This window comes from Gigantopelta aegis, chromosome 6, assembly GCF_016097555.1.
Source record: "Gigantopelta aegis isolate Gae_Host chromosome 6, Gae_host_genome, whole genome shotgun sequence".
NCBI lineage: Eukaryota > Metazoa > Mollusca > Gastropoda > Neomphalida > Peltospiridae > Gigantopelta > Gigantopelta aegis.
Window position 1 is genome coordinate 69753104 of NC_054704.1, and position 114253 is coordinate 69867356.

The window sequence follows — 114253 nt, forward strand, 5'->3', positions numbered from 1 at the left end:
GGCAGTCATCCTCATCTTGTCGCAGACACAACCACAAATAACGTAACTAATTAAGCAAACACCCAGTTGAAAGTAGTCTATCACGATAAACTTTGGTTTATTTTCCTTTAAAATAGCTTAAAATATTAATACGTCTGATAAAAATTCCCGAAAGCTGATTTTAATAGATAACGCGGCGCTTCTAATGATACCAAAATAAACACACCCAGACCAAGATACTTGTAATTTTCACCGATACAATTGGATCCTTATAATATGGCACAAAACAAGCATGACTGCAAATTGATTCATTAATAATAGTCATTTTTAGAATGTCAACAATTAAATGCAATGAGCAATTTGTGCACATGTATATGTATGCAGATATCAATTTAATTATTTATTTACTTGTTTGTTCTTTTCTTTCGTTCTTTATTTCTTCATTTATAGATTTAAAACAAATTCTTTTTTATTTTAATTTGTGGATGGTATTAAATGGTATACGTTCTACAAACAATAAAAAAAACCCCAAGTAATAGTGATCAGACAGTTTGCAATTACTAATTATGACTTATTTCAATAATATAACAATCAATAATATAACAATCAATCAATGTATCAATGCATATGTTATGCATTGATACACTAATTATACCTATGGTTATGGGTACCTTTTCATCAATAATCCAAATTTAAGAATAATAAAGTTGTAAAATAAAGTGCATAACTTCATGGTGGTAACATCATTTCATTATTTCTGTAGATTTGTGGACATGTAATCATGATTGTAATCATGATTGCTAGACAATGTATTCGCAATCGTAATCGATTACTTTCAATTATCTTGTAATCGTAATCGTAATCGTGACATTCTAAAGTAATCGTAATCGATTACTTTTGTCAAGTAATCGCCCCATCTCTGATGAGCATGTAAATAAATATTGGTTGGTTGGCTGGCAACTTCTCCTATCTTTCAACGGTTTTGCTGTCCACCTCCACATCCCAGTCCTTGTCTCTCCAGCCGCGACATGTGCTTGTCTTTTGTGGCTATCTGTGCCACACACCTGTCATTCCCCATCAGCGTTTAGCTGTGGGCTTAGTCTGACCACTTCGGGGAGTGTTCAGTAGTTACTTCTGGCATTGTTAAGAGGTACTTGTAACCATCTACTATGCACCCCTACTACAGGCGATCGTTAGTTAGTGCCGTGTGTCAGACAAGCTTTATTAGCGGCAGAGGACGAGGATGCCAGTTGAGACAGGTAGGCGATGGTGTGGACAGCTCAGAAGACAGAGTCGGAGGAAACTGACAGAAAGGGTCGAAACAGATTGAAATCGTGGGAGAAATTGGATTTATTTTTTTTATATTAAGATAATGAGAATGATAAGCAGTCTCAGCTCTAAATGATTTCTAGACGCGCTTAGAACTGACGAATGAACGGATTCGGATGGATTTATTTAACAACACTCAGACGCATTACAATATGTAAATACATGGCAAGAACACTCATCAATACAGAACATCTATAGTTAACATTGAACACCGGGTACGTAATCCGGGTACGTAATCATAACAGCTAAAATGTGCGAAGGTGAAACATCAATTCACGTCAATTATATATTACTATCAATTATTATTATTGTCAAATACTAGTGCATTATGTCTTTGCGAGTACTGGGGGCGGGACGTAGCCAAGTGGTAAAGCGCACGCGTGATACGCGGTCGGTCTAGGATCAATCCCCGTCGGTGAGCCCATTGGGTTATTTCTCATTCCAACCAGTGCACCACGACTGGTATATCAACGGCCGTGGTATGTGCTATCCCGTCTGTGAGGTGGTGCATATAAAAGATCCCTTGCTACTAATGGAAAAAAATTTAGCGGGTTTTCTCTCTATGACTGTGCCAAGATGACCGGATGTTTAATAAATCAATGTGCTCTAGTGGTGTCGTTAAACAAAACAAAATCTTTTTTGCGAGTACTTATACACGTAAACCCGCTACAGTTCTCCATTAGTAGCAAGGGATCTTTTATATGCACTATCCCACTAACAGGATAGCACATACCATGGCCGTTGACACACACGCACACACACAGACACACATACACACACACACACACACATATAGACAGACAGGCAGACACAGACAGACAGAAACACACACATACACGCACGCGCGCACATGCACACGCATACACTAACCAACAACAAAATAAATAAACAAAACAAAAAATCATATAACAAAATAAATCAATAAAAAATAAATAAATAATGCAAACATCTCTTTAATATTATGGAATGTGCGTGCTAGTCTACATCTAAGATTTTGTTTTTGTTTTGTAGCACAGTGGAATTCCCTTCATCTAAGCCATTACATTTTCGGGGGGTGGGGGTGTTTTTTACACACAGACGCTTACGTTACATCACGCAAGTTATATGAACATTAAGCAGTATAACTTATTATGCATTCTGAATATCTAACTAGGTATCATAGATATTGAATTAGTTTAATGTCCACATGGCCTTGATATCTAGTTTTCACAAATCTGTTTCATTTCTAACTGGAAATAATTTCTCTCCGACACGGACCAAGATTAGTTAGTATTGTTTATTCACGCAATACGGCAGTCACAATCGCCTGATTTACAAACATACAATTGTTTATTTTGTTAATACTTCTTTTGTCTGATGTTACTTGTAAGCATATATGTAGACATGTAGACAGTATGCCAATATTAGTGTTGCTTGCTGTTGCTGGACGTTAATGTTCGTGTACATATGACGGCTATCGCCTAAAAAGGTAGAAACAAAAGTAATTCGTTTAAGATATTTCTCTTTATTACATTTACCTGACAATTTCGGCAGTTAATGAAAATTACTCATCTCAGTAATTACTTAAAAGAGTAATTCTTTGTATTTTTTTTTTTTTTAGTATCTCAAAAAGTAGTTATTATTATTAATTTTTTAATTTTTTTTTTAAATTAAAAATAAATTAAAAACATATTTGGGCAATAAACGACATTTAAAATCTTATATTTAAAAAAAAAATAAAAAGAGTTGTTCATGCAAACACCGTAAATCTAGCAGCATAACTTTGAAATTATTCTTTGGTTTATTATTTCAGTGTTTTGTCCAATAACTCAATATTCACTGGACTCGATCTTGTACTACGATCTGTATCTGAATCTGGTGTATAAAATGTTATGGTACTTTGTTATTTAAATGAATTATTGTTGGGTTCTTTTTTTTTTTTTTTTTTTACTGTTTGCAATTTGTTGTCGAAGCAGTGTCGTCACATGCAATCCACAGACGATTTAAGCCATCCCTTTTTCAACATATTGGTATAACATCGCCCTTCAAGGGCAAAATCCAGAGATTACAGGTCTGTTATATTTAATTTTTTGGGGGTTTCTTTTGTCAATATGGTTATTTGTAGTATGTTAAAGAAAATTATGTTTTTGTTTGGATTACAAATGGTATACACGATATTTGCAAGGTGCGTGCTTGCGTGTGAGCGTTTGTGCGTGTATGTTTGTGCATTTGTGTGTGTATGTAACAAAAGTCTCTCCCCCCCCCCCCCCCCCCCCATTATAATTTTAATGCTGTTAATTAATTTTAGGGTGGCGATTTTCGGTCCAAGATGGTGTTCACGGACATTCGTCTGTCTACTGCATGTTGCTGTGTTTGTCTTCTAACCATTTTGCAGTTGCACCCCATTCCTGCAGGTTTGGTTATTCTGGAGTTATTTTCTTTCTTTTTTTTCTCTCTTTTTTTCACACTGCCCCCTTTCCTTTTTACTTCTTTGAATTCCATCTCATTCTTCCCGATCTGGCAACTCCTCCTATCTTTCAACTTCTTTCGCTGTCCACCTCCACATCCCAGTCCTTGTCTCTCCAACAGCGACAGGTGCTTGTCTCTCGTGGCTATCTGTGCCACACACCTGTAATTTCCCATCAGCATTTAGCTGTGGGCTTAGTCTGACCACTTCGGGGAGTGTTCAGTAGTTACTTCTGGCATTGTTAAGAGGTACTTGTAACTACATACTGTGCTCCCCTACTACCGGCGGTCGTTAGTTAGTGCCGTGGGTCAGACCAGCTTTATTAGCGGCAGAGGACGAGGATTCCAGGTAAATGTCTGTCTACTGCATGTTGCTGTGTTTGTCTTCTGACCATTTTGCAGATGCACCCCATTCCTGCAGGTTTGGTTATTCTGGAGTAATTTTAGTCCGAGTACTCTGACGGTAAGAGAACTAGACGGACTTTAGGACAGTTATCACGCTCTGTCTAGCTCTCTTACCGTCAGAGTACTCGGACTAGAGTAATGTACACCTTGTATGCAACTGTCTCGAGGTGGGGATTGGGGGTAGGGATTAGGTTGTTTATTACCATCGTTTATCAAACATATGATATCAATCAACTGATTTAACATGTTTATATCCAATAAAGGTTCAAACACGCTCATTGTGGGTACAAAGTTTGACATAGCCAGTCTGTACCCAAAACGATAGTGGGAAATTGAGCGGGGGAGGGGGGGGGGGGGGGGGGGGGGGAGGGGTATGGCGGGCTGTGGACGTTAAGTGACAACCACCCAAACATTTTGAAAAAAAAAGTTTAAAATGATTGCTCGGCCAAAATTTTATATAGGCCTAATTTGGAACATTTTAGAAGGGCAATCCAAAACTAAGTGAGACTATTTAATAATATAGAAAACAGTCATAAAATTTTGGACTAAAAAATTGCATCCCATCAAAAAAAAAAAAAAAAAAAAACCCCACACACACACCCCCAAAACCAAAATAACAACAACAAACAACTAGTGGAAATCAATATAATATACCGTATGTGGAAGGTATAGCGCTATGCCGAAATACAAATCGTGAGAAGTCAGATTAGGGTATTATGGTATATATAGTCCAGTCGTCATGGTTGGTATAGTGCTAAGTGATGTGGACAAACCCGGCTCCCTTGCACCTGTCAGTGCAGGCGGTTCCCCCTCTCCACCCCACCCTTTCCTGTCCTGGGCAGAAGAGCAGGCGTGTGCTACAACAGCTTGTTCTGAATGTGCATGTTAAACACTCTGACCTGACCTGACCTGACAAAAGTAGTAGGGATCGACCCTGCGTCCTATTTTTTTGTTAGAGGGCGCGGTCAGTCTTCCAGTGCTGCTAGGACAGACTGGGACAGGTAGAGACTAAACTCAAACAGCCGTGGCGTTCTGTGCGGACTGGCCGTCATATGAGTTACTGAAAAACATGTCGACTATAATCAGCCGGAAAATTGACCTTGGGGCAAGGAATCTTGCTGAAAAAAGTGTCCACCCTGGTGGTGCAGGCTGTCGAAATGAGAAGCGTTTTAGCATTGAATCAGTTCCAGTGACCACATACATCCCAGTAGTAAACTCCATTTCGTTGACAAAAACAACAATATGGAGGATTCTCAAGTCGAGCACGCGAAAAGCTCGGGGTTAAGGAGTAACGTCATACTGGGGAAAGCTCAAGACTATGGAAAATAAAAAACATATGTTTACCAAATTCCGTCCATTTATTTATTTATTTATTTATTTTATTTATTATTATTATTATTTTATTATTTTTATTTTTTTGGAGGGTGTGTGTATATTAATATCTTAATCTAAATTTGGGTATATTATCCTACCGTTACCCACCTCCCCTCGCCAGTATTGGTTGGAGTTAGGGTTAGTTTTAGGGTTACGTTTTGGGTTAGAGTAAGCTGAGATTGCATGTCATGGTTTAATAATTAAAACATTGTTTGCTTTGTTTAACGACACCATTAGACCACATTGATTTATTAATCATCGGCTACTGGATGTCAAACATTTGGTAATTTTGACATATATATTCTTAAAAGAGAAAAACAGCTACATTTTTCCATTAACTAGTACCAGGGATATTTTATACGCATCATCCTACAGACAGGATAGCACATACCACAACTTTTGATATACCAGTCGTGGTGCACTGACTGCAACCAGAAACAGCTCAATGGGCCCACCGAAGGGGATCGATCCTAGACCGACCGCGCATCAAACGAGTGCTTTATCACTGGGCTACGTCCCTGTTTATTATCGAACACGAGCATGCGCTACTCTACTGAATTCCGCCTTTAATCAAGCACTTGTATCCTTCAGTAGTCTATCAAAGGCCGTGGTATGTACTACCCTGTCTGTAGGATGGTGCATATAAAAGATTCCTTGCTGCTAATCGAAAAGAGTAGCCCATGAAGATTTGCTTATATCCAATTAAGGTTCAACTTAACTCTCAGCTATCTGGGTTGCCTGTCCAGGACAGTGGGTTAGCTGTTAGTTGTTAGTGAGAGAGAATAAGGTGTAGTGGTCTTACACCTACCCATTGAGTCGTTAAAACTTGCTCTAGGTTGGAGCCTGTACCGGGCTACGAACCCTGTACCTACCAGCCTTATCGATGGCTTAACCACGACACCACCGAGACCGGTTACAATTTCCACATTCACGCTTTATTTATACAAAGCGATCGATTAATTTGTAGTCATTTATCATATTAAAATGTAATAGTTGCGAAATACTGCACTTGTAATCAAAATACTACAATATTTTTAAAAGTTACACACTGTAGAAGTTTCCTTAATTTATGATGACTGCACCGACATGTAGAAATTATGTTTTATCTTGTCCTGTCCCGATATGTGTCTTATCTGCCAAAACCTGCCATAGTATTATTGAATATAAAAATCCCTTTTATTTACTATGAGATGATTTATGTATAATATTTTAACTGTATATATCCAATGGCGTAGCCAACATGAAGCAGACGAGGCGCTTGTTTTACAGGTCTGGGTTTGCCTCTGTGTTTTTTCCTCTCTGGCTACGCCCCAGATATCTTATTGTTTTATTTGTGATGCCATTGTTTTAACTGTACTATACTGGGTTGTACTATATACAGGGCCGTAGCTGGGGGGGGGGGGGGGGGGGGGGGGGGGGGGGGGGGGGGGGGGGCATTATAGTAACTTAAAGAAAATTCTCTTCTTAACTGTTCAAGGAGTTTTAGACTATTAACTACTCAGTTGCCCCCCCCCCCCCCAAACAAAAAATCCTAGCTACGGCCCTGATATAGGGTTGTTTACTTCGTTTGTCTTTCAGATACTTTTAGCGAATAGTCTCTCTCATAACTCAGTATAGAGTTGCTCATTACAATTTTACAATATATATTGCTTGTATTTATATGCTAAATGTTATTCTGTTGTAATGAGGTGAGACTTTATCTGTTTGTCTGTCCGATTTTATTGCTTCGTTGCAAGTGCATGTACTAGAAGCTAGACTTTAATAAACTGTCTGTCTGTTTGTCTGTCTGTCCGATTTTATTGCTTCGTTGCAAGTGCATGTAATAGAAGCTAGACAACAAATTGCAGAGGCGGATCGGGGGGGGGGGGGGGGGCTGGCCCCGACCCCCAAATTTTGCGATAGTTATAATTTTACGATCCCCCTCCAAACCTCCCCCAAAGTTCCCTTAGCATTCCACCTCATGTCACTGCCCACCCCCCTAAATGGATTTTCTGGATCCGCCACTGGATTGCAAAATATTTTTTCCCCTATTCCAGCCAAACTGATTCAGATAATGACGAGTCCACAAGAAGTCGCCAGCCTCAATATTACCGGGAACAGATCCATTCATTTCACGCTGGACACCTCAGAGTGCACACCCATCCATGTGTCCATCGTTGGAGGCACACCAGATAGTAATATCTATACAATTGAGTTCGGTAACAGGTTAAGAGCTCGACTTAAAATAAATGAGAGGCTCGAGAAAGTCTCGACGCACAAAGGTCTCCAGTGCAGACCAAATTTTGAAGCTTGGTTACTTTACAACAACGAGTCTGGCCTTATTCGATTTGGCATTGGTGACAGAGTAAACGAAAACATCGTTTTGAATTACCAAAACGAAACTGCTAAGTTTTCAACTTACCTCTTGCAACTAGGGGCGATGGTCAACATGGATTGGACAGTCGTTGTTGGTAAGTATATCAGGGTTGCTTGTTTGTTTGTTTGTTTTCATTTTAAATTAATCGCATTGTGCGTATTGCCATTAAGGTTTATGCACGATTTCCTGGGCATATGCATAAGTTATTTGGGATGTCTGTCTGGAAAAAGGGGGTGGAGGGTAATTGTTAATGGTCAGTGAGAGCGACGGCGGTGAACCGGTCTGGCACACACACCCCACAACCCCTCCCCTCACACATACGCACACACACGCCATTAAAACTCACTCTGGGTTCAAACCGGTATTGGGAAGTGAACCCAGAACCCATCAGCCTGTAAAAGTGCTATATAGTATGATTCATGTCTATGTATACAGTTTAGCAGTCAAAACCAGCGAGTCCACGATACAGTCTAGCATACATCTTTAAAAAAAATACGCTTTTTTTCATTGATTAATTTTGAGTGTGGAATGATGGAAATACAATGTACATGGTAAAAAGGTATCAGGTTAGCACATTTGTTCCAGCACTTGGGGGACGTTGCCCCCGCACCACACTGTCTTGTACGCTAATGCATTTTGTAAATTTGATAACCTTACAGAAGTTTCGTTCTATTTCATTATTGGAAAGTTTACGCATAAATACATGTACTGACACCACCCCAAAACACATCCACCCCCCCCCCCCCACACATACACACCCCACACACATATGCCATTATCCACCCTCATTTAACATTCAACGTAAATAATTTTAAAACTGATAATTTATTGCTAATTTTTGAACAGATCATTTTTGAAATGATATGTAGTTGGTTTAGAAATTTGTTAATAGACTTTAAAAATGTATTATTATTATTATTATTTTTTTTTTTTTTTTCATTTGCTTTTAGTAATTTTTGAAATTTTTTTTTTTTTTTGAAATTTTTGAATTGAAATTGGTTTTTTTTATAATTTGTTAATAACTTTTAAATGAAATGTATTATTATTATTATTATTTTTTTTTTTTTTTCATTTGCTTTTAGTAATTTTTGAATTGGTAATTTTTAACTTGATAATTTTTGAATTGATATATTTTTTTTTTTTATAATTTGATTTGATAATTTTTTATATAGGCGAGATATAGGGATGGACGGGGGACCTTTGTAATGAAGGCAAGGACTGTTCTAGAAATGATTAAATGGGGGAGGTGGGACGCAAGATATAGACGAGATATAGGGATGGACGGGGACCTTTGTAATGAAGGCAAGGACTGTTCTAGAATTGATTAAATGGGGGAGGTGGGACGCAAGATATAGGCGAGATATAGGGATGGACGGGGGACCTTTGTAATGAAGGCAAGGACTGTTCTAGAATTGATTAAATGATGAAGATGTGACGCAAGATATAGGCAAGATACAGGTATTACTGTTTCGATGTCAACGTTTGCGTTAAAGTTAACATTAAAAGTTTCGCGTTAGATCAGTTTCTCATTATGTATAGGCCTACGTTCTAGGTCATTGAACCTTGGTTTATAGTCACACCTATGGATGTTCATCACAGTGCACTGAAAAGGTTTTTGGCAGGCGAGACATTTTTTTATTTTATGTTTGTATGCCCACTCTTGTACATTAGATATAAACCATGTACGCATAGAGACAAAAACTGTAAAGGATCCACCAGGCATAATCATTATAGTGCTTCCCACTTCTTCATCAAAGGCAGCGGTGTGTACTATTTTGTCTGGAAATAGTAAGAGTAGCCAATGTAGTGTCAGCAACTGTCCTCTCTTTCTGTCTGGGCTATAGACCAGAGAGGGGGAGGGATGGGAGGAGTCAGAGAGAGAGAGAGAGAGAGAGAGAGAGAGAGAGAGAGAGAGAGAGAGAGAGAGAGGGGGGGAGACAGAGACTCTGGTAGAGACAGAATTGGGGACAGAGACAAGAAAAAGACAGTGATAGTGAGAGAACCATACACTGTACTAGTCAATATTTTATGTGTGGGGTTTTTTGTGTGTCAATAATTTCAAGTCTAATGTATGTGTTGATATAATACTGGAATCCAGAACAATGTAACTTTATGACAAAACGTTCGTTATTATAAATTAATATTAAAATTTAACTCGATGTAACCTTGAATTGAGTGAACGTGCGTGTTATGCTGTAATAATTACTGTTAAAATGTAACCTAATGTTACTTTGTAATGAGAGAATGTTCGCGTTATGCTGTTATATACTGACGGGAAAAACAAACGCAAGTTCAATTTTGGTAAAAAAAAAAAAAAAAAAAAAAATATTCGTATACCAAATGTAGTAACATTTGACACATAGCTACCTCATTGTACTGTCTATAGAATCTTTGGCTAAAATTGGGTCAACCGTAAGCACGTGCGAAGCTGTATGCTTTTTACCGATTTGTCAAGAAAGCGTGCATCCGGGCTACTGCCACGTGCCGTGGACTTGAGCACCATACCAAATCGAAGTTTTGAATGGTACATATCGAGCGCATGTAACATTTCATTTCAACACGATTGAAAGGCAAAATGCTGCGAATGTTACAAGTTAAAGGGACATTCCTGAGTTTGCTGCATTTTTAAAGATGTTATCGACAAGCAGAGACTGTTTAACGATTGTAATTACATATCAAATATATTATTCTACATAAAATATTAGTGGTTGTATATTAAATGTGTTTCTGATCGTTATAATATTTTTATTAGATTAAATTCCATTTAATTTCCTAAAATATGTTTTTTTCGTACGTACGAAATTATTTGAAAACAGCATCCAGTTTGGGCTTCTTACAAATATTAAGACGACCAGAAACACATTGAATATACGGACACTGATATTCTAAACATGAAAACATATTTAATATGGAAGTTTAATCGGGGGGATTTATCATGGCGTGAAAACACCTCTCGTGGTCATCCAGTGCAATCTTACAGCCGTAAGATCATCTGATGTCGGGATCAGGTCATCAGGCCTCACGTCCTTCCACTTATCCATGCGCGTAACCTTACGTTGCAGCAGGACAATGCAAGACAGCACGTTGCGAGGGTTTGTCTTAACTTCCGCAACCAAAACAATGGCCCAGTGCTCGATTGGTCACCCTACAGTCCAGATTTGAACCTGATGTGGGACGAGCTGGACAGGAGGGTCAGGAAGCGTGTCAACGTCCTAAACAAAGTCGCTCAGCTCTCGCAGGCCCTTCTTCGTGAGTGGAATAACATCCAACAAAGGACCATAAACAACTTGATTGGGTCGATGGTAAGGAGAGTTAGAGCAGCGACTGCAACACGACGTGGGCACACACGCTATTGATTTGGATAAGAATATGGCGTAGAGTACCCACATTTCAATGTTATCCATGTAAACGCCGTCTGTGATAACACAACAAAATCTGTCAAAATGTATTCAGTAATGAAGACATAACCTAAAAATCCAAACAATGAAATAATAATCAATAAGACATTTAAAATATTTACCACCGAAAACAAAACTTGCGTTTGTTTTTTCCCCGTCAGTATAAATTAATATTAAAATCTAAACCAATATAATTGTGTATTGAGAGAATGTACAGCATTTAATTAATTAATTAATATACTGAATTCCTTTAGAAACCGCACCACCTAGTTTTCTTACGTATATTTTAAACCTTACAATTTTTGGAAACCATATCAATTTAAACTTAATATAAACATGTTAAACAATGTACCCAAACACAACATTGAGACTTTGCGTCACTCAACTACATGCAAATACAAATCATGAAAATCATGATTTTTTGCCTGCTGTACTCAAGGAGAGGACAGTAGTTTCGATGTTTTTGAAGCAATGTGCCATGAAAGAAACTTTGAACACCGATCTGTGGTGATTTTTCCTCTACACATTCGTAAAATAGAGTAAATGACGCCGCGATTGTCAGAAAACCAGCGCTACAAGGTGGAATTTCTATTCGAGCTGTTGCCAGATAATTCAGTTGTCATCACTTCACAATAACAAGGTTAAATGGAAGGTTCAGGCAAACATAACTCTTGGTCGTCAACGTCCTAGGTAACCACGCATGACGACCCCAGATCAAGATGGATACATCCGCTTCCTTCATTTGCTTGATCGATTCCGCCAAGCTACCCAAAAAGCTGCAGCTACACATGGTCTACGGGGTCCAGTGTGTGCATCCACCATAAGGCGCCGTTTAGCAGCAGAAGGACTTCGTGCTCGATGGCCTTATGTTGGTCCTATCCTGACCAATCATCATCGTCAACAGCGACTGCAATGGGCTCAACGACATCAAACTTGGCGAAGACGTGATTGGAGAGAGGTCCTATTCAGTGATGAAAGTCGCTTTCATCTGCATCATGCTGATGGTCGTCATCGTGTGTGGGAACGTCGCGGAGAACGTTATGCAGATTGCTGTGTGCACCAGACAAATCGATAGGGTCGCGGAAGTGCGATGGTTTGGGGCGCCTTCACGGGACAATTGATAGGACCTCTCTGCACATGTGTAGAGGACGGATGAATGCGATAAACTTTGAGATGACGTTTTACAACCTAGCGTTGTACCCATGGTCCTCACATGCATGTCTTTCAGCAAGATAATGCTCGTCCTCATACTGCACGTGTGAGCATGCTGTTCCTAGTTGCAAACAACATCAATGACATGCCATGACCTGCTCTTTCCCCGGATATGGCACCTATTGAACACGTCTGGGACGAGCTGGGACGGCGTCTTTATCTGAGACCACAAATCCAGAATTTCCGTGACCTTGAGGCGGCCATTGTGCGGGAATGGAGCCAACTGCTACAAGCCTTCTTCCAGAATTTGGTTAACTCCGTGAGGCGTCGATGCACAGCGTGTATTGCATCCAATGGAGGACACACACGCTACTGATATCCATTTGACAATCGCAGGGCTCGAACTAAAGAATTTGTCTTTTAAATTGCCGTGGGTGAAACGGCCCACCAACGGCAATTTAAAGCCTGCCCATGGCAATTGAAAGAAAAAAAAGGAGAGACTTTTGCAGCAAATAAATAAGACTGAAAGGTTATTTTGCTGTATGTAGACATATTTTAAATGTACTAACATTATATACTGGCAGCTAATGTATACCAGTTGTAAACAGTTTGCCATCATTGAGGAGCGTTTACAGATTGCACTTTTGTGCCATCGGTGATGCTCCCGACCTGCGGCAATTTATATCTTAATGACGGCAATTGCCGTTGGTGCCGTCGTTAAGTTCGAGCCATGCAATCGCATGTTCAACCATACATTTTTGGTTTTGACCCCAATGATGTTAAATCTGGCATCACGGAATAAAAACTCATCTCTGTCCATGTGTGTGTTGATGATTGTGTTCACCATTGAAGAAAGTTCACAGGAACACATTTTGCCAGTGATACAATTTTTTTTTTTTTTTTTAATTCTTTTTAGGTGATTAACTGTGTGGTGCGTTTCTAAAGGGGTTCGGTTATTAAAATTTAAACCAATGTAACGTTATATGCATAATGAGAGAATACATGTATATGTTATGAATTATTTAATACAGAGAATGTACTTGTTATGTTATTATAAACTGATAATTAAATTTAAACCAAGGTAGCTTTATAATTTAGATAATGTTCGTGCTATATTATTATAAATTAATATTAACATCTAAACCAGTGTACCTTTGTAATGTTCACAGAGTGCCCAAACGATACGTACGGGATGCAATGCGAGTTCTCTTGTGGTCACTGTGTCCGTTCGTCTGTTTGTGATCGCGAGTCGGGAATTTGTTCTGAAGGTTGCAGTTCTGGCTGGAATGGACTGCTTTGTAACATAGGTAAGCGAGGAGGGTACACCAAGCTGCCGAACCGTCAACCTTTCTGAGTGTCTTAAAGTGACTGACACTAGTTTTTAAACACTCTAGAGTATTTTTCACTATTCTAGTAATTTTTAATAATTGAAATAAGATTTTACGTAGATTTTATTATTTAGATTAGCCATTTCCAGTGTTTCTAGTAATCCTTTTGTTTTTGATACAACAAAATACGGGGTTTTTTTTAAATATTAAAAAAACCCGCACGTACCTCTAAGAAGTAACGGCTATGGAGACAAGCTCTGGCTTATTTAAAGGTAATTCCCCGTTTCAACGTCGCAGACTTCTTTAACTCTGTTTTAATTTATCTAAATATTTTACAGGTTTGTAGATTAACCAAACTTAGTGTCCATTTAAAAAAAATTGCGTGGTTAAAACTAGGGTTTATTACTTTAACATGCAATCTATTCTATGGAAAGCAATGACGTCTTCTTGTGTAAATAACAACCAATGCGAGATTTGTGAATAACAAATGCACATAACCTACATATCAGCTTCAGACAGATATATACCGTAATAATAAATTTAAATTATCATTTAAGAAAAGAACTAAATAAAAATAATTATTGTTTAATTCTATTTCTTGCTTGATGTGCGGTCGGTCAAGGATTGATCCCTGTTGGTGGGCCAGTGGGCTATTTCTCGTTCCAGCCAGGGAACCACGACTGGTGTATCAAAGGCCGTGATATGTGCTATCTTGTCTGTGGGATGGTGCATATAAAAAAAAATCCCTTGCTACTAATGGAACAACTGTAGCGGGTTTTCTCTCTAAGACTACCTGCCAAAATTATCAAATGTTTGACATCCAGTAGCCGATGATTAATAAATCAATGTGCTCTAATGGTGTCGTTAAACAAAACATTTTAATTTTAACCTTTTGATTCGTTTGTTAGCGTGTGACAACGGTACCTACGGCCAAGACTGTCATTCAAAGTGTGGTCACTGCCTCAATGGTTTGGTGTGCAACCGAGAATCCGGGTTTTGTCCTAACGGATGTGAGCAGGACTGGGGTGGAGACAGGTGTGACTTGCTTACCACGTCCACAGGTGTGTATGCAAATTTTCTTACACAGGGGCGGGACGTCGCCCAGTCGTAAGTTACGCGCTCACTTGATGCTCGGTCGGTCTAGGATCGATTTCCATCAATGGGCCCGTTGGGCTATTTCCCGTTCCAACCAGTGCACCACGCCTGGTGTATAAAAGGCCTTGGTATGTACCTTCCTGTTTGTGGGATAGTACATATAAAAGATCCCTTGCTACTACATGTGTAATGGAAAAAAAATGTAGCGGGTTTCCTCTTTAAGACTATCAGAATTATCAAATGTTTGACATAACGTAATGTGCTCTAGTGGTGTCGTTAAACAAAACAAACTTTCTTTTATATCTCCACATAAGCGTTTTAACACATCTGTCATTTATTTTTAAAGGGGAAATAATTCTTACTTAAATATTTTTTTTATACAACCTACAATTTTTCCCCTTTATTTCTTTACGTTTGTTGAATTATGGTTTAAACACTATTTATTTGACAAAAACATATTGGGATTGGTCAACAGGTTTAGCCTATATTAAGACCTCTCCCTACATTTTACATACGGATACATGTTTAAATACCACAGACTTATATAATAGTAGACTTGAACAAAGAGGAAGGAACTGAATTATAAATAGTCCGAGTACTCAGCCGTTCGAGCTATTCTCGGCCTACTAAAATCCAAACCTGTACCACTCCACCTCCCGCCTGTTACCAACTGCGGTTGGACTGCTGGTGCTCCCTTGCACCTGCCAGTGCTGGCGGTCCTTCCTTCACCTCCCCAACCTCTTCCTGTCCTGGACGGGTCAGACGTGTGCTACAACAGCTTGCTCTGAATGTGCACGTGAACCTTTTTGGTATTGGTATTGGCCGTTCGAGAGCTAGACAAACGGTTATGATCGCTCTCTGCCGTCAAAGATAACTGTAAATTGCAACCTACAACCGGGTAAACAAAGATTCCCGCTCTAATACAACAATAACCCTATATATTTTTTAGGTTAAATAACATTACAATGATTATTTTCGAGTTTACTGATAAAAATATTTGTCATATTACACAAACTACAGGAAGAAACCCGTCAGTACCTACGTAAATATGATTATAAACGCTTCACAATCGATGTTAACATCATCAGTGTACATGTTGTATATCAATAAATAGTAAAACCCACACACACATATATATATTTATCATATCACTACTAAGGAATAGCATTGGGCACGCCCATTACATAAATCACATATTTTGAGACATAAGTATGCAAATAATTAGAACATAAGTATGCAAATTACATTATTACGCAAATTATATACCAAAATGTGGAACTATTTTCACCTGTCAAAATTGTTGACGAACAAACATGGCGTCTTTTGAAGTTGTCTTTTGCAAGTATGCAAAGTATGAGAAAATCCCCGCGATTGCAGAGACGTTATTCCAAAAATGTGGGCAAACACACAAAATCCCCTTCGATGTCCCGTTGAAGTTTTCAAGTTTTATTCTTCAAAACGACCGCGAAACGTTTGTGCTGACGACCCATTCTACATTGCTACACACACACACACACACACACACACACACACACTCGGTATGCCGAAAGCAGAACAGTGGTTCCTCGGGCAATGCATTGGTAGAAATAAACTTGCTGGACTGATGAAAAACATGTGTTCGAGTGGTAATATTTGTACCACTAAACGACTAACGAACCACTCTGCACACAAATATCTGGTCCAAAAGCTGAACGACAATCACGTTCCTGCTCATTAAAACATGCAGATAACAGGACACAAAAATATTCATTCAGTTAATGCATACAGCCATATAAATCACGACCAACACAAAGAGCTGTCGCACATTCTATCCGCGATATCTACATCTTGTGAATCCTCAAGTTTGGTTCCCGTGTGTTCGTCTTCGAAGGAAATCTGACAACACTTTTAAATTCGAAACAATCACAGATCATCAATATTTCCGGCGGTGTGAACACCATTTTTGGAGGTAATGCCAGTGGGGGCAACATCGTAATAAATCTGGCTCAGCCTAAAAGTCCTGTTGTCCCCATAAAACAACGAAGAATCATTTTTGACCGTGATTCCGACGGCGACTGAACTTGATGAAGCCCTTAAATAGGTCAGTGACGTAGATACGCCTATGTCTGACAATGACGTCGTATTCAGCAAAATGCCGCGAAAAGTTATTTTGAAAAATTTGGCTATTGTCAATTATTTTATTATAATTTCATTGTGTATATATAAAACTGTTAAATTAGTATTAAATTGTTGAAATAGCTACAATCGTTCTGTCCGCATTTAACCTAGTTTCAGAAAGCATAGATAACCTTCAAGGTGTATTGACAAACCGATTATCAGCTGAGTGATTGACAAGTACATGTATTCATACGTCATAACAAATTGTTACGTCCGAGCGTTGGGGTTTTGTTTATTAATCATTTAAGTGAAAAATAAACAAAATTGACAGTGATATGATAAATAGAATTCGTCACGAGTATTTTTTAATATGGTAAATATCAACCTCGGCCTGTTAATCTGTATTTGTCTCGCCAAAGGCTCGACAAATACATATTAACGAAGCCTCGGTTGATATTTCCCATATTAAAAAATACTCGTGACGAATCCTCTATATATAAGAAAAAATATATATATTATTTTTCTTTTTTCTTTCTTTCTTTCTTAATGTAGTTTATTTTTACTTCTAATAGATACTACAACGACGAAACTGGATGGACTGCTCAAGAAAGATTTCAACACCTCTGCCCAGAGTAGCGGATGTGACGTAACTGTCAGTTACATGGCAACTATGACAGTTGCTGTCACTATTTTTACTATGACGTAGGATCCAGGTGGCGTCAAAAATGACAATTTACATTTTTATGAAATTAGACGTGCGTCTCGTTGATACGCGTAAATGCACTACTTGACGAGCCTGGTTTCCTGTAAATACGACAAAGCGCTGTCCACGGAGAATCGTCATGTGTAATCACAGTATACTAGTAATTACATTTTATAAGATTATAAAAAAATTTAACGTTTGTTATTAATTTTGCTTTTGTCTAATATCACTCGATCGGCCTTTCATTTAGGTCTATGCTACAGAATAACCGTTGAAAATAAATTTGGTTGGCATCATAGAGATACTTATGATTTATGTTAATCAACTAATATGAAGTTACAATGGTTGAAGGCGCAGACCCTAGTTTAAGCTCGTGAAAATGGACACTAAGTTTAGTTAATCTACAAACCTGCAACACACATTTGGATAAGGTTATAACAGAGAGAAGCTAAAGTCTGTGATGTTTAAATGGGGAATTATTGTTCAAAACTAGACTAAAGCTTGTCTCGATAACCATTTTTATTTTTATTTTTTTTGAGACGAACGTGCGATTTTAGAATAAGGAAAAATGCTTTTGGGGTATTACAAAAATCTGGATGTCCAGAACCATTTAAGATGTAAGAAAATTAATATTCTAAAGAATAAAATGCAAGTACTTCTAATTTAAATTATCAAAAACGGTTTTAATAGTGAAAAATAGGTCGTAGTGTTTAAAAACTAGCGTCTGTCACTGTAAAGAAAGAAAGAAAGAAAAAAGTAAGAAAGAAAAGTCCAACAAACAAACAACAGCCACAACAACCACCGTTAACATGGTAACTTAAAAATCACCAGAATTAATATTGGAACAGCTAATATCCTTTGGCTGAGGGTTCCCCATTTGCACGAAATTACAGGCGCGGATTCAGGCGGGGGCCCAAGGGCTCGGGGCCCCCTATTTATATATATTACATAATACACAACAAATGCAAACTTATCTCGTCCACCTGCCAAGGACTTTCAGTGGCGTAGGAAGGTACCAAAAAGTGGGGTGGGGGTGGGGTGGGGAGAAGGCACACACACACGTATGTATGTATGTATGTGTGTGTTTATATATATAACCCATCGCTGCTGCTACTGGATCAAGAAAACTGTGTGTGGGCACATACCCCCTTGCCCCTCCCCCCACTTCCAACGCCAGTGATCTTTAAATTCTATTTGTAAAAAAACAACGGGTTTTGGGCCCCCTCTATTAAAAAATCTTGGATCCGCGCCTGAATTGAGGTTCACAAGTTTTTTCGTGTGAATACGAGTGACTCAGACCTAGACACTTTGCTAACCGTCAGTAAAGAATGTCTCCTACATATTCTTAAAAGTGTACAACTTTCACAAACCATTGATATGATCAGATCAGACGTCAGAATTTATTTCATTTCAACTTATTTTCGTGCTTATAACAAATTAAGGTTCAAGCACGCTGTCCTGGGCACACACCTCAGCTATCTGGACTGTCTGTCCAGGGCATTGGGTTAGTTGTTAGTTGGTTAATGGTTAGTGAGAACGAAGAGGGCATTACACCTACCCATTGAGCCCTTAAGAACTCGCTCAGGTTTGGAGCCGGTACCGGCTGCGTGTCTTGTACCTACCAGCATGTAGTCCGATGGCTTAACCACTGCGCCACCGAGGCCGGTAGCTGCCAGCAAAGAATACCTCGTACATATTATTAAAATTGTACAACTTACACAAACCATTGATATGACCAGATCAGACGTCATCGGTATCATCACAGTAAAGCTTTGTGTTTGTGTTTGTACCGACCAATTATGTCGCAAGGTTTCATTTTGCCACACATCAAATGATTTCACTACTCACTGTACGATATAAAACACTTAACCCCAACTCAATTAGACAAAATGGACAAAACCCCAACGGGCAAAGCTCTTAACCTCTCATTTCAAATGTGGGCAAAATCCCAACGCATAATGAAAAAACAACAAAACCACAAACATATTGAGGGATAATAAACTCAATTCCTCACTACAAATAAAACTAATTGGACTTAATGATCACGACCCATGCAGTGGATGACTTAACTTCTTTTGTTAATGAACGAGCTTACCTGGTGATGTGATTACCCTTTTAACTACATTTTTAAAGTGGTTTAAAAGTGCATACCCTAGTTTCAGCCCGTACAAGTGGATACTACGTTTAGTTAATCTACAAACCTGCAACACATTTGGATACGGTTATATATTAGAAAGAAGCTAAAGTATGTGATGTGATATAACGGTGAAATACGGTCTAAAATAGACGAGCTTGTCTCGATAACCAATACTTCTCAGACGAACGTGCGTTTTTAGAATTATGAAAAATGCATTTTGGGGTATTACAAAAACCTGGATGACCAAAACCACTTCAGGTGTACGATAATAAATATTCTAAACAATAAAATGTAAGTAGTTCTAATTTAAATGATAAAAAAACGGTTTTAATAGTGAAAAATATGTCATAGTGTTTTGAAGGTCATGACGAGGCTAAGAAAACGGTAAGATGGATATTTTAAAGCACCATTCCACAGACAGAATAGCACATCCCACGGCCTTTGATATACAAGTCGTAGTGCACTGGCTGGAACGAGAAATAGCCAAATGGGCCCACCGCAGGCGGGCGCTTTACCACTGGGCAACGTTCCGCCCTCCTTTCAAACCCAATGAGTATAAAATCCAAGGATCACACTATTTACATTGAAATCTAAATCTCTGTCCTTGATCAGAACTATCCAATGCATGCAGGCCTATTTCAATTCTACATTCATCTTAAAATTAAAAAAACAAGGCCCCCGATCTGTTAGATATGGATCTAAATTATTATCAGGACCATACAGAACCAACAAGTTCAGGAAAAATATACAAAATCACAAAGAATACAAGTAATGCTCCTAAAGGCTCACAATCAACGTGGTCGTGAAGAATAAATGTATAGTGCGGTCATACACAATCAACAGCCAGGGAGCGACATTTTAGGGGGTTGAGTGGGGGTGGGGTGTCGATTCGTACTACCCTGGAAAATATATTGAAAAAAAAAGAGAAGAAAATTCGTTTTTAGAAAGCCTTGTGTGTCCTTAATCCGCCCCCTCCCCTCCCCCACTGCACACGTACCTGCCGTGTGCGCAGGCTAGGTACGCTGAAAACTAATACACCAGAAAATTATTTATATGGTCATCAACAGAAGTGATTTCAAATGAGCCCGTTAAATGTTATGCTTTCGTTCCACGCCCGCCCACATGGGAAAACGTCCATTCCATGCGCAAAGGTTTTGAAATGGTGCGGGCGCAGAATGCGGTAAACAAATACATTTAAAAAAAATCGATTCTATGCTTCCAGAAAATTATGCAGGGGGGGTGGGGGAGGTGGGTGTGTGTGTGTGTGTCTGTACTGTGGGGAAATAAAGATTTAAGAGGAGTCCACGCCGCGTCAGAAAACCACGCACATGAAAAACTAGCATATTTAAGTATAAAGTGTGTTTGTTTTGTTTAACGACACCACTAGAGCACATTGATAATTAATCATCGGCTGTTAGATGTCAAACATTTGGTAAGTCTGACACGTAGTCATAATTTTTCCATTAGCAGCAGGGATCTTTTATACACACTTTTCCACAGACAGGAAAGCACATACCACGGCCTTTGACCAGTTTTGGTGCAATGGTTGGAACGAGAAAACCCAATCAGAATAAATATAAGTATATAGCCACTATATGTGCAGAATCAGTATAATCATGAACAATGAACTATATAGTCTCAGTACAGAATCAACAAGGAAGAAATGCTTTATTTTACGACGTACTTAACACATTTTAATTTCGACGTAGGACATAATGGTTAACGACCACACACTGGGAGCCTACTCTTTTTGATTAGGAACAAGAGGGGCCGAATTTACTAAGCCTGTTTTTTTGTTAAACGCAGGTGTTGAAGCATTGTAAATGTATGTAGTTACACAATTATACATAAACAGGCCTTGTAAATTCGGCCCGGGATATTTTATATGCAGTATCCCACATATCCCACATACAGGGTAGTAAATACCACGGTCTTAATTACACCAGTTATGGAGCACTGGCTGAAACGAGAAATAGCCCAATGGGCCCACCGACAGGGATCGATCCTAGACCGATCACCCACTAGAGCAGGACCGCAGTGGTTGGGGGAGAACAGAACACAAACAAAAAGTAGAAAAATCCCATGAATCCTGCTACATGTACCGGCCTCGGTGGCGTGGTGGTTAGGCCATCGGTCTACAGGCTGGTAGGTAATGGGTTCGGATCCCAGTCGAGGCATGGGATTTTTAATCCAGATACCGACTCCAAACCCTGAGTGAGTGCTCCGCAAGGCTCAATGGGTAGGTGTAAACCACTTGCACCGACCAGTGATCCATAACTGGTTCAACAAAGGCCATGGTTTGTGCTATCCTGCCTGTGGGAAGCGCAAATAAAAGATCCCTTGCTGCTAATTGGAAAGAGTAGCCCATGTAGTGGCGACAGCGGGTTTCTCTCTCAAAATCTGTGTGGTCCTTAACCATATGTCTGACGCCATATAACCATAAATAAAATGTGTTGAGTGCGTCGTTAAATAAAACATTTCTTTCTTTCTTTTTTGTTCCTACAGCTGTATGAGTTCTTAAACGCAGGGATTTAAGCATTGGAAAATGTGGTCACACGATTGTAAGAAGAAAAAAAAAACAGCCTTTGTAAATTCGGTCCATATATTATTGTTAATGTGTTGTTTTTCAAACGCGTATAGCTACGTATGAATGTAACGTATAAATTTGTCATCAGATCTGCCGTGTCGTTAACAATAATTTATGATTTGCTGCAGCATGTCACATGTATTCCCGCACCTTCTTTTGAGTAGTATATTTAAAAACTTCCTGATAAATCCATCAACTTCACCAAACATCACATATTAAATTTATATATAGCGTGTTTAAATCAAAATTGAATAATCCTAGTATATGCACGTTGAAGCCCATATATACTAGTCCAATGTGGACCCAATAACCCACTTGCTATGTTCGATTAGGACTAGTTAAACCCCTAATATTCCAATCATTATCGCTCGTATAATATGTTGGTTATTTGCAAGGATGGTATTTGGTGGGAGTATGTATACATCATTACATACATAGTTCCCCTCATCCACTGGCGTAGCCAGGATTTTAGATTGGGTGGGTGGGTGGGTGGCATACTATGTATGTGTATGTATGTATGTATGTGTATGTGTATGTGTGTGTGTGTGTGTGTGTGTGTGTGTGTGTGTGTGTGTGTGTGTGTGTATGTATGTATGATTTTCTCAAATTTAATACATTAAAAAAAGAAGAAAAACAGTTTTATGGAGGGGGATGGCCCCACCCACCCTCGCTATGCCACTGCCCTATACTGTTCCCCTTCCCACACGAATCTCCCTCGCATTCTATCGCTGACACACAAACGTTTTCAAGCCCTGCCTTGATTCAGACTGTTTAACACATCCCGATAAAGTAGAATATAAAGTCTGAACACTCGTCAATTTATTTTCATTACCCCCATGCGACTACTTGTATCGAACTCTAGCGATATCGATCCCAACACGAAACCTTGCGAACTGACACTTCAGACATTGCCCGGCTCTGACGTCATTCTACACATTTGCCCGACACCGCTGGGGAGGTGGGTGTGTCAAAGGCGAGGAGCCCGGATGGTGGGCGTGGCTTTTGCAAGAACATGGCGGACATAGGAGAAAGAACTTCCGTGGGAGAAGGTGGGTGCGTGTTGTCCGTTCCACAATCAGATTCATCGCACGCATTTGACTGTTCAAGTAACACGGACGGAGGTAAGTTGCCCTGTCGCATTAGTACTTTCCCCAGTGGGCGTATTTTAAGTGTAGTCCCCCATAAAATAAGAAAACTGGCCCAGTCGTTTGACAGACTGTTAGCTCAACACCATCACGTCTGTGCGATATGACGATATATGACAGCCGTCAAGAACTAGACTTTCTAGGTGCATGTGGGTTTGATTGGTTTTGTTATTTGTGACAGTATCACATTACTGATTATTTGTTTTCATCAAAACCAGGTGCATTCGTTCTGTGGTTAAAGACAATATGTATTCTGGTCTTTCAGTTGAAAGGGGGTGGGGTGGGGGTGGGAGTGAGTGGATTGTGTGATACATTCTATGCTTAAATTATAAATGAAAGAAAGAAAGAAATGTTTTATTTAACGACGCACTCAACACATTTTATTTACGGTTATATGGCGTCAGACATATGGTTAAGGACCACACAGATTTTGAGAGGAAACCCGCTGTCGCCACTTCATGGGCTACTCTTTCCGATTAGCAGCAAGGGATCTTTTATTTGCGCTTCCCACAAGCAGGATAGCACAAACCATGGCCTTTGTTGAACCAGTTATGGATCACTGGTTGGTGCAAGTGGTTTACACCTACCCATTGAGCCTTGCGGAGCACTCACTCAGGGTTTGGAGTCGGTATCTGGATTAAAAATCCCATGCCTCGACTGGGATCCGAACCCAGTACCTACCAGCCTGTTGACTGATGGCCTAACCACGATGCCACCGAGGCCGGTCAAATTATAAATGAATACTATTTGTTATACAAGGTGAAATTCTAGATAAGAAGATAATGCATTGATAACAGTAAACTATATGAGAGAACCCAATGACCCATGACACAAAAAGAAAACCATTGGCAACTCAATCAGTTATCTTATATTTATTTATTTCAACTTATTTTCGTGCTTATATCCAATTAAGGTTCAAGCACGCTGTCCTGGGCACACACCTCAGCTATCTGAGCTTTCTGTCCAGGACAGTGGGTTAGTTGTTAGTTGGTTAATGGTTAGTGAGAGAAGAGGGTGTTGTGGCCTTACACCTACCCATTTAGCCCTTAAGAACACGCTCTGGGTTGGAGCTGGTACTGGGCTGCGAACCCTGTACCTACCAGCCTGTAGTCTAATGGCTCAACCACTGTTCCACCGAGGCCGGTATCTTATAGGCCTTATAAATACATGTATATAATTTAAGAAGCATAGAGCCACTTTCGGAATACTAAAAGCAAAACCTATTGGCTCTCTTCACTATTTCAATTAGAACGACCATCAAAATTGCGCCAAATTTCCTTCATGTAAAACGCGCACCTCTTCCTCTTTGACATAATCCTATGGGACTTTCAAAATTCCATAGCACCAAATACCCCCCGCCTGTCACCAACATTGGACTGCTGGTGCTCCCTTGCACTTGCCAGTGCAGGCGTTCCCTATCTACAACCCTCCCCCAACCCTTTCCTGTCCTGGACAGAGGGAACCCGTCAAGGCCGGTCCCTGTGGCCAGGATAGGCATGTGCTACAACAGCTTGCTCTGAATGTGCACGTAAATCTCTTTGTCATTGTCATAAGAAGCATCCCCAACACACACAAACCAGAGGCAGATTCAAGGGGGGGATCAGGGGATCTCCCCCAGTATATTCAAGTGTCTTTTATCTCATTTCATTCAATTACCCTCTATACAAGTTGGTCCATGTGTCCTGTGGCCTTTAGGCCGGCCCCCCCCCCCCCCCCCCCAATATTTCCTGGTTCCGGTCCCAGAAATATTTTTATGCTGCTGGACACTGTATTTGTATGTATGATTTGTACATGTATGTTAGATTCATATTATTATCATCCCGTAATATATATATATGTTACTAATTTGTTTTGAATAGATTCTTCTGCTAAATACTTGCAGAATGTCACTTGAATTTTGTAAATCTATGTGAAAGAAATGTGAAAAACCTAGTCTGGGGTTTGGGTTTGATTTCTTTTATTTGCTGCATGATCTTGATAACTTACCAAGTGTCCTTAATAATGTTTTGGTTATTAATATGTGTGTGTATGTGTGTTTTGTTCAAAGGTTGGGTAAAATAGTTGGACATTAACTGAGCCCCCGAAGTTGACGAAAATGCTGGGGGGGGGGGGGGGGGGGGGGGGGAGTCGGGGGCATGCTATTATAAAGATATTGTTAAAAGAAATAATAATGAATATATTGTTCTATAGACTGGGACTAGTAGAAATTCTGGCGGACTAGTAAAGTTTAGTTGGTTCTGGTCCAGTGGGCTAGTGTAGTATTTTCCATTTCTGCACACCTGGTAATAACAGCTGTGCAAAAGTGGTATGCTGCCAGTTGTGTAACAGCAAAATGAGCTGATGCTCTAGCACAAGGATGGCTGAGTTAGTAGGTAACTGAACATGTTTTTTGGTCAACCTTGGTTGATTTTTAGCAAGGAAGTTATCAAGGAAGGATACTCCCTAAAACTAGCACTCCCCTCTCGATAGTGTAGTTTTCACAGAATATAATTATATTGAAAAGAAATTGTATTGAACTGCATGCAAAAGTGAATGGCTGTGTGCAACCTAAACAAGTAGAAACATGAACTTTGTCAAATGATAATTATCAGTGTTGCATTTGTAATTCAGTTAGTTCCACATGATCACATGTTGACCTACAAGCATATTCGGCTATAGATTATTATGGCTAATTGATTGATTACTGATACTAGTAGGTCTAACTGAAACAAAACAAAGTCTTCTTTTTGCATTTAAAACATATCTTATGACTACACGTAGTTTTGATCTAAAGTCAAATGTTGCATATTGAATACTAAAAAATAGTTTTGAATAGACCTGTGTGACTTTAAAGGGGTGGGTGTTAAGAAATACATTTTGCTTGCATTCAAAATACATGTACATGTCATAAAGCATAGGTGTGGGTGGAGGGTTAAAAGATAATCTCTTGATTTTTCATTATGTAAAGGCCCTTTTCTTCTACACAAGTGATAGTAATTAATGACAACTACAGACTTGTAATTACTCTAAGCTAATTAGCCAGGCTAGGAAATCGTCATTGGCTTTATTTGCTATATCTTATTTCAGTATATAGTGTTTTCCCCAGAAATTTGGCAAGGCATTGTAGACTAAACAGTTTTGAGGGCATTTTCAATTTTTTTTTGGCTAATTTTGTTTTGTTTCATTATAAAGACAAAAAGTAATTGAAATAAAAATAAATAAATTTAATGTGCTTGCTTTAATAAACGGATGCAAGATATATAACGGGGATATTTTATTAATTAATAATACAGTTTCACAAAGTGTTTCAGAAAGGCAATTTTAGAATGATTAAAAAAGACTTGTTAAATCTCAGGGAAGCATTGTGTTAATTAAGGCAAGATGGCGCTAGACTATTGAGGAATGGTGTCGCACCATGCTAAAACAAGCTAGGGAAAACACTAGTATATTAAAACAGCATGTCTTTGAAGAGATTGATGATCAGTTCATTCTTGGAGGGGTGGGGGAGATCTAGCTCGGTCAGTAAAGCACTTGCCTGAGGTGCTAGCGTCATAGGATCGAACCACCTCAGTGGACCCAATTGGGTTTTTCCATGTCCCAACTATTGCCCCACGACTGGTATATCAAAGGTGGTCATGTCAGTGTGTCCACGTCTCCTTTATTTCATGATTCTGCTAGATGTCCTTTATTTCCTCCTCTTTTTTTTTTGACAAATCTCTTTTTTTTGTCTGCATTTTTATTGAGTGTGTAAATGTATTCAAGTGACTTTTATGATTTCAGATTGAGCTCCTTCTGCAATAAAACACTGGTTTATACGGGTGTATTGTCTAGTTTCTCATTCATGTATGCCGGGGTATATTATAAGTGTATAGCTCTCCATCTATGGTGTAACAAGATAGGTCTCCACCATTCAGAATGCATATCAGGTCACTTGTTTTTTTTCAAAAATTTCAACAGACAAAAGGGGAGGGGGGGGAATTCCCCTTTCTCTCAAACTCACCCCACCATGGCTGCATTGCGGCTGCAAATAAAGTGTACAGCTTTATCTCCTTTATTTTTCATTTCAAGCCTGTGGACACACCGCATGTATACCATACTGTCTTGTATTGGAAAATGCATATAATATAAAAGATCCCTTGCTGTTAATGGAAAAAATATATAGTGTGTTTCCTCTGAAGACTACAAGTTAAAATAAACCAAATGTTTAATATCCATTAGTCGATGATTAATAAATCAGTGCTATAATGGTGCCGTTAAACAAAACAAATTTTAACTTTATCTTAGACCAATCAGGGGTTGAAATTTAATTTTTTTACCACTATCCCAAAGGAATAGACGAATTTCAAAAAACACTATTCCGTCTAAAAATGTACTATCCCTTCAATTATTAATGGACCACTAGTTTTCCTGACGTCGCCCTGTACAACATTGCGTAACGAACAATTGTTTATATACATTATACATTACTGCTTACTAGCTGGAATTACAAACGAACTCACTCCAAACATTAGTCTCGATCAAAAAGACATTTATTTTGTACCAGTAAGTGCATGAGAAAGGTCTTAGTAGCGTGAGGATTTGTTCTGCAGAAAAATGTAGCTGAAGAAAAAGCGTAAGTGGAATAGTCGCAGGCGATTTTCGGTATTCCGTGCTTTATTTTCACTTTCATGTCAGAATATTGGAAGAATTGTTTTACTATTCTGTTTCGAAATTTACTATTTGCAGAAAAGAGGAAAATTCGACCCCTGCCAATTATGGCATTGTGTGGTGCTATGGTCATATATTTGCCAAATTCCATTTTAATTCCTACATAATGCTTTAGGAGGGAATATCATGAGATGCATTAAATTATGAAATGTTAGGAGAAGGGAGGTTGTGTTTGTCAAGAGTTATGTAATGATTTTTAGTACTGCATCATTTTTATTTATATAGTGAAATGGAAATTGGGGTGGGGGGTAAGTCAAGCATTTAGTGATTTTAAAAAGGAGAATTTTGTGTCACATTATTGTCAAACTGCCCTATATTTTGGTGATTTCGTGATAGATAGGTTTGACCCAGAATTGAAATACTCACATGCACGCACGCTCACACACACATGCGCTCGCTCTCATGCATGTACACATACACACCACACAGACACATACGCACACATAAATACACATGCATACACATACATATATAAACACACACCACACAGACACACACACCATACACACACATTCATGCATGCATGCACGCATACACGTACATATATGAACACACCGCACAGGCCTATAGCCAGGATTTTGAGAGGGGGGTCGTTTAGGGTTATGGTGAGGCATGAAGTGCCTCACACGATTTGTGCCCGAGTTGCTTAGGGGGGTCCAGGGGCATATTGAAAAAAAACCCCACCAGATTTGGGGGGGGGGGGGTCGACCAACCCCCGACTCCCTTGGCTATCGGCCTGCCACACACACACACCACAAACACACACACACACACACCACACACCACAAACACACACACACCACACACACACACATATATGGGATCCACAGATTAGTGGGACATTTCTTAGTGCACTGTTCATACTGGTTCCATAGGTTAATGCTGCCAAGCTGCTTCCATTGATTACATGGTACACTTGTGGAACATACCAAAGATATTAAATATGTGTCGGCACTAATTACTTTGGCACTGTGTGGCCATGAAATAGAATGTAACTGAAGTACTAACTCAGTGGTAGAATGTCAGCCTTAGATGCTGCATACATTGAATACCAACATGAACCACCCTCATACACCCAGTATGACCCTCCCTTATACACCCAATATGACCCTCCCTTATACACCCAATATGATCCTCCATTATACACCCAATATGACCTTCTTTATACACCCAATATGATCCTCCCTCATACACCCAATATGATTCTCCCTTACACACCCAATATGATCCTCCCTCATACACCCAATATGATCCTCCCTCATACACCCAATATGATCCTCCCTCATACACCCAATATGATCCTCCCTCATGCACCCAATATGGCCCACCCTCATGCACCCAGTATGACCCTCCTTTATACATCCAGTATGATCCTCCCTCATGCAGTACACCCATAATGACAATCCTTCATATAGCCAATATGACCCTCCCTTATACACCCAATATAATCTTCCATTATACTCCCAATATGACCTTCTTTATACACCCAATATGATCCTCCCTCATACACCCAATATGATCCTCCCTCATACACCCAATATGGCCCACCCTCATGCACCCAGTATGACCCTCCTTCATACATCCAGTATGATCCTCCCTCATACAGTACACCCATTATGACCTTCCTTCATACAACCAATATGACTCTCCCTTATACACCCAATATGATCCTCCATTATACACCCAATATGATCCTCCCTCATACACCCAATATGGCCCACCCTCATGCACCCAGTATGACCCTCCTTCATACATCCAGTATGATCCTCCCTCATGCAGTACACCCATTATGACAGTCCTTCATATAGCCAATATGACCCTCCCTTATACACCCAATTTAATCCTCCATTATACACCCAATATGACCTTCTTTATACACCCAATATGATCCTCCCTCATACACCCAATATGATCCTCCCTCATACACCCAATATGGCCCACCCTCATGCACCCAGTATGACCCTCTTTCATACATCCAGTATGATCCTCCCTCATACAGTACACCCATTTTGACCTTCCTTCATACAACCAATATGACCCTCCCTTATACACCCAATATGATCCTCCGTTATACACCCAATATGATCCTCCCTCATACACCCAATATGATCCTCCCTCATACACCCAATATGATCCTCCCTCATACACCCAATATGATCCTCCCTCATACACCCAATATGGCCCACCCTCATGCACCCGGTATAACCCTCCTTCATACATCCAATATGATCCTCCCTCATACAGTACACCCATTATGACCTTCATTCATACAACCAATATGACCCTCCGTTATACACCCAATATGATCCTCCCTCATACACCCAATATGATCCTCCGTTATACACCCAATATGATCCTCCCTCATACACCCAATATGATCCTCCCTCATACACCCAATATGATCCTCCCTCATACACCCAATATGATCCTCCCTCATACACCCAATATGATCCTCCCTCATACACCCAATATGATCCTCCGTTATACACCCAATATGATCCTCCCTCATACACCCAATATGGCCCACCCTCATGCACCCGGTATAACCCTCCTTCATACATCCAATATGATCCTCCCTCATACAGTACACCCATTATGACCTTCATTCATACAACCAATATGACCCTCCGTTATACACCCAATATGATCCTCCCTCATACACCCAATATGATCCTCCGTTATACACCCAATATGATCCTCCCTCATACACCCAATATGATCCTCCCTCATACACCCAATATGATCCTCCCTCATACACCCAATATGATCCTCCCTCATACACCCAATATGGCCCACCCTCATGCACCCGGTATAACCCTCCTTCATACATCCAATATGATCCTCCCTCATACAGTACACCCATTATGACCTTCATTCATACAACCAATATGACCCTCCTTCATATACCTAAATGTAAACCTGATATGTAAGCTTAGTGGTAAGAGTTTCAAGACATTCGTGCATGTGACTGGGTCATTGTGGTAATCTGCTGCATGGCCGCTGTTAAATCCGAGCCCAGGTAACAGGTGTGGGATGTAACTGTGTGGTAATTAAATTGGGTCTTAGGGTTAATCACATACCGGGGTACTGTGGACCTGTAGCTGTGGTATGTGCTGTCCGGTCTATAGGAAAGTGTATTTAATATATTCTGTTCCTTTATTCAGTAGAAGTGGCATATAGATATGGTGGTAGCATGTTTCTTATCTAACCAGCTGAGCCAAGTGGTAAAATAAACCATGTTAGACACAGTGAATGGTCATACATTTTAGAGAATAGCTGGTTAGTATAGTCCATATAGTATGTATGCAAAAAACCTAAATATTTTGTATCTCTCCTCCCCTCATGTACCCTCCTCCCCCGTATACACATACACATCTAATAGCAATAAAATTGTGAACATACTCTTATTTAAATCACCTTACAATTATAATTAGATCATGACCTCACCCCTCACAAATCCCATATTATAAGGATTGATAGAACTTGGTTTATAATGATTCATTGAATATTATTTAAATTAACATAAATTAATACTCTCCCAGTCTTCTACTAGTAGCCCATAAATAATATATGCCTATATTAAATGTAGGCTATGAACAAACACATAATAATACATTTAAAGTTCAGTTTTTAAAATTATTATCAATGAAGTTTGGCATGTGTTGATTTAGTACATGAAATGTGATACTCAAAACAAAACTACTAAAGTTACATGTACAATGTTTTCACTTTTCATGCACCAAAGCGTGCATGCATTTCTACTCGAATTGACAATATAAATGGCTTTTTTGCATACGTACACATCTGTCCTGACCCCCCTCCCCCGTGTATGCACAGTATATGCATTGGACTGGACCCCCCTCCCTCCCTCAATGCTGTACATACTATATGAACAGCCCCGTAATGCCTTAAGATATTGGCTTTACCATTCAACCTGATCCATACATACTTTATGGATGATTCTAAATGCCTGATAGATCTAATACTAATACAGTTAATTGGCAAGTGTATGTCAAGCATTAGGATCATGTTTAATGACACCACTAGAGCACATTGATTTATTAATCATCGGCTATTGGATGTCAAACATTCTGTAATTTTGACATATAATCGTAGAGAGAAAGCCTGCTACATTTTTCCATTAGTATCAAAGAATCTTTTATATGCACCATTCCACAGATAGGCTAGTGCATACCACTGCCATTGATATACTATTTGTGGTGCACAGGCTGCAATGAGAAATGGCCCAATGGGCCCACAGAAAGGGATCGGTCCTAGACTGACCTTGTATCAAGCGAGTGCTTTACCGCTGAACTACATCCCGCCCCTGGTTGGAGTAAATCCCGATTTCTGTAAAATCTAAATTATTGCCGATCTCATTGGATGTGGTACACATGTAATTGTATTCATTTCTTGTGTTTGTTCCAGAGTCTGAAGATGACATGGACGAAGATAACTCTCTTGCTGTCTCCTTGTGAGTATATTTATTATATTCATGAATTAATAATATACCAAACTCCCCCCCCCCCCCCCCCAAAAAAACCCCAAAAAACTACAAAAACAACACAAAACAACAACCCACAAAAACCCCCCAAAACCCTAAAACCTCAAACAAATGAATAAAACAACAACAATTAAACAAACAAAACAGAAAAAACATTAACCCCCCCCCCCCCCCCCCAAAAAGAAGCCCTCAACATATACTAAACAAATTAAAAAGGCTGTGTTATTTGGTTGGGTGTTATCTGGTTTCTCCTAAGAACCAGGATGCAGACCAAACAGACAGTTTCAAATACATTTAGGGCAGTTCAAAACTTTACTCTTTTTTAAAAAAACATTTTAAAAATAAAAATCTATAATTAATAATCGTTGTCTTCAGGGATGTCATTAAGAGCTGGCAACCGGCGATTTTTCGCCGGTTATCAAATCAATTGTTGCCGGGTATCGAACTTCCAATAAACAATGCATGTCGACTTTTTGTTGATTAATGGCCGCCTATAATTTGATTTTCACCTGCTATTTTTATTTTTAATGACATCACTGGTCTTGGAACAGAATGTAAGTGGGGAAATCATGACAGTAGGTGTCTGTTCAAATCAGTTTGGACATTCTACTTTCAAAGTTGATGAAAAGCTCTTTGATTGTGACTCCTATATGTTACTATTTCTCGTTCCAGCCAGTGCTCCACAACTGGTGTAGCAAAGGCTGTGGTATGTACTATCCTGTCTGTGGGATGATGCATATTAAAGTTCCCTTGCTGCTTATCAAAAAGAGTAGTCCATGAAGTGGTGACAGCGGGTTTCCTCACTCAATATCTGTGTGGTCCCTAACCATATGTCCGACGCCATATAACCGTAAATAAAATGTGTTGAGTGCACCGTTAAATAAAACATTTCCTTCCTTCTATCACATTACATTCATCTAATGTTAGGTGCCTTCCTGAACATGCTTCAGGTGATTGAATGATTTAAACAACCTGTTATATACACTGGGACTGGGTGATTTAAACAACCTGTTATATACACTGGGACTGGGTGATTTAAACAACCTGTTATATACACTGGGACTGGGTGATTTAAACAACCTGTTATGTACACTGGGACTGGGTGATTTAAACAACCTGTTATGTACACTGGGACTGGGTGATTTAAACAACCTGTTATGTACACTGGGACTGGGTGATTTAAACAACCTGTTATGTACACTGGGACTGGGTGATTTAAACAACCTGTTATGTACACTGGGACTGGGTGATTTAAACAACCTGTTATGTACACTGGGACTGGGTGATTTAAACAACCTGTTATATACACTGGGACTGGGTGATTTAAACAACCTGTTATGTACACTGGGACTGGGTGATTGTGACAACCTGTTATGTCCACTGGGACTGGGTGATTTAAACAACCTGTTATGTCCACTGGGACTGGGTGATTTAAACAACCTGTTATGTACACTGGGACTGGGTGATTTAAACAACCTGTTATGTACACTGGGACTGGGCGATTGTGACAACCTGTTATGTCCACTGGGACTGGGACTGGGTGATTTAAACAACCTGTTATGTACACTGGGACTGGGTGATTTAAACAACCTGTTATGTACACTGGGACTGGGTGATTGTGACAACCTGTTATGTCCACTGGGACTGGGACTGGGTGATTTAAACAACCTGTTATGTACACTGGGACTGGGTGATTTAAACAACCTGTTATGTACACTGGGACTGGGTGATTTAAACAACCTGTTATGTACACTGGGACTGGGTGATTGTGACAACCTGTTATGTACACTGGGACTGAGTGATTTAAACAACCTGTTATGTACACTGGGACTGGGTGATTGTGACAACCTGTTATGTACACTGGGACTGGGTGATTGTGACAACCTGTTATGTACACTGGGACTGGGTGATTTAAACAACCTGTTATGTACACTGGGACTGGGTGATTTAAACAACCTGTTATGTACACTGGGACTGGGTGATTTAAACAACCTGTTATGTACACTGGGACTGGGTGATTGTGACAACCTGTTATGTACACTGGGACTGAGTGATTTAAACAACCTGTTATGTACACTGGGACTGGGTGATTGTGACAACCTGTTATGTACACTGGGACTGGGTGATTGTGACAACCTGTTATGTCCACTGGGACTGGGTGATTTAAACAACCTGTTATGTCCACTGGGACTGGGTGATTTAAACAACCTGTTATGTACACTGGGACTGGGTGATTTAAACAACCTGTTATGTACACTGGGACTGGGTGATTTAAACAACCTGTTATGTACACTGGGACTGGGTGATTGTGACAACCTGTTATGTACACTTGGACTGAGTGATTTAAACAACCTGTTATGTACACTGGGACTGGGTGATTGTGACAACCTGTTATGTACACTGGGACTGAGTGATTTAAACAACCTGTTATGTACACTGGGACTGGGTGATTTAAACAACCTGTTATGTACACTGGGACTGGGTGATTGTGACAACCTGTTATGTACACTGGGACTGGTTGACTGGGACAACTATTATAACATGTTATACTGAAGATGTGTAGGTTTAATTTTAAATACTTCTTTACTTGATGTCAGTGCTAATGGTAGAATACCAACTGACTTACTTAATGTCCACAAAGTGATGTTATTTTTCTCAGTTTCTCGTTACAAATCAGATTGTGTTTGTTTTGTTCTTCAGCTCAGACAAGACCGGTTCCAGCAACAAAACCAGAAATACTGTAAGTTGATTCTACGTCATATTCAATTAAATCTGCTCAAGTAGCGCCCAGGATTTTATTCTCAAATATCTGTCTGTCTCAAAATCTGACAACAGAAAGATTACTATCTGAATAGTTTGCAAATGCTTATAAAAACATTTATTTGTTTGATTTTAACATTTCTGTCGACAATAGTGTAATACCTGTATGTACATAATAGCAACTAATAATTAAATGTCTGATGTGTTTGTATTGTATTGTAGCCAGACGTTTTAAAACATCGTATTTTATTGTTGAAAATGACTTGATATATGGTGCAGTCAGTGGATCCACACAACTGTACAACCACCCACGTACATACACTAACATACTCTGAAGCTATGTTTACAGGTTGTACTATACCAAATAAAATCCCATAGGCGACCATGTTAATGTTTGTGCTTAAAAAAAACTATATGCAATATATCAACCAAACTGTGATCCATAAATATCAGTACTACAACCCCTACCTCAAAGTATTAACTGAAGAAACTGGTACCTTTCGTGGCTCATTTTCAGTATAACCAGATGTTTTTACAACACTCCTAGTTTTGCACAAAATTTGAGTACTGGTTTTTTTACAGGTACCCCATACTGGTATATCAAAGGTCATGGTATGTGCTATCCTGTCTGTGGGATGGTGCATATAAAAGATCCCTTGCTACTAATGGAAATATGTAGCGTGTTTCCTCTCTATGACTATGTCAAAATTACAGAATGTTTGACATCCAATAGCCGATGATTAATAAATCAATATGGTCTAGTGGTGTCATTAAACATGATCCTAATGCTTGACATGCACTTGCCAATTAACTGTATTAGTATTAGATCTATCAGGCATTTAGAATCATCCATAAAGTATGTATGGATCAGGTTGAATGATAAATGCCTTCATAGGATAAAGCCAATATCTTAAGGCATTAAGGGGCCGTCCATATAATATATACAGCATTTGTTTATGGTATAGTAGAACAGCCCAGTCTTTGCAGCCGATTGTGAAACACGACACTTCATGTACATGCAGGTCCCTTTGTGCATGTAGACCCATGCACTGGGTGTTATTGTGGTGGCCACACCCACTTGTTGGCACCCTGCCAAGCAAGGATTGATCACCCCCCCCCTTGGTCTCCGGCATGCCTGGCCAGGTACCAGGGCTGGAGTGCTGCATGGGTGGACAATGACTGCCATACAGACACAATGTCACATTCCCTTTTCGAGGTAAACAGCCCATTGTGTTCTGTTCACTCTGTCGACATGAAGAAAACGTGTTATGTTGATTGTCATATTGATTACATATACAGGTGTCTTTTTCGCTGTTGTATGTCAAGATATGTACGTACACACCACTTACACCAACTTGGCCACACACACCAACTTACACATATGATATATTTGATACAAGAAATAGAAAACCCCAACCAGAAGTAGGTACTGAAGGGACACTGAGTACAGTGAAACCCCTCTAAACTGGACACCCTTGGGACCAAGACAAATGTCCGGTTTTAAGAAGTATCTGGTTTAGAGAGGTTAAGTTCTGTCCAGGTTTTTGGAACAAGACTCTGTAAGTCTTCCGGTTTTGGGGGAATTCCGGTTTACAGAGGGACCGGTCTTGAGAGGTTTCACTGTATATAAGTTATAAGTTATAGCCTAGATCTAAGTTAAAAAAAAAAAAAATTGTTTTGTTTAACAACACCACTAGAGCACATTGATTTATCAATCATTGGCCATTGTATGTCAAACTACCTCACAAGTGTTGCAGTATTATTATATTATAACAGTTTGTTCCTACAGCTGTATGAGTTGTATGATTGTACACCAATTTTTTTTAATTTGAATTGAGAGACAGTTTAGAATGTGATATTAGTATTTTCGTAGCTTTTTACCATTTAGTTTGTTTGTTTAAGGGTTTTTGTGGAGGTTTTGTACATAATTATAGAATTTGTATTGTAATGTAAATAATATTTTTTATAATGTTACTTGTATGTTACACCCAATTTTTTATATTGATGTGTCATCAACCCCTTCCTTCCTTCTTTTCTTCCTTCCTTCCTTCCTTCCTTCCTTCCTTCATTCATTCATTCATTCATTCATTCAATCAATCATTCATTCATTCATTAATTCATTCATCTATTTGATCAATTTGTTTATTCGTTCATTCTTTTTATTCACTCATTCATTCAATCATTCATTCATTCATTCATTAATTCATTCATCTATTTGATCAATTTGTTTATTCGTTCATTCTTTTTATTCACTCATTCACTCACTCATTCACTCACTCATTCACTCACTCATTCACTCACTCACTCACTCACTCATTAATTCTGTTTTGTTGGAAATATCTCCAACTGAGGGTTAAAAGGAATGTTTGTTTTACTGCTCATTGTTTAACCAGCATCTCCACGACAGGAAGGATGGAGTTTGTCTTGTGTCACCCTCCCATTGGTCTGACACATGTAAGTCATACTTTTATTTTTAAACCTGATTTTCCCCCACAGTGTAAGCAAGCAGTGATGGGGCACACTGGCTGTGTCACATTTTGATGTAATCATCCTGTGCCAAATAGAACAAATATGTTTGAAAATAGAAATATGGATGTTTTATTTATTGATTTGTATCAGGGTTTTTTTTCTTCACATCCAGTAACCCATGTGTGTTCTTGTTATGGTGTAATTAAATGATCAATTAATTCCTGCATTAATTAGTTACTTAATTAACTTATATTAATTAATTAATTAATTCAGCAGTGATGCTGCTAGTGTTACTCATACAGGACAGCACATATATACCACCATCATTACAGTGATCCTACTTTTCCTACTTTTTCCTATTTTTTTGTCTTTTTCCTATTTTTCCTACTTTTTCTTCAGAATACCAAGTTTTTCCTTCTTTTCTTTGTTTCAAAATGCCGCAAATTGTTGTTAAAGTGTGCATATCGCTTGTGTGATTATAAAAGTTAACAGTTATGGCAATATTAAAAAAAAAAAAATTGCCTCAAAATTTAACTCAAATTTAATTGTTAAATGTTAATTTTGCCATGTCTAAATAAGTATATCGATTAATGTAGTGTAGAAGTCTTTTAAGTGTTTTCTCAATAACACCACTTTTTTTTTTTATGATATTCGTTTACCCAGTATGAGCTTGAATAATGTTGCTACGTATTGTTTCAGTCCTACTTTTGCCCTATTTTCCCTACTTTTTGTCCTACTTCTGTCCTACTTTTTCATAAGGGTGTACTGGACAGCCTATATAGTATAGACCCTCGCAATGACAAACATTGAGGGGAGTGATTATTTGCTCCCCGAACTTATATTACGTAAGGCTTAGATTTAAGATAATATCATATTGAGCATCGATGTTTAATCCTTTTGTAGTACTGGGTTTTTTTTTAAAATTCATATGCTAAGAGGAGATAAATTTACTCCTTGAACTAGTTTAGGGGAGTATTGGGGAGCACGATTGATAGCTCCCTGCAAACGACGAGGTCTGTCACCACTATTGTAAAGCAAGCCAATACCCAGTGATATGAAGAGTACCTGAATCACTGGCTTAACTATATATTGGTCACGACTTTACAGTTACCTTGGTGGGCAGTATAGGGGGCAGGATGTACCCAGTGGTAAAGCGCACGCCTGATGCACCATCGGTCTAGGATTAATCCTCGTCGGTGGGCCCATTGGGCCATTTCTCGTTCCAGCCAGTGCACCACAACTGGTATATCAAAGGCCGTGGTATGTGCTATCCTGTCTGTGGGATGGTGCATATGAAAAGATCCCTTGCTACTAATGGAAAAATGTAGCGGGTTTCCTCTATAACTGTGTCAAAGTGACCATATGTTTGACATCCAATAGCCGATTATTAATAAATCAATGTGCTCTAGTGGTGTCGTTAAACACAACAAACTTCTTTTTTTTGTGGCTAATATTGACTGTAAATCGGAGGGTATCAAGAGATTTGTTTTACTGGAACTCCCCTTTACACAAATCAACAGTCCCCCCACCCCACCAACCTCCATAAATATGACAGTATTAAGAAGGTTGCTCCATTAGTATTCCTGCCACTACCACCCCAATAACTGCTTATCCTAAAAGATACTTGAAATCTCAGTTACCTAGATCAGACTTTAATAGATACGGTGCATATAAATTTATTGAAGTTGTTACTACAAAAAAACTATATTGACTGAGTACAAGACATTTCATCAATAAGAAAATTGCAAACATTGTTTTGTTTAACGACACCAGTAGAGCACATTGATTTATTAATCGTCGGCTGTTGGATGTGAAACATTTGGTAATATTGACTTAGTCTTAAAGAGGAAACCTGCTACATTTTTCCATTAGTAGCAAGGGATCTATTATATGCACCATCCCACATCCTTTGATATACATGTACCATTTTTGGATGCACTGGCTGGAATGAGAAATAAGGCAAGGAGCCCACCAAAGGGGATCGATCCTAGACTGACCTTGCATAAGGCCAGCACTTTACCACTAGGCTATGTCCCACCCACAGACGATTGCAAGTAAATCTAGATTGCTTTGTAGAGACTTGTCAATAATGAATAAGTAAAAATCAGGCTATTGTGTAATATCCTTGTCACACACACCTGATTCACTATAACGTGTACCCAGTTTGACCAATGCCAGATTTCCTGTTTGTATTATATTACATGTATTTATACTTTTGTTTAGATTTTAATAATAAATGTTTAAGATAAGAAATCACCTGTGATTGAATAAATTGACCATATAGAATTCTGCATTTACTTAAAAATGAGACTGTAATTTGAAACAATATTTAAGCCTTCACAAACACCTGTTTTCCACATGTTGTAACATATTCTTTGACCCCATTAAGCCATGAACATTGAATAATACATGCACATTGTATTTAGGTTGATTGATTGATTTTTTTTAAACAAGAAGGAAAAAATGAAAAGGATTAATAGTATTTTGAATTAGCCCGGTTTCACATAGTTTTCAAATATGCAGTCTGAACTAAAATATATGAATCCAATATAAAGCGCTCGGCTGATGTGTGATCGATCTAGGATCAGTCAATTGGGCTATTTCTTGTTCCAGCCGGTGCTCCACCACTGAGGTAAGTTCAGTCAACAGTTTGTTGCTAATGTTCGCTAGACTGGTTTTTATGCTACACATTAAACTGAATTACCACGTTGTGAATCAGTCAAATAGTTTGCAAACATTAGTGAAACGTTTACTGGCTGATCTTGGGGCTGGTGTAACAAACCCTGTGGTATGTACCATCTTGTCTGCTGAATGGTGCATATTAACCTACTTTTGATACATTACTGCACGGGTGGGATGTAGCCCAGTGGTAAAGCGTTCGCTTGATGTGCGGTTGGTCTGGGATCGATCCCCATTGGTGGACCCATTGGGCTATTTCTCATTCCAGTCAGTGCTCCACAACTGGTGTAACAAAGGCTGTGGTATGTACTATCCTGTCTGTGGGATAGTGCATATAAAAGATACCTTGCTGCTAATCAAAAAGAGTAGCCCATGAAGTGGCGACAGCAGGTTTCCTCTCTCAATATCTGTGTGGTCCTTAACCATACGTCTGATGCCATATAACCATAAATAAAATGTGTCGAGTGCGTCGTTAAATAAAACATTGCCTTCCTTTCTTCCATCATTACGGCACATAAAAGGAAATCCTTGTCCAGAGCATATCTACATATCAAATTCATATAAGATCATCACACCTTGTATGCAAGTACAATTTGGAATGGCGATGTATCCCATTCCATAACTACTGTGACCTACTTTTCACATATTGATGCACATTAAAGGAAATCCTTGTCTGGGACATATCTTCCTTATCAATCCTACCGGCCTCGGTGGCGTCGTGGCAGGCCATCGGTCTACAGGCTGGTAGGTACTGGGTTCGGATCCCAGTCGAGGCATGGGATTTTTAATCCAGATACTGACTCCAAACTCTGAGTGAGTGCTCCGCAAGGCTCAATGGGTAGGTGTAAACCACTTGCACCAACCAGTGATCCATAACTGGTTCAACAAAGGCCATGGTTTGTGCTATCCTGCCTGTGGGAAGCGCAAATAAAAGATCCCTTGTTGCCTGTCGTAAAAAGAGTAGCCTATGTGGCGACAGCGGGTTTCCTCTAAAAACAGTGTCAGAATGACCATATGTTTGACGTCCAATAGCCGATGATAAGATAAAAAAATCAATGTGCTCTAGCGGCGTCGTTAAATAAAACAAACTTTTCCTTATCAATCCATATAGGATCATTAAGCCTTGCATGTTGGGACGGTGGTGTGTGGCTGCTTTTGATGGGCGTATCATGTACCTCACTGATACTCTTGTTTTAATACATGTATGTTTTCTAGTGGAGCATGACCTAAACCCCTAGAAACTTTGATCATCACAGGGTAAAGTCGGAACCACATTGTTAAAAATGAAATCACACAGAAATCTTTAAAAAACCATTACAGTGACACAGATTGCACATACTAGATGATAACTATGTCACCAATATTGACTTCGCTGAGATCGCCTAGGGCAAAAAGCATGTAATTTTGTGCCTGCTGCCATTTTGCCTTTTTATGGAATACTCTTCAAGAGGGGTGAAGGGACATACTGTAATCTGTCAATGTCATAACATGCATCATGGTATAAAAGCAATCATTTTGACATCACATTAATTATGTCACATATTTTTGAAGACTTCCACCCCTCTTGAAGAGTATTCAATAAAATAAAAAATTGGCAGACATCGAAAAATTGCATGCTTTTTATCCAAGGAAATCTGAGCAAAGTCAAGATAGGTGACATGTTTATCATCTAATATATGTGGAATTTGTGTCATTGTGATGCTAATTTCACGATTTCTGTCTGGACAAAATGTTGGTAAAATCTATAGGTAATTAAATGTAGGAAAATAATTTATCATAGTTGTTAAAGGCATATACTGTCACAGATTTAAGGAACTATTTCTCTAAAAATTGATGATAAGTGATAATTACATTAATTTTTGGAAACCAAATCTAGCTATCACATCACCTTAACTGAACCATGATGGAGTGAAATCCATATCGACCCTCTCGGCAATATTAGTTTTTGAATTATGGACCATTGCCATAATTAATTAATTTTTACATAATAGCATTAGTAAGTGGAGTATGGTGGTTACATAGATGGCTGAATAAAGTACATTTAGGGACAGATCAATTTTATATTTGTTTAGGTAATACTTTGTTAGGCCATTTAATAGGTCAGTGGTCTGTGACAATATGCCTTTAACAATGTGTTTCAGACTTTAGACCTCCCCTGCAAAATTTCATGCTCTCATGCTTATTCTGTAACCCTATTTCTAATGTTTTAATATAGTTGGGATTAAAGAAGTTAATCTTTTAAACTGTTATAGACACAACCCCACCAGACCTGTCAACCTTTAGTCAAGAGAAAGCAGGAGGTGTGTGTTGAAAAAGCAGGAGATTGTGTCAAAAAGCAGGAGATTTTTTAAATTCACACAATTTAACCCAAAGTCGCAAGATTTAAAAAAAAACATTATTACAATAAGTTATATGAATACTATATAATGTCATATATACTTCTTAACTTTAGATCTTGGCATTAAAAAAAAATAAAAAAATAATAAACTTGTTTTTTTTTTGTTTTTTTTTTTAAAGTTTAAATATTATTATGATTTAATACATATTTAAAAAAAAAAAAAAAAAAATTATCCAAAAATGTTAAGAACATGAACAAGAAATAAAAAATTTAATTAGTACATTTACGGTATTACACTTACAGCCTTACAGGTTGCGTTAGATTATCATTAAATTTTGTGGTTAGTGTATCTAAGTACCAAAGACAAATTTATATAAATCTTATAAATTAATATTCAGTTTTTACTATAATGAGGAACGGTGGCGTGGTACTTATTTAAAATCATTATAATGATGCAATAAACATTGTATTTTCATTAATCATAAGTAAAACCTCATTACGGACATCGTGTGAAATATACCGGAATTATACCCATTTCCGTGAGTAACTTTATGTCAATGTCAAACACAACATTTTTTAATTGTACAAAAATAATTTCTTGAAGAGTACCCTTATAACCAACATTTTACTGCACAAACATACAAAATTAACTGACACAAGTATGTTTATACAGCTAATTGGTCTTTTCGTTGTCTTGCTGTGACATGTAATTTTAACATGCATCGTGTGTATCGCTGTCAACTCGGAGTCTGGCAGTTCAGATTCGTCATAGTTGCATTATGTAATCCAGTGGGCAGACATTTTACAATTCAGAGGTGTTAATAGAACTAAATTGGATAGTGTTTGGTTTTTTATATGCAACACTGAATGTCAATACACACAGCCTGTTGAATTAGCGGCAACACGCTTCGTAGCCATTACGATGACAACAAACATAATAACACGTCATTTTATAAACTCCATGTGCTTTTTTAACAATATAAATAGGCTATCCCACAATTCTCACTTCGGCAAAGGTTAAACAGTCGGGACAATTCGGCCTGTTACATTCTCAGAAACCGAAAGTAGTCGACATTTTCCGAATGAGAAAAAAAAGGTAGAGTTACTTCCTTTATGTTATTTTGACAAAACAGGATCGATTTTTTTTTATGCTTACAAAAATGTCATTTAACAGGAGAAACTGTCTCCCGCACAGGTTAAAGGAGATTTGATCAAATACCGGGAGACTCCCGCGGAATCCGGGAGGGTTGACAGGTCTGAACCCCACCCCAATTTTTGGACCATGTTTCTCTTAATATTAATTTATTAATAATGTAGATTTACAAGAAAGTATATTTTGTTAATTTGTTTATTAATATTAATGAAGTTTAACTGTTGTCTGATGAAACAACTATATTAATCTCTTTGGAATAGCCCATTGGGTTATTTCTTATTCCAGCCAGTTCTCCACAACTGGTGTAACAAAGGCTGTGGTATGTACTGTCCTGTCTGTGGGATGGTGCATATAAAAGATCCCTTGCTGCTAATCAAAAAGAGTAGTCCATGAAGTGATGACAGTGGGTTTCCTCTATCAATATCTGTGTGGTCCTCAACCATAAATCCGATGTCATTTAACCTTAAATAAAATGTGTTGAGTGCATTGTTAAATAAAACATTTCCTTCCTTCTCTTTGCACTGTGAAAGGCAGACTACTAATACTACTAATAAATAATAAGAACTAAGAAGCTTTTGTTAGTAAAACTTTTTGCCTCTTCCACACTGGTGTAACAAAGGCCGTGATATGTACTATCTTGTCTGTGGGATAGTGCATATAAAAGATCCCTTGCTGTTAATCAAAAAGAGTAGCCCATGAAGTGGCGACAGCAGGTTTCCTCTCTCAATATCTGTGTGGTCCTTAACCATACGTCTGATGCCATATAACCATAAATAAAATGTGTCGAGTGCGTCGTTAAATAAAACATTGCCTTCCTTTCTTCCATCATTACGGCACATAAAAGGAAATCCTTGTCCAGAGCATATCTACATATCAAATTCATATAAGATCATCACACCTTGTATACAAGTACAATTTGGAATGGCGATGTATCCCATTCCATAACCACTGTGACCTACTTTTCACATATTGATGCACATTAAAGGAAATCCTTGTCTGGGACATATCTTCCTTATCAATCCATATAGGATCATTAAGCCTTGCATGTTGGGACGGTGGTGTGTGGCTGCTTTTGATGGGCGTATCATGTACCTCACTGATACTCTTGTTTTAATACATGTATGTTTTCTAGTGGAGCATGACCTAAACCCCTAGAAACTTTGATCGTCACAGGGTAAAGTCGGAACCACATTGTTAAAAATGAAATCACACAGAAATCTTTAAAAAACCATTACAGTGACACAGATTGCACATACTAGATGATAACTATGTCACCAATATTGACTTCGCTGAGATCGCCTAGGGCAAAAAGCATGTAATTTTGTGCCTGCTGCCATTTTGCCTTTTTATGGAATACTCTTCAAGAGGGGTGAAGGGACATACTGTAATCTGTCAATGTCATAACATGCATCATGGTATAAAAGCAATCATTTTGACATATTAATTAGGTCACATATTTTTGAAGACTTCCACCCCTCTTGAAGAGTATTCAATAAAAAAAAAAAATGGCAGACATCGAAAAATTGCATGCTTTTTATCCAAGGAAATCTGAGCAAAGTCAAGATAGGTGACATGTTTATCATCTAATATATGTGGAATTTGTGTCATTGTGATGCTAATTTCACGATTTCTGTCTGGACAAAATGTTGGTAAAATCTATAGGTAATTAAATGTAGGAAAATAATTTATCATAGTTGTTAAAGGCATATACTGTCACAGATTTAAGGAACTATTTCTCTAAAAATTGATGATAAGTGATAATTACATTAATTTTTGGAAACCAAATCTAGCTATCACATCACCTTAACTGAACCATGATGGAGTGAAATCCATATCGACCCTCTCGGCAATATTAGTTTTTGAATTATGGACCATTGCCATAATTAATTAATTTTTACATAATAGCATTAGTAAGTGGAGTATGGTGGTTACATAGATGGCTGAATAAAGTACATTTAGGGACAGATCAATTTTATATTTGTTTAGGTAATACTTTGTTAGGCCATTTAATAGGTCAGTGGTCTGTGACAATATGCCTTTAACAATGTGTTTCAGACTTTAGACCTCCCCTGCAAAATTTCATGCTCTCATGCTTATTCTGTAACCCTATTTCTAATGTTTTAATATAGTTGGGATTAAAGAAGTTAATCTTTTAAACTGTTATAGACACAACCCCACCCCAATTTTTGGACCATGTTTCTCTTAATATTAATTTATTAATAATGTAGATTTACAAGAAAGTATATTTTGTTAATTTGTTTATTAATATTAATGAAGTTTAACTGTTGTCTGATGAAACAACTATATTAATCTCTTTGGAATAGCCCATTGGGTTATTTCTTATTCCAGCCAGTTCTCCACAACTGGTGTAAAAAAGGCTGTGGTATGTACTGTCCTGTCTGTGGGATGGTGCATATAAAAGATCCCTTGCTGCTAATCAAAAAGAGTAGTCCATGAAGTGGTGACAGTGGGTTTCCTCTATCAATATCTGTGTGGTCCTCAACCATAAATCCGATGTCATTTAACCTTAAATAAAATGTGTTGAGTGCATTGTTAAATAAAACATTTCCTTCCTTCTTTTTGCACTGTGAAAGGCAGACTACTAATACTACTAATAAATAATAAGAACTAAGAAGCTTTTGTTAGTAAAACATTTTGCCTCTTCCACACTGGTGTAACAAAGGCCGTGATATGTACTATCTTGTCTGTGGGATAGTGCATATAAAAGATCCCTTGCTGTTAATCAAAAAGAGTAGCCCATGAAGTGACGACAGCGGGTTTCCTCTCCCAATATCTGTGTGGTCCTTAACCATATGTCTGATGCCACATAACCGTAAATAAAATGTGTTGAGTGCGTTGTTGAATAAAAAATTTCCTTCCTTCTCTTTGCAATATGAAAGGCAGACTACTAATAAATACTAAGAACTAAGAAGCTTGTATTAGTAAGAACTCTTTTTGCCTCTGTAATAACCCACAGCTAGCTGACTGTGTGAAAACAAAGACTGAGCAAATTACCAGATTACAGTGGTCCATCTATCACTAGATATTTACAGAACACACCCAACAGGGCTTGGCCATTGTGCTGCAGCTTGTCCAGAAACTGGCAGTTAGCTATTAGTGTGCTGTGATGTCACCAGGGGGCGCTCATCTAAATACACATGATCACCTCCGCATGGTCTTAGCATGGTCTTAGCGCCAACTCAGCAGTGGTCTTCTTGTAGCATGCTAGTATATACCGACAGTGCAGACTTAATTTCTGCCAGATAATAATTTTGATGTTAAATAATAAAAACAAAACAAACCATAAGTGCTCCTACAGTGAAATTGGATGCTGCATTTCATAAGCTTTGACAAATTTTAAACAGCATTTCTGTCACTATCTGTCATCTATCTAAAAAATTATAAAATATAAATCCATTAATTTAGAATATTTTCGAGAACGTAATTTTACCCTCCATACCCTCTGGCAGAAACCGTGCAGTGTGTTACGCACGGCATCATTACACTGATCGCAGCAATAAGAAACCCTCAAGGCATACATGAGTGCACTTGATATTGCATTATTAATATCTATAGTCACAACAGTGGGAATTAAGCCACTCAAGCATACACTGCATGCCGTTCACATTGCGTTGTGTCTTCCATCACGACTGTATACCTGTACGTCTTAACTGTCCATCCAGAACAAATGTCTATAGGAATGAGATAATTGGCGCTTTTTAAAGGGTAGAGAAATTACATTAAAATGAAGCACGCAGCAAAGCGTTAAAGTATGTAGCAAACATCATATTGAACGGCATTTTGTAAGATTTTATCAAACGTGGGAAACAGGGTTGTACACTTAGTGGGGAGGGAGGGAGGGAAGAATGGAGCACTTGTTAGATTAAAAATTCAATTTTTTGTCTAACCAAAGATTATTATTACAGTGCCTTGATTTGGGTTTTTTACTTCTATTTCCCTCTCCCTCCCCCCTCCCCCTCCCCCCGCCCAGTTATCTTGAACTGTGGTTATGGCCCTTAATGACAGTTTAAGCATTTGCTGGTTCAAACTGAAAAAACTGCTTTATTCATAATGTGTGGGTGGGATGTAGCCCAGTGGTAAAGCGTTCACTTGATGCGTGGTCAGTGTGGGATCGATCCCCGTTAGTGGGCCCATTGGGCTTTTTCTCACTCCAGCCAGTGCTCCACAACTTTTATATCAAATATTCATAATATAGCTCAATGTAGGTCTGCTCCTTTTGATTGATGGATCTCGGGGCCCTTTGGGATCAACAGAGTGCTCGCCTGAGTCGAACGGTCATATCTACTTGGTGGATGCATCTTCTGATTGTTTCTTTTTCTTCTGTCCTAAGCAACTGATTTATCAGAAGATGGTGTCCTGTGCTGTCCTGTCTGTGTGAAAGTGCATATAAAAATTCCTTTCTGCTAATGGAAAACTGTAGCAGGTTTCACAAATGCCAAATGTTTGACATCGAATAGCCACTGATTAATCAATGTACTATAGTGGTGACATTAGATAAAAACTAACTCTAACTTTAACCTTTCTTCAATCCTTTTGATTTTTATCCCATTCCCATCTTGTCTGAAGGTACATTACGCGTATGTAACATAAATTACACCTTGCTGCTATCTAAAATAAGCAACTGGACGCAATTACCATATTTATAGCATGTCACTCGTTAAACTAGGTGCTGAGATTGTGTTATTTTTCACACGAACCGTGTTTCTGTTAGCATATCTTTTACATAATGATAAATTATTTTGTCATAAATCGTTACAGTTTAAAATTAAAAGGTTGAAAACTTCAGGAGTACCAAAACATTTTTCACATCTTAAAAAAAGTTCATATGTTTCAAAAAGTGTTCTAAACTGATTTTTGGACAATTGGAGCCTTAATGTAGTACACAAGATGTGTATTGTGGTTGGGTAATTCATCGGTTACACAAATATTATTCACATAATAATGTGTTATTTACATTAAACAAACCCACACATTTTGTAACCACCCATTAAACAATGTGTTGAGATGTTGTCACAGTCGCTCTATTCTTTATAATATTGATAATGACTTATTTACATTAGCCAACATATGACACTTAGTAGTAACCACCTATTAAATAATGTGTTGAGATCTTGTCACAGTCGCTCTATTCTTTATAATATTGATAATGACTTATTTACATTAGCCAACATATGACACTTAGTAGTAACCACCTATTAAACAATGTGTTGAGATGTTGTCACAGTCGCACTATTCTTTATAATATTGATAATGACTTATTTACATTAGCCAACATATGACACTTAGTAGTAACCACCTATTAAACAATGTGTTGAGATGTTGTCACAGTCGCACTATTCTTTATAATATTGATAATGACTTATTTACATTAGCCAACATATGACACTTAGTAGTAACCACCTATTAAATAATGTGTTGAGATGTTGTCACAGTCGCACTATTCTTTATAATATTGATAATGACTTATTTACATTAGCCAACATATGACACTTAGTAGTAACCACCCATTAAACAATGTGTTGAGATCTTGTCACAGTCGCTCTATTCTTTATAATATTGATAATTACTTATTTACATTAGCCAACATATGACACTTAGTAGTAACCACCTATTAAACAATGTGTTGAGATGTTGTCACAGTCGCACTATTCTTAATAATATTGATAATGACTTATTTACATTAGCCAACATATGACACTTAGTAGTAACCACCTATTAAATAATGTGCTGAGTTGTTATAATAATAATGTCTTACATTTATTAATTTATATTCCTACTTTACTTTATATTACACAAAAAGATAAAAATAGCAACAAAAACAACAGCAAAAACAACACCCCCAGAAAAAAAATAAAAATAAATAACCCCCCCAAAAATCCCACGCCCAAAAACAAAACAAAATAAGAAAGAAAGAAAAAAAAAAAAAAAAAAGAAGCAAAAAAAGAACCTGTTTGTTTTAATGTACTAATTTGAATGGCACAGGCAACAAATGAACTACATACATGTATTATACCAATAAAAATAAAATATTTTAATGTTAACCTTTTACTGCAAACACTATCAAATTATAGCCCGTAATATAAGCTGCTGAAACAAATGTCACGAAAGAGAGACGCAGCAGCGATTGTCTTGCTGTTTTAACTACCAAAGGTGTGGCCGTGTTTTTTTAAAGATGTCCAACTTAGGAAACACAGCAAGGGTGTGCCGCTGAAGAACTCCGATAAAGTTGACGTCTGAACGGGCTGAACACCGGGGTGGGGAGGACACACTGCATGTGGATGCCTCCTCCAGCTTTCCCGAGGAATTCCGAATGTTTGAGATGCTAATGTCCCCAGAAGCGGCACTATTGAATCGGGAGATTGAGGCAGGGATGTAAACTTTGTCATTTAGGTCAGTTAGCTTTGAGCCAGGGCTGTACCAGTGGGTGGAGCTCATAGCCATCTTTTAACCTAGTGGTGGAAGCAGATGTATGCATGCCTGTGCTAGTATGTGTGTGAGTGAGTGAGATGGAAAGGGAGAGTGTAGCAGACGACACTTTTCATGGATGATTTCCACTGATCTGCTGCAGATCTATCTATGGGTGTTAATTAGCTGAATCTTTTTATCTTCTTTTGTCAAATTTGTGTAACAGTCTCTTCAAATCTTCACTGAGTTGGTGAGTTAGTCTATTATTGTCTTATTTATTAATTTATTATTTACTATAATTATATTTATTTCAATCTGATTTATTATTACTAATAGTTTTCTCCAAATTCTTGCACACATCATTTTTGCATTTACCATAGTTTGACACCCAATAGCTGATGTATTTTTTGTGCTGGGGTGTCGTTAAACATCTATTCTATTCTATTCTATTCTATTCTATTCTATTCTATTCTAAAATATTGCTGTATTTGTGTTATTTTAAAAATTTATTATATAATATTATCTTTATTTCAATCTCATTTATTTTGACAAATAATTATTTGTAAAATCTTGCAGTGTTCACATTTTTATTTACATCTCATTTATTTTTTCTAATTATTAATTATACAGATTTATTTATAAATAATTATTTATAAAAGAATTTTTTTAAAAGGTCTTATTTTAGAATAAGCATTTTTCTGTGTGAACTAATTGTTAGTTAATATTTTAAATAATATTTGAGTTTAAAATTATCCTCTAAGAAAATCTGTCTAAAGATCAAATTTTAGAATAATGTTGTGAAATAGGAACACTGTTTTAATTATTTTAATGAATTATATACCTGTGTATATCGCAGTAGTAGTGAACTTACCAGCATAAGATTATTATAACAACAAAATTTACTTTAAAAAATAAACAAATTGTCAAGAAATATTTTATTATATGAACATTTATTTTATAAAAAATTCAAAATATATATTTGTTGGGTTTTTGTGGGGGGGTTTTCATATCAAATAAGAAAGTTATAAATAAGATTTACTATGATTTAGACAGATTAATATTAGGTGTAATAATTGTGAAACACAACTTCTTATGTTTATGCAGATGATAGTTTTATATATTCTGTGAACATTTTAGTGTGGATGTTCTAAAAACCCAGATGAATGTTACAAACTCAGTGTTGATATGTTAATCTGTATAATCCAGTGCTTAGTATCCAGCCAGTGCACCACGACTAGTATATCAACGGCTGTGGTATGTACTACCCTGTCTGTGGGATGGTGCATATAAAAGTTCCCTTGCTGCTAATCGAAAAGAGTAGCCCATGATGTGGCGACAGCGGGTTTCCTCTCTCAATATCTGTGTGGTCCTTACCCATAAGTCTGACACCATATGACTGTAAATAAAATGTGTTGAGTGCGTCGTTAAATAAAACAGTTCCTTCCATTGCTTAGTACTATATTCTTATTATTATTAGTCCCCTACCAGTCCAACTGGATGTGTTTTTTCAAAATGCCTTGAGATAATCAGCTGACATTTTGTGTATAGCTTTAGCATATACTATTAGAGATCAAGTTTGACTTTCATGACGATTTATCAATTTTTTACAGAGTTATGACCCTTGAACTTAGGAGATATGGAAATTTGTTTTCTGGAATCTTTTCCCGAATACCTCAAGATATTGTTGCAGATCAAGTTTGACTTTCATGGCGATTTACCCATTTTTGATGAAGTTATGGCTTGAACTTTTTTTTCCCAGAAGGCCTTGAGAAATTAAGCTGAAATTTTGTTTATAGCTTTATCATATACTGTTACAGATCAAGTTTGACTTTCATGGCAATTACCCATTTTTAACAGAGGTATGACCCTTGAACATTTGTTTTCCAGACTTGTTTTGCAGTGTCTGAAGATATTAAAATGAAATTTTATATATAGCTTTATCATGTACTGTTACTGAGCAAGTTTAACTTTCATAGTAATTTGCCCACTTTTCACAGAGTTATGGCCCTTGAATTTAGGAGATGCCAAAAATTGTTGGTCCCAGTAGTGGACATGTATTGCTTTAGCAGTACTCTCAAAAGGCTTGTTCATTATTATTATTATTTGATATTATTGTAATGACATGATGCTTTATGAGACATATATCATGTGGTTTGGTGAAATTATCGAGCTCAGTGTAATGCAGATGGCCTGAAGCTTTCATTAAAGACATTTTTGTGTTATTTTCGGAAATTGTACACATATTCGCACTTATAGTCCATCCCACATGGAATGCCTTTTTTCATGCTATAGAGTTTTTACTACAAGTTATGTACGTCTGAGTCGATTGATTTGTAAATTAGACATAAAAATAGTATATTTTTGTTATTTCTGAAAACCTTTTGCTTTTCTTCTTATGTCAAACCAAACTGAAATTATTGATCAAAAAGATGTTTACAGAATGATGGGACAGACTATAGATAGTACACGACTAATCATACTGGCTGCCGTGCAGGAAACAAAACATGCACAAACTTGTTTCACAACTTCCATATTGATACAGCATATGTGTGTAAAAACATGTATACATTTAAATATTAAGACTTAAAAATTACATAATTTTTTTTTTTCTACTAAGTCTTAAAGTTATGAAAAAAAGAAATTCAAATTAATTAATCTTTATTAGTCTTTTACACTTTTAAAATATTTTTTTTATTATTATTAATTTTTTTTTATCCCACTGGCTCCTTTCCTTGCTATTCTTTCTATCCTTTAGTTTCTTACTACTAATCTGGCAGCTCCCATCTTTTAACTTCTTAAGCTGTCATCCTCCACATCCCAATCCTTGTCTCTGCAACAGCAACAGCCATCTTTGTCACAAACTTGCCATTTCACATTAGCTTTTACTGTGGGCTAAGTGTGACCCCTTCAGAGATTGTTCAATTGTTACTTCTGACATAAAAAAAAAAAAAAAAAAAGAAGTGTTTTATTTAACAATGCACTCGACACATTTTATTTTACGGTTATATGGCGTCAGACATATGGTTAAGGACCACATATTTTTTTAGAGGAAACCGGCTGTCACCACATAGGCTACTCTTTTACGACAGGCAGCAAGGGATCTTTTATTTGTGCTTCCCACAGGCAGGATAGCACAAACCATGGCCTTTGTTGAACCAGTTAGTGATCACTGGTCGGTGCAAGTGGTTTACACCTACCTATTGAGCCTTGCGGAGCACTCACTCAGGGTTTGGAGTCGGTATCTGGATTAAAAATCCTATGCCTCGACTGGGATCCGAACCGAGTACCTGCCAGCCTGTAGATCGATGGCCTAACCACTACGCCACCGAGGCCGGTCTGACATAGTTAAAAGGCACCTATTCACTGGATATTAAATAAGCTTCCATTTTGTATCATATGTATACTTCTGACTTAGTTAAAAGGCACCTATTTATTGGATATTAAATGAGCTTCCATTTGGTATCATATGTATGTCCTGCGTGAAATGATTTTCATTTGTCACGAGCTTTAATGATAATATGAAATGGTAGGAAGTTTAATGTCCTATTTGTTAACCATAATCAGTTTCAAGTTATATATCTGATTTCGTTTAGTTGACATTCCAGGTTACGTTGTAGTGCACCAATTGTTGACATCATCGTATGACATCGATGTGTTAATTACGTCTCACTTTTCATTTCTGGAGCTCATCTTTCTTATTAATTCATATACACGTTTCATGCAAGTACAAGTTGCGATGGCGGTGTGTAGCGTACGATACCTAGGTCACTACTTCCTACTTTTTACACATTACTGCACAGTAAAGGAAATCCTTGTCCGGGCCAGTTCTTACTTATCAATTCATATAGGATCACCAAGCCTTTCATGCGTGTACAACTTGGGATGGCTTTGTTTTCCATACCATAACTAAGTCACTGCAACCTATTTTTTAAATGTTGACAATGACATACTGGTATTGTAAATTTAAAAGCTTAAAGTTTGAATTGATTGAATCGAGCATTCGAAGAAATAGAACAGCCAACGGTCAATGTATTTTTCGTGCTGGGGTGTCGTTAAACATTAATTAATTAATTAATTCATTCATTCGTTCATTTGTTTCTTTGCTTGTTCATTCGTTCTTTCATTTGTTTGTTCGTTCGTTCGTTCGTTCGTTCGTTCGTTCATACAGAGAAGTAGAAGAATTGATTGAATCATTAAAAACAATGTATATGTTTCAAGCATTGTCAAACATAAATGTCCAACTACATTACCAATTTAGTAAATGTATTTCTAAAACAGTCAGTTTTTTTCTCTTATTTCTAAAACTGTCAAATCATGTGGCGCTTTGCAAGCAGAAATAACTTAGAAGTGAAAGGGTACTCATTAATATCCAACGAAACCTTTTAATTTCATACTGATTTATTTCATAATATTTGCTGATAGCACTCATGTTTTTTTCTCCAAATAAAAGGGTACTCATAAAGATCACAAAAAATTCAGAATTTCACACTGATTTATATCGTAATACTTAATGATAACACTAAAATTTGGTGTCAAGTTTATTGTATATAAATATTACAAGTTCTATCTTACTATTTACTATTGGGAATATGCAACATTTCACCAATTTCAAGAGCTGAGCCTCAAGGCTTCTGGGTCTTTTGTTTGATATCGAAACCTAAACGTTTCCTGATGTGTTGAGATTTAGGAGAAATCCCAAACCTTTTGCTTAACTTCACTACATTGTACTGGACACACCCACACCTTGAGCATTTGTCATGCCTGGCTGGTTTCATACACTTAATCACAGTCTAATAACCAAGTGCTTAACTTTGTGTACACAGGCTTTGTCATACAAGTGTCTGGGTGATTACAATGGGTTGTAAGTAAAGACACATATATACGTATATCTCTGTTCATTGTCCACGCAATATTTCGTTTTGCCATTAAAAATCAATTTGTATAGTTTGGATCAAGTTTGACAAGAATACTTGTACTAAATTAATATATGGTGTTTGTGGGGTTTTGTGTGTGTGTGTATGTGTGTGTGTGTGTTTGTGAGTGAGTGTGTGTGAATGTGTGTGTGTGTGTGTGTGTGTGTGTATGTGTGTGTGTGTGTGTATGTGTGTTTGTGTGTGTGTCTCTGCGTGTGTGTGTGTGTGTGTTTGTGTTTTGTGTGACTTAAGTATTAATTAAAGGTGCACTATCATAGTGTATATAAGTGTCTTATTTAATTCTGTTTACAAAATGAGTGCACATGTATAGTAAGTGCATCAGCTGTAACTTAGCCACAACTAACAAGTTTAAACTGTATATAATTACAAATGAATCTATCCCACACATAATTTTTTAATTCTCCTTAACATCAGAATTATAATAGCTGCCATTTTAAAGAAAACTCTTGCTTAAGATTCTTTAATAAAATGAGAAAGTAAATTAAAAAAAATCTCTATCATGTATCCATTAAAAAAGCAGATAACTAGTTCTGTATAAACAAAAATGGTTTCGAAAGATCGATATAGGTTGTATTTGATGTCTACACATTTAACATGTTTGTCACCCTTTATACATTTTTCAGTTACATGTATGTATATATATATATATATATATATATATATATATATATATAGAGGATTCGACACAATTGTTTTTTAATATGGAAAATATCAACCGAGTCTACGTTAATCAGTATTTGTCGAGGCTCTGCCGAGACAAATAATGATTAACTAGACAAGATTAATGATATTAATGATCCAGTGACGCAAGCACCTCGGGCGAGCGCTCAACAGACTGAGCTAAATCCCCCCCCCCCACCCCCCCACCCCCCCACCCCCTTATGGTTGTAATAAAATTAACAAAAATAACAAGTGGTCGGAATTTTGAACATTTGCTTTTGATTCACATACTAGTATGTACAGGATATGTCACAAGTGTTTTTAGTCCCCTACCGGTCCAACCAGAATAGACTATAGGATTCACCTCGGTCCATCTGTCTGTCTGTCTGTCCCACACATAGTTTTCTGGACTTTTTTCTTTTTTTTGTAATACCTCAAGATATGAAACTAAAATGTTGTGCATTGGTTTATCATGCACTGTTGCAGATGAACTTTGACTTTCTTGACAATCTACCAATTTGTCATAGAGTTATGACCCTTGAACTTTGGAGATATGAAAATTTGTTGGGCCCCCATGGGGAACATGTATTGCTTTAGCAGTACTCTCAAAATGCTTGTTTAATATGAAAAATATCAACCGAGTCTATATATACATGTATATATGTATTTATCTGTCTTTTTGTCGAGGCTACGCAAAAACAAATACTGATTAACTGGACATTGTGGATATTTTTAAAAACATGAGTAGTGAATTCTATTTATTCTGTAACCCTTCAAAATTTACATTTTAAATTGATATTAGTAAATCACAGTTCTAATTCACCTTTTGTGAAATATTGGACAGATGAATGGACAGACAGACAGACAGACAGACAGACAGACAGACAGACAGACAGACAGACAGACAGACACAGACAGACACAGACAGACAGACAGACAGACAGACACACAGACAGACATGAAACCTATAGCTTTCTCAGATTGGACCGGTAGGGGACTAAAAACATTTCTGACGAATCCTCTCTTTATTAAATAAGTTTTTTTATAAAATGATAAACACTATATTATTTTAGACAATTCTTTGGAAAACCGAAAAAAGATAATCCCAATCCATTAAATTAGACTGTAATAATCAATAACTTAAAGGAAACATGTCACGAGACCATATTATAGCTCATTTTAAAAGCAAAATGATATAAAAATAATATACAAATACGTTTATAACAATAAAATACGTGTAATTGTCTTAGAACGTAGAAATTACACCAATCAGTGTCAAAGTACGGTTTATGCATATTTATTGGTGAACTTTCGGAAAAAACCGGAAGTGATGTCAGTCACGCTGTACTCTTCCATTGTTTTTACCTGTTTATATATATATGGATTAAGAGGCTAACGATTTTTTCAGAGCCCAACAATGCCGTACTGCGCAGCCTTTGGGTGTAAAAATAAACAGTTTAATGGATCGGGATTATCTTTTTTCGGTTTTCCAAAGAATTGTATCCGAAGAAAGGCGTGGGTATTTTATTGCAAAAGAAAAGATTGGACACCAAGCGGTCGACCTATTTACAGCCCGAAGCCTGAAAGTAACCCAGAGACAAAAACAGAACCCGGATGTTAATATGATGTGTATACTGTTCATATTTAGCACAAAGATACACCTTTTTAAGCTTGGACAAGTACAGGTTTTGACCTCCAATACCCTCCCCCTGCACATGCACCCGATTCCTCTCTAAGATTATATGTCAAAATTACCAAATGTTAGACATCCAACAGCAGGACCGGCCTCGGTGGCGTCGTGGCAGGCCATCAGTCTACAGGCTGGTAGGTACTGGGTTCGGATCCAAACCCTGAGTGAGTGCTCCACAAGGCTCAATGGGTAGGTGTAAACCCCTTGCACCGACCAGTGATCCATAACTGGTTCAACAAAGGCCATGGTTTGTGCAAATAAAAGATCCCTTGCTGCTAATCGGAAAAGTAGCCCATGTAGTGACGACAGCGGGTTTCCTCTCAAAATCTGTGTGGTCCTTAACCATATGTCTGACGCCATATAACCGTAAATAAAATGTGTTGAGTGCATCGTTAAATAAAACCTTTCTTTCTTTTCAACAGCAGATGGAAGGAAGGATAGGATATGTTTTATTTAATGATGCACTCAACACATTTTATTTACTGTTGTATGGCGTCGGATGATTATTAAATCAGTATGCTCTAACTTTGATGTCATTAACCCCCCCCCCCCCCCCACACACCAACTTTACCCTTTCCAAACCAAATAATATTTATTTGAATTTGTCGATTTTAACACGTAAAATTAAGAAGTGAAAACGTTCATTGTCTACTTTAGTAAATTTTATTTAAAAAAATATATACATGATTAATGTGTTACAAGTATAAAAATTAAACTTTGAAAGTTCTACTAACACTTTATAAAATATTAATTCTGAAATAGGAAGGTACGATTGTCGATAATACATTGTCAAGATCAAACCGGTTTTAACGAAAGACTCTAGTACCGTATCCTCAACCGAACGTTCTTTGTACAGTGCAAAATTTCTCTTTTAATTTTTTGAGACGAAACCTACAATTTGAAATTGGCAAATGCACATATTAACTGAAACTGACAACAGGCTGTCGTTTGTGCTTTGCCGAGCTATGGCGGCACAGGCGACGAATCAAGCATATACTTTTGACAATCTCCATTCATAGCGAACACACACAAGTTTTTTTAAAAGTGCATTTGAGCTTGTATTTCATATTTGTACATGATGTTATAATATGGTAAAACCAGAGAATGTAACTTTAACATCCGGGTTAAGTTTTTGTCTGGGTTACTTTCGGGCTCCGGGCTGTAAATAGGTCGACCGGTCTGATGGTCTGGTCTGGCACCATCGGTTTCTCCACCCTCCGGCTCGCTATCCGTTTCTTCTCCAGTATCACTGTTGTAAGTAAATATGTGTCTTTCTTCATTTACCAACGGCTCAAATTGATGCTGGAAAACGTTTTACGAATGAACACTCATTTTTTTTTTGGTAAGCTTTGCAAGTCATAGATTCTTTGTGAGTGGTACCGACTAATGCTTAAGTGTAAGGCTTCAGATCAAGCGATGCGTGACTGATGTCACGGACCACATGATCGACCTACTCATTAAAGATCGGCAATTTCCGGTAAGAGCTCGTATCTGCGTTTTTGACGGAGCAATTTTAAGTAATTAATTTTAGTGTTTTAAAAAATAAATTTAGGTGATTCAATTTATAATTTATTTTACATGGTTGGTGCCAAATATAGGCCACGTGGCATATTTCCTTTAAGTTTGTATGCACTGTGTGTAATACACCTGGTGGTATCAGTAATGATAAATAAACTGACCTCAATATAGTTTGATGACACTGTTAGGCACTAAGATTGCCAGTATGAGTTGCAGCATGCCATAAAATTAAGTACATTTTAGTATTTCGAGAATGTCAGCAATTAAAAAAAACCCACAAAAAATTAATACTAACTTTAATATATTGGACATTATTTAATACCAGTTACATTTTAACAAAGAAAAAATATAAAATAACAACATCTATTAAATAACTTTTTTTTAAAATGTGTTTTTTGTGGGGGAATAAAATGATAAATGATAATATTATGTTGATTTTGTTCACTGGCCTATAGCCTCTGATGTATACCAACAGCGTAGTTCCGGTCCAACACACACACACACACCGAGACTATAGGATATATATTCATGGGCCTGTACATGCTGGAAAGAGAACGACTTTGCCTGTGTACCGAACAGCAGCTGACAGTTGGCTAGCAGTTTGTGTGGTACTGGGTTACATCACTGAAGCATGCATACCTCAGCACACCGCTGTTGTATACTGGCGGCCCAACCCACTTTCCGACTGGGTTCAAGCCAGGTCATTGTGGCGATATAAACAAACAACAACCAATGGCAGTGCCTCACTGGCTGGGCTCCTCTCTTAGCAGGGCTTGGGGATGTGAGGTGTAATGGCTTTCCGCCAGCTCGGCTCCACTCCCTGCCACTCCCAGCTGTCAGGTCATATTCATTACTGCCGGTCATAGTCCTATACGTACCTACATACACACACACACACACACACACACACCAGTCTGGCAGTTTCCAGTCCAGCAGTACGTACTTCGATCAGCGGTCGTCTCTCAACGCGTGAAATATCACTGATATGTTGACGGTCCGATACCAAGACTTGTTCACACTCGGGACTTACTATTATGGGTTGACACAACTCTCTCAGTCTGTTCGTCCGTCTGTACTTGCAGAGGTAACTTATATCAATTTTTCTGTTCGGGTTGTAAGAACATATTGTGAATGTCCCACATTTATAAATATAGATATTTATCGGTCCATGTGTGGAGATAGGAGATAGGCAGGGAGTGGGAAGAACCTGTACTTGGAGATTACATTGTAACATGTATTTTGTTATACCAACATTTTAAAAGTTATGTACATCAATGTCCTACATATTTTTGTACATGTCTGGAGATGAGAGGGGTGTGGATAATTTGTTATAAAATTGTTATAGTGTATATTTATTTTGTACTTATGTATATATATATATACATGTATATCAATTTTTCATACATGTATACATGTCTATAGATATGGTGTACAAATTTGTTTTAAGACAGTAACTTCCCACCCACCCCTTTCATTATTTTATACAGCATTTCATGAATATTCATATGTCCTGAAATTGGAAGAGAGTGAAAGTATACGTTAAGACTTTACTTATAAAACACACTATTCTTAATCTCTATAATAAATAGAGGTTATTACCAGAGTGTTTTTCGGTATCGTCAGTATCATATATTAGGAATAAAAATTGTATTATGCGAACCTCTGACGAGCATAATACATTATGTTTATTCCTAATATAAGATATTGACGATACGAAATACACGAGGGTAATAATCTCTTTATCATATAAGCTCAAGCTTAATGCAACATGTTTTTGTAAACTGTACATGCAACTAATTCCAGTCCGCCATTACTAGATATTCAAATGACGTAAGAATATGTGGCGCGGTGTATTTTTGAATGGAAATGACGTCAAACTCGAATGACGTCATTTTGGATGTCCTTACATCAAAATAAAGTTATGCCTAACGTTTTTTGTTTTCCGAACGCTGGACAGCTTTCAGTGTCAAATTGCCATTGAAATGTTTTTATTTGATGACTATGAATGCATACGTCAATCATGGAGTGTCACCCAAGTACGTTTGCTTAAATGTCGATAAACCTAGTGCCGAGACCTCGACTAATTTACATCTAATTTGCAAAGTTATCAAATTCTTAAAGTATGTGATCTGAAAAATATCACATACTTTGATTGTACTGAAAGGGAAAGTGTAAGATATTATATGATAAATATGTATATATGCTTTATAGTTAATCCGACATCTATTTTTTTTTCATGTGTGCTTAGAGTGGACATCCTCACAATATAACTTATAAAGCTTACAAATATCAATATAAATCCTATCAATTATAGATTTGTTTAATTGAAAAGACGTTTCCACACATTGAAGCGGGCTGACTTACTTTACCTAATTCATTTTATTCTTCTGTTTGACGGGGAGGAGATGTATTATGTGTTGAATTCTAAACAGCCCAGCAGCTTATCTGATGAGCAAATAGTCTGGTAATAAAGAGAAATGTGTTACTGTAACGGGACATCTTTCATGATGTTTTCTCCCTGGTGGGTGAATAGCTGTGTATGAAAGTGTTTTATATTCATTCGCTGGATACTTGTGTACCCAGCTCTCTGTGTGGATGTAAACACCGATGTGACATTGGGGATACATAAATTGGTTGGGAGTGGCTGGCCCAGATGTTCTTGATAAACTCTGCCCTGCCTGCCTTCCAGTGGCCTGCTGCTTTGCATTGTTTATTGAAGAAATACTCGAAATTAGTGGAAAAGCGAGTGACACTAATATAATAAATATTAAACTCTTTTTTTTTTTGGTATTGTAAATCTTTGTTGCTTAAGAAGTGTTCCACCTATTTATATATACATTTTTCCATTAGTAGCAAGGGATCTTTTATATGTGTAATTATGAGGTAGAGGTTGATGGAACGTAGATGTAATGGGTTGTTTTTCATGAATATAACTAAAAGATGAGATTGATAAAAGTAAATCTAATGGGTTGTTTTCCCTATACATTGACATGGGTGTAATTGGGAGATGAGGTTGATAAACAGTAAATCTAATGGGTTTTTTTTTCTTCTACATGTTAACATGGGTGAGGTTGATAAAAGTCAATCTAATGGGTTGTTTGATCTAGATATATTGACATGGTTGTAAATGGGAGATGAAGTTGATAAAGTAAATCTAGTGGGTTGTTTTTCCTATGCATGGACATGATTGTAATTGGGAGGAGGAATTGATAAAAGAAAATCAGATGAGTTGTTTTTTCTGACGTGGGTGTAAATGGGAAGTGGAGTTGATAAAAGTAAATCAGATGGGTTTTTTTCTCTCTATATGTTATCATGGGTGTAATTCGGAGGTGAGGATGATAAATGTAACTCTAATAGGTTGTTTGACCTATACAATGACATGGGTGTAATTGGGAAGTGAAGTTGATAAAAGTAAATCTAATGGGTTGTTTGATCTATACAATGACATGGGTGTAATTGGGAAGTGAAGTTGATAAAAGTAAATCTAATGGGTTGTTTGACCTATACAGTGACATGGGTGTAATTGGGAAGTGAAGTTGATAAAAGTAAATCTAATGGGTTGTTTGATCTATACAATGACATGGGTGTAATTGGGAAGTGAAGTTGATAAAAGTAAATCTAATGGGTTGTTTGACCTATACAATGACATGGGTGTAATTGGGAAGTGAAGTTGATAAAAGTAAATCTAATGGGTTGTTTGACCTATACAATGACATGGGTGTAATTGGGAAGTGAAGTTGATAAAAGTATATCTGACAGTTTGTTTTCCCTATGCATTGACATGGTTGTAATTTGGAAGTGAAGTTGAAAAAAGAAAATATTATCCCTATACATGTATTGACATGGTTGTAAATTGGAGATGAAGTTGATAAAAGTAAATCTAATGGTTGTAAATGGGAGATGAAGTTGATAAAAGTAAATCTAATGGTTGTAAATGGGAGATGAAGTTGATAAAAGTAAATCTAATGGTTGTAAATGGGAGACGAAGTTGATAAAAGTAAATCTAATGGTTGTAAATTGGAGATGAAGTTGATAAAAGTAGATCTAATGGTTGTAAATGGGAGACGAAGTTGATAAAAGTAAATCTAATGGTTGTAAATTGGAGATGAAGTTGATAAAAGTAAATCTAATGGTTGTAAATTGGAGACGAAGTTGATAAAAGTAAATCTAATGGTTGTAAATTGGAGATGAAGTTGATAAAAGTAAATCTAATGGTTGTAAATGGGAGACGAAGTTGATAAAAGTAAATCTAATGGTTGTAAATTGGAGATGAAGTTGATAAAAGTAGATCTAATGGTTGTAAATGGGAGATGAAGTTGATAAAAGTAGATCTAATGGTTGTAAATGGGAGATGAAGTTGATAAAAGTAGATCTAATGGTTGTAAATGGGAGATGAAGTTGATAAAAGTAAATCTAATGGTTGTAAATGGGAGATGAAGTTGATAAAAGTAAATTTAATGGGTTGTCTCACCCACACACTAACATAAATATAATTTTAGAATTGAAAATGTGCGTGACCCATTTATCGGTTACGCAGAAATAAATCCAGTTAACCCATTTCCTTGTTGCATAACCCATTATATTCAGGTAAATGGTGATCTAAATTTCGCATGCATAAAAAATAGGTAATGCAAAATTAGATTCGCGGGAGCAACGCGCGAACGAAACATTCGTTCTCGCAATTTTCGGACGTCTGATGTTCAACTTGTTTTTTCTCTACCCTAACGAAATGATTTGTTTTTTGCAGCATTGCCGAACGTTAACCGACATGACCGAAGATTCTCAGCCAGCAACCTCCAATCACTCGGGCACTGACTTTCACAACAGCTCGTTTCCTAGTGACGCTGACAACACCTCCTGCAGTAGTAGCAGCAGTCCACGCTGCCTTTCTCCGGGCAACTACCACCAGCATGTGGAATATACTCCCCGTCATGACACTCTCATCGATCAGTTACCAGAGGACAACGAAAACAATGATGATGATTTTGATGCCAATGCCGCCGCCGATGACAACAACAGTATTAACATGTTAAACACCGACTCTAACCCTCACAGACTCTGCTCAGATTCTAAGGTTTCCTTGATAAAACTAAGTCAGATACGATCAGCATTTGCGAACCGTGAGCCGCACCCTAGTTCACCAGGAACGATCGCACAGATGTTTGCCCTGAAAAAACGCTTGAAGGCGGAAGCGATGAATGGTGCGTTTGTTCACCTCGGTGTCGAGGGGGACCAGAACTCTGCTGCCATGAGCTGTGCATCCTCCTCGGACCGCGTGTTCTCCTCTGTGATGTCCATCAAGCAGGAGCCCATGGAGGAGGAAGTCTCCGAGAAACGCTCACTGGCCTCACACAAGGACGGAAAGGTTGGCATTTGTTCTTCTCTACTTTGTAGTCTCACTCAATCTATCCGTGAAGCAGGTAAGAATGGAAAGGTTGGCATTTGTTCTTCTCTACTTTGTAGTTTCACTCAATCTGTAGGTGAATCAGGTAAGAATAGAAAGGTTGGCATTTGTTCTTCTCTACTTTGTAGTGTCACTCAATCTATCCGTGAAGCAGGTAAGAATGGAAAGGTTGGCATTTGTTCTTCTCTACTTTGTAGTGTCACTCAATCTATCCGTGAAGCAGGTAAGAATGGAAAGGTTGGCATTTGTTCTTCTCTACTTTGTAGTCTCACTCATTTTCGTACTTATATATATCCAATTAAGGTTCAAGCACACTGTTCTGGGCACACACCTCAGCTATCTGGGCTGTCTGTCCAGGACAGTGAGTTAGTTGTTAATTGCTAGTGGTTAGTGAGAAAGAAGAGGGTGTAGTGGCCTTACACCTACCCACTGAGTCGTTAAAACTCGCTCTGGGTGGGAGCCAGTACTGGGCTGCGAACCCTGTACCTACCAGCCTTATGACCGATGGCTTAACCATGACACCACAGAGGCTGGTTAAAGGGAGCTATCACTCTTGCTCCCCTGTAGTTTTTAGCTCCCCTTAGCATATGAATTTATATATGGTATCAATATGGTAATATCTGAAAGGGACAAACCCTAGTTTTTAAGCACTATGGCATATTTTTTCACTATTAGAGCCGTTTTTGATAACTGAAATCAGCCATTACAATGTTTTTATTGTTTAGATTAACCATTTCCGTACATTCAAAGTGTTTTTGGTCATCCTGGTGTTTTTAATATCACAAAATGCATTTCTCATATTTTTAAAAATACACGTGCATCTGAGAAGTAACAGTTATGGAGTCGAGTTTTAGTCTATTTTTAGAGGGTATTTCACCATTTCAAAGTCACAGACTCATGTTTCACTCAATTGTAACTTTATAAAAATGTGTTACAGGTTTGTAGATTAACTAAACTTAGTGTGCATCTTCATGGGCTGAAACTAGGGTCTGTCCCTTTAAATCCCTGTTGACGATTATCATCAGTGGCTATGTTACACCTTTGTGCACTGTCCTACAAACAGGATATCACATTACCATGGCTTTTGTTGTATCGGTAACAGAACACCGGTTGAAATGGGGATAAATTCAAATAGGTCTATCCATTGAGATGAATTGACCCAATGATCCACTGCACCTTAGTTGAGCATTCTCTTACATTTCATTTTACCTATAGTTCAAGGTTATTAGATGTCTGGCACTGCATGCAGCCATGTGCAAAAAAACCAGGCATATACATGAATACTGAACTACAAAAGATATGAAAGCATTAATTTAATTTTAAAATTTTAAAATTTTTAAATCTCATTTTATTTCGTTTGACTCCCATTACATTTTGTGTCTATTAAAATGATCCATGTCTTGTGAACATTTTAACTAGTCTATTTAACAAATTGAATGTAACATAAAAAAATAAAAAATATTTCTTTCTTTTGTGGTTCAGTATAGATTTTAGTTGTGTTATGTAAATCGGGACACTGTGTGGGTGTGGTATGTAGGCATATGAATCTTATGTATATCAGTATATGTGATCAGATAGCCAGCCCAGTGTCAAGACAGTCTATGAACTTCTTGTTTTTGTCTGTAGTTCTGCTTGAATTGTTGTCGGTTTACATCCTGGAAGTGTCTTTGAAATGAATAATGTAGATTGGTGGGCTGAAGTAAACTCGCTGATTTCGTTAGCCGTCTTTAATGGCAGACATATTGTTTGCGAATGAAAGGGATCAGTCAGGTCTGCCAGTGGGGACACACATCAGACCCGGAGGAAATACCTCCTGGGTTCGCAGTATTCATATTTAAACACCCACATGCTGTGACACACATGTGTGTATGTACCTCATAAACATGTAGAGACCGATGATCCAGGTATCATGATTATCAGTTGGGAAACGTCAGCTAATTTATAAACATTATACATCTCCTAGAGGGCAGTATTAAACAGTGCTTTAAAGCGAATTCAGCAGTGCCACTTGACCGATAATTTAAAAAAAGAAGTTTTCACACTTGCCCTCGCCCCTTGCCACATCACTACTGACTTTCAGAATGACCTTCATATGGAGGGTTGTAACAGAAGCAGTTATTTATAATGTTTCACACTTGCATGATTTGTCCATCAGAGCATGGTGGTGGAGAATGGTGGAAATATTATTATAGATTCACTCATTTTGTTGTTGTTCATTGAAGTAGTTAGCTGTGTGTTCCTGCCATATATTTATATATATAATATTTCTCCCATCCCTAGCCATGCAAGACAGACCCATTCCAAGACGTCAACACATGCAGAATAAATCTGTCTTGCATGGGCTACGACGTCATTGAATTTATTGGCCTCAGTGGCGTCATGGTTAGGCCATCGGTCAACAGGCTAGTAGGTACTGGGTTCGGATCCCAGTCGAGACATGGGATTTTTAATCCAGATACCGACTCCAAACCCTGAGTGAGTGCTCCGCAAGGCTCAATGGGTAGGTGTAAACCACTTGCACCGACCAGTGATCCATAACTGGTTCAAAAAAGGCCATGGTTTGTGCTATCCTGTCTGTGGGAAGCGCAAATAAAATATCCCTTGCTGCTAATTGGAAAGAGTAGTCCATGAAGTGGCGACAGCGGGTTTCCTGTCAAAATCTGTGTGGTCCGTAACCATATGTTTGACGCCATATAACTGTAAATAAAATGTGTTGAGTGCGTCGTTAAATAAAACATTTCTTTCTTTCATTGAATTTAACATGGGGAGTATTACAGCATTGGTAATATATGACATCATATCAATGCAAGTTGATTAATTTTAGATTGATGTTTAAACAGTTATTAAACCTTCATTATAAAAGCTATCTTGTTAATTTTTAGTGTTAAATTATATTTAACACATGAAACAGACATGGCAAATATGATAGTGTAGTTTATTTATGATAAAATGGTCAAATAAAGAAGTTACTTTTCCAGCCATCTTTGTTTGTTCGTGTAAAATAAGCAAGCCTCGTCCCAGGTCGAAAATTCCACCACCTCAGGAATACTTTTTTTTTTATCCCACATGACCACATATGATAGAGTTTTTTACACCATTATGTATCGTAATTCAAATAGTTTACAAGTTTAGGTAGAGTTATTGGGTTAGAACATATAAGCTATAAAGAATAGGTACATGAGTTTATCTTATCTTATGAGTGCAAGTTGTGTAAGAATAAAGTATATCACAAAATTTAAAATAATCCATATTTTTCTACATTTGCAGATTTTAGTGCTACCCAAAACCGGTTTAAATACCTTTTCTCTTTGATAAAAATTTCAGTTATTTAATCCCATATTTTTTAAGATACTGAAAAATAAGATACTGCAAAAATTGACAATGTTTTGTCAGTGTAATTTTGCTTTTTGTGTCAAGTAAGCCAGTTGTTTCACTACAAAACAAGGGGTGGGATGTAGCTCAGTGATAAAAGAAAGAAAGAAAGACATGTTTTATTTAATGACGCACTCAACACATTTTATTTACGGTTATATGGCGTCAGACATATGGTTAAGGACTACACAGATATTGAGAGAGGAAACTGCTACTCTTTTCGATTAGCAGCAAGGATCTTTTATATGCACCATCCCAAAGACAGGATAGTACATACCACGGCCTTTGATATACCAGTCATGGTGCACTGGCTGGAACGAGAAATAGCCCCATGGGCCCACCGACGGGAATCGATCCCACAACGACTGCGCATCGAGCGAGCGATGTACTGCTGCGCTATTTCCCGCCCCCTCAGTGATAAAGTGCCTCCCCTAATATGCTGTCAGTCTAAGATCGAGCGAGCGCTGTACTGCTGCGCTATTTCCCGCCCCCTCAGTGATAAAGTGCCTCCCCTAATATGCTGTCAGTCTAAGATCGATCCAAGTCTGTGGGCCCCTTGGGCTATATCTTATTCCAGCTAATATTCAATAACTGGTGTATGCACTATCCTGTCTGTGGGATGGCCCCTTTCTATTAATAAAAAAGAATAGTTCATGGAGTGGCAGCAGCAGGTTTCCTCTCTAATTATCTTTGTCATCCTTAACCATATGTCTGGCGCCATATAACCGTAAATAAAATGTGTTGAGTGCATCATTAGATCAAACCTTTCTTTCTTTCTTCTGAAAATTATTCAGTAGGGATAATCCTGTGAATTATTCCCCCAGTATGGTAATTTTTCAAGTGATGGCAATTATCGTTTTTAAAATTTGAAGAAATTATATCAAGTTGGTCAGTTACTTCATTATCAAAAGAAGATGTCTGCCCTCTGAACAGTTAAACGGGTTATTTTGGATAATATTTGTCAGCAGCTGTCGGTTACAAAATGTTTTAAATGGCCACCATACATGTTTCATACTATTTATCTATTAAAAGCCATTTGGTTTCAGAACCTTTGTTAGAGGTAAGTTTATTTTGTTTAACGACACCACTAGAGCACATTGATTTGTTAATCATCAGCTATTGGATGTCAGACAATGGTAATTTTAACATAATCTTAGAGAGGAAACCCGCTATATTTTTCCGTTAGTAGCAAGGGATCTTTTATATGCACCATCCCACAGACAGGATAGCATATACCACGGCCTTTGATATACCAGTTTTGATGCACTGGCTAGAACGAGAAATAGCCCAATGGGCCCACTGACTGGGATCGATTGTAAACCGACCATGCATCAAGCGAGTCTTTGTTAAAAAATCACAATATAAATGAAAACACTAATAATAATCTGGTTCACTGAAAAAAAAAAAGAGCAACAAAAAACAAACAAAAAAATCCCCCACCTCCCCCAAACCCCCCCCCCCCAAAAAAAAACCCTGAACAACAACAACAACAAAAACCCCGCAAAAAACCCCAAACTATTATGGGCTTGACATGTCTAGTTTGAGCTAAATATCTTATACAAAATTATTCTAAATTTCCCAGTACTATGAACATCAAAAGTCAGATGTTAGAAATAAAATAATTTTAAAAAACCAATTCTGAACAGATGGCACACAAGACATTTGAATTAAAAGTGTTATAATGTAATTAATAAAATATTTGTTCTTCTTCCTTTGGAATATACATAAACCTACATCTATGGATTTCAATGGCTACATCTTTAAACAGGTGACTGTGTCAAATATTGATATTTGAGTTGCCCGAAGGAATATATATCTACTATTTATTCAACAACAGGTTCTATACCTGCCCGAAGACATATATCTACCATGTAACAGGTTTTCTTTGCCCACACTTTGTATGTACTTTTTTTTCGCCGTGTTATATGGGAAGTATTTACCCACTTCCCAGCCCACTCGTTGATGGCTATTCAGAGGAAGGCCTTCTCAATGGGGGACATCTTCCCCAAGAGGAAGACCGTGTTGACTCGGCACGGCGCGCCACACCGTTACTTCTCTCATTAGATATTTGAAATTTGTCCTCTCCGTGATGATGTTCCACGCATCTCGTCCATCGGCCAATTGGAAAGCCGCTGCCTCGTCTAAAGTTTACCTAGCTTTGAGCTTAATGGTGGGCCTGGCTTCGGCAGAGCAAATTTGGCTAGGCTCTCTGAACACACCTTTGTTGTGTATGTAAAAGGTGTGGTCTGCGCTGGTGCTGCCACCTAGCATCGGTGTCGGGAGAGCTTCATTCAGGATGCATATGTCAAATGTTCCGTCGGCGGAATTTGGCTGGCTCTGCTGGGAACATCAGCCGACTCACGTAAGGCCTGAGATTTAGTATTTTGGCATGCTCCGTATATTGTTTTTGTTTGCTATTTGTTCAGCAATACTTTCCGCATGTGTGTGTGTTTGTATGTATGTATATATATATATATATATATATATATATATATATATATATATATATATATATATATATATATATATATATATATATATATATATATATATATATACACTTATGCATCCGTTTATGCATGTACATAGCTTCACGTCTTTATCGGAGTTTTAACTGAATTTTATCACAGAGGTTTTTATTTTAGGTCTTAATTTATGATTTTTTTTTTTTTTTTTAAATTAAAGTAAAAAACAAACAAAATCATTTATTTTAAGTACTATATTTAACTAAAACATAATTTTATCTGTACAAAAAGTGGTTGCTTTGTACTGGTATAATTAAAGTGTTTTGAGATAACAGTAACCCTTGTGCAGTTTAATGAAGGTAAGGAAGGAAATGTTTTATTTAACGACACACTCAACACATCTTATTTACAGTTATATGGCGTCGGTTGTGCATTCGAAGACACCAGACACCAATTAAATTTCCATTGTTGACACTTTTTACATTTGTAATTAAACTGATACAAACAAGACATTAACCTCACTGTCGCTGTCAGTACGTGTATACTGAAAGAACGAAATAAGAGAACACTTAGTGTTGAAGACCAAATTTCTCAGTCATGTTAGCAATGTAATGTCTGTACAAAGTAGAAAGACGTAATTTGGGACTGAATGTCAGTGATACGAGATTGAATGTCAGTAACACCAGTAACACAGTTACCTTCCTGACACCATGGATGAGGGGTTTGATTGCAGTCTGTCTTTCCTGTTAGTGTTGGTGTGATCCCTTACAGTATTTATTAACACCAGTGACACTGTTACCTTCCTGACTCCATGGATGACGGGTTTGATTGCAGTCTGTCTTTCGTGTTAGTGTTGGTGTGATCCCTTACCATCAGTGGAGAAAATTTGTATTACCTTGTATTTAATCTACCTTCAATACTTGTTGTCACATGACATTTAAGAAATTTTATTAGCTAATTTTGTTTTCTTTAAAAATTGTATTTGCATTTTTATTAGGTTCTTTCTTCTGTAGGGGATGAGTTTGGTGTTTCTGGACAAACCCCCTTTTGGCAATAAAATTAAAAACGAAAAATTGTTACAGTTCATTGCCTTGAATAAATTAAATACATGTATTACAAAATATATAAGTTCATAATAAAAATGAGCCACTTTAAAATATTTTAAACAAGATGCATAATAATTTAGAAATAGAAATTTTACAAAACTGAGCATAAAGAAATGTTGAATTCTGCATAACTATGTTTATATTTAATTTAAATTAACCTTTGAATTTAAAAAGAAAAAAAGATAATTTTGTTAATAGTTTTCATATAACTTATAATAAGATATTTGGGCTTACTGTAATATAAAAATATATATTGTAAGTTTGGCACATTTTTCTGTTAAATATTTTTAAACATGGCTTTTTGGCCATTTTGTAGGCATTATCTGTTATTGATTGGAACGCACCTCATTAATAAACTCTTCCTATACTTCTACTACATGTATGCATGTATAGTTCAGGACCATACCTAGTCTATAAATGTATGGGGTACTGGTAGTACAAAAAGAATCAGGGCACAGTAAAGTACAGTCTTCTCCCCACACAGACAAAACTAGATTTTTGAAACTTAAAAAATGTCGCTTTTTCTTGTAAATTGCTGGGGGTGCAACTGCCACCCCAGGGCTAGCTCTGGCACCTGCCAAATTCGCCAGTTAGGAATTTGAAAAATAATTGGCAAATTTTATTTTCATTTGGCAAAACAATTTCATGTAATAATTGACATTTTGTTAAAAAATTACTGGATTTCTGCAATTTTTGAAGTTTAATAGACAATTTGGAAAATATTCTGCTCAACCCAGAGCTAGCCCTGCACCCCATTCCACGAAGCGATCTTAGCACTAAGATCACCTTAATGCATAAGGTAGCTGTGCAATTAAGATGATCTTAGGGTTAAGACTGCTTTGTGGAACAGGGCCCTGGCATTTGGTGGTATATGTATACACCTTGTACCTATCCAATGAACCATTAAAACTCACACTGAATGGGAGTCGATGCTGAGATGTGAACCCAATACCTAACAGGCGTATTAAAGCTGGTGGCTTAACCACTACAGCACCGAGGCCCGTTTTAAATCTTCACTATACAGTTTAGTTCAGTGTTTTAAATAACCATCAGTTTGTGCATTAAGGAGATAAGCTTCTTACAAAACGTGCTCTTGTACAATACCCGCGTAAACCGTCGCGTGCCAGTGCTGTTACTGTCGATGTTTGACTGGTGTACATTTTCAGGTAGTCCTGTTACCTGTCACTCCCAATCACTGTGTACACATATTTTTCCTCTCTCACAGACATCAGCCTGATGTATTGTATCACTGTTTGCCCGCGTGTCATCTTCAATACCTTTACACTCATATAAAAATTATGGTTGATCGGCAGTTTGATACTTTCCATTGTAGTAGTGTTATTTTTCACAGTATTTATTAATAGGTGTCAGTGACAAAGTAACAACAAACCATAAATGTATTGACACAGTTGACAAATAAAAACAAATATGGAATAGGCTGGACAGATTGTGACATATGGATACTTAGATTTCATTTGACTATACAGATAGAAAGAAATGTTTTATTTAAAGATGCACTCAACACATTGTATTTACGGTTATATGGCGTCAGACATATGGTTAAGGACCACACAGATATTCAGAGGAAACCCGCTGTTGCCATTTCATGGGCTACTCTTTTCGATTAGCAGCAAGGAATCTTTTATATGCACCATCCCACAGACAGGGTAGTACATACCACGTTCTTTGATATACCAGTCGTGGTGCACTGGCTGGAATGAGAAATAGCCCAATGGGCCCACCGACGAGGATCGATCCCACACCGACCGTGCTGTACCACTGGGCTACATCTCATCCCTATATAAATAGAGAATACTACATGATCGACTGTTATATACCATTTATCTTACAATGAGTTATTTAAGAATTGTATATAATGTTATATTTGTTACATATCCTCAACAGAGTGCTAGAAGTGCACATTCCCCACCACCCCTGGATTTCAGAGTGTTCCCCAAAAATCAAGTTTTTGTGGAATTTATTTTAATTTTAAAGCTGCACACCCTAGTTCCATCCAGCGAAAATAAATTATAATTTGGTTAATCTACAAACCTGTAAAACACTTAGATTACATTTTTATCAAATGGAGTGAAAAAGCAGGTTTTATATCGATAAATACCATGGGAATCCCCATGTCCCAATTGCTTGAAATAATTTTGAAAGTTAGTATTCTGATGTCACCGGTAGAAGCACAACAATGCCTACGTCACGACAAATTTCACAGACTTGGGGTGCGTTCGTTTCACCTCTCCTGGACATGTTCCAACTGTTCTGTCCTGGTTGTATCCCCTCTCCAGATATCGTAAGACTTAGCAAAATTATTGGTTTTAAGGGTTTGTAACGTTTTGTATTGAGACACTTACTTGTCTGAACTTTATTGTTACTGAAAATGTTCACGAACTGTGAAGAAAAATCTCACAAATGGCCAACAACAAATCGGATGTTGATTGCGCGAACCGTGCATGAGAAAACAAACCGAACCAAAATGATAACGGTCACGTGATATACCAACGTCTGTGACATTAAAAATAGATTGGACCTCGCTTGCTTAACGTTTTTTTCTTGACAACACGTCTTGTGAAAAAATGCAAAAATGCATTTTGTGGTTTTACAAACATCAGGATTACCAAAAAGCACTTCAGGTGAATGGAAATGTGTATTCTAAATAATAAAATGTAAGTAAAGTGCAATTTTATTTGTGAAAAATGGGGTTTAATAGCGAAAAACAACGCCATAATGGTTAACAAATAAATGTAACTAGGGTGTGTTCCTTTAAAAGGGGTCAACTTGGTGTTTCAGGGAAAACTTGCCATATGTATATAAGTTTCTAGAGGGGTTAGGGTCATACTACCCATTAAAGTGTATTTAAAAAACATAATATTTGCTGTGAATGTGTGTGGGGGTAACCTACTGGTTACATATACAGTTGCATAGGAATGTGCCAAAAAGTGTGTGGGGGAGCATCACTGCTGCTACTGGATCAAGAAAAGTGTGTGTGTGTGGGGGAGGGGGGGCACATGCCTCCCTCCCCCCACCCCTGCTTCCTACGCCAGTGTTATATCAGAATTATCTTTCTGATACAATGACAATGTATATTACTGAAATATATTTTACACTGATGGACAGTAAATGTAAAGTTTATGAATATTCCTGTGTTTGTTTTCACAGCCGATTCAGACAGAGCCAGTTGACCTGTCCATCAACAAGCGTCCATTAGGACCTGACGATGTGCTGGACATTCACCAAGGCTTGGACCTTCGGGTTGGGCGAAAAGGTAAATATTTATTTTCTTAAACTTGTTTCTTTTACATTATTTTCAAAAAGTAGTCAACAGCATTTAAGAGCCATCTCCATTGAAGAGCCACCTCCTGAAGCCACATCTATTATGCAGCCCTGCACCACATATTGAAGCAGCTACATGTACCTCCTAATAAACAACCACCTCCATTAAGCAGCTACTTTCAATAACCAGCCACCTCCTAATAAGCAACCACCTCCTTTAAACAGCTACTTTCAACAGGCAGCCACCTCCATTAAGCAGCTACCTTCCTTAAGCAACCACCTCCTTTAAACAGCTACTTTCAATAGGCGGCCACCTCCATTAAGCATGCAGCTACCTTCTATTAAGCAACCACGTCCTTTAAACAGCTACTTTCAATAAGCAGTCTCCTCCATTTTGTAACTAATTGTCATTAATCAATCATCTTCATTAAGCAGCTATCTTCATTAAGAAGCCATATTCATTAAGCAGTCACCTTCCTTAAGCAGCCACCTTCGTTATGCAACCATCTTCATTAAGCAATCATGTTCATTAAGCAGCTTCTTCAATAAGCAATCTCCTTGATCATGCAGCCAGCTGCTTTAGACTTACACTGTATTACTTTTTCAGATTGTCTCATATAACAAAAAAAAAGAAAGAAATGTTTTATTTAATGACGCACTCAACACATTTTATTTACGGTTATATGGCGTCACACATGGTTAAGAACCACACAGATATTGAGAGAGGAAACCCGCTGTCACCACTTCACAGGCTACCCTTTTCGATTAGCAGTAAGGACCTTTTATGTGCACCATCCCACAGACAGGGTAGTACATACCACAGCCTTTGATATACCAGTTGTGGTGCACTGGCTGGAACGAGAAATAGCCCAATGGGCCCACCGACGGGGATCGATCGCAGACCGACCGCGTATCGAGCGAGTGCTGTACCACTGGGCTACGTCCCGCCCTATATAACGAGTACAGATATAGACCTACTTCAGCGGCCATCCATATTGTGAGATCGACTACATGTACACCTTTTGTAAACTTGTTAGATGATCCAGATACCATAGGTTTTTCTTTAGTCACACCGGCCTCGGTGGTGTCGTGGTTAAGTCATCGGACATAAGGCTGGTAGGTACAGGGTTCGCCGCCAGGTACCAGCTCCCACCCAGAGCAAGTTTTAGCGACTCATTAGGTAGGTGTATGTAAGACCACTACACCCTCTTCTCTCTCACTAACCACTTACCACTAACCCACTGTCCTGGACAGACAGCCCAGATAGCTGAGGTTTGTGCCCAGGACAGCGTGCTTGAACCTTAATTGGATATAAGCACGAAAATAAGTTGAAATGAAATGAAATAACTTTAGCCAGAGGGCTGGAGAAATGTAAGATAGTCGACAGTCTAGTATCATGTGTTGGCATTTAAACTGTTGGCCCCCCAGACGAAAGTAACGTGTTTTCATTCATGTAGTCCGATACATGTATGTATCGTGTCTGTGACGTACTAACAGATAACAGATACTGCTCTGAAGTGTTTTAGTTCAACAATACATTTCGCCATATTGATTTGTACTTTAAAAAAACAAAAAAACTTGCTCCTGTTTGACTTTTGTGATGTGTATCAGGTTCAGTTATTCTATACTTTGACATCTGATGAATGATGGTGGTCGTTATGGCGGAGAATGTCAAAATGTGGATTTTTACTGAAAAGAAGTAAAATATGGTTAACATTCACAAATTGTATAAAATTGTATAATTGTGTAGCACAGTGAATCAATTTCATGCTAATTTGTGACAATTATACACCATTAAATTCACAAATTTGTTTTAGAACAATTCTTGTAATTACAACAATGTAATTAATTTATTTCAAAATACACATCAATCAGTTTTTTTCTATAATGACATCTCATTTTTCATAGTTATGTCATCTTATCGAAGGATGACATTCACATTTTTAGTGACATCACAACTGATGAGAATTGATAAAATTATATACCTTGTAACAACAGAAAGTTTGTAATTAGTTAAAGATATGAGAATGCAAACACATGGATATTTACCTATTTAAAGGTACAGGCCCTAGTTTTTTAACACCAAGATATATTTTTCACTATTAAAGCCGTTCATAATCACTGAAATCAAACATTACTTATATTTTATTGTTTCGATAATCTATTTCTGTACAACCGAAGTGTTTCTGGTCATCCTGGTGTTTCTAACATCACAAAATGTATTGATCATATTTTTAAAAATGCACATGCGTCGGAGAAATAACGGTTGTGGAGTCGCGTTTTATAGTCTATTTTTAGGGGTATTTTAACATCACAGACTCTTGTTTCACTGTTGTATCCAAATTTGTTACAGGTTTGTAAATTAACACAACTTAGTATCCATTTTTACTGATTGAAATTAGGGTCTAGGTGAAAAAATATGCCTTAGTGTTTAAAAACTAGGGTCTTATCCTTTAAGATATTGTCATGTTTAGAATATCAGTGTCTATATAAACATGGTATTTGTTATCATCCCATAAGGACAGTATGCTTCAACCTTCATTGGGTATAAGCAAAAAAAAAAAGTGGAAATGAAATGAAATGTTGTCATCCTAATATTCGTGGTAGCCCCAAAATTGATTTTACCTTCTAATAATTTTGTATATATGAACAAATATTGTATAATTAGTACAAAGTAAAATTAAAAATGACTGCTACAGACATTAGCACACAACTGCAGACACATTGGATAATCAGAGTTTTCAGCCAGAGAATAATCTGAGGGTATGTAACAAAAACAAAACAGATCATAAGTGCTCCTACTAGTTGGTTATGGGTTTGAATGTTTTAAAACTGGACACTGCATTTCTTGTGCTTTGACAAATTTTAAAGGACAGTTCTCTTAGTAACATCTATCTGGAAGTTATAAAAATATGTCCATTAATTTCCAAGATTTTAGGGTACATAATTTACTCTCGGTACCCGCTGACAAAAAAACCTTGGATATACAGACACTGGTATTCCAAACAAGAAAATGTATTTCTTATGTTATTTTACTCATCAAAAAAGCTCTGTAATGCTAGTCTCAAACTACCAACTGTCACAACAGAGTTGGCCAACTCGATCTCCCGACTTCTACGATTGTCCAGTTTGAGCACTTTTACAACTTGATTCTCATCGAATGCAACTCCTATGATCTATTATTATTAATTGTTCATCTAAGCACATCAGTCGTAAGTCGGGAGTGGGGGAAATTACAACGTAACTGTTGAGTTGGCCAAGTCCATTGTGAGTGACAGTTGATAGTCTAAGCCCAGCATTAGTGGAAAATATCTTACAATGGCTGCAAACTCAGGACAGTCCCTTTAAAATGTGCTGTGTTGTTGTTGAACAGACTTTCCTTTCCGTTTGTGTTTATATCACAGAACTGTTGTTTTCAGATGATGACCACCCGAATGTAACAGTAGATTCTGTAAACAAGATCGGCTCCGCAGCTCTTTTATCACTGAGGAGAATAAAGGAAGCATCAGAGTAAGTAGAGTCAAATCTAGTTACAATAAACTTCTTCTTTTTTTTTTAAATGTAGAACCAGTCAAGTCATGTTCCTTTTTATATAAATCAATGTGCTTTAGTGGTGTCGTTAAACAAAAACAAACTTTGTTCCTTTTTTACTTTTTACCATTAGGCAACCCCTGTAATTAAAAAAATGTCCTCGGCAAAGAAGCTTTCCACCATTAGTACAAAAGAACCATTTTGTCATGTTCCTTTTTACTTCCCACCATTAGTACAAGAGAACCATTCTGTCATGTTCCTTTTTTACTTTACACCATTTATACAAAAGAACCATTCTTTCAAGTTTCTTTTTTACTTCCCACCGTAAGTGCAAGAGAACCATTCTGTCATGTCCCTTTTTACTTCCCATCATTAGTGCAAGAGAACCATTCTGTCATGCCCCTTTTTACTTTAAACCATTAGTACAAGAGAACCATTCTGTCAGGTTTCTTTTTTACTTCCCACCATTAGTACAAGAGATCCATTCTGTCGGGTTTCTTTTTTACTTTCCACCATTAGTACAAGAGAACCATTCTGTCATGTTTCTTTTTTACTTCCCACCATTAGTGCAAGAGAACCATTCTGTCATGTTTCTTTTTTACTTCCCACCATTAGTGCAAGAGAACCATTCTGTCATGTTTCTTTTTACTTTACACCATTAGTACAAGAGATCCATTCTGTAATGTCCCTTTTTACTTTCCACCATTAGTACAAGAGCTGTCATGTTCCTTTTTACTTCCCACACTTAGTACAAAAGAACTAACACAAAACTTGTCTACTGGCATTGGGGTTATAATGGGGTAAGCCATTACACTGTCCTGAACATATACAGCCCAGATAGTTGGTGTGTGACAAGATGGCATGCATGAACCTTAATTGGATTTAAGCACAATACTTAAATTAAACTGAAATAAAGTGAAATTTTCTGGTATCTTAAGCTATATCTGTTTGATTAATCAACAAGTCATTGGCATGACAATACTTAATCCAAAAACAATCCACAGTAAACTGTAAGCATCAAGAAAAGAAAAGAAAGAGAAAAAAAACTGTTGCTTACTCATCAGGTAAAAAAACAAAAAACCCCAGTAGCTTACTCATCAAGAAGAAACTTGCCTGGGAGGTTACAGGTGACATGATCTTGTTTATGACATCACAGACATAAACTTTTATGACAGTACAAGGAATTCAATCTGCATAATTCTGAGACCTGACACTTTATTTGTATAACATCAGACAGGTATCCATTTTATGCTGCTGTAAGTTAGCTCTCGTGAGACTCGTATCACCTTTGTACTCAGTTTGTTTTAAAGGTGCTTGTTGGGGTTATAGTGATGATTCACTTTCTTACTTTACACCTTGACATGATTGTATACATAGCAAGGTATTAAGATATTGTTTTTCAAGTAAATAGGTCAGCAAATTAGACAGGTTTGTTTGTTAGGTAAAACTCGGCTTCTTGTGACAGTGCTGTAGATGAAGTATTTATTGTTCGTATAACAAGTTATCACATTTTTATTGCCTTATGTTTTACAACTCATCACCATATATAACATCTATATACATTTATTTACAAACTAATGGAGAGAATTAAGGGTTTTCTTTGGTTGGTTGATTATTTATTTGCTTTTTTTATTTTTTTCACACACAAAATAAATAATGACATTAAATATAACGTAAATAAATGTAGACTAGAGCTTTATTAAATGAGATTATTTCTTTAAATTATTTGCTTGAATTAAATATTTTCCCCAGGTGTTTTTTTTTTTTTTAGCTCTTCTGTATTTTCAGTTTTTAAAAGTTGAATTTTCTTAAAAGCACCAGATCATCTATTATGTTATACTTTAAAGGGATATTCCTGAGTTTGCTGCAAGTTTTAAGATATTATCGACTAACAGAGACTTTATAATGATTGTAATTATATATCAAATATATTTTTTGCATAAAATATTAGGGTCTGTATATTAAACATATTTCTGATCATTCTGACATTTGTACTAGGTTAAATTTCACTTTATTTCCTTAAATATTTTTTTTCGTACATACGAAATTATTTAAAGACAAAATCCAGTTTGGGCTTCTTACAAATATTAAGATGACCAGAAACACATTGAATATACAGACACTGATAATCTAAACAAGAAAATATATTTAATATCTAAGTATAATCGTAGAAATATTTTATTAGTAGGAAACATCTTACAATGCAGCAAACTCAGGAATGTCCCTTTAATAAATAATTAACTTAGGTCATTATATTGTGGACATTGAAATATTTACAAGTATGATATTCATCTTCAGTTTTACCTGAACAACATACTGTACAATGCCATATACTTTGTTTTTTTCCCCAATATTTCTGTAACAGTCAAATGCTAATTTTAACTTATGGTACGTGCACATATGGACAGCAGTTGAAAATTAATAGTGCTTTATATATTGTGCATGACGCACGTTATAACAGTTTCACACGTTGCAGTGACATGTCTGTCACGCCAGTTAAAAAAGACACTGAGTCACATATTCATACACCATTTGAATAATTGATTAATGGCTGACTGGAATTATAGTTGAGGATAAAATTTACAAAAAAAACCCCATATTAAGCTTCAATTAAAGAGATTATTGCTTTTGTATGTTTTGGTATCGTTGATGTCCTATTTTAGGAATAAAAATAATATGTTATGCTCAACAAAGCCTCGTATAATATAATTTTTGTTCCTTATGTATGCTATTGATGATACAGAAACATACTCTGATAACAATGTCTATTTATTCATACCAGATATGCATGTTTGCTATATATGTAGTCTTTAAAAGTTAATAGACTTTCAAGATTATTAATTTTCTTGTCTATTTTCGATAGCTTAAATATTTAGAGAATGGTGAAAGTAAAAGTCCATATTCATGTAATAGTTTTCTTAGCTATTTCAGACAGAGTAAATACATAGAAAATGGTGACAGTAAAAGTCTAATAGTCTTCTTGATTATTTCAGACAGTTTAAATATTTTAGAGAATGGTGGCAGTAAAAGTCTAATAGTTTTCTTCGCTATTTCAGACAGTTTAAATATTTAGAGAAAAGTGGCAGTAAAAGTCCAATAGTTTTCTTCGCTATTTCAGACAGTGTAAATATTTAGAGAATGGTGGCAGTAAAAGTCTAATAGTTTCTTTGCTATTTCAGACAGTGTAAATATTTAGAGAACGGTGGCAGTAAAAGTCTAATAGTTTTCTTCGCTATTTCAGACAGTTTAAATATTTAGAGAATGGTGGCAGTAAAAGTCCAATAGTTTTCTTCGCTATTTCAGACAGTGTAAATATTTAGAGAATGGTGGCAGTAAAAGTCTAATAGTTTTCTTCGCTATTTCAGACAGTTTAAATATTTGGAGAACGGTGGCAGTAAAAGTCCGTACAGTGTGTCATCGATCACCAAGTGTGACCCGTACTCCCAGTCCCAGGCCGAGAAGAAGCGGCGAGTTCACCGGTGTGATTTTGACGGCTGTATGAAGGTTTACACGAAGAGTTCGCATCTTAAAGCTCACCGGAGAACACACACAGGTTAGTGATACACTCACTGTTAATTGTTGGATGGGATGTAGCTTCATTAAGTGGCGTTTTCATTATGCGATTAGTCGCAAAGACTTGTCACATGCTTTTTGTCTGCTCTACAAAAATCGAAGCATATAAGACTAAAGTCGTTTCGATTTAGGTGTTTTCACAGTAGAATTTGATTGCATATGACAAATAGGTGCGACTAATAAAAAAGAAAGAAATGTTTTATTTAACGACACACTCAACACATTTTATTTTTGGTTGTATGGCGTTGGACATATGGTTAAGGACCACACAGATTTTGAGAGAGGAAACCCGCTGTTGCCGCTTCATGGACTACTCTTTTCAATTAGCAGCATGTGATCTTTTATATGCACCATCTCACAGAGAGGGTAGTACATACCACAGCCTCTGATACACCAGTTGTTGTGCACTGGCTGGAATGAGAAATAGCCCAATGGGCCCACCTATGGGGATCGATCCCACACCGACCATGCATCGAGCGAGCACCTTTCCAGATAGCATCAGTATGTTAATTAGCGCAATGTTAGTTGATTTTGGTTAGAATTCATTTCAACTTATTTTCGTGCTTATATCCAATTAAGGTTCAAGCATGCTGTCTTGGGCACACCTCAGCTATCTGGGCTGTCCGTCCAGGACAGTGGGTTAATTGTTAGTTGGTTAGTGGTTAGTGAGAGAAAAGAGAGTGTAGTGGCCTTACACCTACCCATTGAGCCCTTAAGAACTTGCTCTGGGTTGGAGCTGGTACCAGGCTGCGAGACCTGTACCTACCAGCCTGTAGTTTGATGGCTTAACCACTGATCCACTGAGGCCGGTTTCTTTCTCTCTTATTTTTTTTTTTTTGGGGGGGGTGGGGGTGGGGTGGAATGGTTAACATCGCAATACACTGTCATACCAATTCAGGGTTCGAGGGGTTGAACCCATCCCCTGCTTGATGCAAAGTTAATTTAAAAAAAATATTTTTCTGCAGAAGCGTAACTGCTGGTAGTCGTCACGAGTGACTACCGGTAGCTGCCTGTGAGCCAGTGTAGACAATGATAAAACTCACCATTGGTCCTTCACCAATCCAGTGGCAGGTTTGTTGAACCGTATGTAGGTGTGTTAAAGTTGGCCTCTTTTAACTGACTTCAACAGCTTGGCTATGAAAATATCCTAAGTGTTGATGTCAGTGACCGTAAAATGAAGTTCCAGCCTTATTGGAATATATCGGTGTTTCTACCAGAAAGAAATTTTTGGGTATGCATGGCGCTATGGAATTGAATGCAACCACAGTCAACAGGGGGGGATGTGGGGGTGGGGCCTTCCCCAGAAAAAAAAAATGGGTTAAGCTAGTTTAGGGTTAGGGTTAAAGGGATATTCCTGAGTTTGCTGCAATTTTTAAGATGTTATCGACTAACAGAGACTTTTTAACAATTGTAATTATATATCAAATATATTTTTCTGCATTAAATATTAGTGGCTGTATATTAAACATGTTTCTGATCTTTCTAATTTTTTTAATAGGTTAAATTTCATTTTATTTCCTAAAATATGTTTTTTTCTTACGTACAAAATTATTTGAAGACAAAATCCAGTTTGGGCTTCTTACAAATATTAAGACTACCAGAAAAACATTGAATATACAGATACTGATATTCTAAACAAAAAATTATATTTAATATGGAAGTTTAATCATAGAAATATTTTATTAGTCGGAAACATCTTACAATGCAGCTAATTCAGGAATGTCCCTTTAAGAAAATCATACAGTATTGATAAGAGTAATTAATTTTGTCAATAAGTTAACTTAAGAAATAAAATATGCAAAAAAATATGGGTATATATATGGCGCCATATCCATTTTACCCTCTGGCAAAAACCCTGTGTATGTAACGTACATTGCCAGTCTATAAGATATAACTGGGAAGTCTGTACATACCTATATTAGCTCCGGAACTTACTTTTATGCCCAAATTCCTCAATCAAACTTGCACACCTTTTCTCTTTTGGCATAATACTTGCTCCATTAAAAATTCCATAGCACCATTACAGGTGGTCCTTCCTCTCTCCTCCCCCCCCCCCCCCCCCCCCCCCCCCCCCTCCCCCTTCCTGTCCTGGACGGAGGAGCCGGCCAAGGCCAGCTCTTGTGCCCAGGACAGCTGTGCACTATAACAGCTTGCTCTGAATGTACACGTAAAGCCCTATGACATGACATGACATGACATGACATGACATGACATGACATGACATGACATCTGTACATACAGAAACAGGAAAACCTGTGATCTTACTGTGTCAAGTCACAATGGATATTTTGTAATTGTTAATGTGTGGGGTTTGTTTCAGGTGAGAATGTACATGTATGTTTGTAACTGAAAAGGCTGTACATATCCTCCTACTAGATGAAAATACATGCATCAGTAAAATTAGAACTATCTGTTATTTTTATGTGTTGGGTGCCAATTTTAATTTGCTAATTATTTGTAGCATTTAAAAAAAATGTTTTTTATCCCAGTGCCCTCTTTTCTTTTTCTCCTTTGAATTCCATTTTCATTTCTGACCGATCTGGCGACTCCTCCTATCTTTCAACTTCTTTCGCTGTCCACCTCCACATCCACATCCCAATCCTAGTCTTTCCAACCGTGACAGGTGCTGGTCTCTTGTGGCTATCTGTGCCACACACCTGTCATTCCCCATCAGCTTTTAGCTGTGGGCTTAGTCTGACCACTTCGGGAATGTTCAGTAGTTACTTCTAGCATTGTTAAGAGGCACTTGTAACCACCTACTATGCACCCCTACTACCGGCGGTCTATACGTCAGTCTTGGACAGGTTGTATTATGGTCCAAAATGTATGTAAAACTCGTTTCCAAGGCCTATCTTTCTTTTCCATACATAGAGAACCATCAAACCTTGTATTCAAATACAACTTAAAATGGTGGTGTACAGTGTGTACCATAACTAGGTCGCTGTGACCTACTTTTCATGCATTATTGTACCATATCTTCCTTATCAATTCATATTATAACATATAATTTGATACTTCTCCATTAAACTCATTGTTTTTCAGGTTAAAAGCCCTATGTATATAACTAGAGGAACTGTACATATCCTGTAATTAGTTGAAAATACAACGGGAAAATGTGTCATTTTATAAATGTTTTTCAGGTTAAAAGCCCTATGTATATAACTAGGAACTGTACATAAACATTAATTAGTATTTTCAAGGGAAAAATCTAATTTTATAAAATTTAAAGTTTTTCAGTTTAAAAGCCCTATGTATATAACTAGGAACTGTACATAAACACTAATTAGTATTTTCAAGGGGAAAATCTGTAATTTTATGAAATTAATGTTTTTTAGGTGAAAAACCCTATGTATGCAACTGGGAAGGCTGCACATGGCGGTTTGCGCGGTCCGACGAGTTGACACGACACTACAGAAAACACACGGGTGACAAGCCATTCAAGTGTCACGTGTGTGACAGAGCATTCTCCCGATCCGACCACCTGTCACTCCACATGAAGAGACACTGAAGGTTTGTAAGTCACCATGGCAACAAAGGAACATTTTGTTCAACATTGGTTTCATAAGTTTCCGAGATTCCTACACGATTATAAAAATGTTAAAACTGTCGCTAATCAAAAATTGTGAAACCAAAATGTTTGATGGCAATATCTGTCTGAACTTCACCTCATTTTCACATTCCACAGGAAATATATAACATGTACAGCTAGCAGAATGGATTGTAATTTGCATCATTAGTTGGACGTGTATGTCTGTATGTTTAAAGGGACATTCCTGAGTTTGCTACAATTTTTAAGATGTTATCGATTAACAGAGACTTTTTGATGACTGTAATTACATATAAAATATAGGTTTCTGCATAAAATATTAGTGGCTGTATATTAAACGTGTTTCTGATCGCTCTAATATTTGTACTAGGTTAAATTTCAGTTTATTTCCTAAAAAAGATTTTTTCGTACGTACGAAATTATTTGAAGACAAATCCAGTTTGAGCTTCTTACAAATATTAAGACGACCAGAAACACATTGAATATACAGACACTGATATTCTAAACAAGAAAATGTATTTAATATGTAAGTTTAATCGTAGAAATATCTTATTGGTCAGAAACATCTTACAATGCAGCAAACTCGGGAATGTCCCTTTAAGTAAAATCTGGAAGTGTGGCTCTTGGAGCACTGTGCAATAAGTTCGTTGTTAAATTAGGTTTATATTATTTTATTCATCAAACTGATGATCGATTACAGAATTGCATTTCATACTTTCATACCAGACATTAGATAGGGCTATTCTTGGTCTGACCTTCCTGGGGGTGCAATTAAAAAAATTAAAAAATAAAAATCAATGAAATCACGATGAAAGCAAAATATGTTCATCCCTGACTAGATGAAAAAGGACCATTTAAAGTGAAAGGGCAATTTTTAAAAGAATTGCCATGGGTGAAATGGCCCACTGATGGCAATTTTGAGCCTGCCTATGGCAATTTTGAGCCTGCCTATGGCAATTTTATTAAAAGTGACATTTGCAGCAAATAAATATGACTGAAAGGTTATTTTGCTATATGTAGACCTATTTCAAAAGTATTGGCAGATAATGTACATATTTTGCCATTGTTGAGGAGCTTTATCGATGGCACAAAAGTGCTGTCGGAGTTGCTCTGTACCTACGGCAATTTATATCTTAACGACGGCAATTGCTGTCAGTGCCATTGTTAGGTTCGATCCCTGCCCTTACTCCACTCCACTAGGTACAGTCTTGGTAGGTAGAAATGACATAACAGAACAAAAGAAATAATTGTCTGTAACATATTTTGTGTTGATAGTCTCTGTATTTGTCTTTCTTGCAGGTGAAGCAGGGTAAAATGCATTACGGTCATGCTTACGTGTAAAGTTGACCAAGTCACTGTGGTTAATGAGTCGGGAACTGTGAACAGCGGACTCTGTCGTTACGACGTGGCTGTTCCAAGGTGCTCACTAAACACTGTCTCCTCATGATCATCGTTCACCTAGTGGTTGTCTCCCCTGTTGCAATGTGTGTCAGCTGTTCTCCCATTAGAACATGTGTCAACTGTCCTCCCATTAAAACTTGTCAACAGTTCCATTAGAACATGTCAACAGTTTGATTAGAACATGTCAACAGTTTGATTAGAACATGTCAACTGTTCTCCCAGTAAAACGTGTCAACAGTTCCATTAGAACATGTCAACAGTTTGATTAGAACATGTCAACTGTTCTCCCAGTAAAACGTGTCAACAGTTCCATTAGAACATGTCAACAGTTCCATTAGAACATGTCAACAGTTCCATTAGAACATGTCAACAGTTCCATTAGAACATGTCAACAGTTCCATTAGAACATGTCAACAGTTTGATTAGAACATGTCAACTGTTCTCCCATTAAAACGTGTCAACAGTACCATTAAAACATGTGTCAACTGTTCTCCCATTAAAACGTGTCAACAGTTCCACTAGAACATGTGTCAACTGTTCTCCCATTAAAACATGTCAACAGTTCCATTAGAACATGTGTCAACTGTTCTCCCATTAAAACATGTCAACAGTTCCATTAGAACGTGTGTCAACAGTTCCATTAGAACATGTGTCAACTGTCTCCCATTAAAACATGTCAACAGTTCTATTAGAACATGTGTCAACAGTTCCATTAGAACATGTGTCAACTGTTCTCCCATTAAAAACATGAGTCAGCTGTTCTGTTAGAAAATGTGTCAACTGTTCTCCAGTTAGAGCATGTGTCAACTGTTCTATAAGAATGGGTGTCAGTTGTTCTGTTCACCTGTTTTTCTGTTAGAACATGTGTCAACTGCTCTCCTGTTGGAATGAGTCAACTGTTCTGTTAGAACACATGTCAACTGCTCTAATGTTGGAACGAGTCAACTGCTTTAATGTTGGAACGAGTCAACTGTTCTGTCAGAACATGTGTCAACTGCTCTAATGTTGGAACGAGTCAACTGCTCTAATGTTGGAACGAGTCAACTGCTCTCCTGTTGGAATGAGTCAACTGTTCTTCTGTTAGAACATGTGTCGACCTCACTGTACTGCCTGTGCAAGAACTTGTGTGACGTGGACAATGTGTTGACAACCACAACAACAACAACAACGCTGTGACTGCAGTCTTTCAAGCTACAATCAAGCACTACCTGTAGCTATATGTATTTATAGCTACTGTTTTCATGACTACTTAATGAAAATAGATGTCCGTTTTGGACAGATAGGTTATGTATATGTTTTTATATCTACAAGAAAGGAACGTTTTGAGTTTCACTTCTGTTTTGTTTTATGAAAAAGAAAAACATTCAGGAGGTGAAAACCAAATTTTGTTTGTGACATTAATATATTATCAGAGAAGTAGAAATATATCTGTGGTTGTGAGTTTTGTTTAAGTAGTATAACCCTGGAAAAAGTTTGAAAACAGCTATCTTGTTTTAAGGTTAGCAACTTGTGTTTTAGTACTGGATATGCTGGAAGGATATGAAGAGTTTAGGCGCAAAACACGATATATCCATTTTTCATTTTCAGTAAAAATTACTTTTTTAATGGGCATATATCGCATTTTGATGAAAAAAAAGGGATTTACTCAATACAATTTCATAAGGATCAATCACGTTTTGCAGCAAATCAGCAGGCCTACGATTAGCCCTTACTGACATACAATAATGGCTTTAACTAAAAACTAGAAAGAAAATGGTTTATATCGCGTTTTGCACCTGAACTCTTCATATACTAGTAGTTGCAAATTCATGTTTTACTAATGTGTTGTCAGGGATTCCCTTTCAAAGAAAAAGTATCCTAGTTCTGTATGTTTCATTTGCAGATAACCTGGGTTTGTTTTGTTTTGCGTTTCAAAGTAAAAATATCCTAATTTTGTCTGTTTGATTCTTAAATAACCTGGTTTTTCATCTCAAAGTAACAATATGCTAGTGTTTTCTGTTAGATTCTCAAAAACCCTGCCTTTACTGGTATTCTCAAATAACAGAATCTAGCTTTTTCTTCAGGTAAAATTAAGATTTCAGGTAACAACTAGGGCTTGTCATCTCGAAGTAAAACTACTCTAGTTTTGTCTATACAGACCCAAGTTTTTTTTCTGAATCATTCTCAGATAATGGGCCTATTATCTAGAAGTAAAGAGATCCTAGTATTGTCTGTAAGTACCCTGGTTTTGGCTGTCTGACTGTCAGATAACTGGGCTCTTGATTTCCCAGTAAAAGTATCCTTGTTCCTGTAACTATCCTAGTTCGTTCTGTCTGTTATTTTTGGATAACTGTATTTTATTTTCATCTTGAGGTTAGAAAGAAAAAACAAATCTTAAACATTCTGTCTGATTAGCATATAGCTAGGCTTTTGATCTCAAGGGAAAATGTACAAATCTAAATAAATAACTAATAATTAGATTTGTTTTAATGTTTAAAATGTTAGTTTGTTTGAAAATACACTGTACTACTTTTCCAGGAAATGATATAATATGTTTTAAAGCGAGAAACATAAAATGCTGACATTTTGCCTCTTCCATGACATGTGACGTTATGATGCTTGTTTTAACGGTTTATCCAAGTTAATCTTGCCTTGTTTATTTATTTGTTTTTATTTTGTTTTACTACTGCTGACTGTTAGTGTGTTTGTGTCCTTGTTGAGTTTTTTTTTTACAATAGTATGATTGTATTGGTTTTTCCCACAGTGTTTATTGAACAGTCTTCCACCTGAAACATACAAGTGAAACTGTTGATATTACAAACAGCTGATTATTTTAATAAGTCGGGCTTGCTGAATTGATAAACATATTGAATCATGTGTTTTCCACTATTTATTATGGCTACAAAATTATTGATTGATAGTAGTTATCATAATGATTACTTTTAGGGAATTTTTGTTTTGGGCATTTGAGTGAAGCTAATTTTATTGAATTTGTCTACTGTTACCTTTAACAATAAAGGCATCATCATAGAAATGTTCATATACTGAACAGCATTGTAAATGAACTAGAAAATATTTTTCCATCTGATTTTAATTTTTAATATCTAAAACATTAAAAAAAAATCATAACGTCAGCATCTTAATATAACATTAGAGTAGTGAAATCTGTTTTTTTTATCCTGTTTAAGAAATACAAACAAAAAACATTAGTACATTAATTTCAAAATACCCCAAGTTGTACAACTGGTGTATTTTCAATGCTGTTCGGTATATTGAGTTTACTTAGGATTTCATAAATTAAAATAAGTACATCCAAATTTATTTTTGTTATTATTATTATTATTATTATTATTTTACAATCTTTTTTTTAAATTTGCCATGCCCCAGACATTCTACCATTACTGTTGGCATCACAGTTGAACTTGGTATACAATTTTTTTTTTTTAATTTTTTTTAAAAGAGTTCCCCTTACATATATGATCATTGGTAAAACAATTCAATGTGATGCACATACATGTAGTTTTGTTATCAAAGTAAGGGAATTGTTTCATTTGTTCAAATTTTAGTGAATTAGAATAAAAAGCATAACACTTCATCCACTAAATATTGAGATACAAAGTATAACACTTTATTCATTTAATATTCATTACAGAAGTGTAACACTTTATTAAATATTGAGATACAAAAGTGTAACACTTTATTAAATATTCAGGTACAGAGTGTAACAGGTCATTCACCAAATACCCAGTAACAGTTTTAACACTTCATTCATTAATGTTCTGATACAAAGTATAACAGTTGAATTCACTAAATATTAAAATACAAATCACAATGAATTACATGTCATTTTGCTAAACACACAGGAGGGGGACATAAAGTTTAGGAATGTCTCCCTCCAGTTTTTTTTTTTTTTTTTTTTTCTTTCTCGATGTTGTAGATTTATTATTTTAAACAGTAAAATTGTGTAAAGGTTAACTGCTACTGTTATATTTGCTGCAACATTTTAGAAACTTTATATAATATTATGGAAATTTTCATTTTTTGTAATTATTTATCAGTACAACAGAACACTGCGCACAAATGTAACAACATTATTGTATGGGTGTTTGAAAAAATAGTTATTTCACTAATGTAATAAAATGAAATATTTCACATGTTTAGATAGATATATGATTTATTTTACTGTACAGTTAGATCTTCCAGAGGACAACCGTCTTCCAGAGTTCATTGAAATACTGCTTTAGAATTATTATTATTTAAAAAATAAATAAGGTTACACTTCATTTCTGCTAGTTTTATTTATTAATTCCTCAGGTGTGTAATTGTTAAAAGAAAGTGTGTACTTAATAATTATTTATTTATTGCAAAAAATTTGTAAAGTCAGTGCAAAGGAAGCTATTATTTAATGTAAGACTAGTATTGGGTGTAAGAGTAATTTTGTCTGTTGTTTTCTTAATATTTGTTTTGGGCTGTATTTACCTGTTTAATACATATACAGAACCTCACATACGTTGTTTTGGGCTGTATTTACCTGTTTAATACATATACAGAACCTCACATACGTTGTTTTGGGCTGTATTTACCTGTTTAATACATATACAGAACCTCACATACGTTGTTTTGGGCTGTATTTACCTGTTTAATACATATACAGAACCTCACATACGTTGTTTTGGGCTGTATTTACCTGTTTAATACATATACAGAATCTCACATACGTTGTTTTGGGCTGTATTTACCTGTTTAATACATATACAGAACCTCACATACGTTGTTTTGGGCTGTATTTACCTGTTTAATACATATACAGAACCTCACATACGTTGTTTTGGGCTGTATTTACCTGTTTAATACATATACAGAACCTCACATACGTTGTTTTGGGCTGTATTTACCTGTTTAATACATATACAGAACCTCACATACGTTGTTTTGGGCTGTATTTACCTGTTTAATACATATACAGAACCTCACATACGTTGTTTTGGGCTGTATTTACCTGTTTAATACATATACAGAACCTCACATACGTTGTTTTCGCTTCCTATTTATTACACGAGTTTATTTTGCACAAGAATATATATACCATGAGAACGCGAAACGGTCAAGTGGTATGTTTTTGCGCAAATAATATTTATTACATACCTTATTTTACTTTTTGCAAATCGAATTTTAATTTAATGTCATAAATACACTTTCTTGAATCTATCATCAATCCTCCTGTTATGGATTTACTTAACGTTAAGAATTATACTCTGCGGAAATCTTGTGTAATGTTTCAAATACAATGTGACGTAATTTGTAAATCATACATGACGTCGGTAACAAAACGGCGCTAACTCCAATAAAGATTATAAAAAGGGATTTCCCCATTTACAAGTTCCGGTCCAGATCGCACATATGTGTGATACAAGATAAATTTATCACACGGTTTGAAAATGTCTTTATCACTAAGTAAGATTAAAAAGGTATATAATAAAGTGTATTATGAGAAAGACTGAAAGAAAAATTCCATTCAAACATAAAGTGGTGATTATTATATTTTTAGTTTAAGATATTGTACATAACACTTTGTGTATAGTAATATAGTAAAAGAACAACCTGTGTGGTATTAAAGTACTAATATTTGGATAGCGTAGTTCTCTTGTGGCAGTTTTAATGTGGATATACAGATGTAGAAATATTCAGTGTTTTAGGAAAATAGCAAGGGCTTAACAGAAATAAGAAATGAAAAGTTAAACTTTTAAAATTTCTTTCTTCTACCATTTGTTTTACGTTTTCTGTTTTGTTGTGATTTGCTAGTCTGAAACAGGTTTAAAAAAAAAAAAAAATCAAAATATTTTAAAGAATTATATTTTTAAACTTGTAATTCTTCCTGTCACAGTAGACTGTATGGCTGTTTAAAATCAGTGTTTATAATTGTGTGAACAGGACAAATCTATAACTGCAAGGTGTATGTTTTATTCTTTCCACTGTACTTTGCAATGTGTTGGATTAAACACAGTCTGCGGCATGTGGGAAAGTCCCGTGATACCTGCCGAGTTCTCGCTGCAGTTTTAGCGCAGTCTGTGTAAATCGTTTGATAGTTGAGATATACTTTTGTAGATTCACTGTCACCTTCCAGGGTTTGGTCGTATGTAAATTTGTCAAGGACTTTCCTGCTGGGCGTGTGTTTGACTGGCGTTTTCCTCGGCCATCGCCAAATGTAGCCGCGCCTAAATTAAATCTAGTGCGATGGGCTTCGATCATTGTTCACCCGGTGATGGTAGGTAAAGTAAGCACTTTTTTTTTTACACCTGCCCATCAGGGTCAACGAGTAATTATGCCAAGCAAGGTTGCATCTCTGTGTGTTTTGAGATTTGTGAGCAAACTTACGAGATGGCTTCTGAAACCCATTTGGGTTGTCAGGGTGATGGTTAAAATCAACAGCAGCAGACCAACAAGGTGGTGGTAGGAGTGGTGAGGGGGTTGATATGCTTGGTTTGCGAATTAAGAGGGAAAAAAAAAAATTAGGATGTGAACAATATTTGACAACTCGTGTAACACTGATTCGTGAGGCGGTTTGTGTTTGCTGCTGCAGCCCACCAAGCCTCTCCATCTTTACACCACCATTCAGACGACGGCTAAATAAGTCAATATTGGCTTTGTGGTGAGGATGTTTGAGTCTATGACAAGTTGCCTCCCTTGGGGCAACTCCCATGCTTGGAGAGTTTACACAAATCTCAGCAATGTTTCGCTGGTTTGCAAACACATAACAGAATGTCAATTCAGTCGTCATTGTCGTCGTCGTTGTCTTCTTCTGTATCTTTATTTTGCCGTGAATGATGCTCGGAATATTGCCTCTTATAGCAGTTGTTTGAATGTGTGTTTATACTTCTTTCAGCTGTTAACAAGTAAAGAGACCAAATTAGATTGGAACTTGTGTCAATAGGTGCGCCTATATTAACTGTCAACTGGCATCACTACAGTAATTTAATATTATCAGCTTCCTCTTGGTAAACACTTGGCAGTAATATGAAAGAAATTATATTTAAAAGGCTTCACTAGTTTATATCTGGACTTGCCTCAATCAAATATTTATCATAATCTGTCGATACATCTTTTAAGTATATTCATCTCTTAATTTCTAACATTACTTTACTAGTTGTTAGAATATTTTTTTTTACACAGAATTTTTACGAGTTTATGCAGCATCAACTTCAGGTAACCCAGGGCGGAATGTAGCCCAGTGGTAAAGCACTCGCTCGATGCACGTTTGGTCTGGGATCGATCCCCGTCGGTGGGCCCATTGGGCTATTTCTCGTTCCACGACTGGTATATCAAAGGCTGTGGTATGTAGGCTACTACCCTGTCTGTGGGATGGTGCATATAAAAGAACCCTTGCTGCTAATTGAAAAGGGTAGTTCATGAAGTGGCGACAGCAGGTTTCCTCTTTCAATATCTGTGTGGTCCTTAACCATATGTCTGACACCATATAACCGTAAATAAAATGTGTTGAGTGTGTTGTTGAATAAAACATTTCTTTCTTTGTTTTCTTCAGGTAACCCGTATAATTCTTGCATATCCCATCATGATCATGACATTGTAAACAATGCCCTGAACTTAATGCAGAAACAAAAATGGGGTTAAACAGAATGAGACTTGCATGAGCAACAGGTTTTAATTTTAATTTAACAACACCACTTGAGCACATTGATTTATTAAAGATCGGCTATTGGATGTCAAAACAGGTGAATGGAATGATTGTTCTCACAATTGTCAGAGACCAGATTTAAAAAATATATATTATTGGGACTTATCAAGAGGTACATGTGTATGTTGTTTTCCAGAGAAATCATCTGCATGCCTATGATGGTGATGTCTGAAGTTTGAAAATAACTTCTTCTTTTCTTTTTCTTTTTTTACCTAAATCCACTTGTATTTGTACTTCAATGATAATACTGGAAAAATTGTCTTCACATTTTATTCTTCTTCTTAAAATATTACTTTAATATTTAACTTGAATCGTCACACAAACATATTGAACTTATATTTCATTAAGTCTTTATCTTTCACCATTCTGATAAACTGGGTATTTTTTTTTTACCTAAAGTGTTATTTCCAAATTCCATATGATTGTAACTATACTAACCCATGATTTATGTACATATATAATCTAACAACACACTCGCCACCCCAACCCATCTTAAACTGAAAGTATAGCATTTGTGTAAATATACATGTATGACCTTTGACCTGTGATCTCCTGTGTTTTAACTTATTTGTGTTTGCTGTATAGCTAGACGGAACTCATCATGCAGTCTCTTGCCTTCCTTCGATCGATGTTGAGAGCCTACCTGTTAGTGAATATTGTACAAACTGTAAATAGGTATCTCTCTCTCTGTGTGTACAGAACTCGGTGTTTTCGAACACGTATTTAACTTAACTGTACATACGTCTTGTATTTTATTATTGGCAGGTCTCGATCCAAATGATTTTTTTATTTTTTTTTGTAATATAACGTGAAGAATAAAGTGTTTATTATTGTGATACTCTTGTTGAAATGTTACAAGATAGCTTACTCCGGTTGATAGAATAATTTCTCTTCTTTTTTTAAAAATGGAACTCTTGATGTTTGGAATTATAAATGTTTTACGTTTGTTAGTTGTATATAATATGCAGGTACTGGTGTAACCTTTGTAGATTGTGATTAAGATCTAAATTCTTGCAAAATGTATTTTAAAAATAAATTAATTTCACATTGATTTTGCACTGTAAAATTTAAATTCTTGTGAAATGTATTTAAAAATAATAATTTCACATTGATTTTGCACTATATAAGCTTCTGTTTACAGATTTTTAAAAAGTTGCACAATCATGTGGCAGATTTATTGATATATATGTAAATAATATATATCTACACACATACATATATATATAAGTAAAGCCTAACACACATCAATGTCATCATCAATGTCATCATTTTATTAAAAAAAATTCTTTGTGCAATAATGTGAAAAACAGAAGTGATTTAAAATTTTCCACATATTCGGCAGTTTGAAGCCAGTTATAAAAACCAATTACTTAAAAGTTTTTTTGGGTTTTTTTTTTTCTCTCATAGTGCTGTTTGATCAATTGCCATAATTTTGTTTTAATTGTTAATTTTTAAGGCTAAATATCTATTTAAAAGAATGACAAAGTTCCAGATTTGTTTCATAGGCTAGACTACCATGACAAAGTTGGCTAACTTTCTGCTGTCATGATTTCTACGACTGTCCAGTTGCTAGTCTGAGCTCGTAGAAGTCATATATGATGAAAATCAAGTTGTAAGATCGCTCAGACTAGCAACTGAACTGTTTTAGAAGTCGTGACAGCAAAAAGTTGGCCACCTTTTTAAAAATGGGAACAACAAATATTGGAGGTATTGTTCTGCCAAATATCAACAAAACATTTTCCTTTACTCAGTGCATTTTACATGTATGTGGATGATAAATATGACATGTATTTTCAAACATTTCTTAAATTGATTAATTTGTTTTACACATTTTTAACTAATATGTTAAATAATTACCACCCAGGAAAACAGCTTTAGCATTCAGATGTCTTTAAATACTGCCATGAGATTTCATAAGAAATCTATATTATACATATACATTCAGTAGTTATATACATACAGAATAAAACTTTTGATAGTTACAACCTTAATTTCCCAGTATAGCTTTAATTTCCTATTACAGGCTTCACTGCTCATGCAGCATGCATCACTGTTTTCAAATGCCTGTTAGTCATTTGACTAGATGACTGTTTTGACAACTTGACAGCAACACACAGTCAGTCTATTAATATCACTTAATGGTTTTCCTGTTCTTTCATCTAAACAAGATGTGTCATTTCAATCAATTTTTTTTTGGGGGGGGGGCATTAAATATATTTAAACAAGGCATATAATTAATCAGCCATTATTGTAGTCAACAACTGTGCATTTATAATAAACTCATATTTAAAATGTAATATAGGTGACTTCATGTAGATGCCATTTTGATTTCACCAGTCTTCAAAGAAATGTTTTGAGGCCAGTATTTATGGTATTCGAAACATTAAACCCCCCAAAGAAGCCCAAGGCATCTTGTTTATTATGCACACCATACCATTTCGAAAGAGAGTTCGAAACCCTAGTGGTATATGAGCACATAAAACTAGTTACCTACCTACCTATATACCCTAGTGGTATATGAGAACGTAAAACTAGTTACCTACCTACCTATATACCCTAGTGGTATATGAGCACGTAAAACTAGTTACCTACCTACCTATATACCCTAGTGGTATATGAGCACGTAAAACTAGTTACCTACCTACCTATATACCCTAGTGGTATATGAGCACGTAAAACTAGTTACCTACCTACCTATATACCCTAGTGGTATATGAGAACGTAAAACTAGTTACCTACCTACCTATATACCCTAGTGGTATATGAGAACGTAAAACTAGTTACCTACCTACCTATATACCCTAGTGGTATATGAGCACGTAAAACTAGTTACCTACCTACCTATATACCCTAGTGGTATATGAGAACGTAAAACTAGTTACCTACCTACCTATATACCCTAGTGGTATATGAGAACGTAAAACTAGTTACCTACCTACCTATATACCCTAGTGGTATATGAGAACGTAAAACTAGTTACCTACCTACCTATATACCCTAGTGGTATATGAGCACGTAAAACTAGTTACCTACCTACATATCTAAAGAGCATCAGTTTCCACCGAGCTGGTTGATTATAAATGTTCCAGTTATTTCTGATGCCAAAACAAGAAGCATACAGCAGTGATCACTTAAAAGTGTCAAGCAGTTAGCCACAAAGTGCTTGCCCGAGGTGCGTGGTCATGGGATCGAATCCCCTCAGTGGACTCATTCTCTGATTGTGGTTTTTGCCTGCCCCAATTAGTGCCCTTGACTGGTATATCAAAGGCCATGGTATGTGCTGTCCTGTCTGTGGGCAAGTGCATATAAAAGATCCCTTGCTACTAATGGAAAAATGTAATGGGTTTTCTCCAAGACTGTCAGAATTACCAAATGTTGACATCCAATAGCCGATGATTAAGGAATCAGTATGCTCTAGTGGTGTCGTTAAACAAAACTAACTTTTAACTTTAAAAATGTCGAGATCCATAAACATAAGACAGTACTGAATATAAATGTACGAGTCTTTGTCAGTTGAAATTTGAGTGGAATAAACTTCATACAGCACAGCTTGATTACAAGAGATGGGAAGACAATGAATATTCAGAATGAATGTCGGTTTATATTGATGTTATTTATCCATGTCTATACATAGTTCACTACACAGAGACAACATATTCCAATGAGATTGTTTTTGTTTTTGCTTTGTGTTTGTCCTTAGTTTCAAATATTAGGGTGTCTTTTGTTTATTTTTGTTTGTGTGTGTGCGTGCGTGCGTGCGTGCGTGATTACCCATAGTGCTTTGCTCCATGATAGTCATAATGTTAAGACTGCTGAAAACAACTGGTTGCCATGGAGATGGAGCAAGAAATCAAACATGTAACCTTTCTTATTTATTGTATCAATGTTACACTGAGAGAAAAGAAAAATAAACACCTTAATATTTCAAGACTTTTGGTTTCTTTTCAAATACATGTTATTACATACTTTAAAACAGGTGGTGGGCATGTACCATTGTTTAGGTTATATCATATTTGTAACACAAGGCCATTATGGATTAACAGGGCCATAATTAGCTGGATGAAGGAAGGAAGGAATGTTTTATTTTTATTTAACAATCTAGCCCAGTTGGTAGAGTGCTCGCCCGAGTTGTCTTGGTCATAGGATCAAACCCTTATGCTGGACACATTCTCTGAAAGGGTTTTTCCTCCATACTTTTAATCAATGCCTCATTACTAGCATATCAATGTTGTGGTATGTACTGTCCTGTCTGTGGGTAAGTACATATACAGAGATGAAAGTGGGTTAAATAAGAACATTTCAATATTGGTGGTCTAATTCCGACAAGGGGTGGGATTTAGCTCAGTCGGTCGAGTGCTCGCTTGAGGTGCTTACGTCACAGGATCGAACCACCTCGGTGGATCCATTCAGCTGATTGGTTTTTTTTCTCATTCCACCCAGGGCACCACAACTGGCCAAAGACCGTGGTATGTGTTTTCCTGTCTGTGGGGAAAATGCATATAAAAGATCCCTTTTTTGCTGCATTAGAAAACAATTCCTATCCTAGATGGAGAGGTCGGTACTTGTGCCCAGGACAGGCGTGCACTACAACAGCTTGCTCTGAATGTGCACGTTAAATCATTTTCCATTCCATTAGAAAAAATGTAGCAGGTTTCCTCTAATGACTACAAGTCAGAATTACTAAATGTTCGACATCCAATAGCTGATGATTAATTAATGTGCTCTAGTGGTGTCATTAAATAAAACAAACTTTAATTCTGACACTGGCCCTAGGGTTAGGGTTGCAAAAACAACTTTAATTTTGACATTGGCCCTAGGGTTAGGGTTGCAAAAACAACTTTAATTCTGACACTGGCCCTAGGGTTAGGGTTGCAAAAACAACTTTAATTCTGACACTGGCCCTAGGGTTAGGGTTACAAAAACAACTTTAATTCTGACACTGGCCCTAGGGTTAGGGTTGCAAAAACAACTTTAATTCTGACACTGGCCCTACAAAAACAACTTTAATTCTGACACTGGCCCTAGGGTTAGGGTTGCAAAAACAACTTTAATTCTGACACTGGCCCTAGGGTTAAAAACAAACTTTAATTTTGGGTTTAGCAAAAACTTTAATTCTGACACAAGGGTTACTTTAACACTTTTGACACTGACATTGCCCTAGGGTTAGGGTTGCACAATGGTCTAAGATAATTGCCCCCATTCAGAATGTACACAAAATATCGGCTAAAACCATATCGTAAATTCTTGACAGAATATGGAAAGTTTTTAGACAACCAGCAAAACCCCCGAAAACACTGTACAGATGATTAAAAATCTGGAATTCCAGATTAATAAATAGGAAAAATATCCCATGCTGCCAATGATTTTTTTTTATTAACTCATGTTATAATCATACTAGTGTTCGAGATTAAAAAATTTGGGCAGTATCCCAGCTGGATACTAACATTGTAAAATCTGGTATCCCACCTGAGAATTTAGTATCCCACTTAAATGAATTTCATAAATAACATCATAACAAACTTGGACGACACTGTTACTTAACTTCACCAGTAAATGATGACTTTCATTGTTTCAGTGAAAAATAAAAATGCAAGATTAAAAAACAAAAAACAACATTATATGGTATCCCGGTGGGATACTGGGTTATTGAAGTCTGGTATCCAAAATTAAATTCTGGTATCCCCGGGATATTGGGATACCATTAATCTCGAACACTGCATACATACATTTAGCTTGTTAAGATATTTGACTAGTTACAACCCCTGCAATTGTTCACGGCAATCGGGAATGCCATGGAGATTTTAATTCTCCACGGCACTTTTTTTTGCCTTGCACTATATTCAGGGGGTTTTTCAATGGCATGTTTTTGTTTTTTTTGCAGTGGACATTTTCTTAATTGCAGGGCTGTGTTATAAAAAAGGAAGAATGAAGGAAGGAAAAGTTTTATTTAATGACACACTCAACACATTTTATTTAGTTATATGGCATCAGACATGGTTAAAAACCATACAGATATATATATATATATATAGAGAGAGAGAGAGAGAGAGAGAGAGAGAGAGAGAGAGAGAGAGAGAGAGAGAGAGAGAGAGAGAGAGAGAGAGAGAGAGAGAGAGAGAGAGAGAGAGAAAACCTGCTGTCAATACTTCATTGACTACTCTTTTTGATTAGCAGCAAGGGATCTTTTTTATGCACCATCCCACAGACACGATAGTACATACCACAGCCTTTCTTTGTTACACCAGTTGTGGTGCACTGGTTGGAACGAGAAATAGCCCAATGGGTCCACCGACAGGAATCGATCCTAGATTGATCTGATCGTGCATCAAGCGAGCACTTTATACCACTGGGCTATTCCCCGCCCTTATTAAAAAGGAAGTACACATAGAAAAACAAAACACGATGACAATCACTGTTTTAATACTGTCTAAGATTACAGTAGTTTGGTGATCTAGAACATATTCATAGCTGTCCGTGTTCACCATACAACATGCATTGCGTATTCTTAATGTGTAAATAACAGATATGACAAGATTCACATCAATAATACGGTTATTTTTGTTTAACAACCCCACTAGAGCACATTGATTTATTAATCTTGGATGTCAACTTAGTCTTAAGAGCGGAAACCTGCTATATTTGTTCATTATTAGCAAGAGATCTTTTATATGTACCATTCCTCAACAGGATAGCATATACCACGGCCTTTGATATACCAGTTGTGGTGTACTGACTGCAACAGGAAATAGCCCAACAAGGATCAATCGAGACTCCCCCCCCCCCCCCCCCCAACAATTAAAATTTATGTTTTGCGGTGCAATATATACAAAAAGAAATTTAAAACATCAATCCAAAAACATTGTTATTTTGTTCTCAAACTGCCAGGTAATCAATCACATTTGAGACCATCCAAAGATATAAACTGTTGTGGAGGAGCATGTGTCTGTACCATCCTAAATAGCTTGTGCCCCCTTTAAATATAGTTCCTAAAGGCCAACAGTACTGACTTGGTGTGTATATGGAAGAATCTGGCATGTACCATGTATATGGAAGACATGTAAAACAACTCTTGCAGCAGGGTCAACTCTATGTTCCCTGAGGGTTAGGGTTAGGGTTCCTCAGCTCTATGTTCCCCGAGGGTTAGGGTTAGGGTTCCTCAGCTCTATGTTCCCCGAGGGTTAGGGTTAGGGTTCCTCAGCTCTATGTTCCCTGAGGGTTGGGGTTAGGGTTCCTCAGCTCTACGTTCCCTGAGGGTTAGGGTTAGGGTTCCTCAGCTCCATGTTCCCCGAGGGTTAGGGTTAGGGTTAGGGTTCATCAGCTCTATGTTCCCTGAGGGTTAGGGTTAGGGTTCCTCAGCTCTATGTTCCCTGAGGGTTAGGGTTAGGGTTACTCAGCTCTATGTTCCCTGAGGGTTAGGGTTAGGGTTCCTCAGCTCTATGTTCCCTGAGGGTTAGGGTTAGGGTTCCTCAGCTCTTTATTTTCCTTTAGGGTTAGGGTTCCTCATCTCTATGTTCCCTCAGGGTTAGGGTTAGGGTTCCTCAGCTCTATGTTCCCTGAGGGTTAGGGTTAGGGTTCCTCAGCTCTATGTTCCCTGAGGGTTAGGGTTAGGGTTCCTTAGCTCTATGTTCCCTGAGGGTTAGGGTTAGGGTTCCTCAGCTCTTTATTTTGCTTTAGGGTTAGGGTTAGGGTTCCTCATCCCTCAGGGTTATGTTCCTCAGCTCTAGGGGGTTAGGGTTAGGGTTCCTCAGCTCTAGGGTTAGGGTTCCTCAGCTCTATGTTCCCTGAGGGTTAGGGTTAGGGTTCCTCAGCTCTATGTTCCCTGAGGGTTAGGGTTAGGGTTCCTCAGCTCTATGTTCCCTGAGGGTTAGGGTTCCTCAGCTCTATGTTCCCTCATGGTTAGGGTTCCTCAGCTCTATGTTCCCTCAGGGTTAGGGTTCCTCAGCTCTATGTTCCCTCAGGATTAGGGTTCCTCAGCTCTATGTTCCCTCAGGGTTAGGGTTCCTCAGCTCTATGTTCCCTCAGGGTTAGGGTTCCTCAGCTCTATGTTCCCTCAGGGTTAGGGTTCCTCAGCTCTATGTTCCCTCAGGGTTAGGGTTCCTCAGCTCTATGTTCCCTCAGGGTTAGGGTTAGGGTTCCTCAGCTCTATGTTCCCTCAGGGTTAGGGTTCCTCAGCTCTATGTTCCCTCATGGTTAGGGTTCCTCAGCTCTATGTTCCCTCACGGTTAGGGTTAGGGTTAGCTGAAGGAACATAGAGCTGAGGCAACATAGACATGATCCCCTTGTAGCTATTCATGGATATATGGCTGCAGGTTTCCTTTCCAACACTAGATCATGTGTGAGAAGTAATGGCTGGTACCAAAACCCCACAGACTAAACAATGTGCTGAAGTGTGGAGACTTTTAAAGATTCCAAGAGGCAAGGTTTAGCTTCATCACCAGAGCTCTTGCCCAAGGTGCTTGGGTTGTACGATCAAACCATGAACTACGGTCAAAGAAAAGTAACTTTTCACATGATTGTTTTGGCTTTGTATTCAATAAATATAACATACATGTATCCAACATAAATTTTTTGACACAATATATTTGACAAAAGGAACTTTTTATTTCTTTCATCTTTTAAAACTTAAACTTAATATTTTGTCCAGAATTATGAAAAATAAAAACATTACGACCGGTAAACAGCGTTGTCTGCTCATTATAGAATTTTGACAGGGGTCAAGGTTAGTAGAATAATTTTTATTTTAATGTGGCGAAGCATTGTAATAATACAGCTAATTCTGGATTTGAATGACGTCAGTATTCCAGTGACGTCACTTTACAATAACAATAAACATGACGTTTCCATTTTCACAAAGCTAGAAAAATTCCAATGCAAAATTGCTATTGTTTTGATTGAACATTACTAATACACCTGAATGTTTAAAGAAAATCTTGTGATTAAAAAAAATGTACTATTTACAAAATATGGATTTTAAGTGAAATTATGGTAAGATAAGTTATATTTATTGTGTACGAAAAGCAAAGTTTGTTTTATTTAATGACGGCACTAGAGCACATTGATTTTTTATCTTATCATCAGCTATTGGACGTCAAACATATGGTCATTCTGACACTATTTTTTAGAGGAAACCTGCTGTCGGCACATAGGCTACTCTTTTATGGCAGGCAGCAAGGGATCTTTTATTTGTGCTTCCCACAGGCAGGATAGCACAAACCATGGCCTTTGTTGAACCAGTTATGGATCACTGGTCGGTGCAAGTGGTTTACACCTACCCAATGAGCCTTGCGGAGCACTCACTCAGGGTTTGAAGTCGGTATCTGGATTAAAAATCCCATGCCTCGACTGGGATCCGAACCCAGTACCTATCAGCCTGTAGACTGATGGCCTAACCATGATGCCGGTTATATTATTGTGTACGAAGCCAAACAAGGGTGTGAAAAAAGTGACAGTCGTTGATCTTAATTTAACACATGCATGTGAATTAAACTTGACAGCTGGATTACAGCAAATGAAAATATTCAAAAACTTCTTTATTTCTGCAACAACAATTGGTGTATAATTGCATTTCAAATGAAAAAAAAACCTTCAGTCCCTTGGTTATCTAGCATACAGAAATACACAAATGTGACACTTTACCGAACAAAAGTACTACAATGAACACATACATTATACAGACAACATTTATCACTTTTACTTCTACAAATGTGAACTCTGTACAGGTAAACAAACATCCATATTCAACAAGTGAATGATTAACACACCATAAACCTCGATAATACACATGCTACAGAGAACATGCTATAGACTGAACTGTCTGCAAATATTCATTCAGTCAAGTTATTTTCATGCTTATATCCAATTAAGATTCAAGCACGCTGTCCTGGGCACACATACCTCAGCTATCTGGGCTGTCTGTCCAGGACAGAGCGTTAGTTCGGTAGTGGTTAGTGAGAGAGAAGATTGTGTAGTGGTCTTACACCTATTCACCGAGTCGTTAAAACTCGCTCTGGGTGGAAGTCGGTACTGGGCTGTGAACCCAGTACCTACCAGCTTTATGTCCGCTGGCTTAAACCACAACATCACCAAACTTTTTTGGATTGCCAGCTTCCCCTAGGTGACATGAAAACTCATTGTTGGCTATTAAGAATTAATGGACGTGGATTGCTTTGTTAAACATGGCAACAACACTTGATGGTTAAAATGTACAACTTATTAAAACTATATTTGTCGTTTGTTTGAATGGAAATACGATTTTGTAGCTTTAAAAAGAAAAGTTCTGTCACACAAAAGAGAAACACCATGGTTTTTTTTTTATAGATATGATGTACGCCATGATTGAATGAATTTATTCATATGAACATTTTAAAACAAATGCTGAAAAGGTCAGCAGTTCAAAGTAGTGCTTAAAAACTAATTAACAAATTAGCTTTTATTATTGCTTATGATCATCATAGAAGACATATATATATACAAGAATTCCACAAAAATAAATGTCTCGCTTCCCGTAAACTTATTTGGTGTCACTGATAGATTACTACATTTTTTAAATTAAAAAAAATAAAAAATAAAAATAAATAAAATTAATTTAATAAACTTTAAAACTATTTTTAACATGCATTGAGATGTACATTTGTAAATTCAACTACAAACCAAGTTTCACTGATGTACATGTAGGACTTACAGTTTGTAAAAAAAATAACACAATATAACTGAGCTAAACGATAAAAGTATTTTAATTAAAAAATAAAATTTTAAAATTGAAATCTTTTTAAAAAAATTTGTGATGAACATACATAGATACATACAACTATAAACCAAGTTTCATTCATGTAGCACTGATATGGAAAAATGGAGCTAGACGCAAAATTTGATGCTATTGCCAGAAATAAATACCCCATACTTAGCAAGGCAAGACAAAAATTGGCATATTTTAAAACAATGTATGTCCTTATTCTAAAATATGTACTGTTAATTAAAAAAACAACCCTGGCATACCTAAAAGAAAATATGAAATTCTTAAAACGAGATATACAACATGTACTAAGTAGGCCTACCAGTATACGAAAAGACAAAGTGAATAAAATGTTTTATCTTTACTAAAATATTTCTAAAACAATGTTTACACATGTAAAACATGCAAATGTGTGTGTGCATGCATGAACAAAAATAGCATAAGCACAGTGCCATTTACGGGCTAGATAGACATTTGACAGTTACAATGGCTCTGCCATCACAGACAACTCTATAATGAAAATGAAGGATTTTTGCCTACCAAAGAGTACAACACTAATCCCATTTTTGACATCAAATATGTCTACATTGATAATTTTCGAGTTCGCTAATAACAAAAATTTCACATATTAATTACAAATAGAGACACTACAGTAAGACACCCAACAGCACCTATGTATTTAATGAAACATTGTTGAAAGGGAGTACTGTAGACATAAATTCTGTGTTTTCATTATAGAGTTATTTCTGATGCAAAGGGGGATTATAACAATATGTCTCGAATGGCAGAGTACTCGGACTAGAAAAAATATGTGTTGAACATATTTACAATGTGCTGTCTCCATTTATTCTATAACTTACCCATAATGTCCATGTCATAAACCCAGGACTCCTAGAATTTTTTTTAATAAAAATCCACTAGCCATGGGATCAGTGATTTTTTAAATTTACTAGCCACGATTAAATATTCACTAGCCCTACTAAGTTAATACAATTTTACTAAATAATAGTAATAATCGGATATGTCACCTAAATATGGAGATAGAGCTTAAAAACACTAACATTGAGTGTGGGGTGTGGGGAGAATATTCATATTTACAAAATAGACTTAACTGCAATATTTGACCAAATATTTGCACCAGCCGTCGGGCATGGCAATAGTAGTTATTTACTAGCCCAACATTGAATATTACTAGCCATAATCTATTAGCCTATCTGATTTTACCATTATTAACTCGGTTAATAATATTTAGTTGTCAATGGGTCATTTGTTTACAGCCAACAAGACTTGTATACCTGAGCTTAATGTTTTGATGACATTTAGTTGAAGTGTGTGACGTCAAACTACATTTGTGCTAATCGTGATGACATCATATTACTGGTGAGACAACATAAAAACTTCGATTTACTAAATATCAAATAAAAATATTATTATAGAAGTGTTATAGGATAAATACAATTCATTACTGGTGCTTTTTAATATGTAAAATATCAACCTTGTCTAGTTAATCAGTATTTGTCGAGCCTCGACAAATACCGATTAACATATAAGACTGTTGATATTTTCCACATTAAAAAACATTTGTGACGAATCCTCTATATACACATGTACATGAAAGTGTGCAAATGAAAATAAAATATGCACAGAATTCGTACAGGTCACAATTTTTCATATAATCCATTACTCATTTATCGTCAGTCATGCAACTTTAAATTCACGCAAACTGCCAGTAGATTACGCGGTGAACGGTTACCTTCTATAATTAAAAGTGAACAATTAAAAGTGAACGGTGTTAACTATAATTTGAGTAACCAAACAATCTGTTACCTTGATGAAAATCCTGTGAAACGGGTTCCAGTTACGGTTAATCAGTTATCTAATATTTTGAAATACATGTATTGTCCCTTGGCGTTCCAAATTTTATTTATTTCTATATGCAGCACAGTCAACAAAAAGACAATATGATATTGTAATCAGTGAAATAACTGTTTATATTTGAACATCACTTCTTGAATACAGACACCTTGAATAAACCTATTATAATATTTGTGATTACCAGTATGCACAAGAATAAACAGAGATCAGAACATTAATTTGAAAATAAAAACCCTCAAATTGACTAGATATAACAAATGAACCCATGTGTAGGGATTCTCTGAAATAATAGTATGTGCTCTTCAAAAGTTCCATTTGAATATCAGAGGTTATATGGAGACTATCCACAGACATATGTATATATGCACACACAAATGAAGACATCACTAACAAACATCCATACATACATGTAGCTTTAAAATAACAGACCCTAGTTTTTAAACACTACGACATATTTTTCACTTTAAAAGCCGTTTTTGATAGTTTAAATTTGAAATACACATGTACTTACATTTTATTATTTAGAATATTAATTTTCATACACCTGAAGTGGTTCTGTAATACCCTAAAATGTATTTTTCCTAATTCTTAAAACGCACGTTCGTCTGAGAAATAATGGCTACCGAGACAAGCTCTAGTTATTTTTGGACGGTATTTTCCTGTTTTAAACATCACAGACTTTAGCTTCTCTCTGTTATAACTTTATCCAGATATGTTGCATGTTTGTAGATTAACTAAACATAGTGTAGATTTTCACGGGCTGAAACTAGGGTCTGTGTCTTTAAGACTATGCTAAATGCTAAATTCTGTTAAATCATTTTCCCTGCAATCACTACATACTTTGGCAAGAAACAATGAACATAAATTTCTCTATTTTTGGTCACTGTGACATACCGTAAGCTTGGCTCCATGCATTGTAGATTGGCAGTTATATGTTTTAAAATAGATGGTTTAAATATAATATATATAAATAAAAAGGTGCTAGTTTTTAAATGCTATATTAAAGGCATATTGTCACAGACCACTGATCTATTAGCTTATATGGCCTAACAAAATCTAACCTGTAAAAAATTAAAAATTTGATTTGTCCTTAAATGTACTTTATTCAACCATGTATGTAGCCACCATATTCCACTTATTAACAATATTTTGTAAAAACAAATTGCATTATGACAATGGTACACAATTGAAAAGCTAAAATTGACTAGAGGGTTGACATGGATTTCACTCCATAATGTTTCAGTTAAGGTGGTGCGATAGCTAGATTTGGTTTCCATAAATTAATATAATTTTAATATATTATCCATTTGTAGAGAAATAAGGTCCTTAAATCCGTGACAGTATGCCTTTAATGTGACAAAATGTAGCATCTTACAAAATTTATGCATCTAGTTTCATATAGTTGCAAAACAATTTTCTGTTACATTAATCGAAATCAATTTGTGTATTAAAACTGGAAAAATTTTGTATTTTATTTGGCTTGTTGAAATCAGCTTCATCCTGCAGTTATTTAATATAAATATATACACAGACAGATTAAGTTTGATATGTAAGCATATATTCTGAGCCCCTTGCAGACAGTGGGCTCCATACAACAAAGTTTTATTTAGCGTATGTAAGTGACATACTTTGTCGGTCTTTTATACACTGTGACCTTTATACTGAGATAGTCCATGAAGTGAGTCCATGAAGTGAGTATTATATAGCAACAGAAAAAGTAATAAAAAGACAAAGAGAAAATATTGGCAGTCTAAACCGTTAATATCATGGAAACAGGTATATACACCACATTATCCATAATTGGCTAAGCAAGCACACACATGACAATATGGAGGACATGCCTTATAACATTTTACTTGCTGGTCGATGATCATTCAAAATTATCAATACTGTTAAAAAAAAAAAGTGCTATCTTAGCCCTATGAAACTGTAAAACCATCATAGGCCATGACATCACTATAGCGCACACCATAGTGACGCTATAGCCTATGATGGTTTTACAATTTCGTAGAGCTAAGATACATGTAGCTTCGAAAATATGAGCCCCGTTTGTTTGGTGACCATAATTAGAATCCTTTGATTGACTGTACCAAACCAAACCAAGATTATTACCTGGGACTACCAAGCACATGTGCATTAAACAGTGCCTTGGTAAGACTTTTGTGAGTTGGATGAATGCACCAAATAAGTCACCAGGAAATTGGTAGATTCTTCCTGCTAGTGTCGGAGGAAACAAATTTACTGTTTCCAGAAGCACTTCATCATATCTAATGATATCGTGTTGAGAAAAAAACGGATGAAAAACTGGCTCATGTAAAATGAGGCTAGGTTATGGACGTTTTGAATCCCTCTTGCCATTTGCCATACACATAGTACCAGATTAAAGAATAACCAAGTCTAGAACCATATGAAATGCTATATAATATGGACAGAACCAGATGAATTGTTGGATAAGTACCGGTATACATGAATGATTTTAACACAGCTGACATAACATTAAACATCAACAAATATTAGCTGGCAATGTTGGATCAATGTAAGTTATAACCAACTAAAACTGTAAATGGATAACACATCAGTTGTAAAGGGTTATGTTCTTAACCAATCAAAATAGTAAATTGATAACACATGCAGAGTGAAGGATTACATTATAACCAACCAAAATTGTATATTGTTAACACATGCATTGTGAAGGATTATGTTAAAATCAACCAAAATTGAATTTTTTTGGATAACACATGCATCGTAAAGGATTACGTAATATTCGACAAAAACTGTAAATTCATAAACACATGAATTGTGAAGGGTTATGTTACAACCAACCAAAATTGTACATTCATAAACACATGCATTTTGAAGGATTATGTTCTTAACCAACGACACTTGTAACTGAATAACACATGCATCGTGAAGGATGATATACAAATGACACCAGACCGTGATACAATATTACAGAACTGTACCAAATACAGTAAATAGCCGACACATGATAAAGATACACACAAAGTACATCCTGGGTTTGGGTATGAATAATGTATACATGCAATAAACAAGAATAATGAATGACGAAATGTAACATAAATAAAAAAAAATTTAAATGTATTATGAAGCTAAAAAATAATACTGCTTCAGTGGTCCAACATGTTTGTAATAATTGCTGTATGTAAACACGTCATTGATAGATGAACATAAATTTGACATTAAGGACCGAATGTAATGTGCAATTTGTAACTTGAGGGTTGAATGTAAATGTGGGTTTTTGAGGGCTAAATGTAATTGTGAGATTGAGAGCTGAATGTAAATGTTGAATTGAGGGCTAAATGTAATTGTGAGATTGAGAGCTGAATGTAAATGTCGGATTGAGGGCTAAATGTAATTGTGAGATTGAGAGCTGAATGTAAATGTCGGATTGAGGGCTAAATGTAATTGTGAGATTGAGAGCTGAATGTAAATGTCGGATTGAGGGCTAAATGTAATTGTGAGATTGAGAGCTGAATGTAAATGTCGGATTGAGGGCTAAATGTAATTGTGAGATTGAGAGCTGAATGTAAATGTCGGATTGAAGGCTGAATGTAAATGTCGGATTGAGGGCTGAATGTACACATGGGGTTGGAAGTGAATAGGAAGGCACTTGACATGATCTGTTATGAAAGTTAATAGCTTTTCCCAATAACCACTTTCAATGTAAAAACAAATTGCATTATTTTTCAAATAGACTTAAAAGCAAAGAATGGCACTTCTGCCTTCATATTAAAGTGAACTAACAAAAAGGTCTTAATAATTTTAAGATACAATATCCAATAAAATAAGATTGGCAATGACCATTAGTGGGTCCATTCAAATATTATCTAATGCTCGAGGGGGTGGGTGGGTTTAAGTCCAAATGTCATGTACTTTTACAAGGGGTGGGTGGATATACTGAACAGTGATTCGCAACACTTTTTTAAAATTACTAAAATCTTTTATTGTTGTTTGCTTTTTTCTTCAATGTTTTTCAATCGAAAAACAGTACATTAAAATTACGTAACACCCATTGCATGACTTGTTTGTGAATTAGGGGCGGGGTGAGTATCCTCAAGCATTATGTAATATTTTTGGGGGGTTGTATAGTCTAGCATTATGGAGAGTTATGGAGGGGGAGGGTGTCTAACTGACAAAAATAGCGTTATGTAATATTTGAATGCCTCATACATGTAAATGTTAAGTTAAAAGAAGTGAGATTTCTCAAGTGACTGAGACACTTGTTACAAGAGGGTTGACTGCCAATAAACTACTTAATCGTGCAGTCCATCATCATTTGTATATGTTTACATTCATAGCTACATGTATCTGAATATGTATACACACAGGCCAGGTCATGTACATGTATATTTAAAAAAACAAATTATTAATCGTCACTTGCAAAAGCACTGCTCATGACATAAATTTTACAGTAATTGGCAACTCATTTATTATCCTCTGTATATTGCCCTATATATATTGTGTCATATTTGGTAACCAGGACACGTCTAGATTCAGTCCACACGATGAACTGCGTTACGTGTGTGTGCACCTCATACTTTGAATAGGTTATCTCCCTTGTGCATTTATTGACAATATCTCTCAAATGATGTCTTATTTGTAGACTAGCTGGTTTATTCAGGTGTGATTTACACTGTAAAACTATTTTTCAAAATTAAGTCATTTAAACACTGTAAAACTATTTTTCAAAATTAAGTCGTCATTTAAACACTGTAAAACTATTTTTCAAAATTAAGTCATCATTTCAAAACATTCTCACTGGATTGCAAGATGCTGTGAATCAGAAAATGTCAGCAAGCACAAAATTTTAGCGAGGCCATACAAAACACTAATATTTCATCATGCTAAATTTAAAGAGACTATACAACAGACAGTTCCGAAAAAAGTTTTATGTCACTAATATGTCACTGATTTGGGTTTCGCTAAATTTTAAGATCGCTAATATTTAAAGATTTACAGCAATACAAAAACTGTTTACTGCGTTAAAAGTATTCAATTCATTATGATCAGACATTGTTTTCATTCTCATAAAGGGCATGATTTATTAATATCTGAACGTAATAATCCGACATCCACTAACATGTGTATATCTCAATAACAAACACAACAGAACATGTTTAATAATTATCGAAACAAATAGCACATAAAACATACGTATATATGTGGAAGGTGTACGTAATGAACACATCTGGTTAACTAACATTCACTGCAATGTGTCCCTCAACAAATAAATATAACACTCAGTGACATTTTACAAATATAGACACTAACAGGTTAAGAAGTATTGCTGTCATGTTACCCAAGTTTTCGTTGTACTCGGAGAGCAGTTGGTGCTCTAGATGAGGTAGGAATAACAGTTCATGTTAACAAATTTAACATACTCAACAGAGATTTAAATCAGGTTAGTTCTTTTGCAATTAGAACAGGACCTGTGCTTATAAAACTTAAAGTCTAGACTTTAATAAAGTCCAGACTTTAACGCAATGTTATTTGAATGGCGTTGCCATGACGTTAAAGTCTAGACTTTAAGGTTTATAAGCACAGGGCCTGGTTTACTCGATTATGTGTGTCCAGTTCTGTAAAACAGTAAAGGGGTGTTCTCATTTTGCGATTAGTCGCACCGACTTGTCGCATGCGATCGAATCATACTGTGAGAACACCTAAATTGGAACAACATTAGACGTATAAGACAAGTTGTGTCAGAACCATATGAATTAGAATGTGTCCTATTTTTCACGACAAATCGTAAGCTCTCAGCCAATCAAATCACATTAAAATTGAACTGTTCAGTTTTGTCACCTGGCAGGTTTTTTTTGTTTGTTTATAAAACATGTAAAAATGTCTGGATTTCATGGGTTCATTAAACCTATTATTGTCGAGGTGTGGTCAATAATTGTTTTGCTACATAATACCATCAGTAAATTGTTTACATTAATTTTTTTTTTTTTCAGAGAAAATTCGTATGCACTTACATGTACATTTTCCGAAAAATATTTTTAAACTGACGAGCTTTGTTTGACATCATGGAATCTTACAACTTAACAACTTCGCACATATACGATTCGTATCGCTACGACAAATTGTATGCGACAATACAGTAGACCAAATCGCACTTAAGCAGCATATCAAACTGTAAGTCTTTTACATCTCAATATGTGTTTAATCTTTTCTTAAAACATTTTTTTTTTTTTCAATTTTACAGATGAAAATTTACATTCGCAATTCTTTTGGTGTTCTATATAATTTTAATCAGTGCAGCTGCTAAATGGTTTGTGTAGTATCAGATTGTGATTCCCTACACAAGTTTCAGATTACTACACAATTGTAAAATGTTAAATAGTAGTTTCTACTAATTTTCAACTGATTAACAACTGTTGCTAATCAAAATTTTCAAATGCAACAAGTTCCCTGAATGTGTACATTTTTCAAATTAAAAGAATCATAATTTTGGCTGTCACACAATTTCACAGTTCATATCAACCATTTAATACTTAGGCAGTGTTAAAAAAACAAGAGAAATAAATAATGATGTGTAACTATAAAAGGTATTTAGTAGTGCAAGTGAAATGAAATACAGCTTGCACTAGTAAGCATAATTTTCTGAAAATATAACCAAATAAAATGTCCCATCTCTTAAATCTCCATGTTTTAATTTTTAATTTTAACTTCTTAACAATAATCACAGACTATAGAATCTAATGACCTCATAGATGATTGAACTGTTCCAACAGAATAGTTAACAATTAAATTATCAGTTCCCCATAATTTTATCTCCAAAATCAACATCTATAAAAACAATTACAGTTAAACCTGGCAGTTTATAGCTAAAAGATGATCAAGCTTAAACAGAACAGATTGCATAGAAAATCTTGTGATTTTAACATGTAACTGACAGTGTATAAGCTTGTGAAAATGTGCGTGTATA

General features: G+C 36.6%; 2 protein-coding genes across 5 annotated transcripts; both read left to right on the forward strand.

The window, feature by feature from the left end:
• Positions 1-7585: 7585 nt before the first annotated feature.
• Positions 7586-17957, forward strand: LOC121374699. The gene is made up of 4 exons (XM_041501804.1): positions 7586-7982; positions 13608-13745; positions 14675-14827; positions 17531-17957. The coding sequence occupies exons 1-4, from the start codon at positions 7586-7588 to the stop codon at positions 17662-17664; spliced, it is 822 nt and encodes a 273-aa protein (XP_041357738.1). The 3' UTR covers positions 17665-17957.
• Positions 17958-23378: 5421 nt separating this feature from the next.
• Positions 23379-88691, forward strand: LOC121375299 (Krueppel-like factor 4). 4 transcript variants are annotated; one of them, XM_041502679.1, is made up of 9 exons: positions 23379-23506; positions 32645-32690; positions 35421-35460; positions 64095-64712; positions 74863-74968; positions 78396-78486; positions 81873-82060; positions 85416-85590; positions 86927-88691. In XM_041502679.1, exons 1-8 carry the CDS (start codon positions 23398-23400, stop codon positions 85586-85588), a joined length of 1371 nt encoding a protein of 456 aa, XP_041358613.1. In that variant the 5' UTR covers positions 23379-23397; the 3' UTR covers positions 85589-85590; positions 86927-88691. The 4 variants fall into 4 exon arrangements, with proteins under 4 accessions (XP_041358613.1, XP_041358616.1, XP_041358615.1 ...); XM_041502682.1 differs by lacking the exons at positions 23379-23506; positions 32645-32690; positions 35421-35460 and adding an exon at positions 49994-50530; XM_041502681.1 differs by lacking the exons at positions 23379-23506; positions 32645-32690; positions 35421-35460 and adding an exon at positions 50545-50795.
• Positions 88692-114253: the final 25562 nt, after the last annotated feature.

Coding starts and splice junctions, on each gene's coding strand:
- LOC121374699 (XM_041501804.1), top strand. CDS start 7,586: ATGACGAGTCCACAAGAAGTCGCCAGCCTCAATATTACCGGGAACAGA. Junction 7,983..13,607: donor GGATTGGACAGTCGTTGTTG/GTAAGTATATCA, acceptor TAATGTTCACAG/AGTGCCCAAACGATACGTAC. Junction 13,746..14,674: donor TGGACTGCTTTGTAACATAG/GTAAGCGAGGAG, acceptor TTCGTTTGTTAG/CGTGTGACAACGGTACCTAC.
- LOC121375299 (XM_041502679.1), top strand. CDS start 23,398: ATGGCGGACATAGGAGAAAGAACTTCCGTGGGAGAAGGTGGGTGCGTG. Junction 23,507..32,644: donor TTCAAGTAACACGGACGGAG/GTAAGTTGCCCT, acceptor TGTTTGTTCCAG/AGTCTGAAGATGACATGGAC. Junction 35,461..64,094: donor GCAACAAAACCAGAAATACT/GTAAGTTGATTC, acceptor TGTTTTTTGCAG/CATTGCCGAACGTTAACCGA.